This window comes from Haliotis rufescens, unplaced genomic scaffold (assembly GCF_023055435.1).
Source record: "Haliotis rufescens isolate VD_foot unplaced genomic scaffold, xgHalRufe1.0.p SCAF_36, whole genome shotgun sequence".
Lineage (NCBI taxonomy): Eukaryota > Metazoa > Mollusca > Gastropoda > Lepetellida > Haliotidae > Haliotis > Haliotis rufescens.
In genome coordinates, this window is record NW_025964068.1 from 4,692,048 (window position 1) to 4,836,226 (window position 144,179).

The window sequence follows — 144,179 nt, forward strand, 5'->3', positions numbered from 1 at the left end:
GACTATGGTTTGATCTTTTAATATTGGTTAGCATTGAAGATGACCAATTGTGACCAAAGTGATGACATAAATCCTGCTGGGAATCATGCAGGTAGCAAAGGCACTGTAAGTCCCCATGATCCCCAGTTAGGTGGTCTAACTTTGGTTGCCAGAGGTATATAGCCCAGTTTTAACTTGTACCAAATCTACTGAAGAATTCTTTGTTTTTATTGTGAACTGGTTTGTTTTATACCTTAACTGTGATACATGACTTACTGTTTTACTGTCCTTTGTCGACGGATATTTAATCATAATTAACTTGTTTTCATCGCAATATGGCTGCAATATTGCCGATGCGATGTAAAATTTTAACTCACTCACTCACTCGATCCAATTAAAAGTAGACAGTTCGTATTCTGAACCATCTAATTTGCGTGTCGAAATTAAAAAAATTTCAAACTTCTTCTCATTTTAGCTTTCATCTATGAATTTGTGAATTCATGTCAAGTTTACTCCTGTTCATTTTTTTCATTTTCATTGGCAGTGTTGATCGTGTTGGAGCACGAGGAACAGTTTCTGGCTACACTCGTGATATGAATATTGGAACTTCAATCTGGCCGTGTGCAGTTTAAAGAAGTTAAGTTATACGAATAACGCTCCCTGTCAGATCTCCGTTCACTTCAACGGGGTGATTTATTTTGACAGGTGTCAAATGGTCAGTCATGTGTGTTTACAACAACGCAGACGTTGTTTTTTTTTTTTTTATTGCGTTTATTGTAAACTGCAAATCAGGTGAAATAAATTCTTTGTTGATTATAATGTAAAATCATATCGTTGATATGAAACTATATCTCTTTTCTTAAAATCTCTAATCAGTGCATCATATTTATTAGAGGCTATTTTAAGAGTATTAGAGGCTATTTTAAGAGCGACGACTTTTAACATAAATATCACAAGGGGCGTTCTGAGTAATCCTCATTTCAGGATGTCAAGTGGGTGATTTTATGTTATTATCGTGGAGTATCCTATGTGGTCATCAAGTATAAATAGTGTCCATGTACTCTATCTCTTCCGCGAGGGTAACAATTTGTAAGATAATGTGGAAGGTATGTTCCCCGTGAAACACGACGTTCGTACAATATGACCGTCACTCTATAAAGAGTGTTGCATGGTGGCATAACATCGTTACTCAAAAAGAAGGGCGACATGAGCGTATGTATGATCAACGTGCTCTACAGGAACATTAGTTGTAATTTGTTTACAACTAATGTATTCAAATAATGTCATCAATGAAGGAGAATGGTCTCCCCTAGTACGTCAATCACATTGACATCGCGTCGTAATACATTTACATCAAGTACAAGACGTGAAAAGTGCCAACAGATAAACGTGACGGGAGAGATTTTCAAAGTTGTTTAGAACCTGTGCCGGTTACATGTGTAGTCATTATTGATCATTTGGCCGATCATTGAAGGGTGATTATGAAGATGTGTCAAACAGATGCTAAGATAAATTCATAGATTGCCGTAGACTGTAACTGTCAGTCTATAAACGGCCAGAGTCGAACTACAATAGTTTGGGTGTGCATGTCTTCGTTCTGTTCAATAGCAGTCAATCTCTATGAAGTTTTTTAATGTATGCTAAAGCGCTGAATTCAATATTAAAGGGTCTCAATGATTGGAAACAACGCTTGTCTATATATTCGTGCTGGGGAATTCCCAGGGTTTTTCCCAGGAATGTTGAAGTAGTCCGAAAGTGTTATTGTCATTTCAAAAATATAGTCTAGTCGTGAAAAACGTTTGGACGTCAAACTGTGTCAGTCATACACTTACGAACGTCAATTTCGCGGTCATGTTACTGACTTCTCGTCAAATGGAAAAACCTTGTATCCTGTAAAATGTACGTATTAATTTCTTAACATTTGGCAAAATAATTACAATTTCTAAGATATATTTTGGCCTTCCACACGATCCCAATGTTCTTACCATCGGCGATACCTCCTTTAAGAAACAAATGTTGTTTTGGGTTTTTTGTGATGTTTAGAAGCAGTTAGCAATGTGCAAGCCTTTTTCAAGTCTTTCTCATTTGCGATTTTGTGTTTTATATAAACAGCGAATCGGATGACCAACATGTATGAATGGTTATATGTTTGTGTATACTAAAGAGCAATTGGGGTGTGCGGAAGTACACCACGTAACAAGGAGAAAGCTCAACGTTGATGCTTACAGTTTGTTACATTTGTGTTGGGTAATCTCACCAGGAATAGCTGTTGGTACTTTGACACCATGCTCACTTTATCCCATTATAAAGTAGAATTTCGAAGGAGGATGGCCAAAAGTTGATTGTACAAAAACATCTACAACGACAGAAGTTTAAACCTGGTCATAATGCATGAAGTCACGTTTTGCTTTTCTTTCTTGTGTGATTGTAGAAGCGATTTTGAATCACTTTGCATTAGAATTTAAGAAGTTCCAAAGGCATAACAGAAAGACGTTGATTCAAGATTACTGTTTTCGAAGTTTCAAAATTTCGGTTTGGTACATTTGAAATACACATCCTAAATGCATTGCCGTTTGACCGATCGATGTCATGGATAAAAAGGGGCACTTAAGAGACTTAAAGTGTCTGCAAGATTTCCAGGATAAAGATTCTAAAAAATGTTTCCGCGATCATTTAAGTAATTGCTATTGAAATAACAGAATCAGTTTGACCTTCTTGACAATAGCTTTTCAACTTATTGTATAAGTGATGTATTTTTAACAAACAATATGAAGTCGGAGTAAGGAACAGAAAATTTAATTAATGTAATTGACATGGTTTTTAACTAATTCCAATCATTAGGTTTTCTCGTGTACGTTCAACACAAAAAAGTATTGCGCTCATTGTGCTCTACAAGCCTCGACCCTTTGCATTATTGCAGTGACAGCGTTTGAGTTGTCAACATGGAAAGCATGCTTGTTATCGGGGTCTGATGCAAGTGCACTGATCGTCACATTTCTATTGGCTGTATCGCCTAGTCCCTTCGTATGGACGACGAAAACTTCAGATTTCGCCTGAAGGTAACCAATGTTGGCAGCCACAACCAATTTGTCATCACATGTACCGTCGGCGTCAGTGAAGAAGATGACCATATTGTCAGCGTCTGGTCGGTCACCGTTTCTGCTCGTAAAAACGTCGGCGTTAGCCAGCTTTATGGCCTCACCAATATGTGAACTAGCACCACCTTCATTAGCTTGTGCGTTCACAGCAGCAAGAACAGCTGGTTTGTTGTTAGAGTAGGCATTTAGTTGGAATACCACTCTTGCGTTTACGGAAAATACCATAAAAGCAACATTAATGGCTTTAGAGCTTATCTCAAAAGACCTGAGCATTTGTTGTTCAAATCTTTTCAAGCTGCTATACTGAAGCTTTCCGATTGAGTTAGATGCGTCTTCTACAACCAGGATGTCGAGTTTCCGTTGGCTGCACACTGGAAAAGAAAACATATTATTTCTGGAATGATTGAGTTTTTAACTGCATTTCAGTTATATCCTAACGTGTCAGCTTGATGTAGCTGCCATAGGGATAAAAGCACGAAGTGATGCAGGCCTCAGCGCGGGCATGGTGCTGACAAACCAAGAAACCAAATGTGGGCAAATCCGAGGGGCCCTTGATAATTGGGCATAGGTACATCTCAATAGCATTGTCATCAGTAGATGTGGTTAAGATACCAACGTTGATGTGATGCGACCTGTATACAGTAAAAGTCCCCACAATTGTCAAGATGACTTTGTTAAGTAAAATTAATGATAACTTTGAAACCTTTAAGATAATACGTATCTCTCTTCGTTTGTTCAGTTTTCTTAAAATACCAAAAACTGGAATATACATGTAGGTTATCATTTCTTATGGTAGATTATATGAAATTATACTCCTTGTCTTGTGGTTATACAAAATAAACTTCACTACAGATGTACCAAAGGTCAGTATATGATTTTTGGTATAGAATTAGATACCCGTGGATGAATTAGAGGTGGTTCATTCAGAGACCACAAAAGATGACTTGTGTGTCCGAATGATTGATTAGAAACGGTAAAGCACTAATATCATTCGTGACAGATATTCCCCGCATTCTTGACTATCCATCCTTTTGTTATAACTTATATCAGTATGAGATACATAATGAAATAGCTACAATAAACTTAGTAATCGTCGTGGTCTTTCAGCTATAAAGGCGTGTCATCAAGATGTCCTTTGATGGCCTAAAAGTATTAACAATATTTTTTTATCTATAGTTCCTTGCAAAAATCTCCAACAGTATATGTCCTTTGAAATTACCTCCAATAACACATGTCTGTTTGAAATGATCTCCTTTTGTAAGTTTACATTTATAATTTGGATAACTTATGTGCAAGTGTAGTGTAATGTGTACGTGTAGTGTCTAATTAAAAGACATTAACATCTGCATTTCGAGCGTCCAATCTGCTTGCAAGTACCTCCATTGCGGCAACGTCTTTTATGACACCGACCTTGGCGAAAACAAGAGCAAAAGGTGCTTACTTTACAGATTGTGTTGATTCAACTTATAACATACTGCAGGTCCATAATATCAGAAACCAGATTATCAGGTATAATGTACAAACTTAAGTTCAAACTCCAAATTGCCCACCCAGAGTTTAAGTTCCCACTTGTAAATGAAATCCAACGTATTTTACAAAGTACAGGTCTGAATAACATTTGGCTGTCTCAGGAATTTCCCAGTGTACAATAGATAAAGGCTAACGTCAAAACTGTCCTTAGAGATCAATTTTTACAAAGCTGGAGCCGTAGTAAAGTAAATTCCTCAAAAGGACACTATTATAATCTGTATCAAGATATCCTCTCAGTAGAAGACTACTTGTTGTATTTACTTCATAATTTACGCATCTGGCTTACTAAAATCAGAACCACCAACCACCGGCTCCCAATTGAAACTGGCCGATGGTATAACCTCAATAGGGAAGATAGGCTGTGCTCTCTTTGTAAAAATAAAATTTGTTATGAATTCCATTTTATACTAGAATGCCATGAATTGTATCATTTAAGAAATAAATATCTCCAATTTTATTATGGTAAATATCCAAATACTGAATGACTAATGACTTGTTCTTATAAACCTCTGCTCTTACGACTAGCCCAGTATGTAAAATATGGACTGCGTATGCTCCACTAACTATTGTCTCACTTCTTTGTATATATGTCTCTCTTGTCAACTTCATTATGTGACCTAGTTGATTCATGAGAAATAAAGATCTTCTTCTTCTTCTTCATAATATCAGTCACGGGCATGTTCTTGCTCACTGATAAATATCACCTTGGCTTAAGCAATGACGTCTTTGTCTAGTCGTTGAGATGCACGTAAAGAGCATTATTTAGATTTTCCTTCAATAATCATTTCAACATATTTTAATGACCACAGTGTAAAATAGAGGATTCCATCTCCATAGAAAACATCTCCATTTATAACCATTAGGTTAACATGTTCAACTTCTGTTTTGTCGTATATTGGTGTGAACACTGACGTCTGCGTGCGTGCGCGCGTGTGTGTGTGTGTGTGTGTGGTTGTTGAGAAACATGTTAAATGGAATTTTTTTGATTTCCCATTACCAATTATAATTACAAATCTCTTCATGACAACATTGATATCCATTATGAAAAAGGCAGCGTGTGTACATCCCTTTGGAAAGTACAACTAACCCACATTACAAAGGACGGCAAGACATGTTTCCTTGTTTGCAATGTGTATTTGAAATAGGCGAAACAGTGTAAGATATTTGTTGTTCAACTCATTTAATGGCCTACAAACATTAAATATATATACATTTTTTCATGAATTGCGTTGCATTATCTCAAACAGTATATGACCTTTAAAATTATCCTTAATAAAACATGTCTGTTTGAAAAGATTTCCTTTTGTCAGTTTACATTTAAAATTGGGATAACCTGTGTGCAAGTGTTATGTAATGTATACATGTAGCGTCTTACGAACACATTATTTTATTCACACTGCATTGATAGTATGGCACTATTCGTATCTGTTTTGTCAGTCTCTGTGTGTGTAATACATAATGATGAAAGTACGAACTTACCTTACACAACCATAACGGAACTAACTGTATATAACAGTGTTGACTGTATAGCTAATCTCAACTTGTACATGCCATTTTGAAATGGTCAGCTATTCTCCGTTTATAAAAACATGGACACGGACACTCACCTACACCAACTTTCCTTCTACACCTCCTGCCTCTGAATCCACGTCGACATAAACATTTCCATTTCAAGGGTCCAATCTGCTTGCAAGTGCCCCCATTGCGGCAACGTCTTTTATGACACCGACCTTGGCGAAAACAAGAGCAAAAGGTGCTTACTTTACAGATTGTGTTGATTCAACTTATAACATACTGCAGGTCTATAATATCAGTCACAGGCATGTTCTTGCTCACTGATAAATATCACCTTGGCTTGGGCACTGACGTCTTTGTCTAGTAGTTGAGATGCACGTAAAGAGCAATATTTAGAGTTCCTTCAATAATCATTTCAACATATTTTAATGACCACAGTGTATAACAGTGGATTCCATCTCCTTAGAAAACATCTCCATTTATCACCGTTAGGTTGGCATGTTCAACTTCTGTTTGGTAAAAAAAATTAGTGTGAACACTGACGTATGCATGCGTGCGTGCGTGCGTGCGTGCGTGCGTGCGTGTGCGTGTGTGCGTGCGTGCGTGCGTGCGTGCTTGCGCGTGTGTGTGTGTGTGTGTGTGTGTGTGTGTGTGTGGTTGTTGAGAAACATGTTAAATGGATTTTTTTTGATTTCCCGTTACCAATTATTACAAATCTTTTCATGACAACATTGATAACTATAATGAAAAAGGCAGCGTGTGTTCATCCATTTGGAAAGTACAACTAACCCACATTACAAAGGACGGCAAGACATGTTTCCTTGTTTGCAATGTGTATTTGAAATAGGCGAAACATTGTAAGATATTTGTTGTTCAACTCATTTGATGGCCTACAAACTTTAAATACTTATCATACATTTTTTCATGAATTGCGTTGCATTATCTCAAACAGTATATGACCTTTAAAATTATCCTTAATAAAACATGCCTGTTTGAAAAGATTTCCTTTTGTAAGTTTACATTTAAAATTGGGATAACCTGTGTGCAAGTGTTATGTAATGTATACATGAAGCGTCTTACGAACACATTATTTTATTCACACTGCATTGATAGTATGGCACTATTCGTATCTGTTTTGTCAGTCTCTGTGTGTGTAATACATAATGATGAAAGTACGAACTTACCTTACACAACCATAACGGAACTAACTGTATATAACAGTGTTGACTGTATAGCTGATCTCAACTTGTACATGCCATTTTGAAATGGTCACCTATTCTCCGTTTATAAAAACATGGACACGGGCACTCACCTACACCTACTTTCCTTCTACACCTCCTGCCTCTGAATCCACGTCGACATAAACATTTCCATTTCAAGGGTCCAATCTGCTTGCAAGTGCCCCCATTGCGGCAACGTCTTTTATGACACCGACCTTGGCGAAAACAAGAGCAAAAGGTGCTTACTTTACAGATTGTGTTGATTCAACTTATAACATACTGCAGGTCCATAATATCAGTCACAGGCATGTTCTTGCTCACTGATAAATATCACCTTGGCTTGGGCACTGACGTCTTTGTCTAGTAGTTTAGATGCACGTGAAGAGCAATATTTAGAGTTCCTTCAATAATCATTTCAACATATTTTAATGACCACAGTGTAAAACAGTGGATTCCATCTCCTTAGAAAACATCTCCATTTATTACCTTTAGGTTGGCATGTTCAACTTCTGTTTGGTAGTATATATTGGTGTGAACACTGACGTGTGCGCGTGTGCGTGCGCGTGCGCGTGCGCGTGTATGTGTGTGTTTGCGCGCGTGTGTTTGTGTGTTGTTGTTGTTGTTGAGAAACATGTTAAATGGACTTTTTTTGATTTCCCATTACCAATTATTACAAATCTTTTCATGACAACATTGATAACTATAATGAAAAAGGCAGCGTGTGTACATCCCTTTGGAAAGTACAACTAACCCACATTACAAAGGACGGCAAGACATGTTTCCTTGTTTGCAATGTGTATTTGAAATAGACGAAACATTGTAAGATATTTGTTGTTCAACTCATTTGATGGCCTACAAACATTAAATACTTATTATACATTTTTTCATGAATTGCGTTGCATTATCTCAAACAGTATATGACCTTTTAAATTACAATTTAACTCACCTACACCTACTTTCCTTCTACACCTCCTGCCTCTGAATCCACGTCGACATAAACATTTCCATTTCAAGGGTCCAATCTGCTTGCAAGTGCCTCCATTGCGGCAACGTCTTTTATGACACCGACCTTGGCGAAAACAAGAGCAAAAGGTGCTTACTTTACAGATTGTGTTGATTCAACTTATAACATACTGCAGGTCCATAATATCAGTCACGGGCATGTTCTTGCTCACTGATAAATATCACCTTGGCTTGGGCACTGACGTCTTTGTCTAGTAGTTGAGATGCACGTAAAGAGCAATATTTAGAGTTCCTTCAATAATCATTTCAACATATGTTAATGACCACAGTGTAAAACAGTGGATTCCATCTCCTTAGGAAACATCTCCATTTATTACCGTTAGGTTGGCATGTTCAACTTCTGTTTGGTAGTATATATTGGTGTGAACACTGACGTGTGCGTGTGTGCGTGTGTGCGTGTGCGTGCGCGTGTATGTGTGTGTGCGCGCGCGTGTGTGTTTGTGTGTGTGTGTGTGGTTGTTGAGAAACATGTTAAATTGAATTTTTTTGATTTCCCATTACCAATTATTACAAATCTTTTCATGACAACATTGATAACTATAATGAAAAAGGCAGCGTGTGTACATCCCTTTGGAAAGTACAACTAACCCACATTACAAAGGACGGCAAGACATGTTTCCTTGTTTGCAATGTGTATTTGAAATAGACGAAACAGTGTAAGATATTTGTTGTTCAACTCATTTGATGGCCTACAAACATTAAATAATTATTATACATTTTTTCATGAATTGCGTTGCATTATCTCAAACAGAATATGACCTTTAAAATTACCCTTCATAAAACATGTCTGTTTGAAAAGATTTCCTTTTGTAGTTTACATTTAAAATTGGGATAACCTGTGTGCAAGTGTTATGTAATGTATACATGTAGCGTCTTACGAACACAAGGCACTCGTGAAGAGCAACCTCCTCGTGGTGAGTGCTGGGTAACGCTAATCGCTCTTCCCCCGTGTGGAACCGGGGCAGAATAATTCCACAGCACCCCATTGCTGGTCGTACGAGGCGACCGAATTGGGCAACCTGTTTGCCGTGGGTTGCGCCCCTGTATCGGTGGAGGACGGGATTCTGGTGGTTGAGGGCAATGGAGCCAGGAACCGGTGTTCCTTTTGCCCAACACACCACTTCGACCCTTACTTCACCTAGACGGGTGGTAGAATTGGCCCGATTCTATCAATCGGCTGGTCACGCCATGCCCTGTGCATGGAAAAGTGCCACTTTAGATCTATATCATATTCAACAAGTTTTCTGATGTAATATGATCTTCCAACTTATGCCAATATACTTATTGCCTAGAGTCCTATGCCAGAAGGCGGTGGCTCATGGGCCAATCTGGTGATGTCAACCTCCGATTTCTATATGTCTCCAATGTTCTGTCAAGGGCCGAACCAGCTGGGCATTTCTTTTGGTAGACAAATGTAGCTTTTCGTGTTGTATTTACTGGAGTATACCACCCCTGTAACCCTGGTGTTGTAGACTGGCTTCCTCTTCGGCATCGTCCTTTTTGACACTCGATGGCGGGTGGGGAACAGGGGTGTTGAATAAATTCCTGTCATTATGGCGCAACAAATACCTGGTTCAAATCGTGAAAAAAAGAGAAGACTGGAAAATGACAGTTTAACTGAAAATGTTTTTCAAAACAATGATTTTTGGGCTCGCTTCCTGGTAATCGAGGCTGATGATCATCAACCATTAAAACTGAACCCATTTGCCATTTCAAAAGCTGTTTCTGGAATCTGTGGTGCAGTCAAAAATGTAACCCGTCTTCGGTCTGGCTCCCTACTTGTGGAGTGTGCACGGAGACAGCAATCTCTGAATCTTTTATCAATTACTCAGTTTGCCAATGTTGATGTTGCTGTGTCCGTGCACAGAACACTGAACTCGTGTCGGGGAATTGTTCGCGACAGAGCTCGATGCCTGTCAGATATGTCGGAACAAGAAATTGTTTCTGAACTGGATGATCAAGGTGTTACGTTTGTAAAACGTTTCACCAGAATCACCGATGGAGTTGTCACGAATACTCATACTTACCTGTTCACTTTTGCGCGTTCTTCCTTACCGCAATCAATCAAAGCTGGTTATGTTAATATCGGAGTGGATATGTATATCCCAAATCCCCTCCGATGTTTTAAATGTCAAACCTTTGGCCATGGTTCTAAATCATGTGCTAAACCTGTCAAATGTCATCGTTGTGCTGGCAGCCATGAGGGTAGAGACTGTGAGGAGGACATTGTTTGTGCAAACTGTGGTGGCCAACATTTGTCTTCTTCCAAGTCGTGTCCTGTTTGGCAACTTGAATCAAAAATCAATAAAATGAAATATGAAAATAACATTTCTTTTGCAGAAGCAAGAAAGCTGTTCACTAAACAATCCGCTACTCCATCACATCTTACTTACTCTGCCGCAGTTACACGTTCTGCAACTATATCTACTGTCACTGCATCAATCTCATGCCAAACGGATCTGTCATGGGTCCATTCTGATCAGCCCCTTAATACCGCTGGAATCAGTCCACCAACTTCTGATAATCAGACCAGTTCAGCAACCCAGACTTCAACACAGACTGTCACTCAGACGGATACTCTGACTGCTAGTCAGCCTGACACAGTTGTCCCAGTTGTCCCAGAAAATAACAAAAACACTGAACCACTTGACAGCTCACTTGAGAAAAAGAAAAAAAAGAAGTTAAATAGAAAACAAACATCTCCGGCAGCCTCGTCCCCAGAACTATCTCTTCACAACTCCTTTGAGCCTCTTGACATGGAGGTAACTCTGTCTGTAGAGGACAGTAGGAGTAATTCGTCCTCACGTTCGCGTGTGAGATCCCCAATTGAGACTCCATGACTCAATTGTCCAATATGATACAATGGAATTGCAGAGGACTTAGAAACAATTTTAATGACATTCAATTATTGATACAGGATTTTAAACCGTCTGCTTTATGTCTTCAGGAGACATACCTAAAAAGTACAGATAAATTTGATATCAGACAGTATAACTGTCATCATTCATATTCCCCCCCAGGTGACAAAGCAACTGGGGGGTCGTCTATCTTGGTTAGACAGGGCGTGATTCACAGCCCTGTTGCGCTCAATTCAAATCTTCAAGCTGTTGCTGTTCGTTTAACTTTGAACATTGTCTTTACGCTGTGTTCCTTGTATATTCCTCCATCTACTTTGCTTCGACTATCTGATCTTCAAAATCTGTATGATCAGCTCCCCAAACCATGTATCATCGTGGGTGATCTGAATGGACACAACCCCCTCTGGGGCAGTGTTACCACAAATACTAAAGGGAAAATACTTGAGGAATTCATTTCTGATAATAATTTGTGTATCTGTAATGATGATTCAAACACCTATTTACATCCTGCCACTGGTACATACTCAGCTCTTGATCTGTCTCTCACAGACTCAAATCTATTTCACGAGTTTGAATGGTCGGTCCATGATGACCTCTGCGGAAGCGATCACTTTCCCACCATTCTTAAATCTGTGAACCCGAATCCTGAAACCTCCACGTCCAGGTGGAATTTTACAAAGGCCAATTGGTCATTGTATGAAACATTGTGTGCTGCAAAATTAATCCCTCATCATTTTCAAAATGTTGAAGATCCCATTCAGTTGTTTTCAGATCAGCTCAATGAAATAGCTGATCAAACAATTCCTAAGTCCTCTGCAAATCCTCATATTCGCAAACCGTGGTTTACCTTGGAATGTAAACAGGCACGGAAGTGTAGGAAGAAAGCGGAAAAGTACTTCCGCCGACATCCCACAGTTCATAACTTAGATCAAGTAAAAATTACAAATGCAAAAGCCAGGCGAGCTTATAAACAAAATAAGCGTCAATCTTGGAGGAACTACGTCTCCAAAATAACTTCCCGTACTCCTATATCCAAAGTTTGGAACATGATAACAAAAATTAAAGGCAAAGGATCAAAGTCTTCTGTTCACCATCTTAAGGAAGGTGATCAGTTATTAACTGATAAATCAGACATTGCCAATAAACTTGGTGAAACATTGGCAAAACATTCATCATCATCTAATTATGCCCCTGAATTCATAAAATATCAGAAACAACAGGAAAAGAAAACTGTTAATTTTAACTCTGATAACGGGGAAGACTATAATGAAGTGTTTTCCTTCCATGAGCTACTTACAGCCCTAGGGCAAGCTCATGATACAGCGGCTGGTGCTGATAATATTCACTATCAGCTCCTGAAACATTTGCCTATATCATGTCTAGAAACACTTTTAGATATATTTGACCAAATATGGACGTCGGGGAATTTTCCTCCTTCGTGGCATGATGCCATTGTAGTCCCTATCCCAAAACCTGGTCGGGATCATACAGATCCATCAAATTACCGTCCTATATCTTTAACCAGTTGTGTCTGTAAAACCATGGAGCGAATGGTGAATAATAGATTAGTTTGGTTCTTAGAAACCAATCAACTACTCACAAATATTCAATGTGGTTTCCGCAAAAATCGAAGTACTATTGATCATTTAGTACGATTGGAATCGTTTGTGAAAAATGCTATTGTTAACAAACAACATGCAGTGTCAATATTTTTTGATCTTGAGAAAGCTTACGACACTACCTGGAAGCATGGCATTTTAAAAGATTTACACGTGTTTGGTCTGAGAGGCCGCTTACCACATTTTATATCACAGTTTTTAGCCGGCAGGCAATTTCAAGTCCGAGTGGGTTCAACCCTGTCTGACCATTATAATCAGGAGCAGGGTGTGCCACAAGGAAGTATTTTGTCAGTTACTCTATTTAGTATTAAAATCAATAGTCTTTCAAAGGTTTTAAGTGATGCAGTGGATGGATCACTTTTCGTAGATGATTTTAATATATCTTGTCGTGGTAAAAATATGCACACTATTGAGAGACAGCTACAATTATGCCTTAATAAAATACAGAAATGGTGTCTAGAGAATGGGTTTAAGTTCTCCAAAGTCAAAACAAACTGTATCCATTTTTGCCGCAAATATAAACCGCATAAAGACCCTGAACTATTTTTGGCTGGTTTTCCTATTAAAGTTGTCAAGGAAGCCAAGTTCTTGGGTATTATATTTGATAATCATCTCACATTTTTACCACATATAAAATATCTGAAGACTAAATGTCTGAAGGCAATTGACTTGTTGAAAGTCGTTTCTCATTCAAAATGGGGAGGGGATCAGACTACTCTACTTCATTTATATCGTTCTCTCATCCGTTCCAAACTCGATTATGGCTCTATCATTTATGGTGGGGCCTGTAAAAGCAACTTAAAATTATTAGATTCAGTACATCATCAAGGCCTGAGACTTTGTCTTGGAGCCTTTCGAACATCACCAGTCGATAGCTTATATGTAGAGGCCGATGAGCCATCTCTACAACAACGTCGAATCAAACTTTCATTACAATATGTGACTAAATTGTACTCAAACCCTTCGAATCCAGCTTTTGAGTGTGTGTTTAATCCCATTTATGCCAAGTTATTTCAATCAAAACCAAAACTTGTTCCTCCTCTAGGGTTCAGAATTCAGCCACATATTACAGCAGCTAATATTGATCTTTCTATTATCTCACCTACCCGGCTACTGTCTACACCTCCTTGGCAACTAGTTAAACCAGAGGTAGACCTAACACTAACTACCCTTAAGAAATCTGACACAAACCCATTGGTATATCAACAAGAATATGCCCAATTAAGGTCAAAATATGATTCTCATCGATCTATTTTTACCGATGGTTCAAAAGATGATGGCAAAGTTTCAAGTGCCACTGTCATTGGATCTAAAAGAGTGTCTTCGAGAATTCCTGGTCCTAGCTCTATTTTTACAGCTGAGGCCAATGCTATTCTTATAGCATTGGAATACATTCAAAACCAATCATCTCAACAGTTCATCATCTTTTCTGATTCCTTGTCATGCCTTCAGGCCATACATAATTGTTCTTCAGATCATCCGCTGATTCTTAATATTTTAGAATTGAATAATACCCTCGCCACTGCCCAATACGACATCGTGTTTTGCTGGCTGCCCAGTCATGTTGGAATTGCTGGTAACACTATGGCTGATACTGCTGCAAAGGCAGCACTCAACAAATCAGTCACACCACTTCTTTTACCTTACAGTGATTACAAGCCAATAATTAGATGCTACATCAAAGATCTAATGCAAATTAAGTGGAACACCCAAGTAGGTCTAAACAAACTTTATGCTATAAAACCAACAATAGGGTATACCTACTTGGGTTGCCATTCGAGACATGATGAAGTTGTTTTGCAACGATGTCGTATTGGACACAGTCGATGTACACACGAGTATCTTTTAAAAGGTGAGGATCCTCCATTTTGTGTCCCTTGTGATGAGAGAATCACAGTCAAGCATGTTTTGCTTGACTGTGTTGATTTTTCTCTCATAAGGGACAACTATTATCATTCAACGTCTTTAAAGGATCTTTTTTATAATACCAGTGCTCATTTAATACTCGGATTTTTAAAAGAAATACTATTATTTGATAAATTTTGAATTGTTTTAGAATAGTTGGATATTCTTGTCAACTGAAATGTATGAAGGCGGTGCCACTCAGGGGGTTAAAGTAGTGTAAAATTATTGTCCCCCTGACTGTGGCACATAATTCCATCTATATTGAAGTACTTAATATCAACTAGTGTTTTAATTCCTTGATTGTGTTTTTAATTTTTAATATTGGTTAATATTTCATACAACCACAAGTGACCAAAGTGATGACATAAATCCTGCTGGGAATCATGCAGGAAGCAAAAGTATTGTAAGTCCCCATGATCCCCAGCTAGGTGGTCTAGGTTTGGTTACAAGTGGTCTATAGCCTGGTTTTACTTTCAAATAACTACTACACTGAAAACTTCTTTGTTTTAATATTGCTCAGGTAAGTTTTATGTCTACACTGTGATAATTCCCTTACTGTTTTACTGTCCTTTGTCGACAGGTATTTTTATAATAATAAACTTGTTCTCATCGCGATATGGCTGCAATATTGCCGATGCGATGTAAAATCATAACTCACTCACTCACTCTTACGAACACATTATTTTATTCACACTGCATTGATAGTATGGCACTATTCGTATCTGTTTTGTCAGTCTCTGTGTGTGTAATACATAATGATGAAAGTACGAACTTACCTTACACAACCATAACGGAACTAACTGTATATAACAGTGTTGACTGTATAGCTAATCTCAACTTGTACATGCCATTTTGAAATGGTCACCTATTCTCCGTTTATAAAAACATGGACACGGACACTCACCTACACGTACTACTTTCCTTCTACACCTCCTGCCTCTGAATCCACGTCGACATAAACATTTCCATTCCAAGGGTCCAATCTGCTTGCAAGTGCCCCCATTGCGGCAACGTCTTTTATGACACCGACCTTGGCGAAAACAAGAGCAAAAGGTGCTTACTTTACAGATTGTGTTGATTCAACTTATAACATACTGGGCACTCGTGAAGAGCAACCTCCTCGTGGTGAGTGCTGGGTAGCGCTAATAGCTCTTCCCCCGTGTGGAACCGGGGTAGAATATTTCCACAGCACCCCATTGCTGGTCGTAGAAGGCGACCTAATTGGGCAACCTGTTTGCCGTGGGTTGCGCCCCTGTGTCGGCGGAGGACGGGATTCTGGTGGTTGAGGGCACTGGAGCCAGGAACCGGTGTTCCTTTTGCCCAACACACCACTTCGACCCTTACTTCGCCTAGACGGGTGGTAGAATGGGCCCGGTTCTATCAATCGGCTGGTCATGCCAAGCCCTGTGCATAGAATTATTTCTGCACATCCTGGATTTTCAAGAATGTTATATTTTGGACTTGGAATAAACTACGTATTGATATCCTAACTTGCCTAGAGTCCTATGCCGGAAGGCGGTGGCTCATGGGCCAATCTGGTGATAGAGACCTCTGAATTCTGTGTTTCTTGGGAACAGTGTTATGGGCAGAACCAGCCTGACACTTCTTCTTTTGGATCTCATAGCTATTCAAGTCGATATTTACTAGAGTATAACACCGCTGTATCCCTGGTGTTGCAGGCTGGCTTCCACTGCGACACCGTCTTCATTGACACTCGGTGGCGGGTGGGGAGCTGCGGTGCTGAACCATATTATCTCACCATGTCTCACACAAACACTTCTGGTTCTAGCAAAACAAACAAACGTCGACATGTAGAGTCAACTTCGTCAGATGATGAAGTTTCGCCTGAAGTAAAGGATGCTTGGCCTCGGTTTATAGTCATATCTTCTTCTGATGGACTTCCATTGAAATTAAATCCGTTCGCTATCTCTAAGGGCATTCACAGTGCCTGCGGAGAAGTGAAAAATGTATCACGCCTTCGGACTGGTTCCATCTTGGTGGAATGTGCAAGGAAACAGCAATCTGTCAATCTGCTGGGCTTACAGCAGTTTGTTAATACTCAGGTTTTTGTTTCCGAGCACAAGACACTGAACTCTAGCCGAGGTATTGTCAGGGACCTAGCTCGCTGTCTTTCCGACATGAGCGAGGAAGAGATTGCTGCTGAACTGAAAAGCCAAGGAGTCACCAATGTTAAACGCTTCACAAGGAAAACACAAGAAGGCAACATTGTAAATACTCAAACTTACCTTTTCAGCTTCTCCCTACCTAGAATCCCTAACTCTATAAAAGCTGGATACTTTCACATTGGAGTGGAGGTTTATGTACCTCATCCACTTCGATGTTTCAAATGTCAAAAGTTTGGTCATGGTGCCAAATTCTGTCGTGGCAAGGCAGTCGTGTGCTGCCGTTGTAGTGGAGCTCATGACACATCAGACTGCTCTAGTGACATGAAGTGCTCCAACTGTGGCGGTGAGCATATGGCTTCCTCCAAATCGTGTCCAACTTTTGAATTTGAGTCCAAAATTTTGAAAATAAAACATACAAACAATGTCACCTACCTAGAAGCAAAGAAATTAGTACAATCTGTAGCTCCAGCTCCTGTAAAAACATACTCAGCAGCAATATCCTCCCCAACTCCAGTTGCTAAACCTTCGACAAAATCTATTTCTTGTCAAACTGACATCTCGTGGATCAAGGATGACCAGGTTACCCTTGATACTTTACATCATAGGTCCAATAGTGATCCACTGATTGCCACAGCTTCGTCTCAGACGGAACCAGAATTAGTACCCGACAGCCAACCAGTGGGCAAAGCCCACTTATCTAACAGCGAAAAAAAGAAACTTCGAAAAATCAGGGCCCTCCAACACATGGAGATGCCTTCTATTACAACATCTGTTGAGGTTCATAACCCCTATGCACCTCTGGAGATGGATGTCACTCCCACACAGCCAGTCCATGGGAGTGGACACTCCTCCCGCTCACGATCCCCGGTTGAGCCGCCATGAGCTGCTCAAGTCATATCCTTCAATGGAATTGCAGAGGACTACGGCATAACTATAATGATATCCAATTACTACATCAAGATTTTCGACCATCAGCTTTATGTCTTCAGGAAACATACTTGAAAACTACAGATCAAATTGACATAAGAGGCTATACTTCCTACCATTTCTTTTCTCCCCCAGGGGCTAAGGCCACTGGAGGTTCTTCAGTATTAGTAAAGCAGGGTGTTCTTCACAGCCCAGTTCTCCTTAATACCGCTCTTCAGGCTGTTGCAGTTCGTGTGACTCTGCACATCGTACTCACTTTGTGCTCGCTCTATATTCCTCCGTCATATTCTCTTCAGCAAACTGATCTCCAAGCCCTTTATGACCAACTACCAAAGCCCTGCATCATAATGGGTGATTTAAATGGGCATAATCCCTTATGGGGCAGTGCACATACCAACACGAGAGGAAAGTTGCTGGAAGATTTTATGTTAAATAATGATTTATGTATTTTCAACGATAATTCAAAAACATATCTTCATCCTGGTACTGGGACATACTCGTCCATTGATTTGTCAATTTCAGATTCAGATTTGCTTGATGAGTTTGAGTGGTCAGTCCACAACGACCTCTGTGGAAGTGACCATTTCCCTACCATTCTTAAGTCTGTGACCCCATCTGACGTTACTCCATCATCAAGATGGAATTTCAATAAGGCTAACTGGCCTTTGTATGAAAATCTTTGTGCAAACCGACTTACACCTGAACTGTTTCTAGATGTTCCTGATCCTGTCAAATGTTTCTCTGATGCACTCCATAATATAGCTGATGAATGTATTCCAAAGTCCTCTGCAAATCCACACATCCGTAAACCATGGTTCAATGATACTTGCAAACAAGCTAGGAAGGCACGGAAAAAGGCTGAGAATTATTTCCGTCGTCATCCTATGGTTCATAATTTAAATAAATTCAAAATCATAAATGCCAAGGCACGACGTACATTTAAACAAAATAAACGCATGTCTTGGCAAGCTTACGTTTCGAAACTAAATTCACGTACGCCGCTATCGAAGGTATGGAACATGATCAAAAAGATTAAAGGTAAGGGATCTAAATCTGGTATCCACCATCTTCAAAATGGGAATGAATTGTTAACTGATAAGTCCGATATTGCTAATAAACTTGGTGAAACTTTAGCTAAACATTCTTCCTCGTCTAACTATGTTCCTCAATTCCAGAAGTACAAAACACAGCAGGAAAAGAAAACTATTAATTTTAATTCAGATAATGGGGAAGATTATAATGAAGTATTTTCTCTTCATGAGCTCCATACTGCCCTTGGGCAGGCTCACGATACTGCTTCAGGAGCTGATAATATACATTATCAACTCCTGAAACATTTACCAGAACCTTGTTTAGTAACCTTGTTAAATATATTTGATGACATTTGGACCTCTGGCTCATTTCCTTCATCATGGCGTGATGCCATCGTTGTTCCCATTCCAAAACCTGGACGTGATCATAACGATCCCTCAAACTACCGACCCATATCACTGACCAGCTGCGTTTGCAAAACCATGGAACGCATGGTCAACAATAGATTGACATGGTACTTGGAATCCAATAATTTAATCACAACTATTCAATGTGGTTTTCGTAAAAACCGGAGTACTGTTGACCATTTAGTTAGATTAGAGTCATTTGTTAAAAATGCAATTATAAACAATCAACATGCAGTGTCTATCTTTTTCGATCTAGAAAAAGCTTACGACACTACATGGAAACATGGTATTTTAAAGGACTTGCACGATTTTGGATTGAGAGGTCGTTTGCCTCAATTTATATCCAAATTTTTAACTGACAGACAATTTCAAGTCCGCGTGGGCTCAACCCTGTCTGATCATTATAATCAGGATCAGGGTGTCCCACAAGGCAGTATCTTGTCTGTTACACTTTTTAGTATTAAGATAAATAGCCTGTCTAAGGTCTTAAATGATTCCATAGATGGGTCGCTTTTTGTGGATGATTTTAACATGTCTTGTCGTGGTAAAAATATGCATTCAATTGAAAGACAATTACAGTTATGTCTTAATAAAATTCAAAAATGGTCACTTGAAAATGGCTTTAAATTTTCTAAAGCCAAGACAAATTGTATACATTTTTGTCGCAAATATAAATCACATCAAGACCCTGTACTGTATTTGGATCGCACGCCTATCAATATTGTAAAGGAAGCCAAATTCCTAGGACTTATTTTTGATAGCCATTTGACATTTAAACCCCATATCAAATACCTTAAAGCTAAATGCCTGAAGGCACTTGATTTGTTAAAAGTCGTTTCCAATTCAAAGTGGGGAGGTGATCAGAAGACCCTCCTCCAACTATATAGATCTCTCATTCGTTCAAAACTGGATTATGGCTCCATCGTTTATGGGGGTGCATGCAAAAGCAATCTTAAAATTCTCGATTCTATACATCACCAAGGACTACGGCTCTGCCTTGGATCCTTCAGAACTTCTCCCATTAACAGTTTATATGTAGAGGCTGATGAACCATCACTAAAACTCAGACGTCTAAAATTATCTTTACAGTATATCACCAAATTATCTTCAAATCAGTCAAACCCTGCATATGATTGCGTTTTTCATCCCCTATATGAGGACCTCTACCAAAAGAAATCTTCTCTTATTCCCCCTCTTGGAATAAGATTGAAAACTGCAATTTCTGATGCGAATTTACACCTTGAAAATATTTCTCCTTACCACCTTTTGTCTTCACCCCCTTGGCAACTGATAAAGCCAGTGGTAGACATGACACTAACAAAACTAAAGAAATCACAAACTAATCCACTAATTTATCAACAAGAATACCATCAACTGAGAACTAACTATGATACATACAAATCTATGTTTACCGATGGATCCAAGGATGGTGACGCGGTTGCTAGCGCTACTATCATTGGATCCAGAACACTCTCGTTCAGGTTGCCACATGACAGTTCAATTTTCACAGCAGAATCACACGCCATCTTAACAGCTCTTAAATACATTCAAAATCAATCTAAGCATAAGAAGTTCATAATATTTTCAGACTCTCTTTCATGTCTTCAGGCTATTCACAATATGTCCAGTACACATCCACTTTTACTCGAAATTGTCGAATTATACAATGATCTAGCTACTGGCCAATACGACATCGCTTTCTGTTGGTTACCCAGCCATGTCGGTATCGTTGGTAACACAATGGCTGATGCTGCTGCAAAAGCAGCACTCAACAAATCTGTGACACCACTTCTTCTACCCTACAGTGACTATAAACCTGTTATAAGATGTTATATCAGAGATCTAATGCAGAGGAAGTGGGACACCCAAGTGGGTATAAATAAATTACGAGAAATTAATCCAACTATCGGTTACACCTACTTGGGCTGTCAGTCCAGATTTGAAGAGGTCATTCTGCGACGATGTCGTATTGGCCATTCAAGATATACAAATGAATATATTTTAAAAGGTGAGGATCCTCCATTTTGTATCCCTTGTGATGAGAGAATCACCGTCAAGCATGTCCTGCTTGATTGTGTTGATTTTTCCATCACAAGGGATAAATATTTCAAAGTTTCATCCTTAAAGGATCTATTTAGTATCAATGCTCGTTTAATTATTGCCTTTTTAAAAGAAATTGAATTGTTACATAAATTTTGATTGATATGTTTTGTATATAATATAGTTTTTATACTTGGTAAAATAAATTTGATGACTGAGATTGTTAGTGGCTGTATCCTTGAAGGGGGTTGAAGTAACGTAAAATTATTGTCCCCCTGAGAGGTTATGTAAGACCACAGCATTCAAAGTGCATTTATTCTTGCCACAGTTTTAGACGTAGAATATTTGTTTATTTTAAGTATTGGCTAAATTGCATATAATCACCAGCGACTGAAGGGATGGTGTAAATCCTGCTGGGGAGTCGTGCAGGTAGCAAAAGTATTGTAAGTCCCCACGGTCACCAGTAAGGTGGCCTAACTTTGGTTGCTGGTGATCTATAGCCCATTTTTATATTGTATTGTTGATTGAAAATGTATGCTTTTTAATGTTCTCAACTAGTTTTAAAATCAAAACTGTGATACTCTAGTTATTTTTACTGTCCTTCGATGACAGATATTTAATCCATTCAAATATTTGTATTTTATACCAGTTCTCGTCACGATATGGCTGAAATACTGCCGATGTGACGTTAAATATTAACTCACTCACTCACTCACTATAACATACTGCAGGTCCATAATATCAGTCACGGGCATGTTCTTGCTCACTGATAAATATCACCTTGGCTTGGGCACTGACGTCTTTGTCTAGTAGTTGAGATGCACGTAAAGAGCAATATTTAGAGTTCCTTCAATAATCATTTCAACATATTTTAATGACCACAGTGTAAAACAGTGGATTCCATCTCCTTAGGAAACATCTCCATTTATTACCGTTAGGTTGGCATGTTCAACTTCTGTTTGGTAGTATATATTGGTGTGAACACTGACGTGTGCGTGTGTGCGTGTGCGTTCGCGTGTATGTGTGTGTGGGTGCGCGTGTGTGTGTTTGTGTGTGTGTGTGTGGTTGTTGAGAAACATGTTAAATGGACTTTTTTTGATTTCCCATTACCAATTATTACAAATCTCTTCATGACAACATTGATATCCATTATGAAAAAGGCAGCGTGTGTACATCCCTTTGGAAAGTACAACTAACCCACATTACAAAGGACGGCAAGACATGTTTCCTTGTTTGCAATGTGTATTTGAAATAGGCGAAACAGTGTAAGATATTTGTTGTTCAACTCATTTGATGGCCTACAAACATTAAATAATTATTAATAATAATATACATTTTTTCATGAATTGCGTTGCATTATCTCAAACAGAATATGACCTTTAAAATTACCCTTCATAAAACATGTCTGTTTGAAAAGATTTCCTTTTGTAAGTTTACATTTAAAATTGGGATAACCTGTGTGCAAGTGTTATGTAATGTATACATGTAGCGTCTTACGAACACATTATTTTATTCACACTGCATTGATAGTATGGCACTATTCGTATCTGTTTTGTCAGTCTCTGTGTGTGTAATACATAATGATGAAAGTACGAACTTACCTTACACAACCATAACGGAACTAACTGTATATAACAGTGTTGACTGTATAGCTAATCTCAACTTGTACATGCCATTTTGAAATGGTCACCTATTCTCCGTTTATAAAAACATGGACACGGACACTCACCTACACCAACTTTCCTTCTACACCTCCTGCCTCTGAATCCACGTCGACATAAACATTTCCATTTCAAGGGTCCAATCTGCTTGCAAGTGCCCCCATTGCGGCAACGTCTTTTATGACACCGACCTTGGCGAAAACAAGAGCAAAAGGTGCTTACTTTACAGATTGTGTTGATTCAACTTATAACATACTGCAGGTCCATAATATCAGTCACGGGCATGTTCTTGCTCACTGGGCACTCGTGAAGAGGAACCTCCTCGTGGTGAGTGCTGGGTGGCGCTAATAGCTCTTCCCCCGTGTGGACTCGGGGTAGAATTTGTCCACAGCACCCCATTGCTGGTCGTAAAAGGCGACCGAATTGGGCAACCTGTTTGCCGTGGGTTGCGCCCCTGTGTCGGTGGAGGACGGGATTCTGGTGGTTGAGGGCAATGGAGCCAGGAACCGGTGTTCCTTTTGCCCAACACGCCACTTCGACCCTTACTTCACCTAGACGGGTGGTAGAATGGGCCCGGTTCTATCAATCGGCTGGTCACGTCATGCCCTGAGCATGGCAAACTGTCACGTTTGATACATCATAATACTCCATTTTCTATGATGAATTATGTTATCCCAATTATGCAATTCTAATTCTTGCCTAGAGTCCTATGCCAGAAGGCGGTGGCTCATGGGCCAATCTGGTGATGTCAACCTCCGAATTCTATATGTCTCCATTGTTCTGTCATGGGCCGAACCAGCTGGGCATTTCTTTTGGTAGACAAATTTAGCTATTCGTGTTGTATTTGCTGGAGTATAACACCCCTGTAGCCCTGATGTTGTAGACTGGCTTCCTCTGCGGCATCGTTTTTTATTGACACTCCATGGTGGGTGGGGATCAGGGGTGCTGAATTTTATTCTCACACCATGTCACAAAACCCAAATTCTGGTTCATTGAAAACCAATAAACGTCGTCATGTGGACTCTTTGTCATCTGATGAAGATGTCTCTCAAGATGTTGCTAATTCTTGGCCAAGGTTTATAGTCATATCTTCTTCTGATGGAAATCCTCTCAAACTTAATCCTTTTGCTGTCTCCAAGGGCATTCAGAGTGTCTGTGGAGAGGTAAAAAATGTAACTCGTCTCAGAAATGGTTCACTTCTTGTCGAGTGTGCACGGAGACAGCAATCTGTCAATCTGCTGGGTCTCCAGCAGTTTGTTAACACCCAGGTTGTTGTTTCAGTGCACAAATCTCTAAACTCCTGCAGAGGAATTGTTCGAGACCGAGCGAAGTGTCTGTCTTACATGACAGAAGACGAAATTGCAGCAGCATTGACACATCAAGGAGTTACCTCCGTGAAACGTTTCACGAGAAAACAGGACAACAATGTCATCAAAACAAATACATATCTGTTCACCTTTAGACTTTCTGCTATTCCAACATCAATAAAAGCTGGCTACTTTAACATCGGTGTTGAGGTATATATCCCTAACCCACTCAGATGTTTTAAGTGCCAACAGTTTGGCCATGGTGCCAACACCTGCACCCGCAATAATGTATGCCTTCGTTGCAGTGGGGCTCATGAGAACCCTGAGTGCACCAATGACATCAAGTGTGCCAACTGTGATGGACAACATTTGGCATCGTCAAAGTCCTGCCCAAAATTTGAATATCAGTCAACACTCCTCAAAATTAAACACACAAACAATATCTCTTTTTCTGAAGCAAAAAAATTACTTCCCAATCCTAGTCAAAATCCTACTGTCTCATATTCTGCTGCACTTTCTTCTGTTCCCGTTCCCAAGGTAGCGACAAAATCCATTTCCTGTCAAACAGACATATCTTGGGTGACTGATCAACGGGTCACACTTGGTGATACACCTATGCCACCACCTTCACAGACCAGTTCATCTGCGTCTCAGACAGAAATGCCAACACAAGGTCCATCTGAACCAACCTCTGAACCAACATCTGAGCAAGAAGTTGAGACAGTTAACCAAAAGAAAAAGAAACAGTTAAAAAAACAGGCCAGGACTCTCCAGCATTTGGAGGTGCCCCAACCTTTAGACCCTACTGTAACGGTTCATAATCCGTTTGATCCACTTGATATGGACGTCACTCCTTCACACCCTGTACATGGGAGTGACCATTCCACACGACCAAGATCCCCAGTTGAGCCTCCATGAGTGGCTCCCTCAACTTGATTCAGTGGAATTGCAGAGGTCTCAGGACCAATTTTAATGAATTACATTTATTAATTCAAGATTTTACGCCATCAGCAATATGTCTCCAGGAGACATATCTCAAAGAGACTGACAACTTTGATTTGCGTCGGTACAGTTCGTATCACTCCTTTTCTCCACCAGGGGCTAAAGCTACTGGAGGATCTACTGTTTTGGTGAAGCAGGGAGTGATCCACAGCCCTGTTTCACTTCATACCAATCTTCAGGCTGTTGCAGTGCGCTTGACTTTGCACATTACATTTACCCTGTGTTCTTTGTATATTTCTCCTTCCTCTGTGCTTCAGAGATCGGATCTTCAATCCTTATACGATCAACTCCCTAAGCCTTGCATGATTGTGGGTGATTTAAACGGCCATTACCCATTATGGGGAAGTGTTAACGTTAATCAAAAGGGAAGAGTACTTGAAGATTTTATTTCTGATAACAATTTATGCATTTACAATGATGGGTCAAATACTTATTTACATCCCGCTACTGGAACCTATTCTGCTTTAGATCTGTCACTAACAGATTCAAATCTATTAAACGAATTTACGTGGTCGGTCCATGATGACTTGTGTGGCAGCGACCATTTTCCCTCAATATTAACAGCGAATAATCCAACTGATGTTCCACCTACATCTAGGTGGAATTTTACCAAGGCAAACTGGCCTTCTTTTCAGGAACTCTGTACCGATAGATTGACACCGGATATGTTCAGAACTGTTACCGACCCTATTCAGTTGTTCTCTGATAAGTTGAATGAAATTGCTGTGATAACTATTCCTAAGTCCTCTGCAAATCCACACATTCGAAAACCATGGTTTGATCTAGAATGCAAACAGGCTAGAAAGTATCGGAAAAAAGCGGAGAAATATTTCCGCCGACATCCAACTGTACATAATTTGGATCATGTTAAAATCACAAATGCCAAGGCCCGCCGTACGTTCAAACAGAATAAGCGTAAGTCTTGGAGAAATTATGTCTCTAAAATAAATTCTCGCACGCCGATATCCAAGGTGTGGAACATGATTGCAAAAATTAAAGGTAAAGGCTCAAAATCAACTGTCCACCATCTCAAAGAAGGTGACCATTTATTAACAGATAAAGTGGACATTGCTAATAAATTGGGCGAGACGCTGGCCAAACACTCTTCATCGACAAATTATGATCCCAAGTTTCAAACTTATCAGAACAACAGGAAAAGAAGAGGATTGATTTTACATCTCAAAATGGAGAAGATTATAATGAGGTATTTTCGCTTCACGAGCTAAATACTGCACTTGGTCAAGCGCACGACACTGCAACGGGAAATGATAATATTCATTATCAACTCCTGAAGCATTTACCTAATTCATGTTTAGAGACGCTTCTTGATATATTTGAGTGTAAAATTATTGTCCCCCTGAGAGGGTATGTAAGACCACGTCTTTCAAAGTCTATTTATTTCTACCACGTTCTTAATAGTAGTATATATGTTCATTTAACTTTGGCTAAATTTGTCATAATCGCCAACAGCTAAAGGGATGATGTAAATCCAGCTGGGATCCATGCAGGTAGCAAAAGTACTGTAAGTCCCCATGGACCCTAGCATGGTGATCTACCTTCAGCTGCTGGCGATCTATAGCCTGTTTTTATCTTGTATCGTTATGTATAGTGCTATTCTCTTTTATAATTCCGTACTAGTTTTATATCTTTTTCTGTGATGATCTAGTAATTTTACTGTCCTTCGTTGGCAGGTTTTTATACAAGTTTCAATGTATGTATTATCTATAACTATTGATAGTCACGATATGGCTGAAATATTGCCGATGTGACTTAAAATTTAACTCACTCACTCTTGATATATTTGATCAGATATGGATGTCAGGAAATTTTCCTACTTCTTGGCGTAATGCTATAGTTGTCCCCATACCTAAACCTGGTAGGGACCATAGTGATGCATCTAATTATAGACCAATATCACTAACTAGCTGTGTGTGCAAAACCATGGAGCGAATGGTAAATAATCGACTGGTTTGGTACTTGGAAACTAATAATCTTATAAGTAACATACAATGTGGTTTCCGTCAGAATAGAAGTACCATTGACCATCTGGTACGTTTAGAATCCTTTGTCAAAAATGCAATTGTAAATAATCAGCATGCAGTATCAATCTTTTTTGATTTAGAAAAAGCGTATGATACCACTTGGAAGCATGGTATTTTAAAAGATCTACATAATTTGGGGTTAAGAGGCCGTTTGCCTCAATTTATATCCCAATTTTTAACAGACCGACAATTTCAGGTTCGTGTGGGTTCCACCCTGTCTGACCATTATAATCAGGATCAGGGTGTCCCACAAGGCAGTATTTTGTCTGTAACTCTGTTTAGCATAAAGATTGATAGTCTGTCAAAGGTTTTAAATGATTCCATTGATGGTTCACTTTTTGTGGACGATTTTAATATTTCATGTCGTGGTAAAAATATACGTACCATCGAGAGACAGTTACAGCTGTGTCTCAAGAAAATCGAAAAATGGTGTCTTGAAAATGGTTTTAGGTTTTCAAAAGCTAAGACCAATTGTATTCATTTTTGTAGAAAATACAAACACCACAAAGATCCAGAACTATTTTTACATGGCACTCCTATCAAGGTTGTAGAAGAGGCCAAGTTCCTGGGTCTCATTTTCGATCACCATTTAACTTTTAAGCCGCATATTAACTATCTTAAAACTAAATGCTTGAAGGCTCTCGATTTGTTGAAAGTTGTTGCCAACACGAAGTAGGGAGGTGATCAGTCAACTCTCCTACACTTGTATCGGTCTCTAATCCGCTCTAAATTAGATTATGGCTCCATCGTTTATGGTGGAGCCTGTAAGAGCAATTTACAAAAATTAGATTCTATTCACCATCAGGGCCTAAGACTATGTCTTGGCGCCTTTCGAACGTCTCCTGTGGAAAGCTTATATGTAGAAGCTGATGAACCATCGTTAAAGCAGCGGCGTATCAAATTATCGCTTCAATATATTGCAAAATTACGTTCTAACCCGTTAAACCCTGCATATAACTGTATATTTCAACCCCATTACGAAGACCTTTTTCATAGTAAGCCTAAGCTGGTCCCACCACTAGGCATTCGGATTAAACCCCACATTACAGCTGCACATCTTGATTTAGATAATATTTCTCCTTTCAGGCTTCTGTCTTCCCCTCCTTGGCAACTTGTCAGACCGGAGGTGGACTTGACACTCACACAATTTAAAAAACAAGACACAAATCAATTAGTATATCAGCAAGAATATTTACAAGTTAGAGCTAAATACGAATCCCATCGTTCTATTTTTACAGATGGATCCAAGGACGGCAGCACAGTCTCTAGTGCTGCTGTCATTGGATCCAAAACCGTCTCATCTCGCTTACCAGACCATAGCTCCATTTTCACTGCTGAAGCCAAGGCAATATTAACTGCTTTGGAATATATCCATAAACAGTACGGTTGTAAACGGTTCATCATCTTTTCAGATTCATTATCGTGTCTACAGGCAATCAAATCTAGCTCTTCGCATAATCCATTCATTTTAGATATTTTAGAATTGTATAATGACCTTGCTACTGGCCAATACGACATCGTCTTTTGCTGGTTGCCCAGTCATGTTGGAATCACGGGTAACACTATGGCTGATGCTGCAGCAAAGGCAGCTCTCAACAAATCTGTGACACCACTTCTACTACCATACAGTGACTATAAACCTGTTATTAGATCCTATATCAAAGACCTAATGCAGAAGAAGTGGGACACTCAAGTGGGTATAAATAAATTACATGCAATTAAAGCAGATATTGGTTATACCTACTTGGGCTGTCAGTCGAGATTTGAAGAAGTCGTATTAAGACGATGTCGTATTGGCCATTCTCGTTATACTCATGAATATTTGTTAAAAGGTGAGGATCCTCCATTCTGTATCCCTTGTGATGAAAGAATCACAGTCAAGCATGTCCTGCTTGACTGTGTTGATTTTTCCATCACAAGGGACAATTATTTCCAGGTTTCATCTATGAAGGATCTTTTTAAGGTAAGTTCTCATTTAATTATTGCTTTTTTAAAAGAAATAGAATTGATTGATAAATTTTGATATGTATTGTAAAAAGTATGTGCTTTTAATTTGGTAAAATGATTATATAACTGTGATTGTTAGTGGCTGTACCTTCAAAGGGGGTTGAAGTAGCGTAAAATAATTGTCCCCCTGAGAGGGTACATAAGTCCTATTTTCATTCAAAGTATTTTTCATTTTCCATGTTTTTAATCGTAGAATTCTTGTTGTTTTTAACTGATTTGGCTTAAACTTGCTGACAATCACCAGTAGCCAGAGCGATGGTGTAAATCCTGCTGGGTTACCATGTAGGTAGCAGAAGTATCGTAAGTCCCCATGGTACCTAGTATGGTGTCCTACCTTTGGCTATTGGTGATCTATAGCCCATTTTTATTGTGTATTGTTATGAATTGTTACAAATTTTATTATGTTATGCTAGTTTTACAATCTACATCTGTGATGGTCTAGTGTTTTTACTGTCCTTTGTCGACAGATTTTAATGTCTTTATTTATGTATTATTACTGTCCAACTTGATTTAGTCACGATATGGCTGAAATATTGCCGATGTGACTATAAATCTTAACTCACTCACTCACTCACTCTTGCTCACTGATAAATATCACCTTGGCTTGGGCACTGACGTCTTTGTCTAGTAGTTGAGATGCACGTAAAGAGCAATATTTAGAGTTCCTTCAATAATCATTTCAACATATTTTAATGACCACAGTGTAAAACAGTGGATTCCATCTCCTTAGGAAACATCTCCATTTATTACCGTTAGGTTGGCATGTTCAACTTCTGATTGGTAGTATATATTGGTATGAACACTGACGTGTGCGTGTGTGCGTGTGCGTTCGCGTGTATGTGTGTGTGTGCGCGCTTGTGTGTTTGTGTGTGTGTGTGTGTGTGGTTGTTGAGAAACATGTTAAATGGACTTTTTTTGATTTCCCATTACCAATTATTACAAATCTTTTCATGACAACATTGATAACTATAATGAAAAAGGCAGCGTGTGTACATCCCTTTGGAAAGTACAACTAACCCACATTACAAAGGACGGCAAGACATGTTTCCTTGTTTGCAATGTGTATTTGAAATAGACGAAGATTGTAAGATATTTGTTGTTCAACTCATTTGATGGCCTACAAACATTAAATAATTATTAATAATAATATACATTTTTTCATGAATTGCGTTGCATTATCTCAAACAGAATATGACCTTTAAAATTACCCTTCATAAAACATGTCTGTTTGAAAAGATTTCCTTTTGTAGTTTACATTTAAAATTGGGATAACCTGTGTGCAAGTGTTATGTAATGTATACATGTAGCGTCTTACGAACACATTATTTTATTCACACTGCATTGATAGTATGGCACTATTCGTATCTGTTTTGTCAGTCTCTGTGTGTGTAATACATAATGATGAAAGTACGAACTTACCTTACACAACCATAACGGAACTAACTGTATATAACAGTGTTGACTGTATAGCTAATCTCAACTTGTACATGCCATTTTGAAATGGTCACCTATTCTCCGTTTATAAAAACATGGACACGGACACTCACCTACACCAACTTTCCTTCTACACCTCCTGCCTCTGAATCCACGTCGACATAAACATTTCCATTTCAAGGGTCCAATCTGCTTGCAAGTGCCCCCATTGCGGCAACGTCTTTTATGACACCGACCTTGGCGAAAACAAGAGCAAAAGGTGCTTACTTTACAGATTGTGTTGATTCAACTTATAACATACTGCAGGTCCATAATATCAGTCACGGGCATGTTCTTGCTCACTGATAAATATCACCTTGGCTTGGGCACTGACGTCTTTGTCTAGTAGTTGAGATGCACGTAAAGAGCAATATTTAGAGTTCCTTCAATAATCATTTCAACATATTTTAATGACCACAGTGTAAAACAGTGGATTCCATCTCCTTAGGAAACATCTCCATTTATTACCGTTAGGTTTGCATGTTCAACTTCTGTTTGGTAGTATATATTGGTGTGAACACTGACGTGTGCGTGTGTGCGTGTGCGTTCGCGTGTATGTGTGTGTGTGCGCGCGTGTGTGTTTGTGTGTGTGTGTGTGGTTGTTGAGAAACATGTTAAATGGACTTTTTTTGATTTCCCATTACCAATTATTACAAATCTTTTCATGACAACATTGATAACTATAATGAAAAAGGCAGCGTGTGTACATCCCTTTGGAAAGTACAACTAACCCACATTACAAAGGACGGCAAGACATGTTTCCTTGTTTGCAATGTGTATTTGAAATAGACGAAGATTGTAAGATATTTGTTGTTCAACTCATTTGATGGCCTACAAACATTAAATAATTATTAATAATAATATACATTTTTTCATGAATTGCGTTGCATTATCTCAAACAGAATATGACCTTTAAAATTACCCTTCATAAAACATGTCTGTTTGAAAAGATTTCCTTTTGTAGTTTACATTTAAAATTGGGATAACCTGTGTGCAAGTGTTATGTAATGTATACATGTAGCGTCTTACGAACACATTATTTTATTCACACTGCATTGATAGTATGGCACTATTCGTATCTGTTTTGTCAGTCTCTGTGTGTGTAATACATAATGATGAAAGTACGAACTTACCTTACACAACCATAACGGAACTAACTGTATATAACAGTGTTGACTGTATAGCTAATCTCAACTTGTACATGCCATTTTGAAATGGTCACCTATTCTCCGTTTATAAAAACATGGACACGGACACTCACCTACACCAACTTTCCTTCTACACCTCCTGCCTCTGAATCCACGTCGACATAAACATTTCCATTTCAAGGGTCCAATCTGCTTGCAAGTGCCCCCATTGCGGCAACGTCTTTTATGACACCGACCTTGGCGAAAACAAGAGCAAAAGGTGCTTACTTTACAGATTGTGTTGATTCAACTTATAACATACTGCAGGTCCATAATATCAGTCACGGGCATGTTCTTGCTCACTGATAAATATCACCTTGGCTTGGGCACTGACGTCTTTGTCTAGTAGTTGAGATGCACGTAAAGAGCAATATTTAGAGTTCCTTCAATAATCATTTCAACATATTTTAATGACCACAGTGTAAAACAGTGGATTCCATCTCCTTAGGAAACATCTCCATTTATTACCGTTAGGTTTGCATGTTCAACTTCTGTTTGGTAGTATATATTGGTGTGAACACTGACGTGTGCGTGTGTGCGTGTGCGTTCGCGTGTATGTGTGTGTGTGCGCGCGTGTGTGTTTGTGTGTGTGTGTGTGTGGTTGTTGAGAAACATGTTAAATGGACTTTTTTTGATTTCCCATTACCAATTATTACAAATCTTTTCATGACAACATTGATAACTATAATGAAAAAAGGCAGCGTGTGTACATCCCTTTGGAAAGTACAACTAACCCACATTACAAAGGACGGCAAGACATGTTTCCTTGTTTGCAATGTGTATTTGAAATAGACGAAGATTGTAAGATATTTGTTGTTCAACTCATTTGATGGCCTACAAACATTAAATAATTATTAATAATAATATACATTTTTTCATGAATTGCGTTGCATTATCTCAAACAGAATATGACCTTTAAAATTACCCTTCATAAAACATGTCTGTTTGAAAAGATTTCCTTTTGTAGTTTACATTTAAAATTGGGATAACCTGTGTGCAAGTGTTATGTAATGTATACATGTAGCGTCTTACGAACACATTATTTTATTCACACTGCATTGATAGTATGGCACTATTCGTATCTGTTTTGTCAGTCTCTGTGTGTGTAATACATAATGATGAAAGTACGAACTTACCTTACACAACCATAACGGAACTAACTGTATATAACAGTGTTGACTGTATAGCTAATCTCAACTTGTACATGCCATTTTGAAATGGTCACCTATTCTCCGTTTATAAAAACATGGACACGGACACTCACCTACACCAACTTTCCTTCTACACCTCCTGCCTCTGAATCCACGTCGACATAAACATTTCCATTTCAAGGGTCCAATCTGCTTGCAAGTGCCCCCATTGCGGCAACGTCTTTTATGACACCGACCTTGGCGAAAACAAGAGCAAAAGGTGCTTACTTTACAGATTGTGTTGATTCAACTTATAACATACTGCAGGTCCATAATATCAGTCACGGGCATGTTCTTGCTCACTGATAAATATCACCTTGGCTTGGGCACTGACGTCTTTGTCTAGTAGTTGAGATGCACGTAAAGAGCAATATTTAGAGTTCCTTCAATAATCATTTCAACATATTTTAATGACCACAGTGTAAAACAGTGGATTCCATCTCCTTAGGAAACATCTCCATTTATTACCGTTAGGTTTGCATGTTCAACTTCTGTTTGGTAGTATATATTGGTGTGAACACTGACGTGTGCGTGTGTGCGTGTGCGTTCGCGTGTATGTGTGTGTGTGCGCGCGTGTGTGTTTGTGTGTGTGTGTGTGGTTGTTGAGAAACATGTTAAATGGACTTTTTTTGATTTCCCATTACCAATTATTACAAATCTTTTCATGACAACATTGATAACTATAATGAAAAAGGCAGCGTGTGTACATCCCTTTGGAAAGTACAACTAACCCACATTACAAAGGACGGCAAGACATGTTTCCTTGTTTGCAATGTGTATTTGAAATAGACGAAGACTGTAAGATATTTGTTGTTCAACTCATTTGATGGCCTACAAACATTAAATAATTATTAATAATAATATACATTTTTTCATGAATTGCGTTGCATTATCTCAAACAGAATATGACCTTTAAAATTACCCTTCATAAAACATGTCTGTTTGAAAAGATTTCCTTTTGTAGTTTACATTTAAAATTGGGATAACCTGTGTGCAAGTGTTATGTAATGTATACATGTAGCGTCTTACGAACACATTATTTTATTCACACTGCATTGATAGTATGGCACTATTCGTATCTGTTTTGTCAGTCTCTGTGTGTGTAATACATAATGATGAAAGTACGAACTTACCTTACACAACCATAACGGAACTAACTGTATATAACAGTGTTGACTGTATAGCTAATCTCAACTTGTACATGCCATTTTGAAATGGTCACCTATTCTCCGTTTATAAAAACATGGACACGGACACTCACCTACACCAACTTTCCTTCTACACCTCCTGCCTCTGAATCCACGTCGACATAAACATTTCCATTTCAAGGGTCCAATCTGCTTGCAAGTGCCCCCATTGCGGCAACGTCTTTTATGACACCGACCTTGGCGAAAACAAGAGCAAAAGGTGCTTACTTTACAGATTGTGTTGATTCAACTTATAACATACTGCAGGTCCATAATATCAGTCACGGGCATGTTCTTGCTCACTGATAAATATCACCTTGGCTTGGGCACTGACGTCTTTGTCTAGTAGTTGAGATGCACGTAAAGAGCAATATTTAGAGTTCCTTCAATAATCATTTCAACATATTTTAATGACCACAGTGTAAAACAGTGGATTCCATCTCCTTAGGAAACATCTCCATTTATTACCGTTAGGTTTGCATGTTCAACTTCTGTTTGGTAGTATATATTGGTGTGAACACTGACGTGTGCGTGTGTGCGTGTGCGTTCGCGTGTATGTGTGTGTGTGCGCGCGTGTGTGTTTGTGTGTGTGTGTGTGGTTGTTGAGAAACATGTTAAATGGACTTTTTTTGATTTCCCATTACCAATTATTACAAATCTTTTCATGACAACATTGATAACTATAATGAAAAAGGCAGCGTGTGTACATCCCTTTGGAAAGTACAACTAACCCACATTACAAAGGACGGCAAGACATGTTTCCTTGTTTGCAATGTGTATTTGAAATAGACGAAGATTGTAAGATATTTGTTGTTCAACTCATTTGATGGCCTACAAACATTAAATAATTATTAATAATAATATACATTTTTTCATGAATTGCGTTGCATTATCTCAAACAGAATATGACCTTTAAAATTACCCTTCATAAAACATGTCTGTTTGAAAAGATTTCCTTTTGTAGTTTACATTTAAAATTGGGATAACCTGTGTGCAAGTGTTATGTAATGTATACATGTAGCGTCTTACGAACACATTATTTTATTCACACTGCATTGATAGTATGGCACTATTCGTATCTGTTTTGTCAGTCTCTGTGTGTGTAATACATAATGATGAAAGTACGAACTTACCTTACACAACCATAACGGAACTAACTGTATATAACAGTGTTGACTGTATAGCTAATCTCAACTTGTACATGCCATTTTGAAATGGTCACCTATTCTCCGTTTATAAAAACATGGACACGGACACTCACCTACACCAACTTTCCTTCTACACCTCCTGCCTCTGAATCCACGTCGACATAAACATTTCCATTTCAAGGGTCCAATCTGCTTGCAAGTGCCCCCATTGCGGCAACGTCTTTTATGACACCGACCTTGGCGAAAACAAGAGCAAAAGGTGCTTACTTTACAGATTGTGTTGATTCAACTTATAACATACTGCAGGTCCATAATATCAGTCACGGGCATGTTCTTGCTCACTGATAAATATCACCTTGGCTTGGGCACTGACGTCTTTGTCTAGTAGTTGAGATGCACGTAAAGAGCAATATTTAGAGTTCCTTCAATAATCATTTCAACATATTTTAATGACCACAGTGTAAAACAGTGGATTCCATCTCCTTAGGAAACATCTCCATTTATTACCGTTAGGTTTGCATGTTCAACTTCTGTTTGGTAGTATATATTGGTGTGAACACTGACGTGTGCGTGTGTGCGTGTGCGTTCGCGTGTATGTGTGTGTGTGCGCGCGTGTGTGTTTGTGTGTGTGTGTGTGGTTGTTGAGAAACATGTTAAATGGACTTTTTTTGATTTCCCATTACCAATTATTACAAATCTTTTCATGACAACATTGATAACTATAATGAAAAAGGCAGCGTGTGTACATCCCTTTGGAAAGTACAACTAACCCACATTACAAAGGACGGCAAGACATGTTTCCTTGTTTGCAATGTGTATTTGAAATAGACGAAGATTGTAAGATATTTGTTGTTCAACTCATTTGATGGCCTACAAACATTAAATAATTATTAATAATAATATACATTTTTTCATGAATTGCGTTGCATTATCTCAAACAGAATATGACCTTTAAAATTACCCTTCATAAAACATGTCTGTTTGAAAAGATTTCCTTTTGTAGTTTACATTTAAAATTGGGATAACCTGTGTGCAAGTGTTATGTAATGTATACATGTAGCGTCTTACGAACACATTATTTTATTCACACTGCATTGATAGTATGGCACTATTCGTATCTGTTTTGTCAGTCTCTGTGTGTGTAATACATAATGATGAAAGTACGAACTTACCTTACACAACCATAACGGAACTAACTGTATATAACAGTGTTGACTGTATAGCTAATCTCAACTTGTACATGCCATTTTGAAATGGTCACCTATTCTCCGTTTATAAAAACATGGACACGGACACTCACCTACACCAACTTTCCTTCTACACCTCCTGCCTCTGAATCCACGTCGACATAAACATTTCCATTTCAAGGGTCCAATCTGCTTGCAAGTGCCCCCATTGCGGCAACGTCTTTTATGACACCGACCTTGGCGAAAACAAGAGCAAAAGGTGCTTACTTTACAGATTGTGTTGATTCAACTTATAACATACTGCAGGTCCATAATATCAGTCACGGGCATGTTCTTGCTCACTGATAAATATCACCTTGGCTTGGGCACTGACGTCTTTGTCTAGTAGTTGAGATGCACGTAAAGAGCAATATTTAGAGTTCCTTCAATAATCATTTCAACATATTTTAATGACCACAGTGTAAAACAGTGGATTCCATCTCCTTAGGAAACATCTCCATTTATTACCGTTAGGTTTGCATGTTCAACTTCTGTTTGGTAGTATATATTGGTGTGAACACTGACGTGTGCGTGTGTGCGTGTGCGTTCGCGTGTATGTGTGTGTGTGCGCGCGTGTGTGTTTGTGTGTGTGTGTGTGGTTGTTGAGAAACATGTTAAATGGACTTTTTTTGATTTCCCATTACCAATTATTACAAATCTTTTCATGACAACATTGATAACTATAATGAAAAAGGCAGCGTGTGTACATCCCTTTGGAAAGTACAACTAACCCACATTACAAAGGACGGCAAGACATGTTTCCTTGTTTGCAATGTGTATTTGAAATAGACGAAGATTGTAAGATATTTGTTGTTCAACTCATTTGATGGCCTACAAACATTAAATAATTATTAATAATAATATACATTTTTTCATGAATTGCGTTGCATTATCTCAAACAGAATATGACCTTTAAAATTACCCTTCATAAAACATGTCTGTTTGAAAAGATTTCCTTTTGTAGTTTACATTTAAAATTGGGATAACCTGTGTGCAAGTGTTATGTAATGTATACATTTAGCGTCTTACGAACACATTATTTTATTCACACTGCATTGATAGTATGGCACTATTCGTATCTGTTTTGTCAGTCTCTGTGTGTGTAATACATAATGATGAAAGTACGAACTTACCTTACACAACCATAACGGAACTAACTGTATATAACAGTGTTGACTGTATAGCTAATCTCAACTTGTACATGCCATTTTGAAATGGTCACCTATTCTCCGTTTATAAAAACATGGACACGGACACTCACCTACACCAACTTTCCTTCTACACCTCCTGCCTCTGAATCCACGTCGACATAAACATTTCCATTTCAAGGGTCCAATCTGCTTGCAAGTGCCCCCATTGCGGCAACGTCTTTTATGACACCGACCTTGGCGAAAACAAGAGCAAAAGGTGCTTACTTTACAGATTGTGTTGATTCAACTTATAACATACTGCAGGTCCATAATATCAGTCACGGGCATGTTCTTGCTCACTGATAAATATCACCTTGGCTTGGGCACTGACGTCTTTGTCTAGTAGTTGAGATGCACGTAAAGAGCAATATTTAGAGTTCCTTCAATAATCATTTCAACATATTTTAATGACCACAGTGTAAAACAGTGGATTCCATCTCCTTAGGAAACATCTCCATTTATTACCGTTAGGTTTGCATGTTCAACTTCTGTTTGGTAGTATATATTGGTGTGAACACTGACGTGTGCGTGTGTGCGTGTGCGTTCGCGTGTATGTGTGTGTGTGCGCGCGTGTGTGTTTGTGTGTGTGTGTGTGGTTGTTGAGAAACATGTTAAATGGACTTTTTTTGATTTCCCATTACCAATTATTACAAATCTTTTCATGACAACATTGATAACTATAATGAAAAAGGCAGCGTGTGTACATCCCTTTGGAAAGTACAACTAACCCACATTACAAAGGACGGCAAGACATGTTTCCTTGTTTGCAATGTGTATTTGAAATAGACGAAGATTGTAAGATATTTGTTGTTCAACTCATTTGATGGCCTACAAACATTAAATAATTATTAATAATAATATACATTTTTTCATGAATTGCGTTGCATTATCTCAAACAGAATATGACCTTTAAAATTACCCTTCATAAAACATGTCTGTTTGAAAAGATTTCCTTTTGTAGTTTACATTTAAAATTGGGATAACCTGTGTGCAAGTGTTATGTAATGTATACATGTAGCGTCTTACGAACACATTATTTTATTCACACTGCATTGATAGTATGGCACTATTCGTATCTGTTTTGTCAGTCTCTGTGTGTGTAATACATAATGATGAAAGTACGAACTTACCTTACACAACCATAACGGAACTAACTGTATATAACAGTGTTGACTGTATAGCTAATCTCAACTTGTACATGCCATTTTGAAATGGTCACCTATTCTCCGTTTATAAAAACATGGACACGGACACTCACCTACACCAACTTTCCTTCTACACCTCCTGCCTCTGAATCCACGTCGACATAAACATTTCCATTTCAAGGGTCCAATCTGCTTGCAAGTGCCCCCATTGCGGCAACGTCTTTTATGACACCGACCTTGGCGAAAACAAGAGCAAAAGGTGCTTACTTTACAGATTGTGTTGATTCAACTTATAACATACTGCAGGTCCATAATATCAGTCACGGGCATGTTCTTGCTCACTGATAAATATCACCTTGGCTTGGGCACTGACGTCTTTGTCTAGTAGTTGAGATGCACGTAAAGAGCAATATTTAGAGTTCCTTCAATAATCATTTCAACATATTTTAATGACCACAGTGTAAAACAGTGGATTCCATCTCCTTAGGAAACATCTCCATTTATTACCGTTAGGTTTGCATGTTCAACTTCTGTTTGGTAGTATATATTGGTGTGAACACTGACGTGTGCGTGTGTGCGTGTGCGTTCGCGTGTATGTGTGTGTGTGCGCGCGTGTGTGTTTGTGTGTGTGTGTGTGGTTGTTGAGAAACATGTTAAATGGACTTTTTTTGATTTCCCATTACCAATTATTACAAATCTTTTCATGACAACATTGATAACTATAATGAAAAAGGCAGCGTGTGTACATCCCTTTGGAAAGTACAACTAACCCACATTACAAAGGACGGCAAGACATGTTTCCTTGTTTGCAATGTGTATTTGAAATAGACGAAGATTGTAAGATATTTGTTGTTCAACTCATTTGATGGCCTACAAACATTAAATAATTATTAATAATAATATACATTTTTTCATGAATTGCGTTGCATTATCTCAAACAGAATATGACCTTTAAAATTACCCTTCATAAAACATGTCTGTTTGAAAAGATTTCCTTTTGTAGTTTACATTTAAAATTGGGATAACCTGTGTGCAAGTGTTATGTAATGTATACATTTAGCGTCTTACGAACACATTATTTTATTCACACTGCATTGATAGTATGGCACTATTCGTATCTGTTTTGTCAGTCTCTGTGTGTGTAATACATAATGATGAAAGTACGAACTTACCTTACACAACCATAACGGAACTAACTGTATATAACAGTGTTGACTGTATAGCTAATCTCAACTTGTACATGCCATTTTGAAATGGTCACCTATTCTCCGTTTATAAAAACATGGACACGGACACTCACCTACACCAACTTTCCTTCTACACCTCCTGCCTCTGAATCCACGTCGACATAAACATTTCCATTTCAAGGGTCCAATCTGCTTGCAAGTGCCCCCATTGCGGCAACGTCTTTTATGACACCGACCTTGGCGAAAACAAGAGCAAAAGGTGCTTACTTTACAGATTGTGTTGATTCAACTTATAACATACTGCAGGTCCATAATATCAGTCACGGGCATGTTCTTGCTCACTGATAAATATCACCTTGGCTTGGGCACTGACGTCTTTGTCTAGTAGTTGAGATGCACGTAAAGAGCAATATTTAGAGTTCCTTCAATAATCATTTCAACATATTTTAATGACCACAGTGTAAAACAGTGGATTCCATCTCCTTAGGAAACATCTCCATTTATTACCGTTAGGTTTGCATGTTCAACTTCTGTTTGGTAGTATATATTGGTGTGAACACTGACGTGTGCGTGTGTGCGTGTGCGTTCGCGTGTATGTGTGTGTGTGCGCGCGTGTGTGTTTGTGTGTGTGTGTGTGGTTGTTGAGAAACATGTTAAATGGACTTTTTTTGATTTCCCATTACCAATTATTACAAATCTTTTCATGACAACATTGATAACTATAATGAAAAAGGCAGCGTGTGTACATCCCTTTGGAAAGTACAACTAACCCACATTACAAAGGACGGCAAGACATGTTTCCTTGTTTGCAATGTGTATTTGAAATAGACGAAGATTGTAAGATATTTGTTGTTCAACTCATTTGATGGCCTACAAACATTAAATAATTATTAATAATAATATACATTTTTTCATGAATTGCGTTGCATTATCTCAAACAGAATATGACCTTTAAAATTACCCTTCATAAAACATGTCTGTTTGAAAAGATTTCCTTTTGTAGTTTACATTTAAAATTGGGATAACCTGTGTGCAAGTGTTATGTAATGTATACATGTAGCGTCTTACGAACACATTATTTTATTCACACTGCATTGATAGTATGGCACTATTCGTATCTGTTTTGTCAGTCTCTGTGTGTGTAATACATAATGATGAAAGTACGAACTTACCTTACACAACCATAACGGAACTAACTGTATATAACAGTGTTGACTGTATAGCTAATCTCAACTTGTACATGCCATTTTGAAATGGTCACCTATTCTCCGTTTATAAAAACATGGACACGGACACTCACCTACACCAACTTTCCTTCTACACCTCCTGCCTCTGAATCCACGTCGACATAAACATTTCCATTTCAAGGGTCCAATCTGCTTGCAAGTGCCCCCATTGCGGCAACGTCTTTTATGACACCGACCTTGGCGAAAACAAGAGCAAAAGGTGCTTACTTTACAGATTGTGTTGATTCAACTTATAACATACTGCAGGTCCATAATATCAGTCACGGGCATGTTCTTGCTCACTGATAAATATCACCTTGGCTTGGGCACTGACGTCTTTGTCTAGTAGTTGAGATGCACGTAAAGAGCAATATTTAGAGTTCCTTCAATAATCATTTCAACATATTTTAATGACCACAGTGTAAAACAGTGGATTCCATCTCCTTAGGAAACATCTCCATTTATTACCGTTAGGTTTGCATGTTCAACTTCTGTTTGGTAGTATATATTGGTGTGAACACTGACGTGTGCGTGTGTGCGTGTGCGTTCGCGTGTATGTGTGTGTGTGCGCGCGTGTGTGTTTGTGTGTGTGTGTGTGGTTGTTGAGAAACATGTTAAATGGACTTTTTTTGATTTCCCATTACCAATTATTACAAATCTTTTCATGACAACATTGATAACTATAATGAAAAAGGCAGCGTGTGTACATCCCTTTGGAAAGTACAACTAACCCACATTACGAAGATTGTAAGATATTTGTTGTTCAACTCATTTGATGGCCTACAAACATTAAATAATTATTAATAATAATATACATTTTTTCATGAATTGCGTTGCATTATCTCAAACAGAATATGACCTTTAAAATTACCCTTCATAAAACATGTCTGTTTGAAAAGATTTCCTTTTGTAGTTTACATTTAAAATTGGGATAACCTGTGTGCAAGTGTTATGTAATGTATACATGTAGCGTCTTACGAACACATTATTTTATTCACACTGCATTGATAGTATGGCACTATTCGTATCTGTTTTGTCAGTCTCTGTGTGTGTAATACATAATGATGAAAGTACGAACTTACCTTACACAACCATAACGGAACTAACTGTATATAACAGTGTTGACTGTATAGCTAATCTCAACTTGTACATGCCATTTTGAAATGGTCACCTATTCTCCGTTTATAAAAACATGGACACGGACACTCACCTACACCAACTTTCCTTCTACACCTCCTGCCTCTGAATCCACGTCGACATAAACATTTCCATTTCAAGGGTCCAATCTGCTTGCAAGTGCCCCCATTGCGGCAACGTCTTTTATGACACCGACCTTGGCGAAAACAAGAGCAAAAGGTGCTTACTTTACAGATTGTGTTGATTCAACTTATAACATACTGCAGGTCCATAATATCAGTCACGGGCATGTTCTTGCTCACTGATAAATATCACCTTGGCTTGGGCACTGACGTCTTTGTCTAGTAGTTGAGATGCACGTAAAGAGCAATATTTAGAGTTCCTTCAATAATCATTTCAACATATTTTAATGACCACAGTGTAAAACAGTGGATTCCATCTCCTTAGGAAACATCTCCATTTATTACCGTTAGGTTTGCATGTTCAACTTCTGTTTGGTAGTATATATTGGTGTGAACACTGACGTGTGCGTGTGTGCGTGTGCGTTCGCGTGTATGTGTGTGTGTGCGCGCGTGTGTGTTTGTGTGTGTGTGTGTGGTTGTTGAGAAACATGTTAAATGGACTTTTTTTGATTTCCCATTACCAATTATTACAAATCTTTTCATGACAACATTGATAACTATAATGAAAAAGGCAGCGTGTGTACATCCCTTTGGAAAGTACAACTAACCCACATTACAAAGGACGGCAAGACATGTTTCCTTGTTTGCAATGTGTATTTGAAATAGACGAAGATTGTAAGATATTTGTTGTTCAACTCATTTGATGGCCTACAAACATTAAATAATTATTAATAATAATATACATTTTTTCATGAATTGCGTTGCATTATCTCAAACAGAATATGACCTTTAAAATTACCCTTCATAAAACATGTCTGTTTGAAAAGATTTCCTTTTGTAGTTTACATTTAAAATTGGGATAACCTGTGTGCAAGTGTTATGTAATGTATACATGTAGCGTCTTACGAACACATTATTTTATTCACACTGCATTGATAGTATGGCACTATTCGTATCTGTTTTGTCAGTCTCTGTGTGTGTAATACATAATGATGAAAGTACGAACTTACCTTACACACCCATAACGGAACTAACTGTATATAACAGTGTTGACTGTATAGCTAATCTCAACTTGTACATGCCATTTTGAAATGGTCACCTATTCTCCGTTTATAAAAACATGGACACGGACACTCACCTACACCAACTTTCCTTCTACACCTCCTGCCTCTGAATCCACGTCGACATAAACATTTCCATTTCAAGGGTCCAATCTGCTTGCAAGTGCCCCCATTGCGGCAACGTCTTTTATGACACCGACCTTGGCGAAAACAAGAGCAAAAGGTGCTTACTTTACAGATTGTGTTGATTCAACTTATAACATACTGCAGGTCCATAATATCAGTCACGGGCATGTTCTTGCTCACTGATAAATATCACCTTGGCTTGGGCACTGACGTCTTTGTCTAGTAGTTGAGATGCACGTAAAGAGCAATATTTAGAGTTCCTTCAATAATCATTTCAACATATTTTAATGACCACAGTGTAAAACAGTGGATTCCATCTCCTTAGGAAACATCTCCATTTATTACCGTTAGGTTTGCATGTTCAACTTCTGTTTGGTAGTATATATTGGTGTGAACACTGACGTGTGCGTGTGTGCGTGTGCGTTCGCGTGTATGTGTATGTGTGCGCGCGTGTGTGTTTGTGTGTGTGTGTGTGGTTGTTGAGAAACATGTTAAATGGACTTTTTTTGATTTCCCATTACCAATTATTACAAATCTTTTCATGACAACATTGATAACTATAATGAAAAAGGCAGCGTGTGTACATCCCTTTGGAAAGTACAACTAACCCACATTACGAAGATTGTAAGATATTTGTTGTTCAACTCATTTGATGGCCTACAAACATTAAATAATTATTAATAATAATATACATTTTTTCATGAATTGCGTTGCATTATCTCAAACAGAATATGACCTTTAAAATTACCCTTCATAAAACATGTCTGTTTGAAAAGATTTCCTTTTGTAGTTTACATTTAAAATTGGGATAACCTGTGTGCAAGTGTTATGTAATGTATACATGTAGCGTCTTACGAACACATTATTTTATTCACACTGCATTGATAGTATGGCACTATTCGTATCTGTTTTGTCAGTCTCTGTGTGTGTAATACATAATGATGAAAGTACGAACTTACCTTACACAACCATAACGGAACTAACTGTATATAACAGTGTTGACTGTATAGCTAATCTCAACTTGTACATGCCATTTTGAAATGGTCACCTATTCTCCGTTTATAAAAACATGGACACGGACACTCACCTACACCAACTTTCCTTCTACACCTCCTGCCTCTGAATCCACGTCGACATAAACATTTCCATTTCAAGGGTCCAATCTGCTTGCAAGTGCCCCCATTGCGGCAACGTCTTTTATGACACCGACCTTGGCGAAAACAAGAGCAAAAGGTGCTTACTTTACAGATTGTGTTGATTCAACTTATAACATACTGCAGGTCCATAATATCAGTCACGGGCATGTTCTTGCTCACTGATAAATATCACCTTGGCTTGGGCACTGACGTCTTTGTCTAGTAGTTGAGATGCACGTAAAGAGCAATATTTAGAGTTCCTTCAATAATCATTTCAACATATTTTAATGACCACAGTGTAAAACAGTGGATTCCATCTCCTTAGGAAACATCTCCATTTATTACCGTTAGGTTTGCATGTTCAACTTCTGTTTGGTAGTATATATTGGTGTGAACACTGACGTGTGCGTGTGTGCGTGTGCGTTCGCGTGTATGTGTGTGTGTGCGCGCGTGTGTGTTTGTGTGTGTGTGTGTGGTTGTTGAGAAACATGTTAAATGGACTTTTTTTGATTTCCCATTACCAATTATTACAAATCTTTTCATGACAACATTGATAACTATAATGAAAAAGGCAGCGTGTGTACATCCCTTTGGAAAGTACAACTAACCCACATTACAAAGGACGGCAAGACATGTTTCCTTGTTTGCAATGTGTATTTGAAATAGACGAAGATTGTAAGATATTTGTTGTTCAACTCATTTGATGGCCTACAAACATTAAATAATTATTAATAATAATATACATTTTTTCATGAATTGCGTTGCATTATCTCAAACAGAATATGACCTTTAAAATTACCCTTCATAAAACATGTCTGTTTGAAAAGATTTCCTTTTGTAGTTTACATTTAAAATTGGGATAACCTGTGTGCAAGTGTTATGTAATGTATACATGTAGCGTCTTACGAACACATTATTTTATTCACACTGCATTGATAGTATGGCACTATTCGTATCTGTTTTGTCAGTCTCTGTGTGTGTAATACATAATGATGAAAGTACGAACTTACCTTACACAACCATAACGGAACTAACTGTATATAACAGTGTTGACTGTATAGCTAATCTCAACTTGTACATGCCATTTTGAAATGGTCACCTATTCTCCGTTTATAAAAACATGGACACGGACACTCACCTACACCAACTTTCCTTCTACACCTCCTGCCTCTGAATCCACGTCGACATAAACATTTCCATTTCAAGGGTCCAATCTGCTTGCAAGTGCCCCCATTGCGGCAACGTCTTTTATGACACCGACCTTGGCGAAAACAAGAGCAAAAGGTGCTTACTTTACAGATTGTGTTGATTCAACTTATAACATACTGCAGGTCCATAATATCAGTCACGGGCATGTTCTTGCTCACTGATAAATATCACCTTGGCTTGGGCACTGACGTCTTTGTCTAGTAGTTGAGATGCACGTAAAGAGCAATATTTAGAGTTCCTTCAATAATCATTTCAACATATTTTAATGACCACAGTGTAAAACAGTGGATTCCATCTCCTTAGGAAACATCTCCATTTATTACCGTTAGGTTTGCATGTTCAACTTCTGTTTGGTAGTATATATTGGTGTGAACACTGACGTGTGCGTGTGTGCGTGTGCGTTCGCGTGTATGTGTGTGTGTGCGCGCGTGTGTGTTTGTGTGTGTGTGTGTGGTTGTTGAGAAACATGTTAAATGGACTTTTTTTGATTTCCCATTACCAATTATTACAAATCTTTTCATGACAACATTGATAACTATAATGAAAAAGGCAGCGTGTGTACATCCCTTTGGAAAGTACAACTAACCCACATTACAAAGGACGGCAAGACATGTTTCCTTGTTTGCAATGTGTATTTGAAATAGACGAAGATTGTAAGATATTTGTTGTTCAACTCATTTGATGGCCTACAAACATTAAATAATTATTAATAATAATATACATTTTTTCATGAATTGCGTTGCATTATCTCAAACAGAATATGACCTTTAAAATTACCCTTCATAAAACATGTCTGTTTGAAAAGATTTCCTTTTGTAGTTTACATTTAAAATTGGGATAACCTGTGTGCAAGTGTTATGTAATGTATACATGTAGCGTCTTACGAACACATTATTTTATTCACACTGCATTGATAGTATGGCACTATTCGTATCTGTTTTGTCAGTCTCTGTGTGTGTAATACATAATGATGAAAGTACGAACTTACCTTACACAACCATAACGGAACTAACTGTATATAACAGTGTTGACTGTATAGCTAATCTCAACTTGTACATGCCATTTTGAAATGGTCACCTATTCTCCGTTTATAAAAACATGGACACGGACACTCACCTACACCAACTTTCCTTCTACACCTCCTGCCTCTGAATCCACGTCGACATAAACATTTCCATTTCAAGGGTCCAATCTGCTTGCAAGTGCCCCCATTGCGGCAACGTCTTTTATGACACCGACCTTGGCGAAAACAAGAGCAAAAGGTGCTTACTTTACAGATTGTGTTGATTCAACTTATAACATACTGCAGGTCCATAATATCAGTCACGGGCATGTTCTTGCTCACTGATAAATATCACCTTGGCTTGGGCACTGACGTCTTTGTCTAGTAGTTGAGATGCACGTAAAGAGCAATATTTAGAGTTCCTTCAATAATCATTTCAACATATTTTAATGACCACAGTGTAAAACAGTGGATTCCATCTCCTTAGGAAACATCTCCATTTATTACCGTTAGGTTTGCATGTTCAACTTCTGTTTGGTAGTATATATTGGTGTGAACACTGACGTGTGCGTGTGTGCGTGTGCGTTCGCGTGTATGTGTGTGTGTGCGCGCGTGTGTGTTTGTGTGTGTGTGTGTGGTTGTTGAGAAACATGTTAAATGGACTTTTTTTGATTTCCCATTACCAATTATTACAAATCTTTTCATGACAACATTGATAACTATAATGAAAAAGGCAGCGTGTGTACATCCCTTTGGAAAGTACAACTAACCCACATTACAAAGGACGGCAAGACATGTTTCCTTGTTTGCAATGTGTATTTGAAATAGACGAAGATTGTAAGATATTTGTTGTTCAACTCATTTGATGGCCTACAAACATTAAATAATTATTAATAATAATATACATTTTTTCATGAATTGCGTTGCATTATCTCAAACAGAATATGACCTTTAAAATTACCCTTCATAAAACATGTCTGTTTGAAAAGATTTCCTTTTGTAGTTTACATTTAAAATTGGGATAACCTGTGTGCAAGTGTTATGTAATGTATACATGTAGCGTCTTACGAACACATTATTTTATTCACACTGCATTGATAGTATGGCACTATTCGTATCTGTTTTGTCAGTCTCTGTGTGTGTAATACATAATGATGAAAGTACGAACTTACCTTACACACCCATAACGGAACTAACTGTATATAACAGTGTTGACTGTATAGCTAATCTCAACTTGTACATGCCATTTTGAAATGGTCACCTATTCTCCGTTTATAAAAACATGGACACGGACACTCACCTACACCAACTTTCCTTCTACACCTCCTGCCTCTGAATCCACGTCGACATAAACATTTCCATTTCAAGGGTCCAATCTGCTTGCAAGTGCCCCCATTGCGGCAACGTCTTTTATGACACCGACCTTGGCGAAAACAAGAGCAAAAGGTGCTTACTTTACAGATTGTGTTGATTCAACTTATAACATACTGCAGGTCCATAATATCAGTCACGGGCATGTTCTTGCTCACTGATAAATATCACCTTGGCTTGGGCACTGACGTCTTTGTCTAGTAGTTGAGATGCACGTAAAGAGCAATATTTAGAGTTCCTTCAATAATCATTTCAACATATTTTAATGACCACAGTGTAAAACAGTGGATTCCATCTCCTTAGGAAACATCTCCATTTATTACCGTTAGGTTTGCATGTTCAACTTCTGTTTGGTAGTATATATTGGTGTGAACACTGACGTGTGCGTGTGTGCGTGTGCGTTCGCGTGTATGTGTGTGTGTGCGCGCGTGTGTGTTTGTGTGTGTGTGTGTGGTTGTTGAGAAACATGTTAAATGGACTTTTTTTGATTTCCCATTACCAATTATTACAAATCTTTTCATGACAACATTGATAACTATAATGAAAAAGGCAGCGTGTGTACATCCCTTTGGAAAGTACAACTAACCCACATTACAAAGGACGGCAAGACATGTTTCCTTGTTTGCAATGTGTATTTGAAATAGACGAAGATTGTAAGATATTTGTTGTTCAACTCATTTGATGGCCTACAAACATTAAATAATTATTAATAATAATATACATTTTTTCATGAATTGCGTTGCATTATCTCAAACAGAATATGACCTTTAAAATTACCCTTCATAAAACATGTCTGTTTGAAAAGATTTCCTTTTGTAGTTTACATTTAAAATTGGGATAACCTGTGTGCAAGTGTTATGTAATGTATACATGTAGCGTCTTACGAACACATTATTTTATTCACACTGCATTGATAGTATGGCACTATTCGTATCTGTTTTGTCAGTCTCTGTGTGTGTAATACATAATGATGAAAGTACGAACTTACCTTACACAACCATAACGGAACTAACTGTATATAACAGTGTTGACTGTATAGCTAATCTCAACTTGTACATGCCATTTTGAAATGGTCACCTATTCTCCGTTTATAAAAACATGGACACGGACACTCACCTACACCAACTTTCCTTCTACACCTCCTGCCTCTGAATCCACGTCGACATAAACATTTCCATTTCAAGGGTCCAATCTGCTTGCAAGTGCCCCCATTGCGGCAACGTCTTTTATGACACCGACCTTGGCGAAAACAAGAGCAAAAGGTGCTTACTTTACAGATTGTGTTGATTCAACTTATAACATACTGCAGGTCCATAATATCAGTCACGGGCATGTTCTTGCTCACTGATAAATATCACCTTGGCTTGGGCACTGACGTCTTTGTCTAGTAGTTGAGATGCACGTAAAGAGCAATATTTAGAGTTCCTTCAATAATCATTTCAACATATTTTAATGACCACAGTGTAAAACAGTGGATTCCATCTCCTTAGGAAACATCTCCATTTATTACCGTTAGGTTTGCATGTTCAACTTCTGTTTGGTAGTATATATTGGTGTGAACACTGACGTGTGCGTGTGTGCGTGTGCGTTCGCGTGTATGTGTGTGTGTGCGCGCGTGTGTGTTTGTGTGTGTGTGTGTGGTTGTTGAGAAACATGTTAAATGGACTTTTTTTGATTTCCCATTACCAATTATTACAAATCTTTTCATGACAACATTGATAACTATAATGAAAAAGGCAGCGTGTGTACATCCCTTTGGAAAGTACAACTAACCCACATTACAAAGGACGGCAAGACATGTTTCCTTGTTTGCAATGTGTATTTGAAATAGACGAAGACTGTAAGATATTTGTTGTTCAACTCATTTGATGGCCTACAAACATTAAATAATTATTAATAATAATATACATTTTTTCATGAATTGCGTTGCATTATCTCAAACAGAATATGACCTTTAAAATTACCCTTCATAAAACATGTCTGTTTGAAAAGATTTCCTTTTGTAGTTTACATTTAAAATTGGGATAACCTGTGTGCAAGTGTTATGTAATGTATACATGTAGCGTCTTACGAACACATTATTTTATTCACACTGCATTGATAGTATGGCACTATTCGTATCTGTTTTGTCAGTCTCTGTGTGTGTAATACATAATGATGAAAGTACGAACTTACCTTACACAACCATAACGGAACTAACTGTATATAACAGTGTTGACTGTATAGCTAATCTCAACTTGTACATGCCATTTTGAAATGGTCACCTATTCTCCGTTTATAAAAACATGGACACGGACACTCACCTACACCAACTTTCCTTCTACACCTCCTGCCTCTGAATCCACGTCGACATAAACATTTCCATTTCAAGGGTCCAATCTGCTTGCAAGTGCCCCCATTGCGGCAACGTCTTTTATGACACCGACCTTGGCGAAAACAAGAGCAAAAGGTGCTTACTTTACAGATTGTGTTGATTCAACTTATAACATACTGCAGGTCCATAATATCAGTCACGGGCATGTTCTTGCTCACTGATAAATATCACCTTGGCTTGGGCACTGACGTCTTTGTCTAGTAGTTGAGATGCACGTAAAGAGCAATATTTAGAGTTCCTTCAATAATCATTTCAACATATTTTAATGACCACAGTGTAAAACAGTGGATTCCATCTCCTTAGGAAACATCTCCATTTATTACCGTTAGGTTTGCATGTTCAACTTCTGTTTGGTAGTATATATTGGTGTGAACACTGACGTGTGCGTGTGTGCGTGTGCGTTCGCGTGTATGTGTGTGTGTGCGCGCGTGTGTGTTTGTGTGTGTGTGTGTGGTTGTTGAGAAACATGTTAAATGGACTTTTTTTGATTTCCCATTACCAATTATTACAAATCTTTTCATGACAACATTGATAACTATAATGAAAAAGGCAGCGTGTGTACATCCCTTTGGAAAGTACAACTAACCCACATTACAAAGGACGGCAAGACATGTTTCCTTGTTTGCAATGTGTATTTGAAATAGACGAAGATTGTAAGATATTTGTTGTTCAACTCATTTGATGGCCTACAAACATTAAATAATTATTAATAATAATATACATTTTTTCATGAATTGCGTTGCATTATCTCAAACAGAATATGACCTTTAAAATTACCCTTCATAAAACATGTCTGTTTGAAAAGATTTCCTTTTGTAGTTTACATTTAAAATTGGGATAACCTGTGTGCAAGTGTTATGTAATGTATACATTTAGCGTCTTACGAACACATTATTTTATTCACACTGCATTGATAGTATGGCACTATTCGTATCTGTTTTGTCAGTCTCTGTGTGTGTAATACATAATGATGAAAGTACGAACTTACCTTACACAACCATAACGGAACTAACTGTATATAACAGTGTTGACTGTATAGCTAATCTCAACTTGTACATGCCATTTTGAAATGGTCACCTATTCTCCGTTTATAAAAACATGGACACGGACACTCACCTACACCAACTTTCCTTCTACACCTCCTGCCTCTGAATCCACGTCGACATAAACATTTCCATTTCAAGGGTCCAATCTGCTTGCAAGTGCCCCCATTGCGGCAACGTCTTTTATGACACCGACCTTGGCGAAAACAAGAGCAAAAGGTGCTTACTTTACAGATTGTGTTGATTCAACTTATAACATACTGCAGGTCCATAATATCAGTCACGGGCATGTTCTTGCTCACTGATAAATATCACCTTGGCTTGGGCACTGACGTCTTTGTCTAGTAGTTGAGATGCACGTAAAGAGCAATATTTAGAGTTCCTTCAATAATCATTTCAACATATTTTAATGACCACAGTGTAAAACAGTGGATTCCATCTCCTTAGGAAACATCTCCATTTATTACCGTTAGGTTTGCATGTTCAACTTCTGTTTGGTAGTATATATTGGTGTGAACACTGACGTGTGCGTGTGTGCGTGTGCGTTCGCGTGTATGTGTGTGTGTGCGCGCGTGTGTGTTTGTGTGTGTGTGTGTGGTTGTTGAGAAACATGTTAAATGGACTTTTTTTGATTTCCCATTACCAATTATTACAAATCTTTTCATGACAACATTGATAACTATAATGAAAAAGGCAGCGTGTGTACATCCCTTTGGAAAGTACAACTAACCCACATTACAAAGGACGGCAAGACATGTTTCCTTGTTTGCAATGTGTATTTGAAATAGACGAAGATTGTAAGATATTTGTTGTTCAACTCATTTGATGGCCTACAAACATTAAATAATTATTAATAATAATATACATTTTTTCATGAATTGCGTTGCATTATCTCAAACAGAATATGACCTTTAAAATTACCCTTCATAAAACATGTCTGTTTGAAAAGATTTCCTTTTGTAGTTTACATTTAAAATTGGGATAACCTGTGTGCAAGTGTTATGTAATGTATACATGTAGCATCTTACGAACACATTATTTTATTCACACTGCATTGATAGTATGGCACTATTCGTATCTGTTTTGTCAGTCTCTGTGTGTGTAATACATAATGATGAAAGTACGAACTTACCTTACACAACCATAACGGAACTAACTGTATATAACAGTGTTGACTGTATAGCTAATCTCAACTTGTACATGCCATTTTGAAATGGTCACCTATTCTCCGTTTATAAAAACATGGACACGGACACTCACCTACACCAACTTTCCTTCTACACCTCCTGCCTCTGAATCCACGTCGACATAAACATTTCCATTTCAAGGGTCCAATCTGCTTGCAAGTGCCCCCATTGCGGCAACGTCTTTTATGACACCGACCTTGGCGAAAACAAGAGCAAAAGGTGCTTACTTTACAGATTGTGTTGATTCAACTTATAACATACTGCAGGTCCATAATATCAGTCACGGGCATGTTCTTGCTCACTGATAAATATCACCTTGGCTTGGGCACTGACGTCTTTGTCTAGTAGTTGAGATGCACGTAAAGAGCAATATTTAGAGTTCCTTCAATAATCATTTCAACATATTTTAATGACCACAGTGTAAAACAGTGGATTCCATCTCCTTAGGAAACATCTCCATTTATTACCGTTAGGTTTGCATGTTCAACTTCTGTTTGGTAGTATATATTGGTGTGAACACTGACGTGTGCGTGTGTGCGTGTGCGTTCGCGTGTATGTGTGTGTGTGCGCGCGCGTGTGTTTGTGTGTGTGTGTGTGGTTGTTGAGAAACATGTTAAATGGACTTTTTTTGATTTCCCATTACCAATTATTACAAATCTTTTCATGACAACATTGATAACTATAATGAAAAAGGCAGCGTGTGTACATCCCTTTGGAAAGTACAACTAACCCACATTACAAAGGACGGCAAGACATGTTTCCTTGTTTGCAATGTGTATTTGAAATAGACGAAGATTGTAAGATATTTGTTGTTCAACTCATTTGATGGCCTACAAACATTAAATAATTATTAATAATAATATACATTTTTTCATGAATTGCGTTACATTATCTCAAACAGAATATGACCTTTAAAATTACCCTTCATAAAACATGTCTGTTTGAAAAGATTTCCTTTTGTAGTTTACATTTAAAATTGGGATAACCTGTGTGCAAGTGTTATGTAATGTATACATGTAGCGTCTTACGAACACATTATTTTATTCACACTGCATTGATAGTATGGCACTATTCGTATCTGTTTTGTCAGTCTCTGTGTGTGTAATACATAATGATGAAAGTACGAACTTACCTTACACAACCATAACGGAACTAACTGTATATAACAGTGTTGACTGTATAGCTAATCTCAACTTGTACATGCCATTTTGAAATGGTCACCTATTCTCCGTTTATAAAAACATGGACACGGACACTCACCTACACCAACTTTCCTTCTACACCTCCTGCCTCTGAATCCACGTCGACATAAACATTTCCATTTCAAGGGTCCAATCTGCTTGCAAGTGCCCCCATTGCGGCAACGTCTTTTATGACACCGACCTTGGCGAAAACAAGAGCAAAAGGTGCTTACTTTACAGATTGTGTTGATTCAACTTATAACATACTGCAGGTCCATAATATCAGTCACGGGCATGTTCTTGCTCACTGATAAATATCACCTTGGCTTGGGCACTGACGTCTTTGTCTAGTAGTTGAGATGCACGTAAAGAGCAATATTTAGAGTTCCTTCAATAATCATTTCAACATATTTTAATGACCACAGTGTAAAACAGTGGATTCCATCTCCTTAGGAAACATCTCCATTTATTACCGTTAGGTTTGCATGTTCAACTTCTGTTTGGTAGTATATATTGGTGTGAACACTGACGTGTGCGTGTGTGCGTGTGCGTTCGCGTGTATGTGTGTGTGTGCGCGCGTGTGTGTTTGTGTGTGTGTGTGTGGTTGTTGAGAAACATGTTAAATGGACTTTTTTTGATTTCCCATTACCAATTATTACAAATCTTTTCATGACAACATTGATAACTATAATGAAAAAGGCAGCGTGTGTACATCCCTTTGGAAAGTACAACTAACCCACATTACAAAGGACGGCAAGACATGTTTCCTTGTTTGCAATGTGTATTTGAAATAGACGAAGATTGTAAGATATTTGTTGTTCAACTCATTTGATGGCCTACAAACATTAAATAATTATTAATAATAATATACATTTTTTCATGAATTGCGTTGCATTATCTCAAACAGAATATGACCTTTAAAATTACCCTTCATAAAACATGTCTGTTTGAAAAGATTTCCTTTTGTAGTTTACATTTAAAATTGGGATAACCTGTGTGCAAGTGTTATGTAATGTATACATGTAGCGTCTTACGAACACATTATTTTATTCACACTGCATTGATAGTATGGCACTATTCGTATCTGTTTTGTCAGTCTCTGTGTGTGTAATACATAATGATGAAAGTACGAACTTACCTTACACACCCATAACGGAACTAACTGTATATAACAGTGTTGACTGTATAGCTAATCTCAACTTGTACATGCCATTTTGAAATGGTCACCTATTCTCCGTTTATAAAAACATGGACACGGACACTCACCTACACCAACTTTCCTTCTACACCTCCTGCCTCTGAATCCACGTCGACATAAACATTTCCATTTCAAGGGTCCAATCTGCTTGCAAGTGCCCCCATTGCGGCAACGTCTTTTATGACACCGACCTTGGCGAAAACAAGAGCAAAAGGTGCTTACTTTACAGATTGTGTTGATTCAACTTATAACATACTGCAGGTCCATAATATCAGTCACGGGCATGTTCTTGCTCACTGATAAATATCACCTTGGCTTGGGCACTGACGTCTTTGTCTAGTAGTTGAGATGCACGTAAAGAGCAATATTTAGAGTTCCTTCAATAATCATTTCAACATATTTTAATGACCACAGTGTAAAACAGTGGATTCCATCTCCTTAGGAAACATCTCCATTTATTACCGTTAGGTTTGCATGTTCAACTTCTGTTTGGTAGTATATATTGGTGTGAACACTGACGTGTGCGTGTGTGCGTGTGCGTTCGCGTGTATGTGTGTGTGTGCGCGCGTGTGTGTTTGTGTGTGTGTGTGTGGTTGTTGAGAAACATGTTAAATGGACTTTTTTTGATTTCCCATTACCAATTATTACAAATCTTTTCATGACAACATTGATAACTATAATGAAAAAGGCAGCGTGTGTACATCCCTTTGGAAAGTACAACTAACCCACATTACAAAGGACGGCAAGACATGTTTCCTTGTTTGCAATGTGTATTTGAAATAGACGAAGATTGTAAGATATTTGTTGTTCAACTCATTTGATGGCCTACAAACATTAAATAATTATTAATAATAATATACATTTTTTCATGAATTGCGTTGCATTATCTCAAACAGAATATGACCTTTAAAATTACCCTTCATAAAACATGTCTGTTTGAAAAGATTTCCTTTTGTAGTTTACATTTAAAATTGGGATAACCTGTGTGCAAGTGTTATGTAATGTATACATGTAGCGTCTTACGAACACATTATTTTATTCACACTGCATTGATAGTATGGCACTATTCGTATCTGTTTTGTCAGTCTCTGTGTGTGTAATACATAATGATGAAAGTACGAACTTACCTTACACAACCATAACGGAACTAACTGTATATAACAGTGTTGACTGTATAGCTAATCTCAACTTGTACATGCCATTTTGAAATGGTCACCTATTCTCCGTTTATAAAAACATGGACACGGACACTCACCTACACCAACTTTCCTTCTACACCTCCTGCCTCTGAATCCACGTCGACATAAACATTTCCATTTCAAGGGTCCAATCTGCTTGCAAGTGCCCCCATTGCGGCAACGTCTTTTATGACACCGACCTTGGCGAAAACAAGAGCAAAAGGTGCTTACTTTACAGATTGTGTTGATTCAACTTATAACATACTGCAGGTCCATAATATCAGTCACGGGCATGTTCTTGCTCACTGATAAATATCACCTTGGCTTGGGCACTTACGTCTTTGTCTAGTAGTTGAGATGCACGTAAAGAGCAATATTTAGAGTTCCTTCAATAATCATTTCAACATATTTTAATGACCACAGTGTAAAACAGTGGATTCCATCTCCTTAGGAAACATCTCCATTTATTACCGTTAGGTTTGCATGTTCAACTTCTGTTTGGTAGTATATATTGGTGTGAACACTGACGTGTGCGTGTGTGCGTGTGCGTTCGCGTGTATGTGTGTGTGTGCGCGCGTGTGTGTTTGTGTGTGTGTGTGTGGTTGTTGAGAAACATGTTAAATGGACTTTTTTTGATTTCCCATTACCAATTATTACAAATCTTTTCATGACAACATTGATAACTATAATGAAAAAGGCAGCGTGTGTACATCCCTTTGGAAAGTACAACTAACCCACATTACAAAGGACGGCAAGACATGTTTCCTTGTTTGCAATGTGTATTTGAAATAGACGAAGATTGTAAGATATTTGTTGTTCAACTCATTTGATGGCCTACAAACATTAAATAATTATTAATAATAATATACATTTTTTCATGAATTGCGTTGCATTATCTCAAACAGAATATGACCTTTAAAATTACCCTTCATAAAACATGTCTGTTTGAAAAGATTTCCTTTTGTAGTTTACATTTAAAATTGGGATAACCTGTGTGCAAGTGTTATGTAATGTATACATGTAGCGTCTTACGAACACATTATTTTATTCACACTGCATTGATAGTATGGCACTATTCGTATCTGTTCTGTCAGTCTCTGTGTGTGTAATACATAATGATGAAAGTACGAACTTACCTTACACAACCATAACGGAACTAACTGTATATAACAGTGTTGACTGTATAGCTAATCTCAACTTGTACATGCCATTTTGAAATGGTCACCTATTCTCCGTTTATAAAAACATGGACACGGACACTCACCTACACCAACTTTCCTTCTACACCTCCTGCCTCTGAATCCACGTCGACATAAACATTTCCATTTCAAGGGTCCAATCTGCTTGCAAGTGCCCCCATTGCGGCAACGTCTTTTATGACACCGACCTTGGCGAAAACAAGAGCAAAAGGTGCTTACTTTACAGATTGTGTTGATTCAACTTATAACATACTGCAGGTCCATAATATCAGTCACGGGCATGTTCTTGCTCACTGATAAATATCACCTTGGCTTGGGCACTGACGTCTTTGTCTAGTAGTTGAGATGCACGTAAAGAGCAATATTTAGAGTTCCTTCAATAATCATTTCAACATATTTTAATGACCACAGTGTAAAACAGTGGATTCCATCTCCTTAGGAAACATCTCCATTTATTACCGTTAGGTTTGCATGTTCAACTTCTGTTTGGTAGTATATATTGGTGTGAACACTGACGTGTGCGTGTGTGCGTGTGCGTTCGCGTGTATGTGTGTGTGTGCGCGCGTGTGTGTTTGTGTGTGTGTGTGTGGTTGTTGAGAAACATGTTAAATGGACTTTTTTTGATTTCCCATTACCAATTATTACAAATCTTTTCATGACAACATTGATAACTATAATGAAAAAGGCAGCGTGTGTACATCCCTTTGGAAAGTACAACTAACCCACATTACAAAGGACGGCAAGACATGTTTCCTTGTTTGCAATGTGTATTTGAAATAGACGAAGATTGTAAGATATTTGTTGTTCAACTCATTTGATGGCCTACAAACATTAAATAATTATTAATAATAATATACATTTTTTCATGAATTGCGTTGCATTATCTCAAACAGAATATGACCTTTAAAATTACCCTTCATAAAACATGTCTGTTTGAAAAGATTTCCTTTTGTAGTTTACATTTAAAATTGGGATAACCTGTGTGCAAGTGTTATGTAATGTATACATGTAGCGTCTTACGAACACATTATTTTATTCACACTGCATTGATAGTATGGCACTATTCGTATCTGTTTTGTCAGTCTCTGTGTGTGTAATACATAATGATGAAAGTACGAACTTACCTTACACAACCATAACGGAACTAACTGTATATAACAGTGTTGACTGTATAGCTAATCTCAACTTGTACATGCCATTTTGAAATGGTCACCTATTCTCCGTTTATAAAAACATGGACACGGACACTCACCTACACCAACTTTCCTTCTACACCTCCTGCCTCTGAATCCACGTCGACATAAACATTTCCATTTCAAGGGTCCAATCTGCTTGCAAGTGCCCCCATTGCGGCAACGTCTTTTATGACACCGACCTTGGCGAAAACAAGAGCAAAAGGTGCTTACTTTACAGATTGTGTTGATTCAACTTATAACATACTGCAGGTCCATAATATCAGTCACGGGCATGTTCTTGCTCACTGATAAATATCACCTTGGCTTGGGCACTGACGTCTTTGTCTAGTAGTTGAGATGCACGTAAAGAGCAATATTTAGAGTTCCTTCAATAATCATTTCAACATATTTTAATGACCACAGTGTAAAACAGTGGATTCCATCTCCTTAGGAAACATCTCCATTTATTACCGTTAGGTTTGCATGTTCAACTTCTGTTTGGTAGTATATATTGGTGTGAACACTGACGTGTGCGTGTGTGCGTGTGCGTTCGCGTGTATGTGTGTGTGTGCGCGCGTGTGTGTTTGTGTGTGTGTGTGTGGTTGTTGAGAAACATGTTAAATGGACTTTTTTTGATTTCCCATTACCAATTATTACAAATCTTTTCATGACAACATTGATAACTATAATGAAAAAGGCAGCGTGTGTACATCCCTTTGGAAAGTACAACTAACCCACATTACAAAGGACGGCAAGACATGTTTCCTTGTTTGCAATGTGTATTTGAAATAGACGAAGATTGTAAGATATTTGTTGTTCAACTCATTTGATGGCCTACAAACATTAAATAATTATTAATAATAATATACATTTTTTCATGAATTGCGTTGCATTATCTCAAACAGAATATGACCTTTAAAATTACCCTTCATAAAACATGTCTGTTTGAAAAGATTTCCTTTTGTAGTTTACATTTAAAATTGGGATAACCTGTGTGCAAGTGTTATGTAATGTATACATGTAGCATCTTACGAACACATTATTTTATTCACACTGCATTGATAGTATGGCACTATTCGTATCTGTTTTGTCAGTCTCTGTGTGTGTAATACATAATGATGAAAGTACGAACTTACCTTACACAACCATAACGGAACTAACTGTATATAACAGTGTTGACTGTATAGCTAATCTCAACTTGTACATGCCATTTTGAAATGGTCACCTATTCTCCGTTTATAAAAACATGGACACGGACACTCACCTACACCAACTTTCCTTCTACACCTCCTGCCTCTGAATCCACGTCGACATAAACATTTCCATTTCAAGGGTCCAATCTGCTTGCAAGTGCCCCCATTGCGGCAACGTCTTTTATGACACCGACCTTGGCGAAAACAAGAGCAAAAGGTGCTTACTTTACAGATTGTGTTGATTCAACTTATAACATACTGCAGGTCCATAATATCAGTCACGGGCATGTTCTTGCTCACTGATAAATATCACCTTGGCTTGGGCACTGACGTCTTTGTCTAGTAGTTGAGATGCACGTAAAGAGCAATATTTAGAGTTCCTTCAATAATCATTTCAACATATTTTAATGACCACAGTGTAAAACAGTGGATTCCATCTCCTTAGGAAACATCTCCATTTATTACCGTTAGGTTTGCATGTTCAACTTCTGTTTGGTAGTATATATTGGTGTGAACACTGACGTGTGCGTGTGTGCGTGTGCGTTCGCGTGTATGTGTGTGTGTGCGCGCGTGTGTGTTTGTGTGTGTGTGTGTGGTTGTTGAGAAACATGTTAAACGGACTTTTTTTGATTTCCCATTACCAATTATTACAAATCTTTTCATGACAACATTGATAACTATAATGAAAAAGGCAGCGTGTGTACATCCCTTTGGAAAGTACAACTAACCCACATTACAAAGGACGGCAAGACATGTTTCCTTGTTTGCAATGTGTATTTGAAATAGACGAAGATTGTAAGATATTTGTTGTTCAACTCATTTGATGGCCTACAAACATTAAATAATTATTAATAATAATATACATTTTTTCATGAATTGCGTTGCATTATCTCAAACAGAATATGACCTTTAAAATTACCCTTCATAAAACATGTCTGTTTGAAAAGATTTCCTTTTGTAGTTTACATTTAAAATTGGGATAACCTGTGTGCAAGTGTTATGTAATGTATACATGTAGCGTCTTACGAACACATTATTTTATTCACACTGCATTGATAGTATGGCACTATTCGTATCTGTTTTGTCAGTCTCTGTGTGTGTAATACATAATGATGAAAGTACGAACTTACCTTACACAACCATAACGGAACTAACTGTATATAACAGTGTTGACTGTATAGCTAATCTCAACTTGTACATGCCATTTTGAAATGGTCACCTATTCTCCGTTTATAAAAACATGGACACGGACACTCACCTACACCAACTTTCCTTCTACACCTCCTGCCTCTGAATCCACGTCGACATAAACATTTCCATTTCAAGGGTCCAATCTGCTTGCAAGTGCCCCCATTGCGGCAACGTCTTTTATGACACCGACCTTGGCGAAAACAAGAGCAAAAGGTGCTTACTTTACAGATTGTGTTGATTCAACTTATAACATACTGCAGGTCCATAATATCAGTCACGGGCATGTTCTTGCTCACTGATAAATATCACCTTGGCTTGGGCACTGACGTCTTTGTCTAGTAGTTGAGATGCACGTAAAGAGCAATATTTAGAGTTCCTTCAATAATCATTTCAACATATTTTAATGACCACAGTGTAAAACAGTGGATTCCATCTCCTTAGGAAACATCTCCATTTATTACCGTTAGGTTTGCATGTTCAACTTCTGTTTGGTAGTATATATTGGTGTGAACACTGACGTGTGCGTGTGTGCGTGTGCGTTCGCGTGTATGTGTGTGTGTGTGCGCGTGTGTGTTTGTGTGTGTGTGTGTGGTTGTTGAGAAACATGTTAAATGGACTTTTTTTGATTTCCCATTACCAATTATTACAAATCTTTTCATGACAACATTGATAACTATAATGAAAAAGGCAGCGTGTGTACATCCCTTTGGAAAGTACAACTAACCCACATTACAAAGGACGGCAAGACATGTTTCCTTGTTTGCAATGTGTATTTGAAATAGACGAAGATTGTAAGATATTTGTTGTTCAACTCATTTGATGGCCTACAAACATTAAATAATTATTAATAATAATATACATTTTTTCATGAATTGCGTTGCATTATCTCAAACAGAATATGACCTTTAAAATTACCCTTCATAAAACATGTCTGTTTGAAAAGATTTCCTTTTGTAGTTTACATTTAAAATTGGGATAACCTGTGTGCAAGTGTTATGTAATGTATACATGTAGCGTCTTACGAACACATTATTTTATTCACACTGCATTGATAGTATGGCACTATTCGTATCTGTTTTGTCAGTCTCTGTGTGTATAATACATAATGATGAAAGTACGAACTTACCTTACACAACCATAACGGAACTAACTGTATATAACAGTGTTGACTGTATAGCTAATCTCAACTTGTACATGCCATTTTGAAATGGTCACCTATTCTCCGTTTATAAAAACATGGACACGGACACTCACCTACACCAACTTTCCTTCTACACCTCCTGCCTCTGAATCCACGTCGACATAAACATTTCCATTTCAAGGGTCCAATCTGCTTGCAAGTGCCCCCATTGCGGCAACGTCTTTTATGACACCGACCTTGGCGAAAACAAGAGCAAAAGGTGCTTACTTTACAGATTGTGTTGATTCAACTTATAACATACTGCAGGTCCATAATATCAGTCACGGGCATGTTCTTGCTCACTGATAAATATCACCTTGGCTTGGGCACTGACGTCTTTGTCTAGTAGTTGAGATGCACGTAAAGAGCAATATTTAGAGTTCCTTCAATAATCATTTCAACATATTTTAATGACCACAGTGTAAAACAGTGGATTCCATCTCCTTAGGAAACATCTCCATTTATTACCGTTAGGTTTGCATGTTCAACTTCTGTTTGGTAGTATATATTGGTGTGAACACTGACGTGTGCGTGTGTGCGTGTGCGTTCGCGTGTATGTGTGTGTGTGCGCGCGTGTGTGTTTGTGTGTGTGTGTGTGGTTGTTGAGAAACATGTTAAATGGACTTTTTTTGATTTCCCATTACCAATTATTACAAATCTTTTCATGACAACATTGATAACTATAATGAAAAAGGCAGCGTGTGTACATCCCTTTGGAAAGTACAACTAACCCACATTACAAAGGACGGCAAGACATGTTTCCTTGTTTGCAATGTGTATTTGAAATAGACGAAGATTGTAAGATATTTGTTGTTCAACTCATTTGATGGCCTACAAACATTAAATAATTATTAATAATAATATACATTTTTTCATGAATTGCGTTGCATTATCTCAAACAGAATATGACCTTTAAAATTACCCTTCATAAAACATGTCTGTTTGAAAAGATTTCCTTTTGTAGTTTACATTTAAAATTGGGATAACCTGTGTGCAAGTGTTATGTAATGTATACATGTAGCGTCTTACGAACACATTATTTTATTCACACTGCATTGATAGTATGGCACTATTCGTATCTGTTTTGTCAGTCTCTGTGTGTGTAATACATAATGATGAAAGTACGAACTTACCTTACACAACCATAACGGAACTAACTGTATATAACAGTGTTGACTGTATAGCTAATCTCAACTTGTACATGCCATTTTGAAATGGTCACCTATTCTCCGTTTATAAAAACATGGACACAGACACTCACCTACACCAACTTTCCTTCTACACCTCCTGCCTCTGAATCCACGTCGACATAAACATTTCCATTTCAAGGGTCCAATCTGCTTGCAAGTGCCCCCATTGCGGCAACGTCTTTTATGACACCGACCTTGGCGAAAACAAGAGCAAAAGGTGCTTACTTTACAGATTGTGTTGATTCAACTTATAACATACTGCAGGTCCATAATATCAGTCACGGGCATGTTCTTGCTCACTGATAAATATCACCTTGGCTTGGGCACTGACGTCTTTGTCTAGTAGTTGAGATGCACGTAAAGAGCAATATTTAGAGTTCCTTCAATAATCATTTCAACATATTTTAATGACCACAGTGTAAAACAGTGGATTCCATCTCCTTAGGAAACATCTCCATTTATTACCGTTAGGTTTGCATGTTCAACTTCTGTTTGGTAGTATATATTGGTGTGAACACTGACGTGTGCGTGTGTGCGTGTGCGTTCGCGTGTATGTGTGTGTGTGCGCGCGTGTGTGTTTGTGTGTGTGTGTGTGGTTGTTGAGAAACATGTTAAATGGACTTTTTTTTATTTCCCATTACCAATTATTACAAATCTTTTCATGACAACATTGATAACTATAATGAAAAAGGCAGCGTGTGTACATCCCTTTGGAAAGTACAACTAACCCACATTACAAAGGACGGCAAGACATGTTTCCTTGTTTGCAATGTGTATTTGAAATAGACGAAGATTGTAAGATATTTGTTGTTCAACTCATTTGATGGCCTACAAACATTAAATAATTATTAATAATAATATACATTTTTTCATGAATTGCGTTGCATTATCTCAAACAGAATATGACCTTTAAAATTACCCTTCATAAAACATGTCTGTTTGAAAAGATTTCCTTTTGTAGTTTACATTTAAAATTGGGATAACCTGTGTGCAAGTGTTATGTAATGTATACATGTAGCGTCTTACGAACACATTATTTTATTCACACTGCATTGATAGTATGGCACTATTCGTATCTGTTTTGTCAGTCTCTGTGTGTGTAATACATAATGATGAAAGTACGAACTTACCTTACACAACCATAACGGAACTAACTGTATATAACAGTGTTGACTGTATAGCTAATCTCAACTTGTACATGCCATTTTGAAATGGTCACCTATTCTCCGTTTATAAAAACATGGACACGGACACTCACCTACACCAACTTTCCTTCTACACCTCCTGCCTCTGAATCCACGTCGACATAAACATTTCCATTTCAAGGGTCCAATCTGCTTGCAAGTGCCCCCATTGCGGCAACGTCTTTTATGACACCGACCTTGGCGAAAACAAGAGCAAAAGGTGCTTACTTTACAGATTGTGTTGATTCAACTTATAACATACTGCAGGTCCATAATATCAGTCACGGGCATGTTCTTGCTCACTGATAAATATCACCTTGGCTTGGGCACTGACGTCTTTGTCTAGTAGTTGAGATGCACGTAAAGAGCAATATTTAGAGTTCCTTCAATAATCATTTCAACATATTTTAATGACCACAGTGTAAAACAGTGGATTCCATCTCCTTAGGAAACATCTCCATTTATTACCGTTAGGTTTGCATGTTCAACTTCTGTTTGGTAGTATATATTGGTGTGAACACTGACGTGTGCGTGTGTGCGTGTGCGTTCGCGTGTATGTGTGTGTGTGCGCGCGTGTGTGTTTGTGTGTGTGTGTGTGGTTGTTGAGAAACATGTTAAATGGACTTTTTTTTATTTCCCATTACCAATTATTACAAATCTTTTCATGACAACATTGATAACTATAATGAAAAAGGCAGCGTGTGTACATCCCTTTGGAAAGTACAACTAACCCACATTACAAAGGACGGCAAGACATGTTTCCTTGTTTGCAATGTGTATTTGAAATAGACGAAGATTGTAAGATATTTGTTGTTCAACTCATTTGATGGCCTACAAACATTAAATACTTATTAATAATAATATACATATTTACATAATTACATTGGGGTTTCTGGTTGTTTGCAGTGTGGGCATGCGCAGTTACCTGTAGTGTGTTTTTTTAAATTGTTTTAGGTGGTTATTTAGGTTGGTGTGTCCTGTTTGGAGTTTAGTGATTACTCTGTCGATTTTCTTTGATGGATGGAGAATTTTTGGTTTGGTTAGTGGTTTGCTGAGCACAATTTTGATTTGGCTATTTGAGTTTAGATATAGGTTATGCCATTTTTTTGTGATTTTTTGCTTGTTTACACTTTTAATTTCTGATTTTGAGATGGTAAAGTTTAAGCTTATTTCTGGGATTTTGAGGGATAGTTTAGCTGCTTTATCGGCGTTTTCATTACCGTATATTCCTACGTGGGCGGGTATCCACAAGAAGGTTATTTGTTTGCCTGCCCTAGTTAGGTCGTTGGAGCTTTTAAGTATTTAATTTATTATTTTAGGTGGGTTTTTGGTATTTTTGTTTTGGAGGGCTTGCAGTCCACTTAGGGAGTCGGTAAGTATAAGGATTTTTTTTTGTGGTTTTTGGATTCTTGATTGTGGAGGGCTGAGGCCATGCCCATTAGTTCTGCCGTGAATATTGATTCGGTTGTTTAGGAGTCGGAAGGATTGTGTGGTTTTAGTTGGTTGTGTGGTATGGACTCCGAAACCTGTGTGTTTGGAGGTCGGATCTGAGGATCCGTCCGTGTAAATGTGACACCAATTTGGCCAATTTTCGTGTATGTATGCTAGTGTGGTAGTTTTAGCTATGTTTGGGTCGGTTTGTTTATTTATTTGGCTAGCTAGTGTTGTGTCTATTTTGGGTATTTTAAGTTTAGAGGTGAAGATATTTGATTGTTTGCAGTTTTGTTTAAGATTTTTAATTTGGTGTTCATTTAGGTAGTTTGTTATTCTTTGGGATATTGGGGTAAGTAAGGGGTGTTCACGAGCTAGAGCTTGGTTTTTGGGGCTGATGTTTTGGTTTATTAAGTTTTGGATGAGAGGGTTTGATTGGGACGCGGCCCAGAAATTTAAGCTTAGCTGTTCCCTGCGTAGACTTAGTGGCATTTCTCCTGTTAAGGCCTGAAGTGAGGTGTAGGAGGTGCCATGTTGGGTGCGTGTGATTCGTTTGAGAGCCTGATATTGTATTGAGTCAAGTTTTTTAGATAGAGAGTTGTTTAGGGTGTTGTATATGGCGCAGCCGTAGTCTAGTTTTGATCTAATTAGTGATATGTAGAGAGAGAGGAGGGTATCTTTGGAGGCTCCCCAGTTAGAGCCAGTTAGGCATCTTAGGGTGTTTAGGTCGTTACTGCATTTAGTTGTTAGGTTTTGGATGTGAGCATCCCAGGTGAGATGTTCATCGAAAATAAGTCCTAAGAATTTGGTTTGTTTTTGAAATTTGATTGTTTGATTGTTTAGCTGGAGGATTGGGGAGGCGGGTTTCATGTTTTTATGTTTGAATACTATTCCTGTTGTTTTTTCTGAGTTAAGGGAGAAGCCCCATTTGTCAGCCCATTGTTGTATTTTATTAAGAGATTTTTGGAGTACATTTTGGACCATTTTCATGCTTTTAGTGCGGATCCAGATGGCTTCATCATCCGCGAATTTTGATGTGTTTACTTTAGGGGATAGGCCCTCGAATAGATCGTTTATCATTATATTGAAGAGGGTGGGGCTGAGGATACTGCCCTGTGGAGTGCCATTTTCTAGGGGACATTGGTCCGATAGAGTTTGGTCTATACCCACGGTTATTTTACGATTGTTTAGGAAGTCCTGTATGTAGTTTATTATCTGACCTTTGAGTCCTATTTTTTAAAGTTTTTGTATTAGCCCATCGTGCCATACCATGTCGAAAGCTTTAGAGAAGTCTAAGAAGATGCCTGTGTATATTGCTTATTTAGTTGTCCTGTCTTTATATCCTGTTCTAGTCGGGAGAGGTTATCTAGGGTTGAGCGGCCAGGAGTGAAACCGCTTTGATCTGGGTTTATGATGTTATTTTGGGTTAAGTAATGTTGTAATCTATTTTTAGCCATTGATTCCATTACTTTACATTAGTTTGAAGTTAGGGATATTGGTCTATATGAGTTGATTAGCTGGTTTATTAGGTTTAGGGATTGGTATGACTAGGGCCTGTTTCCAGGGAGTAGGAACCTGTCCGTTTAGGTAGATGAGATTGTATAGTTTGAGTAGTGCCTGGTGTAGTTTTAGGGGGAGTTTTTTAATTATTTGGTAAGATGTTAGGTCTAATCCTGGGGCTGTGCCCTTTTTCCTGTTTTGGATAACGTAGAGGAGCTCCTCCATTGTGTAGGGTTGATTTATTTCTAGATTGTTATTGTTTGGTTCTTTTGTGGGTTTGTTTTCTGTTTTAAGTTTATCTTGGATTTTTTGACTGAAGTTGGTGTTACTGCTAACGGCCGAAAAGTGGTTGGCGAGATTACTTGCTTTCTTGGCGGGGTTGGTTGAGTTGTCAATGTTAGGAGTTTTTTTATGTCGTTTTAAGCCTCTGATGGCGTGGATTTTGCGCCAGACCATTCTGGCATCTGTACGGTTATTTATACCTTCGCAGAATTTTTTCCAGTCTCTACTTTTGGCTATTTGGACTAGTTTTTGAACCTGGTGGTTTTGTTCGTGGGCTATGTTTAAATATTTGTAGTCGCGTTTTGCTTTATTGAAGGCTGATTTACGTTTTCGTCTAGTCTGTTCTATTTCCTCTTTCCACCATGGTACCGTCGGTTTGCCTGTCTTAGATGTTTTGAAGGGGATGGAGGTTTTGGCTGCGTTTATTATATAGTCTGTTAGGTTTTTACAATAGGTTTCTGGATCATTATTTTCTATTTCGTTTAAGTTAGCTTCGTTGCAGATATCTTGGAATTGGTCCCAGTTAGCTATATTGTAATGGAATTTTGGTTCTTGGTTTTCTGTTTGGATTGGTACGTTTGTATTTCCTATGGTTATGTTTATGGGGAAGTGGTCACTACCTAGCGGGACGTCGTGCACTTCCCATTGAGTACTTTGGGCTAGATCTGCGGTGCATATGGTTAGGTCGATAGCCGACATTTTTTGGTTTATCTTATCGTACCTCGTGGGTTGGTTGCTATTAAGGAGTACTAGGTCGTTTGTTTCTATCTATTCGGAGATTAATTTGCCATGATTATCTATTTTATCATCTATGCTCCATGTAGGATGGTGAGCGTTAAAGTCTCCTAGGAATATAGTAGATTTATCGCTTATTTGGAGTAGTTTGTTTAGATCCTCAGGTTGGACTTTTTGTTCCGCCCAGTGGTAAATATTTATGATGTTTATGTTTCGGTTATTTAATGTGATTTTAATGCCGTTGGCTTCTAGGTTTGGCGTGTCTATTTTTATTTCTTCGTAATTTATATCTTCCCTGATAAATATGATTAGTCCTCCTGCGGCTCTTCTTGTTTTCGGTTTAGCTCTGTCAGTTCTAACTGAGTTGTAGTTAGGTAGTGTGAATTTGGATTTTTTTTGAGAATTTGGTTTCCTGTATACAAGCAATGTGAGGGCCTTTATTTAGTTTAAATTTAGTTTTTAGTTCATGGCCGTAGGAGGTGAGTCCGTTGGCGTTCCACTGAAAAATATTTAGTCCTTCCATTATTGGGTTCGGGTGATTGGTGATTTAGTTTTTACGTTTTTAGTTTATTCGGTGAGTTCTTTTAGATGGAGGTTAAAGAGGAAGAGGGGAAGATCGGTTAATTTTAGATTGAAAGCTACTTTGTGGAAGGATTTCATGCTAGCTTTTGGTGAGTTTTGACTATGCATGTATGCCAGGAGTAAGGTGATGTTATTTAAGTTTTGGGTGTTGGCTGGTTGGGGAGTTTGGTTTGTTTTAGTTGGAGTAGTGTCTATTGTTTCTTTAGTAGTGGAGAAATCTTCGTCATCGGTTAGATTAGGTTTAGCTGATTGATTTTCCATGGGGGAGGCATGTGATGTGGAGGATCGTGAAGGTGTTTGCGGGATGGATGTAGCTGATGATTTCTTAGTGTTTGTGTTTTGTTGTTGTGCTTGCTTGTGGGAGAGTGTTGTTGCCATATTGGCTGTAGGGTGCTTGGATGAGGGTCGTGTTGTGGTGGTCATTTTGAGGTTTGTTTTGCATGCGGGGGTTGATGTTTTGGCTATGTGAGATGTGGGAGGGTTCGTGGTTGGTTGAGTGGCTGCTTGTGTGTGTGAGGTGGGTGCGGTTTCTCGGTAGGGGCCCAAGACAGAGCTGTCGGTTATGGGTGTGGTGTTTGTTTGTGGGATGGTGTTTGGGTGTGGTGTAGGGAGGAGTGGTTTAGATGCAGGTGTAGCAAATTTTCGTGTTTGAATTTTAGCCGTGTCTATGTTTATGTGTTTGTTGGCCTGCTGGGTGAGTGTGTGTCTGTATGGGCATTGGTTTGAAAGTGAAGTGTGTTGGGTGGATTTGCAGTGGATGCACCAGGGTGTGCATGTGCCTGGGCAGTCAGTTTGTGCGCATTTTTACATTTAGTTTTACGGTATGTGCATTGGGAGGCAGTGTGGTTGTATTTGAGGCACTTTGAACATTGCTTAACCTGCTTTATATAGGGTTTGACTTCTAAGTTGGTGTGGGCTCCGAAGGATATGTGTTTGGGGGCTTCAGGGAATTTAGCGGTCTTTTTGAAGTTGATTATGACAATGGAGGTTGGGACCGTTTTTCCGTTTCTAGTTGAGGTTATTCTACGCGTGCTGGTGATTAGGGGTTGAGGGTTTTGGTCTTGGTTTATGTTAGCTTCTAGAGAGTATAATTGTAAGTCCTCAGTTGTCAGTCCCAGGGGCCTGGGTGATTGACAACCGTGCAGTTTAAGCTGGTGAGCGAACCGAGCTTAGTAGGCGCGGAGGGTTGTGTACAGCACGGGACCTGTGACAGTAATATAATACGGTACTTATAGTACATGTGAGATTATACACAGGCTATGGAGAAGTTGAATCTGTATAACGTGTTCTTATTCTACCTAACAATGTATTAAAGGAAAATAATGCAAAACAAACACAACTGGTATAAGGTTTTGATTTATCTCCACTGAGTTTCCTATATTCTATATAATTGAAAAAAGTCTTTGCTAATAACACACACGCAACCCGACACAGATAAAACGCAACTTTCAAACACAATCATAATCTGGTTAATCTGTCACTTGCTTTGCCCTTTTGCTGAGTTTTAAAATATTGTTAACGATGTTTAAATTTGAATACACGAAAGAGGTGAAATAAAACAAATGTCCTATTGGGGGTAACACTTTCTTAGTAAAGTATAGATTCTTGTACTTCTTTGAGTTGATCTGTACTTTATAAAGAATGTGCAATCCCAAAATTGACATTTGTTACATTTGACCGTTTTCGAAATGGCATTGTGTACTTCGTCAACAGACTGACGTATGTCCCACACAGTAATCTTATTTGATAAAAACAGCAAGTAAGATAACATGAAGATCATCTGAATGTTACATTCCTTAAATCACATCTCACATATCACATCCCCCATCAAGTCAGCTCTATCTTTCAAGCATTATTTAATTTTGAATGAAAGGCATTAAAATGTAATTGGATTAATAATCATACAAAACAAACCTACGTGTATTTTGCCAAATTCAAATACTTATACACCCGTATTTTGTTCCAATGGACATGGACCATTCAACTCGTTCGCGAAGGTCGAAGGTCGTATACGACTTTAAAGTGAATACATTTTTATAGTGTACATATATATATATTTTCTCGTTCAATCTATTGTACTAATAACATTTGAAGTCATTGTAAAGTTTCCAGGTATACTCTAATGGTGTGGTATTATGAATGCAATTTGAATATGTATAGTTAAAAGCATATATACTCACACGCAAAAGAAACGCAAGTCGAGTATGCAGTATACATGGGATTTATTTTTAACAGTAAAGACAAGAAATACTATTAGGGCAAGATTGACAAAAAATTGACTGAAGACATTTAATGGATTCAAAGGCAGATGACATAATATTCTTTTTCAAATGTTAAGGGCTTACACAGTTTCGGGTCAATACCCAAAATGTCAGTCATGATCAATACCTGGTGTGACCACCATCGGCATTGATCACTGCCACACATCTCCTCTACATTGAGTGGATCAGACGATTTGTGAAGGCCCTAGGGATCCTCCTGCACACATCCAGAGCAGCTGTGCGTAGTTCATCGGCAGTTGTAGGGACTGGGCACACATTGTGCAGACGCCTTTCAACCTCATCCCACAAGTGTTCGATGGGGTTCAGATCAGGGCTGAGGGCTGGCCACGGTAGAACACGGATGTTGTGTTGTTGCAGAAAGGCCATGGTAGCTCTGGCAACATGGGGACGAGCGTTGTCCTGCTTGAAAAAGTGTTGTTGATGTTGTGCAAAAAATGGAACAACGTGGGATCTGATCACTTGGTCGATACACCGCTAAGCAGTGACGCCATGTCCCCGACCTTGACCAACATTCAGAAAGCACATAGGTCTAAGTCTCGCAGTAAGTCCCATCCCTTCCCATAACATGATGCTAGCTATAGGTGCACCCCATGGATCCCTTTCCACAACGTTTCTGTCAGCGAAACGATCACCTCGACGCCACCAAATTCTGACTCTTCCGTCTGCATGGGAGACACAAAAGCGACGTTCACCAGAGAAGATGACACGCCTACACTCACGATGACGCCAATTGTGATGACCCTGTGCCCACTGAAGTCGTGCTTATCGATGCCGTGGTTGGAGAACAGGACGACGTGCTGGTCGACGACATCTGAGGTTGTTGGAACGGAGACGTCGGATCACAGTGTCCCGGCTAATGTGTCGATTATGTGTTCCTATGGTCTGTCGAGCACTTTCACTTGCAGTTAGAAACGGATGTCGTTGGTGTTGACGGGTAATCTGCCGATCTTGTCGAGGTGTGGTGACCCTAGGACGAGCGCTCCGAGAAAGGCCATCTGTGGTCTGTGTAGCATTGTATCGATATAGGAGACGGTAAATTGTGGTTATGTTAACGTTGAAATGACGGGCAACGCCTTGGACAGACTCTCCAGCTTCCAAACGCCTTATAGCCTGGTTTCTCTGAATTTGAGGTAGGCGTGGCATTGTTGACCAAGGAGTGGTAGGTCCAAGAATCGGCCTAAGTTTTATTCCCACTACAGTTCGTGACAGTTCGTGCATTTTCGATTTCGCGAGAAATGGGTGCATGGTGCGTTTTGGCGATTCGTTTTTGATGTTGCGTTTTCACTCGGGGCTTCCAAAATGCAGCCAAAAATATTGATAAAACCATCAGGCTTCACTACATGCTAAAACTCGTATCAACTTATGGTTCCGTGTTTGTTACCTTTTGCGTGTGAGTATAGGTTGTACACGTATAACTTGACTTCCAACACCACGCCTGTGCCACCGGCGGATGCCTACATCCACTAATGCCTACAGTCTACAATCAACAAAGTCATGCACAAGTGTTTTTCAGCGACACCTGCTATCAGTGCTTCCCAACCTCTAACTGGACAAGTCCACTTTAGTGGAATAATGCCTATAGGCGACAAAAGACAGAAAATTGTATGAAGTCACTTTTTATTTCACATTGCCATAACACTTACAGTAATAATTTATGATTTCTGCACCGACGCCCGAGGATCATAAAACTAATTGGTCCCATAAAACGGGCAATTAGTTTCGCAGATACTCCGCAGTAGCTACGCATGCGCAGACATTTCACAAACATTCTGTCCCCGCGTATCTACGCAAAAGTTTTACAAAAATTCTGCGTAGTCCCCGCGAAGCTACGCAAACGTTTTGCAACGATTCTGCGGAAAGTTTGCGAAATAAAGTGAAAGACTTGCGTTGTAGTGTGCATGTATTTGGAGGGAATTGTTCGTGGGAAACAATACACGGCTGGAACAATAGAGTGACGTTATAACAATTATGTCAGTATAGTGAAGCAACTGAAATGAAATAGAGGTCTTGAATATTAACAAATATCGACAAACATGTATTTGTTAACGAGTTAACCTTGTTTTCTAAATACCATTCTGAACCATCCATTATACGAAATACACCGTTTTGTTGTTCTTGCTATTGCAAGTGTAATATGCTACTATTGTTTGAAACAAGAGAGGAGAGAGCTGTGAGTCCCAAGACGTATTCAAGCAAGTGTCACACGAAATTCATTCATATATAATAATGCCACGCAATGATAACAATAATGATGATGATAAAATCCTAATACAGTTTCAGTCCCAGTGTGGGAATAAATCCAACGTATGTTATACTGGAGTACGTGCGGTAAATGCGCATAAAGTTATTATACAAGGGATTCACTTTTACTAGAGTATTAACAGCAATGACAAATAACTCTTGTTTACAGACATGTTGAGCAATTGTAACATTTTAATAGAGCATGTATGGTACAACCTCCACGACAATTTCATGTGTGGGTTGTGGTGCCTACTTGGGTAACTACGGTAAGAGTTATGACCATCGTTAATATTAATTTGATAGAATGGAGCATACATACGTATGGCATATACGGTAAACTGCGCAGAGTGTTCAGATGAGGAATATGCCATTTATTTCGGAAACGACCGTAAACACTCATATGTGCAGTTTTAGTGATAATTTTCATGACATAATAATTTCGGCAAATACGATAAGTAAAATGGTTGGGTGATTGTTCAGACACGAATGTACAAGGTAGAAGATATAGCTCAATTTTAGAGAGAATATTAAGTTTCAGTAGTAATCATTTTGGTGACTACGGTAATGTACCACGAAGGCGACATACGAATTTCGACAAAAACGGTAAATAAAATAGCAGGGTAATTTATACAAATAAAGACATGAAGGTACACGGTGGGAGATTGAGCTCAGTATTTGTGTGAGAATAGTAAGCCTTAGTAGTGATTATTTTAGTGAATACTGTAATGTATCACGCAGGCGATGTTATATTGACGACGTCCATTTCCTATAGCTGAAGAGCTAGACGATAACAGATAATGAAGTTAATACTAATTGTATACTGCAACGAAGGGCGTTTCAATGTAGATTTCGAGAAATGTGAAAGAAGATTATAAATTACTTTAAATTAATTCGGTGATGTATTTGGCGATTAGGCTGTTGTGTACCCTATATAACTGTATGCATACTTCAACGATACGCGTTTGAACGTACATTGTCGCGAAATATAAAAGAAGACTATAGGTGTATTCAAATGACTACGGTAATGTATGTGGCGTATAGGCTATTTGGTACTGTATCTAAATGAATAAAGAACGAAACCTATTACAATATATCAATATATTACATCGTGATAAATATATAAATACAGAATGTGTCATACAGAATTGTTATAGCATATTCTGTAAGCGTGTAAAGGAGGTACATTTACTGATATAACATTTGATGATCAAACTGACGAAAATATGAATGAACTGACCTACCTATAACATAAATATTGGTTGAAGTGGTCATGTTAAACCAAATGAGAGATGATATTAATTACTGTTTTTAGCCCGTGGTTAAACATATGTCTGTTGAGAAGGGAATTGGCTTTAACTTTTGACAACGACATGGGGAAGGAGATGGAAAGGTAGTAATCTCACTATTGCCGAGCAAACTTGATTTTAATTATAGTTCGGAAGATCGTTAAACATACGCCTGCTGGATAGAGAATACCTATCGACGCTTGACCAGAGAAGAACGACTGTGTCGACATTGATGCACCATGCTTTATCTATGATTACGTAATTTAAGTTTTACGAAAATGTGTTTGCTGAGGGAATGCCACTGTGTTCGACAAGTGTCGCGATAAAGGCACTGTACCGACCGCCTGCCGACTTGTAAATATAAGGATTTCCGTTGTTGATAATAATTTGTGAAAATTATAAAAAGTATCAAGAAATATATGCACTGTAATAGTTGCAAAAGGAGCCGGAATGCCAAAGTGGCGTCATATCTTGGGAAAAGCGACCTGGGACATTTAACAAGCAGCAATTCCGAAATTGAAACAAAAATATGTAAGCATCATTACATTAATTGTTTGATCAAAGAACTTGGTATACATGATATATCAAATAATGCCACATGTAAGGCCAGTACGTTAACTGAGGAAGAAATCTGCCCAAACCATAAATCAGAACTGTCAACTTTTGACTTGACTCTAAAACATCTCCATTCCTCTTTTGTACTGGATTCCAAAGTCCCATACAAATCTGCACAAAGAGAGATATACTGCTCGGTCCAGCAAATGTACCACCAAATCCCTGTCTTAAAAACTAACCATAATCCTTAATACAATCAAGGAAGGGCGTTCTTAATGTTCACAGTGTTTGAGACAAGTGGAATTAATACCATGTGAATTCTCAAAAACTCAAAGGATTCGCTTGACTGTTTTGCAATCTCAGAAAAGAACCAAGTTCCATTATGTCAAAACATTTGATATTTCAACTTTGTACACCACTATCCCACATGACAAACTTAAGGTAAAAACTTCATTCTTTGATCCATGGTTTTTTTGTTACAAAACGTGGTGTACACAGATACAGTTACGTATCTATATTGAGAGGTTCAGGACCATCTGTGAAACATGAAAGCAAATGCTATCTGAAGTTTACTGAGAAAACAATACATGAAATGCTGGACTTCCTAATTGAAAACATCTTCGAAAAAGTCGGGGGTAAGACATTTAGGCAAGAAATAGGCATCCCTATAGGCACCAATTGTGCCTCACTTATTGCGGATCTGTTTCTTTATGCATATGAATCGGAATTTCTGTTCGGATTGGCAAAGTCAAAACAAAGTCATTTGGCCAAGAAATTTTACTTTAGCTTCAGGTATATCGGTGATCTCATATCGTTCAATAACAAACAAATAAACAATTTCCTTTCACTGATTTACCCACCTGAACTAGAAATAAAGGAGACCAGTGCATAAAGATTCAGAGTGACAAAACGCTCTCCACAAGACTGTATGACAAGAGGGATATGATAAGAGGAATGAGTGAGACAAAAAGAAACTTGTCCGCCTGTCTGTCATATATTGTAGACAGGGACAGAGGGCTGATACCACTAATTACACCTTGAACAATACACTGATGACCAGGGGAATGGCGACAGCCACAGGTGATATGGTTATGCTGTGGGATAATGACGACATAAAGCCGTCACAAGAGTATTTCTTGCATAATATTTAATTAGGGTCCCTGAAAAAAGGGGCGTAATTTCTGTTTTGAGCATATCAGGATGTGTCTACTTTGTCATGCAATGTAAATTTACATTTACTTTGGTTTTGTTTTGGCTTTTGAGCCAATATTTTGGTAGATATATATTTATTTGCACATCTCCTTATTTCCTGGGTGAATGTTTGTTACCCAACGTTCAGTATTTTTCGAGGTATCCTTCTCGACAAAATGAATACTGGCCACAGGATTTGTTCCTTATGGTGTGATATCTTTAGCCTTTATCTCCATGACCTTGGACCTATTTTTGAATAGTTCGTGCAGATAGGTATCATATAGTCATATTCAGATGATGTCTCTGCATATATGTAATGCCAAACTTCTTCTCTTATTTAGTCAATTTTCCTTTTGGCTACGTTGGGCATGTGGAACATAAGCTTTAGAATATACATCGTAAATATCAAAATGATGTGTCAAAGAAAGATCGTCTTGATTGTACGGCAATTGGAAGAACCCTCCCCCACAGATGTATCCTCAATAAGATAACCTACTCTCGCTTAGTAAATGCTGTTTTTTCCGTGATTCGAACCAACACTGAGTGAGGCACTTAATTGCCAGCGCACAAAGTCAGCGATCTAACCCACTCAGCCACCGAGGCTTCCACAATAATGTAAGTCCGACCCCTGATAGTCTAGATCACGTACTTTGTATACCCCTCTGACAAGTGGAACAAGTCCCAGATGGGAATTGAACTGTTTTAGAATTGACAACATGCCATGTTGGTCGTTATGAGGGTGATACATATTGTTAATTAATGATAATATACGTAATGCATACTTCGACTGAGACGTAGCCACGTTTAGCTGGTTTATTTTGATGATAGGCCCAGAGACTGATCGAGTCTGTAAGTTTTAATTTAAGTCAGGCTCATCGATCGCGATATTTCACCTGGCATAAAAGAGATGCATCTGAAAGAATGGATATATAGATGAAGGTATTCATTGGACGGAGCAGTGGAAAACGGATCATCCTGTGTCATTACGGCGGCTGATCAGACATTGCGTAAGTTGTAGCGTCAATCGAAGTTCTAACAGCGGAATGTCGCAGGATAGCGAGCGACCACATATCTACGTAAAAGTACCGATAGTGGTATTTATATAATTATGAACATTCGCTGTTTATATTCAACCGTTTGCTTGAAAACGAAACTCAACTGAAAAGTTCAACTCCTCTTTTGCTTGTTGGTCTCGTATAAAATAAATAGCAATCAAACTGAACAATTTATACCTACGTTTTCCAAACCTCCAAGCTTTACGTTTAGGTGATATGATAATCACATGTTCCTACAGATCTACGGATTCGTACTGATCTGTGTACGGAGCTTCACTACTGTCACCACAAACATGAGTTCAGGTTTCGATCAGCAAATAGTGGAAGTGGGATTTTGTTGTTACTTGAGAGGAATGACGTAGCCGCCTGTAATTATTTGTTTATATTCAGCAATTATTAACTACCTCGGGAAGCTATGGTTAATACTAAGGGTACGTACTGAAATATGTGAAATGAATATAAAATGTCCGCTTGTGAATACATATCTAGAGTTCTTTCGACTTCGTCTCATGCAATCTAAAATACATAATATTGTTAATGTTCCTAACTTAATGTTTTTGTCAAATATACAAACATATCCTGATATGTAATTGGGTCTGGACAGCCGCTGTGCCCAGAAAATACCTTCGCACTTCTACTGACTTACTCTGGATGTATTGAGCTAAACTTAGCAGATAAGGTTTGAAATGCTTAGTCTTTCTAATAATCCTTGAACAACCAACCTTCCCGTGATTGTCCACCTATCTGGGGATTTTAGCAATGCCTTGTTCAGTCAAAGTGACAGAATCTTCAGTCGATTCGACCCGTACTTGTCATGTTTATTGTCCTAGTGTCTTATTTTAGGGATAAGACATCTGTGTTCATTTCCCTTTTTTTAACCCAGCCGAGGTCCTTCAATCATTGACTCAAGTGTTACTTGGCCGCAGATGACTTAATAGGCTGTCTACGCATCTTATGTCTATATCTTATGAAAGTGTGGTTTTTAGCTACTCTCATTTTATTACCTGTATTACAGTTGCTTCGCCTTTTCACTGATGTAACTAATCAGTGATCCTTGTCAGCTCAGATTGGGTTTATCTCATCTTTTATTGTCACCTATTAGTACAATTAGCTGTTATTGATAAACCTGTGAACCCATTACAACGTTTTCATTATTACTTTATTCTTATTAATGACACCCCTGATCATTGGAGCATAGCTCCGTGAGACACACACAAAGTGGACGCTGTCCATGGTACAGTTGCAATCGCGTAAAATGCACATTCGTTTATGGTTACCTGGCATTACAGACAACAACACTAATTGATGAAAACGAAAGCACATACCTTTTGGTGGCAGTGGAGTTGTGGCAAATTGGCAGACTGAAGCGAATACTTTCTCCTTAAGGCCTCCTAACCTTTTGAAGTCCTTTACTGTAAATCGATTCTCTTCAATGGGTCTACTGGCTATCCCTTCTAACTCCGCTGTACGCTTCTTCAATCCGATACCAATGGCATAGATCTGGATGTTTGCCTTTCTCACAGCCTTTGCTTCTGGAATCGTCTTCTTGGCATTCCTGTTGGACAAACCATCTGTGATGACCAAAGCTACATTCTTGGCACCTCTACGATCACCTCTTCTTTTGCTAAACATTTTAGTTCGCAGTGTTCTGAGACCAGCATAAGTGTTGGTAGCTCCTTTTTTGTATTTGATTTTGTCTATTGCCCGGAATAACTCTTTCTTCGTTTTATATTGATTGAGGTGAAACTGAATATGCGCACGATGGTTAAAAGTGACCACACCAACTCGGACGTTACCATCATCTATACTTGTTGTCGAGAGGAAGCTTTTCACGAAGGAAAGCGTGGTTTTGAAGTTGTGCAGTTTGACACTACCGGAGGAGTCCAACAGAAAGACCAGATCCAGTTTTCGCCTTGAACAATCTGTAAAAAGGCAAGTTACATTGGATCATCACATATCTCTCCTCATCCTTATTATTTCTTCACTTTCATGGATTTCTGTCATTTGATATTTCGTTTCAAATGTGTGTGTTTTTATATCTATCATTGGCGGTACACTTGTGGAAACCAGTGTATTTGCTCTGATGTAACTAATCAGTGATCCTTGTCAGCTCAGATTGGGTTTATCTCATCTTTTATTGTCACCTATAAGTACAATTAGCTGTTATTGATAAACCTGTGAACCCATTACAACGTTTTCATTATTACTTTATTCTTATTAATGACACCCCTGATCATTGGAGCACAGCTCCGTGAGACACACACAAAGTGGACACTGTCCATGGTACAGTTGCAATCGCGTAAAATGCACATTCGTTTATGGTTACCTGGCATTAAAGACAACAACACTAATTGATGAAAACGAAAGCACATACCTTTTGGTGGCAGTGGAGTTGTGGCAAATTGGCAGACTGAAGCGAATACTTTCTCCTTAAGGCCTCCTAACCTTTTGAAGTCCTTTACTGTAAATCGATTCTCTTCAATGGGTCTACTAGCTATCCCTTCTAACTCCGCTGTACGCTTCTTCAATCCGATACCAATGGCATAGATCTGGATGTTTGCCTTTCTCACAGCCTTTGCTTCTGGAATCGTCTTCTTGGCATTCCTGTTGGACAAACCATCTGTGATGACCAAAGCTACATTCTTGGCACCTCTACGATCACCTCTTCTTTTGCTAAACATTTTAGTTCGCAGTGTTCTGAGACCAGCATAAGTGTTGGTAGCTCCTTTTTTGTATTTGATTTTGTCTATTGCCCGGAATAACTCTTTCTTCGTTTTATATTGATTGAGGTGAAACTGAATATGCGCACGATGGTTAAAAGTGACCACACCAACTCGGACGTTACCATCATCTATACTTGTTGTCGAGAGGAAGCTTTTCACGAAGGAAAGCGTGGTTTTGAAGTTGTGCAGTTTGACACTACCGGAGGAGTCCAACAGAAAGACCAGATCCAGTTTTCGCCTTGAACAATCTGTAAAAAGGCAAGTTACATTGGATCATCACATATCTCTCCTCATCCTTATTATTTCTTCACTTTCATGGATTTCTGTCATTTGATATTTCGTTTCAAATGTGTGTGTTTTTATATCTATCATTGGCGGTACACTTGTGGAAACCAGTGTATTTGCTCTGATGTAACTAATCAGTGATCCTTGTCAGCTCGATTGGGTATATCTCATCTTTTATTGTCACCTATAAGTACAATTAGCTGTTATTGATAAACCTGTGAACCCATTACAACGTTTTTATTATTACTTATTCTTATTAATGACACCCCTGATCATTGGAGCACAGCTCCGTGAGACACACACAAAGTGGACACTGTCCATGGTACAGTTGCAATCGCGTAAAATGCACATTCGTTTATGGTTACCTGGCATTACAGACAACAACACTAATTGATGAAAACGAAAGCACATACCTTTTGGTGGCAGTGGAGTTGTGGCAAATTGGCAGACTGAAGCGAATACTTTCTCCTTAAGGCCTCCTAACCTTTTGAAGTCCTTTACTGTAAATCGATTCTCTTCAATGGGTCTACTGGCTATCCCTTCTAACTCCGCTGTACGCTTCTTCAATCCGATACCAATGGCATAGATCTGGATGTTTGCCTTTCTCACAGCCTTTGCTTCTGGAATCGTCTTCTTGGCATTCCTGTTGGACAAACCATCTGTGATGACCAAAGCTACATTCTTGGCACCTCTACGATCACCTCTTCTTTTGCTAAACATTTTAGTTCGCAGTGTTCTGAGACCAGCATAAGTGTTGGTAGCTCCTTTTTTGTATTTGATTTTGTCTATTGCCCGGAATAACTCTTTCTTCGTTTTATATTGATTGAGGTGAAACTGAATATGCGCACGATGGTTAAAAGTGACCACACCAACTCGGACGTTACCATCATCTATACTTGTTGTCGAGAGGAAGCTTTTCACGAAGGAAAGCGTGGTTTTGAAGTTGTGCAGTTTGACACTACCGGAGGAGTCCAACAGAAAGACCAGATCCAGTTTTCGCCTTGAACAATCTGTAAAAAGGCAAGTTACATTGGATCATCACATATCTCTCCTCATCCTTATTATTTCTTCACTTTCATGGATTTCTGTCATTTGATATTTCGTTTCAAATGTGTGTGTTTTTATATCTATCATTGGCGGTACACTTGTGGAAACCAGTGTATTTGCTCTGATGTAACTAATCAGTGATCCTTGTCAGCTCAGATTGGGTTTATCTCATCTTTTATTGTCACCTATAAGTACAATTAGCTGTTATTGATAAACCTGTGAACCCATTACAACGTTTTCATTATTACTTTATTCTTATTAATGACACCCCTGATCATTGGAGCACAGCTCCGTGAGACACACACAAAGTGGACACTGTCCATGGTACAGTTGCAATCGCGTAAAATGCACATTCGTTTATGGTTACCTGGCATTAAAGACAACAACACTAATTGATGAAAACGAAAGCACATACCTTTTGGTGGCAGTGGAGTTGTGGCAAATTGGCAGACTGAAGCGAATACTTTCTCCTTAAGGCCTCCTAACCTTTTGAAGTCCTTTACTGTAAATCGATTCTCTTCAATGGGTCTACTAGCTATCCCTTCTAACTCCGCTGTACGCTTCTTCAATCCGATACCAATGGCATAGATCTGGATGTTTGCCTTTCTCACAGCCTTTGCTTCTGGAATCGTCTTCTTGGCATTCCTGTTGGACAAACCATCTGTGATGACCAAAGCTACATTCTTGGCACCTCTACGATCACCTCTTCTTTTGCTAAACATTTTAGTTCGCAGTGTTCTGAGACCAGCATAAGTGTTGGTAGCTCCTTTTTTGTATTTGATTTTGTCTATTGCCCGGAATAACTCTTTCTTCGTTTTATATTGATTGAGGTGAAACTGAATATGCGCACGATGGTTAAAAGTGACCACACCAACTCGGACGTTACCATCATCTATACTTGTTGTCGAGAGGAAGCTTTTCACGAAGGAAAGCGTGGTTTTGAAGTTGTGCAGTTTGACACTACCGGAGGAGTCCAACAGAAAGACCAGATCCAGTTTTCGCCTTGAACAATCTGTAAAAAGGCAAGTTACATTGGATCATCACATATCTCTCCTCATCCTTATTATTTCTTCACTCTCATGGATTTCTGTCATTTGATATTTCGTTTCAAATGTGTGTGTTTTTATATCTATCATTGGCGGTACACTTGTGGAAACCAGTGTATTTGCTCTGATGTAACTAATCAGTGATCCTTGTCAGCTCGATTGGGTATATCTCATCTTTTATTGTCACCTATAAGTACAATTAGCTGTTATTGATAAACCTGTGAACCCATTACAACGTTTTTATTATTACTTATTCTTATTAATGACACCCCTGATCATTGGAGCACAGCTCCGTGAGACACACACAAAGTGGACACTGTCCATGGTACAGTTGCAATCGCGTAAAATGCACATTCGTTTATGGTTACCTGGCATTACAGACAACAACACTAATTGATGAAAACGAAAGCACATACCTTTTGGTGGCAGTGGAGTTGTGGCAAATTGGCAGACTGAAGCGAATACTTTCTCCTTAAGGCCTCCTAACCTTTTGAAGTCCTTTACTGTAAATCGATTCTCTTCAATGGGTCTACTGGCTATCCCTTCTAACTCCGCTGTACGCTTCTTCAATCCGATACCAATGGCATAGATCTGGATGTTTGCCTTTCTCACAGCCTTTGCTTCTGGAATCGTCTTCTTGGCATTCCTGTTGGACAAACCATCTGTGATGACCAAAGCTACATTCTTGGCACCTCTACGATCACCTCTTCTTTTGCTAAACATTTTAGTTCGCAGTGTTCTGAGACCAGCATAAGTGTTGGTAGCTCCTTTTTTGTATTTGATTTTGTCTATTGCCCGGAATAACTCTTTCTTCGTTTTATATTGATTGAGGTGAAACTGAATATGCGCACGATGGTTAAAAGTGACCACACCAACTCGGACGTTACCATCATCTATACTTGTTGTCGAGAGGAAGCTTTTCACGAAGGAAAGCGTGGTTTTGAAGTTGTGCAGTTTGACACTACCGGAGGAGTCCAACAGAAAGACCAGATCCAGTTTTCGCCTTGAACAATCTGTAAAAAGGCAAGTTACATTGGATCATCACATATCTCTCCTCATCCTTATTATTTCTTCACTTTCATGGATTTCTGTCATTTGATATTTCGTTTCAAATGTGTGTGTTTTTATATCTATCATTGGCGGTACACTTGTGGAAACCAGTGTATTTGCTCTGATGTAACTAATCAGTGATCCTTGTCAGCTCAGATTGGGTTTATCTCATCTTTTATTGTCACCTATAAGTACAATTAGCTGTTATTGATAAACCTGTGAACCCATTACAACGTTTTCATTATTACTTTATTCTTATTAATGACACCCCTGATCATTGGAGCACAGCTCCGTGAGACACACACAAAGTGGACACTGTCCATGGTACAGTTGCAATCGCGTAAAATGCACATTCGTTTATGGTTACCTGGCATTAAAGACAACAACACTAATTGATGAAAACGAAAGCACATACCTTTTGGTGGCAGTGGAGTTGTGGCAAATTGGCAGACTGAAGCGAATACTTTCTCCTTAAGGCCTCCTAACCTTTTGAAGTCCTTTACTGTAAATCGATTCTCTTCAATGGGTCTACTAGCTATCCCTTCTAACTCCGCTGTACGCTTCTTCAATCCGATACCAATGGCATAGATCTGGATGTTTGCCTTTCTCACAGCCTTTGCTTCTGGAATCGTCTTCTTGGCATTCCTGTTGGACAAACCATCTGTGATGACCAAAGCTACATTCTTGGCACCTCTACGATCACCTCTTCTTTTGCTAAACATTTTAGTTCGCAGTGTTCTGAGACCAGCATAAGTGTTGGTAGCTCCTTTTTTGTATTTGATTTTGTCTATTGCCCGGAATAACTCTTTCTTCGTTTTATATTGATTGAGGTGAAACTGAATATGCGCACGATGGTTAAAAGTGACCACACCAACTCGGACGTTACCATCATCTATACTTGTTGTCGAGAGGAAGCTTTTCACGAAGGAAAGCGTGGTTTTGAAGTTGTGCAGTTTGACACTACCGGAGGAGTCCAACAGAAAGACCAGATCCAGTTTTCGCCTTGAACAATCTGTAAAAAGGCAAGTTACATTGGATCATCACATATCTCTCCTCATCCTTATTATTTCTTCACTTTCATGGATTTCTGTCATTTGATATTTCGTTTCAAATGTGTGTGTTTTTATATCTATCATTGGCGGTACACTTGTGGAAACCAGTGTATTTGCTCTGATGTAACTAATCAGTGATCCTTGTCAGCTCGATTGGGTATATCTCATCTTTTATTGTCACCTATAAGTACAATTAGCTGTTATTGATAAACCTGTGAACCCATTACAACGTTTTTATTATTACTTATTCTTATTAATGACACCCCTGATCATTGGAGCACAGCTCCGTGAGACACACACAAAGTGGACACTGTCCATGGTACAGTTGCAATCGCGTAAAATGCACATTCGTTTATGGTTACCTGGCATTACAGACAACAACACTAATTGATGAAAACGAAAGCACATACCTTTTGGTGGCAGTGGAGTTGTGGCAAATTGGCAGACTGAAGCGAATACTTTCTCCTTAAGGCCTCCTAACCTTTTGAAGTCCTTTACTGTAAATCGATTCTCTTCAATGGGTCTACTGGCTATCCCTTCTAACTCCGCTGTACGCTTCTTCAATCCGATACCAATGGCATAGATCTGGATGTTTGCCTTTCTCACAGCCTTTGCTTCTGGAATCGTCTTCTTGGCATTCCTGTTGGACAAACCATCTGTGATGACCAAAGCTACATTCTTGGCACCTCTACGATCACCTCTTCTTTTGCTAAACATTTTAGTTCGCAGTGTTCTGAGACCAGCATAAGTGTTGGTAGCTCCTTTTTTGTATTTGATTTTGTCTATTGCCCGGAATAACTCTTTCTTCGTTTTATATTGATTGAGGTGAAACTGAATATGCGCACGATGGTTAAAAGTGACCACACCAACTCGGACGTTACCATCATCTATACTTGTTGTCGAGAGGAAGCTTTTCACGAAGGAAAGCGTGGTTTTGAAGTTGTGCAGTTTGACACTACCGGAGGAGTCCAACAGAAAGACCAGATCCAGTTTTCGCCTTGAACAATCTGTAAAAAGGCAAGTTACATTGGATCATCACATATCTCTCCTCATCCTTATTATTTCTTCACTTTCATGGATTTCTGTCATTTGATATTTCGTTTCAAATGTGTGTGTTTTTATATCTATCATTGGCGGTACACTTGTGGAAACCAGTGTATTTGCTCTGATGTAACTAATCAGTGATCCTTGTCAGCTCAGATTGGGTTTATCTCATCTTTTATTGTCACCTATAAGTACAATTAGCTGTTATTGATAAACCTGTGAACCCATTACAACGTTTTCATTATTACTTTATTCTTATTAATGACACCCCTGATCATTGGAGCACAGCTCCGTGAGACACACACAAAGTGGACACTGTCCTTATTATTACTTCACTTTCATGGATTTCTGTCATTTGATATTTCGTTTCAAATGTGTGTTTTTTATATCTATCATTGGCGGTACAGTTGTGGAAAAGACTGTGATAATGTGCCAATTCTCACGAAGGAAGAATAATTACTAGATGTGTTATGAAGTAAAAGAACATTCAAGTGACTATGAACATATGTAGAAATGGTCATCGTTTTTTTTATTATTAGGGCTCCAAGCCGAAAGGCTGTAGAGCCCTATTGTAATCGTTCGATTTATTATTATTATTATTAGTAGTAGTAGTAGTAACGCCTAACTCAAATTCAGAGAAACCAGGCTATCGGACGTTTGGAAGCTGGAGAGTCTGTCCAAGATGTTGCCCATCATTTCAACGTTAACATAGCCACAATTTACCGTCCGCGCTGTGCCTTCAACGGTTTGTCCCCCTACGTGTCATGTACACATTTCTATACAAAATTACATGATAGTTTCTTAAAGAACTTCATCCGTCATGGGTCTTAAAATAAACAAAATTCAGATTTTGTTGGGTACAGGGTGTTCATGGTCAAGTACCGTATTGATGTTTCATACACTTTTCTGGATTTCGAGTTATTTTGCAATTCATCGTTCTCATTTGGAGTCAAACGGACTGTAACTGCAAGTGAAAGTGCTCGACAGACCATAGGAACACACAATCGACACATTAGCCGGGACACTGTGATCCGACGTCTCCGTTCCAGCAATCTCAGATGTCGTCGACCAGCACGTCGTCCTGTTCTCCAACCACGGCATCGACAAGCACGACTTCAGTGGGCACAGGGTCATCACAATTGGCGTCATCGTGAGTGGAGGCGTGTCATCTTCTCTGATGAAAGTCGCTTTTGTGTAACCCATGCAGACGGAATAGTCAGAATTTGGCGGCGTCGAGGTGATCAACAGAAACATTGTGGAAAGGGATCCATGGGGTGGACCGAGCGTCATGATATGGGCAGGGATGGGACTTACTGCGAGACTTGGATACAAGTGCTTTCTGAATGTTGGTCAAGGTCGGGGACACGGCGTCACTGCTTAGCGGTGTATCGACCAAGTGATCAGATCCCACGTTGTTCCATTTCTTGCACAACATCAACAACAGATTTTCCAGCAGGACAACGTTCGTCACCATGTTGCCAGAGCTACCATGGCCTTTCTGCAACAACACAACATCCGTGTTCTACCGTGGCCAGCCCTCAGCCCTGGTCTGAACCCCATCGAACACTTGTGGGATGAGGTTGAAAGGCGTCTGCACAATGTGTGCCCAGTCCCTACAACTGCCGATGAACTACGCACAGCTGCTCTGGATGTGTGCAGGAGGATCCCTAGGGCCTTCACAAATCGTCTGATCCACTCAATGTACATGAGATGTATGGCAGTGATCAATGCTAATGGTGGTCACACCAGGTATTGACTAACATTTTGGAGATTGACCCGAAACTGTGTAAGCCCTTAACATTTGAAAAAAACAATTATGTCATCTGCCTTTTAATCCATTAAACTGTCTTCAGTCAAATGTTTGTCGATCTTGCCCTATGAGTATTTCTTGTCTTTACTGTTGAAAATAAATCACATGTATACTGTATACCACTGGCCTGATTTTGTTCAAATTTAGTATGTGTATGAAGACAGTTGAGTACTAGATTCCGCCAAACTCCCAAGGCCGTGAACCCATTGGCCAAGGGCAAATAACTGAAAAACAAATATTTTTGAAAGATCTTTTTCGCCCTTTTGATCAGCAACCGCTTGTCCGATTACTTTGAAAACTTGCATGGGTCTACCGCTTTGGTTAATTGACATTTTATGCTCTTTGACTTTAGTCATTGGTCACGTGGTTTGGCAGAAATATTGGATTCAAGGTTCAAGGTTTTCACAGTGTCTTTTGGGTACTTGTCTTCAAACGCAAACTCATCTGAATTCACTGCATGAAATGCATTCAAACCTTCTGAGAATTGTCTCCTGACACAACACAACAAACTCTTATAGCCGTTTTTGGATATCTGTTTTAGTTGCGGCCATATTGGATTTTGATTTTGATCATTCGTTTTCACCGACATTTTACTATAAAGATCATATCTTTTGAGGTTGTTGACAGAAGGTATTGCAAGTTCACATGAAGTTAGTGTGCCATCCTACTGTTTGTTCTTGGATGCATGCTAAAAGTAACACCGCTTGGTGGTAATATTTGATTTATATTTGGGACACCTCTGGAACACGCCAATTTCATAGCGGCGATTTCCGGTGACTATTGTTTAATGGAGTTTGTACAAGCAAACCCTTTGAGGTTTCGAACATGTTCGAGGTGGTAAATGATTTGAGAACAGACTTAGACACCCCGGCACAAGGCAGTTTCGTCGCGGCGATACCCTGCGAGTGGTGCCTACATTTGACAGATTTGACAGATGGACGTTTGTCTGCAATGTTACTTGGAGCCCGCCATTGCTGTTTTGCAGCTATTATAATTATTATTAGGGCTCCAAGCCGAAAGTCGGTAGAGCCCTATTGTAAGCGTTCGATTTATTATTATTAGGGCTCCAAGCCGAAAGGCTGTAGAGCCCTATTGAAATCGTTCGATTTATTATTAGGGCTCCCTGCCATACAAGGCAAGAGCCCTATTGTAATTGTTCGATTTATTATTATTATTATTATTCTTTATTATTATTATTATTCCGGCGTTTTTTGTTCCAATCGTAACTCAATAACCAGTTGTCAGAAGCTACTGAAAATTTGCACAAGGATACCTTAGGTCCTGAAGTGATGTCCACAAAAATCTCAAGACTCTTGGCTCAAGGAGTAAGGGCAGATAACTCAAAACAACTTAAAAAATCGCAATTTCAACAACTCATATCTCCGTCACGAACACGCCAATGACTTCCAAATTTCTTGTACAAGTGAGTGAGTGAGTGAGTTACTATTTTACGTCACATCGGCAATATTTCAGCCATATCGTGACGAGAATTAATACATTAATAACAAATAAGTATATATAATTTATAAAAAACCTGTCAGCAAAGGACAGTACAATAACTAGGATATCACAGAGTGTATTAAAATTAGTTGAGGAACATATAAAAGCAGAAAGAATTAGCAACACAATATAAAAATGGGCTAGAGATCGTCAGTTACTAAAGGGAGAATACCATACCAGGGACCATGGGGACTTACAGTGCCTTTGCTACCTGCATGGACCCTGGCTGGATTTATATCAGTCCTTCAGTCACTGGCGAAAGTTGACCAGTTAAGCCTTAGATTAAAATGACAAAAATACTACGTTTTAAAATTCTGGTATGCATAACAATACATTGAATGATGTGGGACTTACATACCCTCTTAGGGGGGACAATAATTTTACGCTACTTCAACCCCCCTCGAGGGTACAACCACTAACAATCTAAGTTATTAGTTAGCACTACCAATGTCTAAAAACTTATTATAGACATCAAAATTTATGAATGAATTCAATTTCTTTTAAAAAGCACAATATTAAATGAGAATGTACGTGATTAAAAAGGTCCTTGACTGTTTTTACATGATAATATTTATCCCTTGTGATGGAAAAATCAATACAATCAAGCAGGACATGCTTGACTGTGATTCTTTCATCACAAGGGATGCAAAACGGAGGATCCTCACCATTCAAAAGATACTCATGTGTATATCTTGAATGGCCAATACGGCATCGTCGCATAATGACCTCATCAAATCGGGACTGACAGCCCAAGTAGGTGTCACCGATATTTGGTTTAATTTCATGTAATTTATTGATACCTACTTGGGTGTCCCACTTCTTTTGCATCAGATCACGTATGTAAGATCGAATGACAGGTTTAAAATCAGTGTATGGGATCAGAAGTGGTGTCACAGATTTGTTGAGTGCTGCCTTTGCAGCAGCATCAGCCATTGTGTTACCAATGGTACCAACATGGCTTGGTAACCAACAAAAGACGATGTCATATTGGCCAGTAGCAAGATCATTTAATAACTCAAGAATTTGGATTAAAAGTGAATGTTTTGATTACATATTTTTAATTGCTTGAAGGCATGAAAGAGAATCTGAAAACAGTATGAATTGTTTATGTTTAGATTGATTACTGATATATTTAAGTGCTGTACAAATGGCGTTTGCTTCTGCAGTGAATATGGAACTGTTATCAGGTAAACGTGAAGATATTGTACTGGATCCAATGACGGTGGCACTAGCAACTGCGCCACCATCCTTGGATCCATCTGTAAAGATAGATTTAAGTGTCATAATTGTTTCTTAATTGACTGTATTCTTGTTGGTAAATTAATTCGTTTGTGTCTGATTTCTTTAGTTTTGTTAATGTAAGATCTACCTCTGTCTTTACCATTTGCCAAGGAGGAGATGAGAAAAGTTTAGTAGGAGCTATATCTTGGAGTTGAATTTTAGAAGCTGATATTGCAGATTTTATTCTGATTCCGAGTGGTGGAGTAAGTGTTGATTTCTTAATGTAAAGATCCTCGTAGAGAGGATGGAATATGCATTCAAAAGCTGGATTAGACTGATTAGAATATAATTTAGTGATGTATTGTAAAGACAATTTTAAACGGCGTTGTTTAAGAGAAGGCTCATCTGCTTCTATATAGAGACTGTGAATGGGAGACGTTCTAAAAGCTCCAAGGCAAAGCCTCAGGCCTTGATGATGGATGGTATCGAGTTTTTGTAAATTACTTTTGCAGGCTCCACCATAGACGATGGAGCCATAATCAAGTTTTGAACGGATTAGTGACCTGTATAAGTGTAAGAGAGTTGTTTGATCCCCTCCCCACTTTGAATTAGAAACTACTTTCAATAAGGCGAGTGCCTTCAGGCATTTAGCTTTTAGGTATTTAATATGTGGAAGGAAAGTTAAGTGGTTATCAAAAATAAGTCCCAAGAACTTGGCCTCCTTAACAACTTTGATAGGAGTGCCATTCAGAAATAGTTCAGGGTCCTTATGTGGCTTATATTTTCTGCAGAAATGTATACAATTAGTTTTTGATTTGGAAAATTTAAACCCGTTTTCTAGACACCACTTGTTAATTTTATTAAGACATAATTGTAATTGCCTTTCTATTGTGTGCATATTTTTACCACGACAAGATAGATTAAAATCATCCACAAAAAGTGATCCATCAACTGAATCATTTAAAACTTTTGACAAACTGTTAATTTTTATACTGAATAAAGTGACAGACAAACTACTGCCTTGTGGGACACCCTGATCCTGATTATAATGATCAGACAGGGTTGTACCCACTCGGACTTGAAATTGCCTGTCTGTTAAAAACTGGGATATAAAATGAGGCAGACGGCCTCTTAATCCAAAATCATGAAGATCTTTTAAAATACCATGTTTCCATGTTGTATCGTAAGCTTTTTCTAAATCGAAAAAGATCGATACAGCATGTTGTCTATTTACAATGGAAATTTTTACTGAACGATTCTAAACGCACTAAATGATCGATAGTAGTTCTGTTTTTCCGGAAACCACATTGTATATTGGTAAGAAGATTATTTGTTTCCAAAAACCACACTAATCCATTATTTACGATGCGTTCCATCGTTTTACAAACACAGCTAATTAAAGAGATAGGGCGGTAAGTGTTATTTTAGCAGCAGAAATATCATTTTTGATTCTTATACCAAGGGGTGGAGTAAGAGATGATTTTGTATTAAAGAGATCGTAATAGAGAGGATTAAAAATACAATCGAAAGCTGGATTGGAGTTATTAGACTGTAATTTAGAAATGTACTGTAAAGATAATTTAATGCGACGTTGATTTAGTGACGGTTCATCAGCCTCTGCATATAGACTTTGAATCGGAGAAGTTCGAAAGGCACCAAGGCAGAGCCTTAGGCCTTGATGATGAATTGAATCTAGTTTTTTTAAAATTACTTTTACAGGCTCCACCATAGATGATGGAGCCGTAATCAAGTTTAGAGCGAATAAGGGCTCGGTACAGTTGGAGGAGGGTTTTCTGATCCCCTCCCCATTGGGAATGTGAAACTACTTTTTTATAAATCAAAATCCTTCAGGCATTTAGTGTTTAAATAGTTAATATGTGGTAGAAAGGTCAAGTGATTGTCAAAAATAATACCAAGAAACTTGGCCTCCTTGACAACTTTGATCGGAGTTCCATCTAAAACTAAATCAGGGTCATTATGTGTCTTATATTTCCTACAAACATTAATGCAGTTGGTTTCAGTTTTGGAAGACCTTAAACCATCTTCAAGAGACCATTTATGAATTTTATTTAAACATAATTGGAGTTGCCTTTCAATAGTATGCATGTTTTTACCACGACAAAAAATGTTAAAATCATCCACAAAAAGCGATCCTTCAATTGAATCGGTTAAAACTTTTGATAAACTATTGATCTTAATGCCAAATAGTGTGACAGACAAAATACTGCCTTGTGGGACACCCTGATCCTGATTATAATGATCAGACAGGGTAGAACCCACGCGGGCCTGAAATTGTCTGTTAGTTAAAAACTGGGATATGAATTGAGGCAAACGTCCTCGCAATCCAAAATCATGTAAATCTTTTAAAATACCATGTTTCCATGTGGTGTCATAAGCTTTTTCTAGATCGAAAAAGATAGACACGGCATGTTGTTTATTTATTATAGCATTTTTCACAAATGATTCGAGACGGACTAAATGATCAATTGTACTTCTGTTTTTTACGGAAACCACATTGAATATTTGTAATTAGGTTATTGGTTTCTAAGTACCAAACAACTCGATTATTGATCATGCCTTCCATGGTTTTGCAAACGCAGCTGGTCAATGAAATTGGACGATAATTTGAAGGATGAGAAATATCACGTCCTGGCTTAGGTATGGGAACAACTATAGCATCTCGCCATGAGGATGGAAATTCACCTGATGTCCAGATTTCATCAAAAATTAGTAGAAGGGTCTCTAAACATGAGTCTGGTAAATGTTTCAGGAGTTGATACTGTATATTATCAGACCCTGTAGCAGTATCATGTGCTTGTCCAAGAGCAGTATGAAGCTCATGGATTTAAAATATTTCGTTATAATCTTCCCCATTATCCGATTTGAAATTTATGTTTTTATTTTCTTGCTGTTTTTGGTATTTTTGGAATTGAGGTACATAGTTAGAGGAGGAAGAATGTTTTGCTAATGTTTCACCAAGTTTATTTGCAATATCCGATTAATCAGTCAATAGGTGGTCCCCGTTTTTAAGATGATGGATGCTAGATTTAGAACGTTTACCTTTAATTTTCTGTATCATGTTCCATACCTTTGACATGGGCGTACGAGAGTTTATCTTGGAAACATACTTTTGCCATGATTGACTTTTATTTTGTTTAAATTGTACGTTTGGCTTTAGCATTTAAAATTTAAAATTTATTCAAATTATGTACCATGGGGTGGCGACGGAAATAATGTTCAGCCTTTTTCCGTGCCTTCCTAGCTCGTTTGCACTTATCGTTAAACCATGGTTTACGAATATGTGGGCTTATAGAGGACTTAGGAATACATTCATCATCGATTTTGTTCAATTCATCGGAAAATAATTGCACAGGGTCAGTAGCGTCAAGAAACAGATCAGGTTTTAATTTATTCGATGCAAGTATTTGAAACAAAGGCCAGTTGGCCTTGTAAAGTTCCATCTTGTTGGAGGAGGAACGTCTGAAGGTAAGACAGGTTTCAAAATAGTTGGGAAATGATCACTTTCACAGAGGTCTTCGTTGACGGACCATTCAAATTCGTTTAATAGATCAGAATCTGTAACTGACAAATCAAGAGCAGAGTAGGAACCTGTACCGGGATGTAGATATGTGTTCGAACCATCATTATGGATACATAAGTTGTTGTTTGAAATGAAGTCTTCTAAAAGTTTACCCTTGTTATTTGTCTGAACACTATCCCAAAGTGGATTGTGCCCATTGAAATCGCCCATAATAATACAGGGCTTGGGAAGTTGATCATAGAGAGCTTGAAGTTCAGACAGTCGAAGAGAAAAAGATGGTGGAATATAGAGCGAGCACAAAGTAAAAACTATGTGCAAAGTTACACGGACTGCAACAGCTTGAAGGGGAGTAGTGAGATGAACGGGTCTGTGGATGACACTGTGTTTCATTAATATTGAAGAACCTCCAGCGGCTTTAGCTCCTGATGGGAAAAGACATTGTAGGAGGTATAACTTCTTATATCGAATTTGTCAGTGTCTTTATAGTATGTTTCCTGTAAACATATCGCTGATGGTTTGAAATCTTGAATTAAGAGCTGTAAATCATTATAATTATTCCTAAGTCCTCTACAGTTCCATTGTATTAAATTCGATGATTGAGTCATGGTGGCTCAATTGGTGATCTCTCACGTGAATGTGAGGAAGGAGAACTCCTACCACAACATTGAGACGATGGAGTAATCTCCATGTCCAGAGCATCGAAGGAGTTATGGAGATTTATCTCTGACGAAATTTGAGGATTGGGCATTTGACTTCTGTTTAACTTTTTCTTTTCTTTTTTCTTTAAGTTTTGGTCAGGTTTTTGTGGAGACTGAGTTGGAGGCTGAGATTGAGGCTGAGACTGAGGCTGAGACTGAGGCTGAGTCTGAGCCTGCGAGGTCAGAGGTGATGCTTCTGAATGATTCTCAGAAGTATTTTCTCGAAGGACAGATGACGTTTTGACTGGTTGATCAGATCTGACCCATGTCAATTCTGTTTGACACAGAACAGATGAAGTTTGAACAGGACGGACGAGTGCAGCAGAGTAATTCATGTTTGTAGGCGTTGTGGACTGACTGGTAACAAGTTGTTTAGCTTCTGCAAATGACATGTTTTTTCGCACTTGATTTTCATTATTCTGGTGTCTGTTTGCCAAATAGGGCAGGATTTAGAAGAGGCCATATATGTTGGCCTTCACATTTGGAACATTTAAGATTTTCATGACAATTCATGCTCTCATGGTTGGCACCACAACGCTGACAAACCACGGGGCGAGTACAGGTTTTTGAACCATGTCCAAACTTTTGGCATCTATAGCACCGGAGTGGATTTGGGACATACACATCCACCCCGATGTTAACATAACCAGCTTTAATTGATTTTGGAATTGACGCACGGGCAAAAGTGAATAGATATGTGTTTGTTGGATTTGTAATCTTTACGTGTAAAACGTTTAACTGATTGAACACCTTGAGTCTGTAGTTCACTAACGATTTCCTCCCCTGACATATCCGCCAAGGAACGCGTCCAGTCACGGACAATGCCACGAGAAGAGTTCAGTGTTCTGTGCTCAGAAACAATAACGTAGATATTTGCAAATTGATTGAGGGATAAGAGATTGAGCGATTGTTGTTTCCGAGCATTTTCAACCAGAAGTGATCCAGTACGGAGTCGGGTGACATTTTTTACCTCTCCGCAATACCCTTGTATAGCTTTAGAGAAAGCAAAGGGATTTAACTTAATGGGAAGGTGATTTGTAGCTTCGATTACAAGGAATCGAGCCCAAGAATCAAGATTTGTGTCAGCCTCATCAGATGAACTTGTGTCCAAATGTCTTCTTTTCGAACCAGAGTGATTGTGAGCCATGATGAAAGAAATTTTTTCTGCACCAGTGCTCCCCACCCACCATGGAGTGTCAAAAAGACGATGTTGTAATGCACCGGATCTCAAAATGCAAACACCAGGGATACATGGGTGGTATACTCCAGTAAATACGACATGAAGAGCTATATTTGTCCACCAATTATAATGTCAGACCGGTTCGGCCTTTGACAGAAAATTGGAGACATACAGAAATCAGAGGTCGACATCACCAGATTGGCCCATGAGCCACCGCCTTCTGGCATAGGACTCTAGGCAAATTGTTACATAAATAATTTGAGAATGCGAACATGTTATACATGGCCAAGTCTAATTATTACAGTTATCAAAATCACGTGTGTGCATACACAATTTTATGCACAGGGCTTTGCGTGATCAGCCGATTGATAGAATCGGGCCCATTCTACCACCCGTCTAGGTGAAGTGAGGGGCGAAGTGGTGTGTTGAGCAGATGGAACACCGGTTCCTGGCTCCAGTGCCCTCAACCACCAGACTCCCTTCCTCCACCGACACAGGGGCGCAACCCACGGCAAACAGGTTGCCCAATTCGGTCGCCTTTTACGACCAGCAATGGGGGAAGAGCTATTTGCGCTACCCAGCACTCATCACGAGGAGGTTGCTCTTCACGAGTGCCCAGCAATTAACAGAGACCAGGGTATCTACCTACCCAGTGTGGACTCCACTATGCTATAACCACATCATCTACCACAATGGACATCTTGATCACCTTATTCCTTGTTACCACTACACCTCCAGCGTACTTAATTAATCCTCTCCTGTTAATCTCATTGGCTTCGTCATTATATGCTATCTTAATCCTATCCCGTCGGCTTCGTCATTATATTGGTATCTTTGTACATTGATCCTATTCCATCGGTTGTGTCCTTATGTTGTTATCATTGTACATTCATCCCACCATGATATACATATATAGTACTCTATGCACTCACTAAGCATATTTTCTGCACAGACCATGCCCTAGCCTGTGGTCGGTTAAAACAAGAATTGCAGTTAGATCCGCAATCTGTCGTAAATCTCCTGAAGCCAAGAGATGCAATAGCGAATGCCAAACGAACTCTATTTCTGAGAGATGAAGAGCTACTCGAACGCATAAACAGAGCAGCCAAACATAATTAAGAAATCATATCAATACAAAAACAAATTCAATGAAAACTAAAACTCGCATTAGATATGTGTACCCTTCTTCCAAAGACGATGTGACGTTAAACTTTAACTCACTCACTCACTCTTCCAAAGAGGGACAGGTCAGCCGAAATTGCTAAGACAGTATGCGACTTCTTCAACCCCTAAAGCAAACAACAACTTACTAAGCAACCACCTGATGAAGGAACAAGAAGTAGCTCTGAAACGTTGTATAAAGAATATAAGAAGTTGCTTTCCATAATAAAATGTCATATATTCGAATACAAGTTCTTGATTTAGACTGGGCGTCAAACTTCCAATCACTGGAAATGTTCCCAAGGAGGATGCCCGACCACCATTAACACCTGAGATGACTTTGTCAGGAAGCAAAATAATATGTCACTGAGCAGTGGGTCATCGCAAACAAGTCACCTCAAGGGCTGGTATCCAAATCTGTACAAATTCATTGAGATACTGCAGGTTCAGGAGGGTGATGCTGCTATCACAAGAGTTAGTATGACGCCACACGAGATAATTCCTCCAGGAGAGAGAAGAACATCTTTCCGCCAACCAAGCGCCAATTGACGATTATTACAATGACGTTTTACTTTTAGTTGGACTGTGAAAAATGTAAATTTGAGATGTGAAGGAACAACGTATCGACATGTATTGTGTACTTTTGTGTCACAAATCGTTATCAATGCGTAATAAGCATCCACCGGTCCCGTGCAGTGTTTGATATGATGCCCCAGCTATAGGGATTATCACTTGGCCAGCTTCTGGACAAGCAAGATGTCACCGTTCATGGTACCCAATAGGATTCTATTAATAAAATGCAAGTTACAGATTGTTAATTGATATTTTAATTATTCACAATATCAAGATCAGATGAGACGTTGCACACATTAAACAATGTATACAGTGTTGTTATTTGTGTAGGATTTACATAAATATGAGAAATAGTGTATCTATTGTTTTTTATTGTGTACCGTGACACATAAGCCCATGTCTGGCTGGACGCACTTCATACACCTTTTGTCTAATGTGGATCAATTTTATATTGTACAAGTTGTGCGTGTGATACTTTGATACACAGTTTACTATAACTACTACTACTACTACTACTACTACTACTACTACTACTACTACTAATACTAATACTCTATAGTTGCTAAGAATCACACATCAGCCAATGAAAAGCTTTGTCGCGCACCGCTAAATTTAGGCCACGCCTACCGAAGAATTTTGCTTTGAACGTCGATTACGGAGCGTGTGATTTCAGCACTTTCGCTTGACCATTTATATACTTTCTACTGATGGAATGATTATCTCTCCTCGGCAATTGACTTAATACATATACAAGGATAATTGATATTCCCAAAAAATCGCAATTTTTTTTTAATTCTTTACTTTGCTTTAAGAAACATGGAAAGTAACACCTCACTTGCCAAAGGTGTAAACTAAATATATTCCTCAACCAGAAGCAGCAACGTGGCGGGACATACGGGTTTGGGACGTCTGTCCGTCGTTATCATTTTATCTGCTTCGTAAATATCATACCATGTAATTTAATTGCCAAGGTTCACATGAATAAAATAAGAAAGAAATATTTGCCAAGCCAACGCTACCTTTTCGTTATTTGTCAAAACCACGTCATTGGGTTTTCAGTAATTGAAATACATCACGGCTTGTCAACTTAAGGTACAAGAAAGGGCCAAAATGAGGTAGGTATAACTGTATACTGTATACTGTTGACAGACCAACGATCATAATCTTAGCAAGATGGGATTAAAACCATCAGGGCGTGGCTGCAGGGCAAACTTGCACGGCGTATTGTGGCGCCTAAGACCATTCCACGAACTGTGCCCTTCAAAACAAGGATTAAACTGAAGTTGTGAGTGAATTGAAGTAGTGAGAAGTGTCAACATACCCAGCTTGGTGGAGGCCTTCCCGAGGTGGAAAAGCCCCAAGACGATGGGCAGCTGCCAAATCCTAAAAAGAAATATATGAGTTAAAATTCGGAAATTGTTTATTTCTTTGCACGGTAATTCTGTAGACTAGAAGACGCCAGCAGAACATCTACAGCATTGACATATGAAAAAACGTTGTCCCCGAAGGGTTTCAATCAAAACTATGGGGTATAATATCTCTAACTAAACGACAAATCATTGATGCTGTATCGCAACTTTTTAACTGTATGAGACAAACGTCATTTGAGACCCTACTTCCAGTATGTTCTTGATCGTACATAAGATTAGCATGCACACCCACGGAGAGATGACAACAGGTCATACTTTATCTCCCTCATTGTGGAATCTGACGCAAAATAGGTCCATATAATTACCACGAACAGCCGACGAAAATGAGCACACTTAACATAGCCGCCACTAAGTCATGATGTTATAACGCTACGTTTAAACATTGGTCTTTGACCAGGCAAAATTGATTTCTGAAAATAGATCTTTTTGCGTTTTGAATAATGAGACAACTTTAAATAGCCTTGACTTAATAACGAAATGATTGGGAGAGTACATAAAGATTCAAGGCCATCACAGTTGAGCGAGATCGCGAGAATGCGAGTATTTGGCCAAATATCGGGAGAACGCGAACCTTTGGACAAATATCGCGTTCTTGCGATCTCACCTTTTCGGACTTTTGAAATTCTAAGCTTGTGTCGAAAGATCGAGACCAAGAGAACGCGAGGATGTCTCATACAGTATTCCATAGAAAACATACAACATGTTTATTTCCGTGTTACCACACAATAACGTAATCAACGTAAAGTACATCACGAGAAGAAGCCAGCAAACACCGGATATATAGAAATCAGATGTGACAAATAACCTCATATGACGAACCTAAACTTAATGCTGCTATGGTAGTTATGATAACTGTAAATGTGAATGACAAATTTCCAAAGTAACAAACGTAAGTGAAATGAAACGATTCTTGGCGAAGACGTACAAGAGTATTCGATGTCAACTTACCTCATGATTAACAGGCGACCCGACGATGCCCGCTAGTAAATGTTGCGCAGTTTATATGTACATGCATTTCAATTAATCGTTACAGTCCCCAACTGTGACAGGTGAAGGACTCCGATTTTACAAGGACAGAATTAACATGTTTTGTATTGAGTTAGTTAACGTCAGAGAGACATCGATCAGATTGTAATAGGAAATTTGAAAAATTTCAAAAGTTTGAATGACAAGCTTCAACAGATTCAAATTTGAACGGAACGACAACTTATAATGGTCGTTCTGTTACCTGTCAATGTGTAAAATTGCCGCATTGTAAAATATCCTTATATATCGACATTTTGATAACCATAACTACATGTTTATCAACGCCAAGGTTCATTGATGTTACTACTAGTTATGCATCACTGACTTCACTCTGTTGTAATCAGCCAACAAATAACTTGAAAATGGAATCCATTCAGTGGTTAAGTGATCGCCATTCAGACAATATATTGCATTACTGTTTTTATTTAACGCAAAGAAAATAATATGCTGATTTCTATATACACGCTTGAAGTATATCCAAGGTAACAGTCACATGTTGCGAAATGCGTAGGTTACTGCGCAAAAAGGTTCCTATAAAAAATATCTTTCACAGAATTACAAAAGTACTTAAAAAAGTGAAATAATTAATGTTCACAACAGCTGTCAACAGGAAATGTGAACTGAGAAATATTAGGCAACATGACGCATCATAATATAAAGACTTCAATCTCGTAACTTACCCAAGTACACGTGTCAATCTTTGAACGAGAGAAAACATTGTGATTGTATGACATAGCTCACCTTTTTGCGAACACCTGATCGCTATTTCATAGTGATTCACCAACACATGCTCGTGATATTGTCGGAATCGTACAGTCGACTCTGCTTTTAGACGAGATTTCTTATGAATATGGAAAGGGGTTTGTGGCTTTTATAAATATGACATGCTTAACAATGGATTAAGCCCCAAGCTAGTTGACAGTCTAGGCATTTATGTATGTTAATGAAACCATTCAAATGTGATTTCACATTTCACTTTATGATCAGTTTACAAGAACAAACAAATAGAAACATATTTTATTACACATACTCCAAGTAAAAGTTTATAACATTTCCAAAACCAAGTTCAAAACTTTCCCTTCTATGCACGGGCCTCATCGAGTGTGCAATCAATGACGAAGTGCCCTGCAGTTAACGGGTTCGAATCCCAGGATCGAGAAAAGTCAAACCATGGATTGCTAAAAGAAGTGAGTAAGTGAGTTATAATTGTAAGTCAAATCGGCAATATTTCAGCCATACCGTGACTATCATTAGTTAAGCATAATCAATGCAATTGGACTTATATAAAAACCTGCCAACGAAGGACAGTAAAATTACTACAGTAGACTTATCACAGAAAAAGTTATAAAACTAGTCCGGAAGGCATTAAAAGGAAACACTATATATAACGATATAAGATAAAAACGGGCTACAGATCGCCAGCAATTGAAGGTAGATCACCATACTAGGGACCAGTGGGACTTACAGTACTTTTGCTTCCTGCATGGGCCCCCAGCAGGATTTACATCATCCCTACAAGTGTTGGCGATTATTGGCAGAGTTAGCCTAACACATTAAAATGACACATATTCTACGATTAAAAACGTGGTAGTTCTAAATTTACTTTGAAAGATGTGGAACTTACGTATCCTCTCAGGGGGACAATAATTTTACAGTACCTTAACCTCCTTCGAGGATACAGCAGATAACAATCGCAGTTGTCAATTTAATCTACCAAATTCAAAACATTGTGTTTATACAAAACATATCTATTAACATTTTCCAAACAATTCAATATCCTTTAAAAAGCTATTATTAAACGAGAATTCATACTGGTAAAAAGATCCTATAAAGAAGATGATTTGAAATATTGTTCCCTTGTGATGGCAAAATCAATACAGTCAAGCAGGACATGCCTGACCGTAATTCTTTCATCACAAGGGACACAAAATAGAGGATCCTCACCATTCAATAAATATTCATGAGTATATCTACTATGGCCAATACGACATCGTCGCATAATGACCTCTTCAAATCTGGACTGACAACCCAAGTAGGTGTAACCGATATTTGGTTTAATTTCATGTAATTTATTGATTCCTGCTTGGGTGTCCCACTTCTTTTGCATCAGATCACGAATATAAGATCTGATTACAGGTTTATAATCAGTGTATGGGATAAGAAGTGGGCTAAAAGAAGAAAACGGTTTTTTTTATATTTCGCGGAGGAATAAACCCAGGAAAGGCAATGGGCATGGTGGAACCACCAACACATAGAAGACACAATAGAATACGTCGGCTGCGACGTCAATGGTGTCGAAGTGACAGAGTATGGCCACAACTGCGACGGACACAAGTTTGATTTAGTATACGTAACGAGTCACGTTTTATGCTTTGGATGGGAGACGTCCTTTTGCCCCAAACTGCTTACAGATTTGGCGGCGGTAATGTGATGATGTGGACAGCCATCTTCTACACCAGTAGAACAGCCTTGGTGCAAGTTCAAGGGAATTTAACGGCACACGTTACATGGATGAGATCTTATGGCCCATTATGCAAAAAGCGAACGTCATTTTCCAACAAGACAACGTCCGACCTTACATGGCAAGACTGGCAATATCCAGGTCCTGCCATGGCCCTCCAGGTCTCCAGTGTTTAACCCTATCGAACATTTATATATTGGAAGTACCAGATCAACGACTGCGAGCACATCAGCATAAACAGACAGTCGGCATAAGCACTGCAGGAAGAGTGGGTGAACATTGCCCAGGCCACAATTCGGGATCTGGTCTAATGTGATGCAATATATTGAGCACAGATGACCTTAACCTTGAGAATCTACCGTTCCACGTGTGCCAAATTTAAATGATATATGAACTAGAAATCTAAAATCACTTTTGCGTTTCTTTCCACGTGTACAGTAGAAACAAACAGGCATTCCTGTTCTTCTTTGAAGTGAAATTGAATTTGCGAGCGTATGCACTTGAATATGTGCGAAAGTGTGACTTGCTAAACGTAAGATGTAGATGTAAATATAGATAGAACAAAGAAATATTTCACGTGCAATACTTTTTCTACCGAATTCGGCCAGTAACGATGCTGTTCTAGGGGAATATGGACGAGTAACGTGTGACAGATACATTTTCTCTCTCTCTCTCTCTCTCTCTCTCTCTCTCTCTCTCTTCTTCGAGGACTATGTATCAAGGCTTATTCATGAGATTTCAAGTATCCCTTAGGTAAATAGGTAGGATTGGTTTTAAGTTTTGTACCTACAGTGTTTTTTTCCTTATTCGCAAATCTTTTAATTTTAGAAAGATTTTTGTTTTTGCATAGGTGTACCCTTTTTTCCGAACCAGGGCTTGTTGCACGGTTTGTCCAGTTTGCTACCTCTCAAGCGTGTGTTGCTATCTTTAACTCCGAAAGGAGAGCATGCAGAGTCCAAAAGGACGTGGTTTGCCACAATATAGTGAGTGAGTTGCGTTTAACGCCGCTTTTAACAGCATTCCAGTTATATCATGGCGTGTCAGCCTAGCTAATGCGGGAGGAAAGCCCAAAGTGATGCAGGTCTCAGACGTTTACTACTTCGGTGAAACCCACGAGCACGGGTATGGTGCTGACAAACCTAGAACCATAAACTGTGCGAACCGGGATTCGAACCCACAACCATCGGTTTCTGGCGTGCACAAGGAACACAACACTGCGAAGCGAATCGCGGCGCCTTAGACGACTGGGACAACCGTTCCCCCGCTACAATACAGATCGAGGCGGATGGAGTTCCCTGATCCAGCTAAGTTGTTTCTGAAAACCTGATTGTATTTCAACTGGTCTTAAATCAGTGGCATGGTGGAATACATCTACATTACCGGACATACGTTGCGAGAATTGGATAATCAATTTCATGTTGAGAACAAGAGGTATCATCGCATGTATCATCACTTTCATCGGAGTTGAGGCTGGGATTTTGTATCGAGATTAGATATTTATTTCAGCTGCAGCTACAAAATCAGGTATTTTTACTATTTAAAACTATGAGCGTGAATTATTTTAAAGAAATATACCAATCAGTGGCAGGCAAATATTTCCCCGCCTGGAGCAAAAGTATTTATATAAGACAATTTGTTTCGATAAAATCCCAGCAACACAACGATTGTGTAGTGTACTGAGTCGGGCTCTTTTGATTATATAACTTATAGAAATCAATGCATATGTTACATATATGATGTTGCTGACACGCGACCACACGTCCCAGCCGTTTTCTAACAAGATACGAAGGACTATTGTGGTGATTTTTTATTTGATCTCCCTAACAATACAGAATCCATGTCTTCATAATTGATGGCTGGTTTCAAAAGCAGTCACTGCGTCCACCATGTATATGTTACCTATATGAATTAGTATTATTTAACTCTATCAACTTATATCATACAGCCTGTGAAGTGTTTTGCGTCCAACGAATAGTGTAGCATCACAAAGGTACATGTAACGTACACATGTTTGATGAAAAGGAGTAACATTATAAAGATTATGTAAGATGTAACAGCTATTGCGGAGATTGCTGACGGAGAATGATAAAGATTTATTTCTTAACACGTCATTGCAGGGGCTTAGCAGAATGCGTTTTCTACATCTCATAATATAATTCCATTATGCTCGGGTGAAGTGTATTGGTTAAGCGACTGACCTTATGGCTGTGAATACTAGGTAGGTTTAATTGTTCCTTTGAAAACAATAAAACTCCAAAATCAGCTGTTGATGACTACGTGAAGGCTGTGGTATTGTGTTCTCAGATACATCGATGTTCCTGTAGGTGTGGGATGGACTATTTAAATCGCCTTTGTCCAGAATAGAGCACTGCATACCTATACAAACCAATTGCAACTTCCCCACGGGTCTCTGCACAAAGTAACGACCAGTCATGTTGATGCACATGAATGCAATTTAAAACAATTTCGCCTGGCCAGTGACAGTCAAATATTCTTCAAAGTTAACATGAAGTTGTTTTTTTTTTATAAACTGCCGGACAAAAGAATGTATACACTTGGAAATTGGATTTGACCAATAAATTATATATCTAAATGTTACCAAATGTTACAAGCTGAAAACTGTCTCCGAAACACTGCAAACTTAAGGTCCAAACACTTCACCATCGAATAATCATTTATTGGGTGTTTCATTTTTAGCCACCTTCAAACATGGCTGTGTACTTTCTTTCCAATTACGTCACAATTTTCTCTTGGACACAGTCATCTTTAAGCATACTTTAAGCCATACGCACACCTGGAGTATTTCAGTACGGCGAAGTCACATGTGTGAATGGTGATTTTGAGCATAACAAATAAATATCAAGAAAACTTTTGACTCGTCAAAGATATACGATTGACATTGTTATGAGTGAAAACATAAATCATACATAATAAATCCTCTATAAATCAGAGAAAAATAAATTTTTCGACATTTGTCAATGTTTAAGTTGACACCTGTACCTTGATATAAAAAGGATGCTGTACTATCTCTTATATGTATAGTAAACACAAATTCCTGTGATATGTGATTCCCTGCTCTGTTAAATGTTTTGATTCAAATAGCTGTACAGGAGGTATAGCTTTATCCATGATCCGACTATGCTCGCGTAAGAGGCTACTAACAGGATCGGGTGGTCATGCTCGCTGACTTGGTTGATGCATGTCATCGTATCCCAATTGCGTGGATCGATGCTCATGATATCAATCACTGGACGTCAAGACACGATTATTTACAGACCGCCGTCATATAGTTGGAATATTGATGAGTGCGACGTTAAACAAGACATGACTTTTGTGTGTTTTGTTTTAAGCAGCATTTTATGACAAATAATCCATGTCTGGGAAAGAGAAACATTGGTTGCTATGATAAGCAAATACGTCGTTTATTTTACAAATATTCCTTTTACACAGAGACAAATAATCTGGAGTTATTTTTACACTTGTTGATGCTATTTCAACATGAAGAAATGTCCATACCTATGCCGGTGTCCCGCTAAAACCCTCCCCCGTACAAATTCTCCCCCCGGAGATTTTATACCGGTACAGTTTCTCCCCCGGAGAATTATGTCTGAAATAAAATCTCCCTCGGGTGGATTTACTTCGCGCCCCCCTCAATATAAGTGAGTCAGTGACTGAGTTAATATTTAAAGTCACATCGGCAATATTTCAGCCATATAGTGACTATATCAAATTATACAATACATCAATGTAGAATATAAATCTGTCGACAAAGGACAGGAAAAGTACTAGATTATCACAGATGTCGGTTTAAAACTAGTAAATGACCATAAAACTTCACAATTCATATAATACAATACAATACAATACAATGTAAAATTGGGCTATATATCACCAGCAACCGAAAGGGGACCCCCTCAATATAAAGTCTCCCCCCTGATTATTCGGTTTGTTGCAATGTCTTTAAGTACTATATTCTTTAGATAGTTATCTTTAATGTAAGGAGGGTTACTTTAAAAAATAGATTATGAAATATGGTCATAATGAATTGATATTTCAGCATATTTTATTTGGTAACTGTACCTTCCATCCTAAAATAATTATAAGACATAATCGTACCAAACAAAGGATGGAAGACAAGAGTCTCTACAGAGTTTGTTGTTTCTAATACAGTTGTTGTTGTCTGTATACAGTTTTTAATATACCAGTTTGAGTCTACATGTGAACGCAATCGATGGTTGAAATGTTAGTCTAAGAACAAAACATGAACTAATTCTCAAGAACTCTGATGTATAAAGTTACCTTCATCTTTGATTGACTGATGTATTTTCAATCTTTATTCAGCACTGAAGAGGCCACGGGCCTATGTTACGAAGCATTAAGTTTATGAATAATCAGCATTGATTTTGACTCCATAAACTGTCATAAAGTATTCATAAAGTATCAAGGGTCATTTCAACTTGCAAAATGATTGACATAGTCCTCTATAGAGCGAGGATTGGTCTGTTTTCCCACCTGATTGTGTGTGTGTGTGTGTGAGTTGGGTTTAACGCCGCTTTTAACATTATTCCAGTTATATCACGGCGTGTCAGCTTAATGTGGGAGGAAAGCCCGAAGTGATGCAGGTCTCAGACGTTTACCACTTCGGTGAAACCCACGAGCACGGGTATGGTGCTGACAAACCTAGAAACATAATTTGGGCGAACCGGGATTCGAACCCACAATCATAGGTTTCTGGCGTGTCCAGGGGACGCAACTCTGCACAGCGAATCGCGGCGCCTTAGACGACTAGGCCATCCGTGCCCCCTCCCACCTGATTGACTGATATAACAACATTCGCATGGATTAGAATGGTACAATGAATGGTAAAGCATGCATTACATTAATACGCGATATTTCATAAGACAATATCATATCTAATAAACATAAAACCAATATTTATGAGTCTACATATTGATATAAGAATTTATCACTGTATCCAATTCCAAAATTTTAGATATAAACTTTCGGACAGTTTGGTTAAAAAATCTTCAACCTTTAATACATCACAGGATTTGTAGCTAGATGACAGGAATCTACATTCTTGACTGTGTGTTTTCTTTGATGAGAATGTTTCTCACCGACCTTAGCGTGTAGGGGTGTGATGTCCTTATCAGGAAATGACAGTGTTTTGACTACTCGTCTTTCATTAATTAACGTGTTGGGCATCCCTAATTAACCTTTACTAATTCATGTTAAAACAACACAGGATGTTTTCTGGAAGTGGACAATCGCGAATGTCATAGGGCTGACACGACTCGTGTTAATAACTGTCCCAGAACTTCTTAAGTTACTAAACATTCTTTATATCTAACGACTAGTAACATATCTACCTATTTACCACTTTATTGTATCATATTGCGGTAGTTAAAAGAAAACACAGTGCTCAAAGTAAAGCCCCTTTCACTCCACATTCTCAACATCGTCTCTATCAGAAGTGTTTGGCAACTATTGAACTGCATGGCAAGTATTTATGAAACGATCGGGGGAGCAGCCAGAACAAAAGTAAGACAACTCATAGACGATTCTAAAAAAGAGTCATGGCAGACCTTCTGCAAATCCCTCAATGAGAAAACAAATGCAAAAACAGTCTGGAGCAAAATACACGCAATCAGGAGTAAACGTAAACCCACAAAAATTCCCAAGTTAGTCAAAGAAGAAGGCCAACATTCTAGCTGAGCACTTCTCATCTGTCAGCAGCAACACAAATTGCAGCGAAGAATTCAAACAGGAAAAAATGCTTATGCTTAAGATCTCAAAACGGCCGCAAGCAAGCATCTGGTATAAAATATGCCATTTACAGTGACAGAGTTTGATGATGCGATACAACATAGAAAAGGCACAGCACCTGGTCTTGACACAACCAGCTACGAGATATTGAAAAACCTACCAGATCAAACCAAAGGCTTACTCACTGAGTTGTATAACACGATATGGTCCAAAGGAGAAGTCCCAAAAGCATGGAAACATGCTGCAGTTATCCCGCTGCTAAAGCAAGGGAAAGACGAAGCCCTACCAAACTCTTATCGACCGATCTCACTCACCTCAAACACGTGCAAAGCCATAGAAGCCATGGTTACGAAAAGGCTCATGCATCACCTTGAAACTGGCAACCACATAAAACCTGACCAAAGTGGCTTTAGGAAGGGACACTCGTGTCTAGATAATATTCTAAGACTGGAAAATGAAATAAAAAAAGCGCAATTAAACAGACAATACCTAGCCGCAGTATTTCTGGACTTCAGCAAAGCCTTCGACATGATATGGCATGACGGACTCCTCTCAAAACTAGCACAAAATGGAGTAGAAGGGAACATGGCAAACTTCATAGACAGCTTCCTGCAAGACAGGTCGCTATCAATTAAAATAGGGAACAATCCATCTGATCCTGTGGCACTGGACAATGGCACGCCACAAGGCAGCATTATAAGCCCAACCCTGTTCAATATCATGATCAACGATCTTTTTGACCATGTCAACTCTCCTACCCAAACTTCTAAATTCGCTGATGACGGAGCAATATGGGTAAAGCACAGAGATATTTCACAAATAAGAAAAAAACTCCAGTCAGCCCTGGACGGAGTAGATCAATGGTGCAATAAATGGGGATTCACCCTTTCAAGTGAAAAAACTGTTGGAGTTCTATTCAAACGGGCACTCGTGAAGAGCAACCTCCTCGTGGTGAGTGCTGGGTAGCGCTAATAGCTCTTCCCACGTGTGGAACCGGGGTAGAATATTTCCACAGCACCCCATTGCTGGTCGTAAGAGGCGACCAAAGTGGGCAGCCCGTTTGCCGTGGGTTGCGTCCCTGTGTCGGCGGAGGACGGGAGTCTGGTAGTTGAGGGCACTGGTTCCTGGAACTGTGTTCCTTTGCCCAACACACTACTTCGACCCTTACTTCGCCTAGACGGGTGGTAAGATGGGCCCGGTCTTATCAATCGGCTGGTCATGCCAGGCCCTGTGCGTAATATTGTATATGCACACCTGTGTTGTATTTTTATGTATATTTTGGTCTTGGCCGTACATAACTTCTGTTTGTCAATCTTAGCTACCTATGTTTATATTGCTTGAGTATAACACCCTTGTAACCCCGGTATTGTAGATAGGTTTCCTCTACAGCATCGTCCTTGTTGACACTCCGTGGCGGGTGGGGAGCAGAGGTGTCGAATCAAATTCTCCCATCATGTCTCACAACAAATCTCCTGGTTCGTTTAAAGCAAACAAACGTCGACACGTCGATTCTGTTTCGTCTGACGACGATGTGTCACCTATCGTTGCTGATTCTTGGCCACGATTCATCGTTATAGCATCTGCAGATGATACTCCTCTGAAGCTGAATCCATTTGCCATATCAAAGGGCATCCAAAGTGCTTGTGGCGAAGTAAAGAACGTTACTCGTCTTCGTTCTGGTTCCATCCTCGTGGAATGTGCACGGAGACAGCAATCTATCAATTTGTTGGGTCTCAAACAATTTGTTAACATCCGAGTTGCTGTCTCAGTGCACAACACACTGAACTCTAGTCGAGGTATCATAAGAGATCGTTCGCGTTGTTTGTCAGAAATGTCTGAAGAAGAGATTGTTACTGAACTAGAACATCAAGGTGTCACCGCTGTTAAGCGGTTCACACGAAAATCAGAAGATGGCAAAATAATTAATACACAAACATATCTCTTCACTTTTTCAATGTCTACTGTTCCAAAATCAATTAAAGCTGGATACTTCAACATCGGAGTGGAGGTTTATGTTCCAAATCCACTCTGGTGTTTCAAGTGTCAACACTTTGGTCACGGAGCCAAATCTTGCACTGCTAAGACAAGGTGTCTCCGTTGCGGTGGTCCTCATGATGGTACAGATTGCACAAATGTGCTCAAGTGTGCCAACTGCAGCGGGGAGCATTTGTCTTCGTCTAAATCCTGCCCAATTTTCGTTCGTGAATCTCAGATATTAAAACTCAAGCATACAAACAATATTTCATATTCTGATGCCAAAAAGCTACTTCTACCATCTCAGACACCTTCCAGTATTTCATATTCGGCAGCAGTGTCTTCAGCCACAGTCACTTCTCTGTCTTCAGGTTCCAAAATGACTAAATCAATCCACTGTCAAACTGCGATCTCTTGGATCAATGATGACCAGATCATCATTGATGAAGCTAAGCCAAGTAAACCCACAACACTGTCATCTTCATCTCAGACCGAGAATCTGCAAACATTAACCAGTCAACAAATTGAACCAGACATCACAGAAGAAATTGAAACAGTTCAGGGTGAAGCCCATCTATCAAAAAAGCAAACAAAAAAGCAAATGAGGAGAAAGGCCAGGGCACTCCAGCACTTGGAGGAGCCTTCTCCTGTTGCGTGCCCTGTTGTGGTTCATAATCCTTTTGAACCATTGGACATGGAGGTTACTCCAACCCTCCCAGGACATGGGAATGTCCCCTCCACTCGCTTACGTACCCCCGTTGAACCTCCATGAGCGGAGCTTCAAATTTAATACAATGGAATTGCAGAGGACTTAGGAACAATTTTAATGATCTCCAGTTATTATCACAAGATTTTTAAACCATCAGCGTTTAGTTTACAAGAAAGATACCTGAAAGATACAGATAACTTTGATTTTCGTCAGTACAAATCATATCATTCGTTTTCTCCTGCAGGTGCCAAAGCTACAGGTGGCGCTTCTATTTTGGTGAGGCAGGATGTCATCCATAGCCCTGTCCCTCTCAAAGGCAACCTTCAAGCTGTTGCTGTCCGTCTTTCTTTACATATCACCTTCACACTTTGCTCTTTATACATTTCACCCTCGTCTCCTCATCTGCAGTCTGATCTTCAGGATTTGTTTGATCAGCTCCCAAGACCCTGCGTCATTATGGGTGACCTGAATGGGCATAACCCTCTTTGGGGAAGTACAGATACCAACAACAAAGGTAAAATCCTGGAAGACTTCATTTCAAATAATAGTTTATGCATATTTAATGATGGATCAGACACATATTTGCATCCCGCTACTGGAACTTATTCTGCTCTTGATTTGTCACTCACAGATCCAAATGTATATAGCGAATTTGAATGGTCAGTCCACAACGATCTATGTGGAAGCTACCATTTCCCCACAATACTTTCTGCTATTAACCCGAATGATGATCCACCTGTTACAAGGTGGAATTTTAACAAGGCCAACTGGCCATTATTTCAGACACTTTGTACTGACAAATTGACACCTGACATTTTCATCACTGTCCCTGATCCTATTCAGTTGTTCACGGATAAACTGATTAATATTGCTGATGAAACTATTCCTAAGTCCTCTGTTAAACCACACATTCGTAAACCATGGTTTACTGTTGAATGCAAACATGCTAGGAAGAGTAGGAGGAAGGCTGAAAAATACTTTCGCCGTCATCCTACAGTTCACAATTTAAATAAAGTGAAGATAAATGGTGCCAAGGCTCGACGTACGTTTAAACAAAATCGGCGACAGTCTTGGCAAAACTTTGTATCAAAGATTAATTCCCGAACGCCTATGACAAAGGTGTGGAACATGATACAAAGAATCAAAGGGAAAGGCTCAAATTCTGGTGTTCATCATCTTAAAGATGACCATGGTCTATTAACTGACAAAGTTGATATCGCAAATAAGTTGGGTGAAACTTTAGCTAAACATTCTTCATCATCCAATTATAATCCCAATTTTCAGAAATATAAAAATCAACAAGAAAAGAAAACTATTAACTTTATTTCGGATAATGGTGAAGACTACAACGAAGTATTTTCACTACATGAGCTCAATACTGCCCTAGCGCAAGCTCATGATACCGCAACAGGGCCTGATAATATACATTATCAGCTCCTTAAACATTTACCCAATTCCTGTCTCGAAACGCTTTTAAATATTTTTGATAATATTTGGACATCAGGACTCTTTCCTCCTTCGTGGCACAATGCCATCGTTATCCCTATACCAAAACCTGGCCGGGATCATACCGATCCATCTAACTATCAACCTATTTCGTTAACTAGCTGCGTTTGTAAAACCATGGAACGCATGGTCAATAATCGACTAGTTTGGTTCTTAGAAACCAATGATCTTCTTTCAAATATTCAATGTGGTTTCCGAAAAAATCGCAGTACTATTGACCATCTGGTTCGTTTAGAATCATTCATGAAAAATTCCATTGTAAATAACCAGCATGCTGTATCAATCTTTTTCGATCTTGAAAAAGCTTATGATACAACATGGAAACATGGTATTTTAACAGATTTACATGACTTTGGTTTAAGAGGCCGTTTGCCTAATTTTATATCGCAGTTTTTAACTGACAGACAATTTCAAGTTCGTGTTGGATCAACCCTGTCTGATCATTATAATCAGGATCAGGGAGTTCCACAGGGCAGTATTTTGTCTGTCACATTGTTCAGTATAAAAATAAATAGTTTATCAAAAGTATTAAATGACTCAATTGATGGGTCATTGTTTGTGGATGATTTCAATATATCATGTCGTGGTAAAAATATGCGTACTATTGAACGCCAATTACAGTTGTGTCTTAATAAAATTCATAAATGGTGTCTTGAGAATGGCTTTAAGTTCTCACAGACGAAGACCAATTGTATACATTTCTGTCGGAAATATAAACCCCATAAAGACCCTGAACTCTTTTTAGATGGCACTCCAATCAAGATTGTAAAAGAAGCCAAATTTTTAGGATTAATTTTCGACCATCATTTAACCTTTTTGCCACATATTACTTATCTGAAGACAAAATGCCTGAAGGCCCTAGATTTGTTAAAAGTCGTTTCAAATTCAAAGTGGGGAGGGGATCAGAAAACCCTTCTTCACTTATATCGATCATTGATCCGTTCTAAATTGGACTATGGCTCCATTGTGTATGCTGGAGCTTGCAAGAGCAATTTAAAAAAGCTGGATTCAATTCACCATCAAGGACTATGTCTATGTCTTGGTGCTTTTCGAACTTCTCCGGTTGACAGCCTCTATGTGGAGGCTGATGAACCTTCTTTAAAACAACGCCGTACTAAATTGTCTCTTCAATATATTTCTAAATTACGTTCGAACCCCTCTAATCCTGCTTATGCCTCTGTATTCTACCCCCTCTATGAAAATCTATTTCTGAAGAAACCGAAGCTGGTTCCTCCACTTGGGATTCGGCTCAAATCCAATATTACTGCTGCAAATCTTGATCTGGATCTTATCTCTCCTTCTCGGCTTTTGTCTACTCCTCCCTGGCAGTTGGTGAGGCCAGAAGTAGACATTTCACTGACACGCTTTCTCAAGTCTGAAACAAATCAACTGGTTTATCATCAGGAATATTTACAATTAAGAAACAAATATGACACTCACCGTTCAATCTTTACTGATGGATCCAAGGGTGGTGGCAAAGTAGCAAGTGCCACTGTCGTTGGATCACAAACCATATCATTTAGAATACCTGACAATAGCTCTATTTTCACTGCTGAGGCCAATGCTATCCTTACAGCTTTGATATATATTAAACACCAGTCTTCATGTAAACAGTTTATCATCTTTTCTGATTCTCTTTCTTGCCTTCAGGCACTGCATAATGTATCTTCCACTCATCCACTGATTTTAGATGTTTTAGAACTTTACAATGATCTTTCAACTGGCCAATACGACATCGTCTTTTGTTGGTTACCGAGTCATATGGGCATCACAGGTAACACAATGGCTGATGCTGCTGCTAAAGCAGCACTCAACGAATCTGTGACACCACTTCTGCTTCCATACAGCGATTATAAACCTGTAATAAGAAACTACATCAGAGATATAATGCAGCAGAAGTGGGACACCCAAGTAGGTATTAATAAATTACATGCTATAAAACCAACCATCGGTTACACCTACTTGGGTTGTCAGTCCAGATTTGAAGAGGTCATTGTACGACGATGTCGTATTGGCCACTCGCGATACACACATGAATATTTGTTAAAAGGTGAAGATCCTCCGTTCTGTATCCCTTGTGATGAGAGAATCACGGTCAAGCATGTCCTGCTTGACTGTATTGATTTTTCCATCACAAGGGTTAAGTATTTCAAAGTTTCATCGTTAAAGGATCTTTTTAATCAGATTAATTCTCATTTAATTCTTGGTTTTTTAAAAGAAATAGAATTGCTTGATAAATTTTGATATGTACATGTATTGTAAAAAGTATGTGATTTTAATTTGGTAGAATGACGTAATAACTGAGTTTGTTAGTGGCTGTACCTTCAAAGGGGGTTGAAGTAACGTAAAATAATTGTCCCCCTGAGAAGGTATGTAAGTCCCATTTCATTCAAAGTATTTTTCATTTTCCATGTTTTTAATCGTAGAATTCTTGTTGTTTTTAAATGTTTTGGCTTAAACTTGCCGACAATCACCAGTAACCGGAGGGATGGTGTAAATCCTCCTGGGTTACCATGTAGGTAGCAGAAGTATCGTAAGTCCCCATGGTACCTAGTATGGTGACCTACCTTTGGCTATTGGTGATCTAAAGCCCATTTTTATTGTGTACTGTTTTGAATTGTTATGAATTTTATTCTGATATGCTAGTTTTACAATCTACATCTGTGATAGTCTAGTGTTTTTACTGTCCTTTGTCGACAGATTTTATTGTCACTATGTATTAATATATAACTTGATTTAGTCACGTTATGGCTGAAATATTGCCCATGTGACTTAAAACTTAACTCACTCACTCACTCACTCCTTCGTGGCACAATGCCATCGTTATCCCTATACCAAAACCTGGCCGGGATCATACCGATCCATCTAACTATCAACCTATTTCGTTAACTAGCTGCGTTTGTAAAACCATGGAACGCATGGTCAATAATCGACTAGTTTGGTTCTTAGAAACCAATGATCTTCTTTCAAATATTCAATGTGGTTTCCGAAAAAATCGCAGTACTATTGACCATCTGGTTCGTTTAGAATCATTCATGAAAAATTCCATTGTAAATAACCAGCATGCTGTATCAATCTTTTTCGATCTTGAAAAAGCTTATGATACAACATGGAAACATGGTATTTTAACAGATTTACATGACTTTGGTTTAAGAGGCCGTTTGCCTAATTTTATATCGCAGTTTTTAACTGACAGACAATTTCAAGTTCGTGTTGGATCAACCCTGTCTGATCATTATAATCAGGATCAGGGAGTTCCACAGGGCAGTATTTTGTCTGTCACATTGTTCAGTATAAAAATAAATAGTTTATCAAAAGTATTAAATGACTCAATTGATGGGTCATTGTTTGTGGATGATTTCAATATATCATGTCGTGGTAAAAATATGCGTACTATTGAACGCCAATTACAGTTGTGTCTTAATAAAATTCATAAATGGTGTCTTGAGAATGGCTTTAAGTTCTCACAGACGAAGACCAATTGTATACATTTCTGTCGGAAATATAAACCCCATAAAGACCCTGAACTCTTTTTAGATGGCACTCCAATCAAGATTGTAAAAGAAGCCAAATTTTTAGGATTAATTTTCGACCATCATTTAACCTTTTTGCCACATATTACTTATCTGAAGACAAAATGCCTGAAGGCCCTAGATTTGTTAAAAGTCGTTTCAAATTCAAAGTGGGGAGGGGATCAGAAAACCCTTCTTCACTTATATCGATCATTGATCCGTTCTAAATTGGACTATGGCTCCATTGTGTATGCTGGAGCTTGCAAGAGCAATTTAAAAAAGCTGGATTCAATTCACCATCAAGGACTACGTCTATGTCTTGGTGCTTTTCGAACTTCTCCGGTTGACAGCCTTTATGTGGAGGCTGATGAACCTTCTTTAAAACAACGCCGTACTAAATTGTCTCTTCAATATATTACTAAATTACGTTCGAACCCCTCTAATCCTGCTTATGCCTCTGTATTCTACCCCCTCTATGAAAATCTATTTCTGAAGAAACCGAAGCTGGTTCCTCCACTTGGGATTCGGCTCAAATCCAATATTACTGCTGCAAATCTTGATCTGGATCTTATCTCTCCTTCCCGGCTTTTGTCTACTCCTCCCTGGCAGTTGGTGAGGCCAGAAGTAGACATTTCACTGACACGCTTTCTCAAGTCTGAAACAAATCAACTGGTTTATCATCAGGAATATTTACAATTAAGAAACAAATATGACACTCACCGTTCAATCTTTACTGATGGATCCAAGGGTGGTGGCAAAGTAGCAAGTGCCACTGTCGTTGGATCACAAACCATATCATTTAGAATACCTGACAATAGCTCTATTTTCACTGCTGAGGCCAATGCTATCCTTACAGCTTTGATATATATTAAACAACAGTCTTCATGTAAACAGTTTATCATCTTTTCTGATTCTCTTTCTTGCCTTCAGGCACTGCATAATGTATCTTCCACTCATCCACTGATTTTAGATGTTTTAGAACTTTACAATGATCTTTCAACTGGCCAATACGACATCGTCTTTTGTTGGTTACCCAGTCATATGGGCATCACAGGTAACACAATGGCTGATGCTGCTGCTAAAGCAGCACTCAACGAATCTGTGACACCACTTCTTCTCCCATACAGTGATTATAAACCTGTAATTAGATGTTACATCAGAGAGCAAATGCAGAAGAAGTGGGACACCCAAGTAGTTAATAACAAATTACATGCCATAAAACCAACTATTGGTTACACCTACTTGGGTTGTCAGTCCAGATTCGAAGAGGTCATTTTGCGGCGATGTCGTATTGGCCACTCGCGATACACACATGAATATTTGTTAAAAGGTGAAGATCCTCCGTTCTGTGTCCCTTGTAATGAGAGAATCACGGTCAAGCATGTCATGCTTGACTGTATTGATTTTTCCATCACAAGGGATCGGTATTTCAAAGTTTCATCGTTAAAGGATCTTTTTAATCAGATTAATTCTCATTTAATTCTCGGTTTTTTAAAAGAAATAGAATTGCTTGATAAATTTTGATATGTATTGTACAAAGTATGTGATTTTAATTTGGTAGAATGACGTAATAACTGAGATTGTTAGTGGCTGTACCTTCAAAGGGGGTTGAAGTAACGTAAAATAATTGTCCCCCTGAGAAGGAATGTAAGTCCCATTTCATTCTCCATGTTTTTAATCGTAGAATTCTTGTTGTTTTTAAATGTTTTGGCTCAAACTTGCCGACAATCACCAGTAGCCAGAGGGATGGTGTAAATCCTGCTGGGTTACCATGTAGGTAGCAGAAGTATCGTAAGTCCCCATGGTACCTAGTATGGTGACCTACCTTTGGTTATTGGTGATCTATAGCCCATTTTTATTGTGTACTGTTCTGAATTGTTATGAATTTTATCATGATATGCTAGTTTTAAATCTACATCTGTGATAGTCTAGTGTTTTTACTGTCCTTTGTCGACAGATTTTAATGTCTCTATATATTAATATATAACTTGATTTAGTCACCATATGGCTGAAATATTGCCGCTGTGACTTAAAATATTAACTCACTCACTCACTCACTCACTCACTCACTCACTCACTCACTCACTCACTCACTCACTCACTCACTCACTCACTCACTCACTCACTCACTCACTCACTCACTCACTCACTCACTCACTCACTCACTCACTCACTATTCAAACGCCGGGGGAAAGATGCTATGATACCCCGTGTCTCCATAAAAGGCAAACCTATCAAATTCGAAAAATCTACAATATTTCTTGGGGTGATCAACACCTCACTTGGCGCAAACATATAGAATATGTGGAAAACAGATGTCAAAAAGACCTGAATGTATTACGGGCAATTTCAGGCACATCTTGGGGCACATCGAGGGACACTCAGCTGGACCTCTACAAATCTCTTATCAGATCAAAAATTGACGATGGTTGTGAGGCTTTTCATTCAGCATCAAATTCTGTCTTGATACGCCTAGACAGAATACAATACAAAGCCCTAATGCTGGCCACAGGCGCAGCAACAGGCACCTCACTAGAAGCACTACGAGTAGAAACGGGAGAACTCCCATTGAAACTAAGAAGAGAGCAGGCAATATTATCGTTCTGGGGACGAACATCAAACCCTTTGGTTAAAAAGATATGGCAAGACAAAAACACTCGAGATGAAGCCCTAGCTCGAAAAAATCCCTCACTAAAGCCATCTGGGATATTAGTACGTGAACTCATTCGAAGTCACAATTGTGATGACACTCAGCCTCCAGAAAGTCACTACAAATGGGTTACACCCTCCCTGGACTTTAAAAACTCCCAAAGTTGACACTGCTTTAACATCAGAAGTCACTAAAAAAGAAAACCCAACCCTACTACGATCAGTAGCTATCACTAAAATTCAAACTACCTGGCACAGCTGGGCCCATATGAATCCAAGAATCCTATCAACAACAGTACTGGTTACGGGATCCATATCCACAGCTCCAGACCCCAAGCACATTCAGTTCGCTTGCCTGATGGTCAGTCAGTATTCACGGCTGAATTGGAGGCAATTCATCATGCACTCAAATTCATTCCGGAACTTCCGGAAGCAAAGGCAGTCGTCCGATCAGACTCGCTAAGTGCACTTCAGGCCATCAGTGGCAGAAACTCAAACTCCAGGCCAAATACAGTCAACAATATTCTATACGAATATACAAAACTATCGGCCCAAGGGCAACAGGTGGAGCTGTGTTGGATCCCCTCTCACATAGATATTCATGGAAATGAAAAAGCAGACTCACTGGCGAAGCTAGCTCTAGACAAAGCGGATATACAGCCTATTCCCTTTAGTAAACTAGAGTGAGTGAGTGAGTGAGTTAAGATTTTAAGTCACATCGGCAATATTTCAGCCATATCGTGACTTTCAAAAGTTATATATAATAAATACATGTAAACCATAAAAACCTGTCGACAAGGGACAGTAAAACTTATCACAGATTATTATTTAAAACTAGCAGGGAACCATAAAAATACATCACTAGACAGGACAATACATTATAAAATGGGCTATAGATCGCCAGCAACTGAAGGTAGATCACCATACTGGGGACCATGGGGACTTACAGTACCTTTGCTACCTGCATGGACCCCAGCAGGATTTACATCATCCCTTCAGTTGTTGGCGACGATTAGGGAATGTAGCTGTATTTAAAAGAACATATATTCTACGATTAAAACTATGATAGGAATAACAGACGTCGAATGATATGGACTTACTATGCCCTCTCAGGGGGACAATAATTTTACAGTACTTTAACCCCCGTCAAGGGCACAGCCATTAACAATCTCAGTTCACAATTAGACACTATCAAATTAAGAAACAATTATGTACATCAAAATTTATTTATCAGTTCAATTTCTTTTAAAAAGTTAATTATTAAATGAGACGAAACATTTTTAAAAAGATCCATTATTGAAGTTGCACTGAAATATTTATCCCTTGTGATGGAAAAATCAATACAGTCAAGCAGAACATGCTTGACCGTGATTCTCTCATCACAAGGGATACAAAATGGAGGATCCTCGCTTTTTAAAATATATTCGTGTGTATACCTGCTATGGCCAATACGACATCGTCGCATAATGACCTCTTCAAATCTGGACTGACAGCCCAAGTAGGTGTAACCAATATTTGGTTTAATTACATGTAATTTATTGATACCGACTTGGGAGTCCCACTTCTTTTGCATAAGATCACAAATATAAGATCTGATTACAGGTTTAAAATCAGTGTATGGGATAAGAAGTGGTGTCACAGATTTGTTGAGTGCTGCTTTAGCAGCAGCATCAGCCACTGAGTTGCCTTTGATGCCTACATGACTGGGCAACCAACAAAAGACGATGTCGTATTGGCCAGTAGCAAGTTCATTAAATAATTCAATAATTTTGATTAAAAGTGGATGTTGAAAGGATACGTTATGGATAGCCTGCAGGCAAGAAAGAGAATCGGAAAATATGATAAATTTCTTATATTTTGACTGTTTACTGATATATTGTAAAGCTGTTAAAATGGCATTGGCCTCTGCCGTGAAAATAGAACTATTATCGGGTAATCTGGAGGAGATAGTCCTAGATCCAATGACAGTGGCGCTGGCAACAGCGCCACTATCCTTGGATCCATCAGTAAATATAGATTTGTAAGTATTATATGTGTTTCTTAATTCATTGTATTTTTGTTGATAAATAAGTGGATTTGTTTCAGATTTCTTTAATTTAGTTAATGTCAGATCCACCTCTGGCTTTACCAACTGCCAAGGTGGAGAAGACAAAAGCTGCGTGGGGGCTATATCGTCAAGATTAATTTGAGCAGCTGAAATATCAGATTGAAGTCTTATTCCAAGTGGGGGGAGAACCGATGATTTTTTTTATAGAGATTTTCATAAAGGGGGTGAAAAACACAGTCATATGCTGGATTCGAATTATTAGAGCGTAATTTAGAGACATACTGTAAGGATTATTTAATGCGGCGTTGTTTAAGAGATGGCTCATCAGCTTCAACGTACAGACTGTGAATAGGAGAAGTTCGGAAAGATCCAAGACATAGTCTTAGACCTTGATGATGGATAGTATCCAAAAGTTTAAGGTTGCTTTTGCAGGCTCCACCATAGACGATGGAGCCATAATCCAGTTTAGAGCGAATTAGTGCTCTGTATAATTGGAGTAGGGTTTTCTGATCCCCTCCCCACTTGGAATTTGAAACAACTTTCAGTAGGTCAAGGGCCTTCAGGCATTTATTTTTCAAATATTTTATATGTGGTAAAAAGGTTAAATGGTGGTCAAAAATAATACCCAGGAATTTAGCCTCTTTTACAACTTTAATCGGTGTGCTATCTAAAACTAACTCAGGGTCTTTATGAGGTTTGTATTTCCTACAAAAGTGTAAACAGTTTGTTTTGGATTTCGAAAATCTAAAACCATTTTCTAAACACCATTTATTTATCTTATTGAGACATAATTGTAATTGTCTTTCGATAGTATGCATGTTTTTACCACGACATGATATGTTAAAGTCATCCACGAATAAAGATCTATCAATGGAGTCATTTAAAACCTTAGAGAGGCTATTTATTTTAATGCTGAACAATGTGACAGACAAAATACTGCCTTGTGGGACACCCTGATCCTGGTTATAATGATCAGACAGGGTAGTACCCACGCGGACTTGAAATTGTCTGTCAGATAAAAACTTGGATATAAATTGAGGCAAACGGCCTCGCAATCCAAAGTCATGTAAGTCTTTTAAAATACCGTGCTTCCATGTAGTGTCGTATGCTTTTTCTAGATCGAAAAAGATAGACACTGCATGTTGCTTATTTACAATGGCATTCTTAACGAATGACTCCAGTCGAACTAAGTGGTCAATGGTACTGCGATTTTTACGGAATCCACATTGGATATTTGTGATTAAGTCATTTGATTCCAAGTACCAGGTTAATCTGTTATTGACCATGCGTTCCATGGTTTTGCAAACGCAACTAGTCAATGAAATTGGTCGATAATTGGAAGGATCAGTATGATCACGACCAGGTTTAGGTATGGGAATTACTATAGCATCACGCCATGAAGAGGGAAATTCTCCTGACATCCAGATTTTATCAAAGATCATCAAGAGGGTTTCTAAACAGGATGGTGGTAAATGTTTTAAGAGTTGATAATGTATATTATCAGACCCTGAAGCAGTGTCATGAGCTTGCCCAAGGGCAGTATTGAGTTCATGAATGGAAAAGATTTCATTGTAATCCTCCCCATTATCTGAATTAAAAGTAATAGGTTTCTTTTCGTGTTGCTTTTGATATTTTTGGAATTGAGGGGCATAGTTCGAGGAGGAAGAATGTTGAGCCAGAGTTTCACCAAGTTTGTTAGCAATATCAGAAGTATCGGTTAATAATTCATTCCCATTTTTAAGGTGGTGGACACTAGATTTAGAACCCTTACCTTTTATTTTCTTAATCATGTTCCATACCTTCGATATCGGCGTACGTGAATTTATCTTCGAGACATAATTTTGCCAAGACTGACGCTTGTTTTGTTTAAATGTACGCCGTGCATTAGCGTTTGATATTTTGAATTTATTTAAATTGTGGACCATAGGATGGCGACGGAAATATTGTTCAGCTTTTTTCCTCGCCTTCCTAGCTAGTTTGCAATCATTGCTGAACCAAGGTTTACGAATGTGAGGATTTGAAGAGGACTTCGGAATACATTCATCAGCTATTTTCTTAAGACTATCAGAGAAAAGCTTTATAGGATCAGTGGCATCAATAAAAACATCAGGATTTAGTTGGTTTGAGCAAAGGACTTCATATAAAGCCCAGTTTGCCTTAGGAAAATTCCATCTTGATGATGGAGGAATATCAGATGGTGTCACAGATTTTAAAACGGTAGGAAAATGGTCACTTCCACAGAGGTCATCGTGGACTGACCAATCAAATTCATCAAGTAAAGTAGAGTCTACAACGGACAAGTCAAGACAAGAGTAAGTTCCAGTTGCCGGATGTAGATACGTATGAGAACCATCATTAAAAATGCATAAATCGTTAGTTAAGAAAAAATCCTCTAGTAATTTTCCTTTGTTATTGATATCATTACTACCCCAAAGTGGGTTATGACCATTCAAATCTCCCATGATGACACATGGCTTAGGGAGCTGGTCATACAGTGCCTGAAGATCAGACTTTCGGAGAGAGTACGATGGTGGGATATACAAAGAACATAAAGTAAAAACAATATTTAATGTCACACGTACTGCAACAGCCTGAAGCGGGGTACTGAGGGGAACAGGACTGTGAATGATGCCCTGTCTCACCATAACAGAAGATCCTCCAGTTGCTTTATCACCCGGAGGTGAAAAGCAATGGTAAGAATCATACTGTCTTAAATCAAATTGATCAATATTTTTTAGGAAGGTTTCTTGTAAACAAAATGCAGATGGTTTGAAGTCTTGAATTAAGAGCTGAAGATCATTAAAATTGGTCCGAAGTCCTCTACAATTCCACTGTATCAAAGTGGGAGAACAACTCATGGGGGTTCAACTGGAGATCGCGAGCGTGGGGAAGGTCCTCTATGCTGTAACGGCAGCGGTGGAGTGACCTCCATAGCTAGAGGTTCAAAAGGGTTATGAACCTCTAGTGGGACAGTTAAAGGTGAAGGCACCTCAATGTGTTTGAGGGCCTTGGATTCTTTTTTCTTTTGTTGTTTTTTTTCTTTTCTTGTCGAGGATACATTTGGTTTCATATCAGGAACAGATTTACAACGAGTGTAGGGTTTAGGAATAGAGTCTGGAATAGAATCTGGAAGAGGGTCGTTGAACAGCTCAGTTTGTGAAGCTGCTGATGAAGTTGGGGATTTGTCAGCACGAACTTCATACAAGATGGTCTGTTCGTCAGAAATCCAGTTTATAGCCGTTTGACATCCAGTATCAACTTTGAGTGGAGAAAAGGAGACTGCAGCAGAATAGGTCAGTGTAGAAGAGGAAGGATTAGATTCCTGATCAACCAATTTCTTGGCATCAGCAAAGGAGATGTCATTTGTGTACTTTAGTTTTAGAACTTTTGTTTGTTTTATAAAAGCAGGACACGATTTGAAAGAGGACATGTGGTCGCCGCCGCCGCCGCAGTTGGCACACCTGATGTTATCAGTGCAATCAGTACCATCATGATGTTTACTGCAGCGTGAACAAATTTGGGTGGCATGACAGGATTTTGCACCATGTCCAAAATGTTGGCAGTTAAAACACCGGAGTGGGCTGGGAATGTAAACATCCACACCAATGTTAAAGTACCCAGCTTTGATAGATGAAGGGATCTTTGGAAGAGCAAACGTAAACAGATATGTGTTGGTCTTGATGATGGTATCGCCTTCTTTCCTGGTAAATCGTTTGACAGACGACACACCTTGTTGCTGCATTTCTGTTGCAATCTCCTCTTCAGACATATCTGAGAGGCACTTTGCTCGATCTCGTACAATGCCTCTACACGAATTTAATGTTTTGTGCACTGAGACAACAATCTCAGTATTTGCAAAATGATGTGCATTGAGAAGATTTTGAGATTGTTGTCTCCTGGCACACTCCACAAGCAGTGTTCCGGACCGGAGACGAGTAACATTTTTAACTGTTCCACATATACCTTCAATTGACTTTGAAACAACGAAGGGGTTGATCTTGAGGGACTCTCCATCAACTCCTCCAACAACCAGAAATCGTGGCCACGATTCAATATTGTGTACAGACTCCTCATCCGAAGATGTGGCTGTATCTGTATCAACATGCCTACGTTTAGTTTTTGATCTAGAACCAGTTAATTGTTGGGTAGCCATAATGAAACAAATAAAATTCAACACCCCTGCTCCCCACCCGCCATGGAGTGTCAACAGAAACGATGTTGAAGTGGAAACCAACTGCAAACACCAGGGTTACAGGGGTGCTATACTCCAGCAAAAAGGACACAGGTAGCTAAAATTGTCAAACAGGGTTAAAAGTCAGGCTGGTTCTGCCCTAGACAGTTACCTGATAACAAATAGAACCCGGAGGTCTTTGAAGCCAGATTGGCCCATGAGCCATCGCCTTCTGGCGTAAAACTCTAGGCAATAAATTCAATCCAAAATTGAGTATTCACACAAGTTATGAACGGCCAAGACCAAAATATACAGTAAAACATAACACAGGGGTGCATATACAATATTACCCACAGGGCCTGGCATGACCAGCCGATTGATAAGACCGGCCCATCTTACCACCCGTCTAGGCGAAGTAAGGGTCGAAGTAGTGTGTTGGGCAAAGGAACACAGTTCCAGGAACCAGAGCCCTCAACTACCAGACTCCCGTCCTCCGCCGACACAGGGAGGCAACCCACGGCAAACAGGCTGCCCATTTTAGTCGCCTCATACGACCAGCAATGGGAGGCTGTGGAAATATTCTGCCCCGGTTCCACACGGGGGAAGAGCTATTAGCGTAACCCAGCACTGACCACGAGGAGGTTGCTCTTCACGAGTGCCTTAGTAAACTAGAGATTAAAAGCAAAATCAAAGCCTCCATAGCAGAAAGATGGCAAGCCCAATGGGACGCAAGTAAGATCGGCAGATGGCTATACAAAATTCAAACTCATACTCAAATGATAGGAAAATTGCAATTGCTATCTCACGCCTCAGACTCGGTCACAAAAAGCACTATGACAAGGTTTGTTCATCTTGCAATCACCCTGAAACCATTGATCACGTGTTACTAGAATGTCAAGACCATGCCCCAGCCCGGGCTAGGTTAAAACAAGAATTGCAGTTAGATCCGCTATCTGTCATAGATCTCCTAAAGCCAAGAGATGCAATAGCGAAGACCAAACTAACTCTATTTCTGAGAGACGGACAGCTACTCGAACGTATATAAACAGAGCAGCCAAGGATAGAAATGAAATCATATCAATATAAGAAAATATAAATCATATCAATACAAAAACAGAAATTATGTGAACACCAAACTCACAATAGATAGGTGTACCCTACTCACACACAGGAGTCCCAAAGAGGGACAGGTCAGCCGAAATTGCCTAGGCAGAAGGCGACCTCCTAAACACTTAATGCAACAACAACAGGACATATTCTGGGGGAGATTATATTTCGAGAGGGGCGGAACTGTACCGGTGTAAATTCGCCGGAGGGAGATTTTATTCTGGGGGCGAATATATTTCGTGACACCGGCACTGACCAATGTGGTGTTCAAGCGTCATGCTTTATTGTACTTCTGATAATGTGAGATAGTTTAGTCTAGCACCACTTCAAAACAGTGTGTCAGTTTAATCACGGCGTGAGTGTCAGCGTGATGCAGGACGAAATCCGAAAGTGTTGTAGATGTTAGATGTTTATCATCCAAGTGAAACACACGAACAGGGGCATGGGTCTGACGAACCAAGAAACATCAGGGAAAATCTGGGCTTCGAGCCAACTGTCAATGGTAACTGAGTGTCTTAAAAACGAAACTCTGCACAACACACAGGGCCATAAGTGACACAAATTGTTTTAAGTTACACCGAAGTATGTCTGAACTGACCATTGTCTCCTAAACAGTATCCCAGTAACACACTGATAACAGAAATGTTGCTTTAATAGATAGATCAACTCGATTTCTGATATATCCTTCCAAGTGACTAAAAATCCAAAATAACTCTTTCCCTCATGACATACCCACACTGATGACGAAGCAATCATATGAATAGATAGATCAACTCGATATCTGAAATATTAGTCAGGCTAGTCATGTATGTATCTGGGGCAGTGGGGTACCTAGTGGTTAAAGTGTTCGTTCGTCACCCCGAAGACTCGGGTTCGATTGACCACATGGGTACAATGTGTAAAGCATATTTCTTGTGTGCCCTGCCGCGATACTGCTGAAGCAGCGTAAAACGTACTCACTTCATGTTTGTGACATTAGTTTTTAGACGTGTGGCATCTGGGTCTGTTTTGTGTTGCAAAAGGGTATATTTTAGGTCCGCTTGCTGCAGTTGATCATGTAATTTCCGTCAATAAATTAAACATGAGTGCAGGAGTGAGTGAGTGAGTAAATGTTGCTTTAAGCCGCATCAGCAATATTCCAGCTGTTCGCGGCTAGAAAAACAAAATCAATTTCCTTTAGTCAACATTATTTAAAAGTGATGACGACGATCACTAAAACTGAGGTACCTTATCACAGTAAACAGTAACACGGGCCCAGCCGGGCCATTTAGTGTATTTCCGAAAAGGAAAAAGAAAATTGGCAACCCAGGGGCGGAATTTAGTGGTAGAAAAATTTGGAGTTTTTGAGATTTGGAATAGACCAAGGGGATATGGTGGGCGGACTAAAGGAGTTGATTAAGGTGTGATTGTTGGTTTATGTGGTTATTTTGGTAGTTTGTTGGTTATTAGATGCGCTTAATTAGGTCTGTTTTAATTAAGTATGAGCCTAGGGCTTTAAATTTTTCTATGTTATTTTGTGGGTTTAGGATTGCTTCTGGAGTGAGAGCCTTATTTAGATTGAGGGTTTTTTGTAGTGTAGCTCGGTGTGTTTGGTAGTGGATGCAGTGAATGAGCGTGTTCTGGGGTTTCTAGGTGTTTGCAGTGTGGACACTTTCCTGTTGCGTGTTTTTTAATTTTTTTTGAGATGGCTATTTAGTTTGGTGTGTCCTGTTTGGAGTTTAGTGATTATTCTATCGATTTTTTTAGATGGATGAAGGGTTTTTGGTTTGGTTAAGGTTTTTTTTAGAACGTTTTTAATTTGGCTATTTGATTTTAGATAGAGGTTATGCCATTTTGTAGTGATTTTCCGTTTGTTGATACTTTTGATCTCTGATTTGGATATGGGTAGCTTTAGGCTTATTTCAGGGATTTTGAGGGATTGTTTAGCAGCTTTATCGGCGTTTTCGTTGCCGTATATTCCTACGTGTGCGGGGATCCAGATGAATACTATTTGTTTGCCTGCCTCTGTTAAGTTGTTTGCGCTTTTTAGTATTTGGCTTATAAGTTTGGGGCGGTTTTTTGGTGTTTTTATTTTGGAGGGCTGCAGTCCACTTAAGGAGTCTGTAAGTATTAGGATTTTTAAAAGTTTTTTATATTGCTGGTTATGGAGAGCTGAGGCCATGCCCATTATCTCTGCTGTGAAGATAGATTGGTTGTTTGGGAGTCGAAAGGATTTGTGTGTTTCTGGTTGGTTGTGCGATGTGGACTCCGAAACCTGTGTGGTTGGAGATCGGATCAGAGGATCCGTTTGTGTAGATGTGACACCAATTTGGCCAGTTTTCGTGTATGTATGCTAGTGTAGTGGTTTTAGCTACGTTTGGGTCGGTTTGTTTGTTTATTGAGTTGGCTAGAGATATGTCTATTTTGGGGATTTTGAGTTTTGGGGTAAATATATTTGTTTGTTTGCAGTTTTATTTTAGGTTGTTTATTTGGTGTTCGTTTAGGTAGTTGATTATTCGTTTGGATATTGGTGTAAGTAAAGGGTGTTTCCTAGTTAGAGCTTCGTTTTGAGGTCGGATATTTTGGTTTATTAGGTTTTGGATGAGGGGGTTTGATTTGGATGCGGCCCAGAAGTTTAAGGTCAAGTGTTGTCTGCGTAGATTTAGTGGCATTTCTCCTGTAAGGGCCTGGTGTGAAGTGAGAGGGGTGCCATGTTGGGTTCGTGTGACTAATCTAAGAGCCTGATATTGTATTGAGTCTAGTTTTTGGGTTAGAGTTTGGTTTAGAGTATCGTAGTCTACTTTAGATCTAATTAGTGAAATGTATAGTGAGAGGAGGGTATCTTTAGAGGCCCCCAGTTGGAGCCAATGAGACATCTTAGTGTGGTTAAGTCTTTGCTGCATTTCGTAGTTAGGTATTTTACGTGAGCATCCCATGAGAGATGTTCATCGAAAATTAGGCCTAGGAATTTTTATTTTTTTTGGAATGTGATTGGTTTGTTGTTTAGCTGAAGATTAGGGATGGCCTGTTTCATGTTTTTGTGTTTGAATACTATTCCTGTTGTTTTTTCCGAGTTTAGGGAGAAGCCCAATTTGTCAGCCCATTGCTGTATTTTGTTTAGGTTTTTTTTGGAGTAGATTTTTGGATATTTTGATACTTTTAGTGCGGATCCAGATGGCTCCGTCATCTGCGAATTTGGATGTGTTTATTTTAGAGATCGTTTAAAGTGGTAAATAGGTAGATATAATATTAGTCGTTAGATATAAAGAATGTTTAGTAACTTAAGAAGTTCTGGGACAGTTATTAACACGAGACGTGTCAGCCCTATGACATTCGCGATTGTCCACTTCCAGAAAACATCCTGTGTTGTTTTAACATGAATTAGTAAAGGTTAAATAGGGATGCCCAACACGTTAATTAATGAAAGACGAGTAGTCAAAACACTGTCATTTCCTGGTAAGGACATCACACCCCTACACGCTAAGGTCGGTGAGAAAGATTCTCATCAAAGAAAACACACAGTCGAAACTGTAGATTCCTGTCGTCTAGCTACAAATCCTGTGATGTATTAAAGGTTGAAGAATTTTGAACCAAACTGTCCGAAAGTTTATATCTAAAATTTTGGAATTGGATACAGTGATAAAGTCTTATATCAAGATGTAGACTCATAAATATTGGTTTTATGTTTATTAGATATGATATTTTCTAATGTAATTTGCATGCTTTACCATATATTGTACCATTCTAAACCATGCGAATGTTGTAATATCAGTCAATCAGGTGGGAAAACAGACCAATCCTCGCTCTATAAAGGACTATGTCAATCATTTTGCAAGTTGAAATGACCCCTGATACTTTATGAATACTTTATGACAGTTTATGGAGTCAAAATCAATGTTGATTATTCATAAACTTAATGCTTCGTAACATAGGCCCGTGGCCTCTTCAGTGCTGAATAAAGATTGAAAATACATCGGTCAATCAAAGATGAAGGTAACTTTATACATCAGAGTTCTTGAGAATTAGTTCACGTTTTGTCCTTAGACTAACATTTCAACCATCGATTGCGTTCACATGTAGACTCAAACTGGTATATTAAAAACTGTATACAGACAACAACAACTGTATTAGAGACTCTTGTCTTCCATCCTTTGTTTGGTATGATTATGTCTTATAATTATTTTAGGATGGAAGGTACAGTTACCAAATAAAATATGCTGAAATATCAATTCATTATGACCATATTCATAATCTATTTTTTAAAGTAACCCTCCTTACATTATAGATAACTATTTAAAGAATATAGTACTTAAAGACATTGCAACAAACCGAATAATCAGGGGGAGTCTTTATATTGAGGGGGGCGCGAAATAAATCCGCCCGAGGGAGATTTTATTTCAGACATAATTCTCCAGGGGTGAAACTGTACCGGTATAAAATCTCCGGGGGGAGAATTTGTACGGGGGAGAGTTTATACCGGGACACCGGCATAGGTATGGACATTTCTTCATGTTGAAATAGCATCAACAAGTGTAAAAATAACTCCAGATTATTTGTCTCTGTGTAAAAGTAATATTTGTAAAATAAACGACGTATTTGCTTATCATAGCAACCAATGTTAAAAGTAATCCCATATATGATATACAACGGACAAATGTATCAGAGAAGGTAATTTTTAATCATTAACGTCCAAAGAAGGATTTTAATTAACGGTGGTAACAATAATTTGTTCCAAGTCTTACGGCATTCGGTAATAACATCAACAGTTTAAAATGATATGCATTTTAAATAAGTTAAATATTAACATCAACTGAGATTATTGATGGTGGTGCCACTCGGGTGGTTAAAGTAGCGTAAAAATATTGTCCTCCTGCTAGTGCCACGTAAATCCATTCTCGATCAAGGTAAGTAATATTGACTTGCGTTTTAGTCCTTTGATTGTATTGCCATTTTGTTTTGTTTTTTAATATTGGCTAGTATACGGTACAGCTACTGGTAACCAAAGTAATGGCATAAATCCTGCTGGGGAGTCATGCAGGAAGCATAGGTACTGTAAGTCCCCATGATCTCCAGTAAGGTGGTCTAACTTTGGTGATTAGTGGTCTATAGCCTTGTTTTAATTGATAGGACTAATCTCTTATTGCTATATGTTTTTAAAGGAAATTATTATCTAGTTTGTTTTATTAAAAAACTGTGATATAACTTACTATTTTACTGTCCTTTGTTGACAGATATTTGAGATTTAATACCTAGTTCACATCGCTATATGGCTGAAATATTGCCGATGCGATGTAAAATTTAACTCAATCACTAACTCAACAGTTTAAATCATATGTCCCAAGCACGTGAATCTGATGGCACACAAGTTCAGTAGCGTGTATGGCCACCACGTGCGTTGACAACTGCCACACAACGCCTCCGCATTGACCTTGTGATGCTTGTGAACACATGATTGGGAAGACGACGCCATTATTGCCGCAAAATGGTGCCAAGATCTTGCAAGTTCTGTATTTGGTTCTGGAGAGTGCGCAGACTTCTGCCAAGAACATCCCAGACGTGTTCGATGGGATTGGGGTCGGGAGACCTTGAAGGCCAGTCCATGACGTTGACTCCCGCATTCTGTAGGAAACACCTTGTCAAAATTGCTGTGTGGGGTCTGGCATTGTCGTGTTGGAAGATCAAACCGGGTCCATGTGCTGCCATAAAAGGCAGAAGTTCTGGTGCCAGTACCTGGTCGCGGTAAGCCGCAGCGTTGAGGTTGCCACGGATGACAAAGAAGCCTGGAACGTGCATTGCCACAGAAAGCACCCCACACCATGACACTTTCGCCTCGAAATCTGTCAACTTCCTGTACACAACACTGGGCGTAACGGGCACTCGTGAAGAGCAACCTCCCCGTGGTGAGTGCTGGGTAACGCTAATCGCTCTTCCCCCGTGTGGAACCGGGGTAGAATATTTCCACAGCACCCCATTGCTGGTCATAAAAGGCGACCAAATTGGGCAGCCTGTTTGCCGTGGGTTGCGCCCCTGTGTCGGCGGAGGACGGGATTCTGGTGGTTGAGGGCATCGGAGCCAGGAACCGGTGTTCCTTTTGCCCAACACACCACTTCGACCCTGACTTCGCCTAGACGGGTGGTAGAATTGGCCCGATTCTATCAATCGGCTGGTCACGCCATGCCCTGTGCATGGACAAGTGTCAATTTAGATATTTATCATATTAAACTATTTTAATGATGTAATATGATACTCCTACTTTTGCCAATATAAGTATTGCCTAGAGTCCTATGCCAGAAGGCGGTGGCTCATGGGCCAATCTGGTGATGTCAACCTCCGAATTCTATATGTCTCCATTGTTCTGCCATAGGCCGGACCAGCTGGACATTTCTTTTGGTAGACGAATGTAGCTATTCGCGTTGTATTTGCTGGAGTATAACATCCTTGTAGCCCTGGTGTTTGCATGTTGAAGATCCGATGCAACTAAACACCGTCCTTGTTGACACACGATTCTGTGTGGGGAGCAGGGATGCAGAACCACATTTTCTTCATTATGGCTCAAAAACTCTCTGGTTCGAAAATACGACATCTGGATGCAAGCTCATCTGATGAAGATCATGATGCTACTTTAGATTCCTGGGCTCATAGTAATCGAACCTTCAGACCATTCTCCAATCAAATTGAACCCGTTTGCCATTTCTAAGGCTATCAATGGCTGTTGTGGCGAAGTGAAAATGTTACTCGCCTCCGTTCTGGCTCCTTAATTGTTGAATGTTCAAGAAAATAACAGTCTCTGAACCTTTTATCCATCACTAAATTTGCAAATGTTGATGTTACCGTTTCAGAACACAAAACTCTGAACTCTTGCAGGGGTATCGTACGAGATCGTGCTCGTTGTCTATCCGACATGAGTGAAGACGAGATCGTAGCTGAAATGAAAATTCAAGATGTGACAGCTGTAAAGCGTTTCACAGGTAAACAAGATGGCGCTATCATATCAACAAGCACTTATGTTTTCACTTTCTCCCTTTCTAAACTTCCATCATGTGTTAAAGCTGGTTATTTCAATATCGGAGTGGAGGTATATGTACCTAACCCACTCCGATGTTACAAATGTCAAAAGTTTTGCCATGGAGCCAAGAACTGCAATCGCAACACAGCAAGTTCCCGTTGCAGTGGTGCTCATGAGAGCTCTCTGTGCTCTAATGCTTCTCTGAAGTGTGTCAACTGCCACGGAGAACATCTAGCCTCCTCAAAATCCTGTCCCTTTTTCAATCATGAAACAAAAATTCTCAAAACCAAGTGTACAAACAATATTTCTTGTCATCATGCCAAACAGTTAGTACCATCCATAACTCCATCTTACTCAACCAGAACATATTATGCTGCAATCTCGTCTCCACCTTCAACTCCAGTTCCAATCAAAGTGTCTGTTTCTTGTCAAACGATGATATCGTGGATCAACCAGCAAATTACCCTTGAAGCAAGTGCTCCAGTTTCTCAGAGTGAGCATGGAACATCAACATCAGCCTCTCAAACCGAGTTCTTCCGTCACAGCCTGCATCAGCCATAGCATCCGCATCTTTTCAAAACGAATGTGAAACATTTCAGGGAGACGCCCATTTATCGAAAAACGCAACAAAAAAAATATTGAAAAAAAAAACCCAGGTCCCTCCAACATTTGGAGGTACCTTCTCCAATTACACTTGCTGTTGAGGTTCATAATCCATTTGAACCTCTTGAGATGGAGGCCACTCAATCTCTTCCTGTCCATGGAAGTGGGCCTCCATTGAGGCGTCATGAGTAGCTCACGTCACATCATTCAATGGAAGTGCAGAGGACTGCAGAATAATTTTAATGATTTACAATTACTTATACAAAATTTTAAACCATCAGCATTTTGTTTACAGGAAACATACTTAAAAAATACCGATAAGCTTGACATAAAGCAATATAATTCATTTTATTCTTTCTCACCTCCGGGTGCTAAAGCATCTGGAGGTTCTTCAATCTTTGTGAGGCAGGGCGTCATCTATAGCCCTGTTCCTCTCCACACCCCTCTTCAGGCTGTTGCTGTCCGCGTGACCATGCACATTGTTTTTACTTTGTGCTCACTCTATATTCCACCATCTTTTTCTCTCCGACAATCTGAACTTCAAGCTCTCTATGATCAACTCCCCAAGCCCTGTATTATTTAGTGTGATTTGAATGGGCAGAATCCACTTTGGGGTAGTGTTCAGACAAATAACAAAGGGAAGCTGTTAGAAGATTTCATATCCAACAATGATTTATGTATACATAATGATGGTTCAAAAACATATCTTCATCCAGGTACAGGTACCTACTCTGCTCTGGATTTATCAGTTACAGATTCAGAATTATTAAACGAATTTGAATGGTCCGTCCACGAAAGCCTCTGTGGTAGTGATCATTTCCCAACCGTTTTAAAATCTTGCATACCTTCTGATGTTCCTCCTTCAACAAGATGAAACTTTACTAAGGCCAACTGGTCTTTGTTCGAAATTCTTGCATCCAATCAATTAAAACCTGACCTATTTCTTAACGTTAATTACCCTGTAGAATTATTTTCTAATGAAATGAACAAAATAGCTGATGAATGTATTCCTAAGTCCTCTGCAAATCCACATATTCGTAAACCATGGTTTAACGATAAGTGCAAACAAGCTTGGATGGCACGGAAAAAGGCTGAACATTATTTCCATCGCCATCCCATGGTACATAATTTGAATAAATTTAAAATTTTAAATGCTAAAGCCAGACGTACGTTTAAACAAAATAAACGCCAATCTTGGCAAAATTATGTTTCCAAGATAATTCTCGTACGCCCATGTCTAAGGTATGGAACATGATCCAGAAAATTAAAGGTAAAGGTTCTAAAATCTAGCATACACCACCTTAAAAATGGAAACGAACTATTGACTGATAAATCGGAAATTTCAAATAAACTTGGTGAAACTTTAGCAAAACATTCTTCTTCCTCTAACTATGTTCCTAAATTCCAAAAATACCAAAAACTGCAAGAGACGAAAATCATCAATTTCAAATCGGAAAATTGGTGAAGATTATAACGAAATATTTTCAATCCATGAGCTTCATACTGCTCTTAGACAAGCACACGATACTGCTACAGGAGCTGATAATATACATCAACTCCTAAAACATTTGCCAGACTCATGTTTAAAAACCCTTCTCCTTATTTTTGATGAAATCTGGACATCAGGTGAATTTCCATCCTCATGGCGAGAGGCTATAATTGTTCCCACACCTAAGCCAGGACGTGATCATACTGATCCTTCAAATTATCGTCCAATTTCATTGACCAGCTGCTTTTGCAAAACCATGGAACGCATGATCAATATCGACTTGTTTGGTACTTAGAATCCAACAACCTAATTACAAATATTCAATGTGGTTTCTGTAAAAATAGAAGTACAATTGATCATTTAGTACGTTTAGAATCATTTGTTAAAAATGCAATAATAAACAAACAACATGCCGTGTCTATCTTTTTCGATCTCGAAAAAGCATATTACACTGCATGGAAACATGGTATTTTAAAGGACTTACACGATTTTGGATTCAGAGGCCGTTTGCCTCAATTTATATCCAAATTTGTAATTGACAGACAATTTCAAGTCTGCGTGGGCTCAACACTGTCTGATCATTATAATCAGGATCAGGGTGTCTATAATGAAGTCTTCTCATTACATGAGCTACATACCGCCCTTGGGCAAGCTCATGAAAGAGCAACGGGAGCTGATAACATATTCACTACCAGCTTTTAACACATTTACCAGAATCTTGTCTGGAGACACTTTCAGACATATTTGATCAAATATGGACATCAGGGAATTTTCCTCCTTCATGGCCAAATGCCATTGTAGTCCCAATACCAAAGCCTGGCAGGGATCTTACAGATCCCTCTAACTATCGATGGCACTCGTGAAGAGCAACCTCCCTGTGGTGAGTGCTGGGTAACGCTAATAGCACAGAACATTGAATTCTTGTAGAGGCATCGTTCGCGACCGGGCTCGTTGCTTGTCGGACATATCGGAAGAGGACATTGCTGCAGAGTTAGAAGAGCAAGCTGTCACTGCAGTAAAACGTTTCACTGTCAAGAAAGAAGGTGTCATAACAAATACAAACACATATCTCTTGACGTTTGCGCGTACAGCGATTCCGCAATCAATTAAGGCAGGTTACATTAATATCGGAGTGGAGATGTGTGTCCCCAATCCACTCCGATGTTACAAATGCCAACAGTTCGGTCATTGGTCAAAATGTTGTCACAACTCTGTGGTGTGTCATCGTTGTGGTGGCTCTCACGAAAACTCCGACTTTGTAAATGATATACAATGCTTTAACTGTCATGGCCCACATCCTGCCTCATCAAGGTCCTGCCCTGTGTGGCAAAGAGAATCCAAAATCATGAAAATTAAAAGTGAATAAAACCTTCACAAATCAGACCTCGACTCCTTCTCACTTAACCTACTCTGCTGCAGTCACTCGTTCTGTAGCAATGTCCTCTATTTCATGTCAGACTGACTTGACATGGGTCAAATCTAAACATCCTGTTGACAAAGATTCAATCCATCAGATTATTTCCGTGGTCACTCTGTCTAGTGCTGGATCTCAGACAGAGAGTCAGCCTGACAAACAATCCTCAACGTCTGTATCACAACCAGCCACCGTTCCTTTAACAAGAAAAGAAAGAAAGAGACTAAATAGACAATCAACACCAACTGTCCCTACACCTTCTTAGGTTCCTCTACAGAACTTATTTGGACCTCTGGATATGGAGGTCACCCTGTCCTCACAGGACAGGCAGAGGAGTAGTTCCTTCTCACATTCACGTGAAAGATCTCCAATTGAGCCACCATGACTCAATTGCCCAATCTAATGCAATGGAATTGCAAAGGACTTAGACATAATTTCAATTAGATCCAATTACTGATACAAGATTTAAAGCCGTCAGCACTATGTCTTCAAGAAACCTACCTCAAAAATACAGATAAGGTTACTTTAAGACAGTACGATGATTATCATTCCTTTTCTCCTCCTGGAGATAAAGCAACAGGAGGCTCAACTATATTGGTGCGGCAGGGCATCATACATAGCCTAGTCCCTCTTAATACAAATCTTCAAACTGTTGCTGTTCGTCTGACTCTCAACATTGCTTTTACGTTGTGCTCCTTATATATCCCGCCTTCCTCTGATCTTCGTCAATCTGATCTTCAAAATCTCTGTGATCAACTTTCAAAGCCCTGCATTATCATGGGTGATCTGAACTTATACAATCCGCTGTGGGGAAGTACAAATGCTAATAATAAAGGAAAAATAAATTGAGGATTTTTTTTCTGACAATAACTTATGTATCTTTAATGATGATTCCAGCACCTATTTACATCAAGCAACTGGAACTTATTCTGTCCTCGATCTGTCACTCACAGACTCTCATTTGTATAATGACTTTGCATGGTCAGTCCATGATGACCTCTGCGGGAGTGATCATTTTCCCACTATACTTAAGACTGTTAACCCTACTGATGAGCCACCGTCATCCAGGTGGAACTTTACCAAGGCCAATTGGTCCTTGTACGAGGTACTGTGTTATGACAAATTAAAACATGACAGTTTTATAGAATAACCCACGAGGTACGAGTGATTACGGAAAATATGTCATGGGTGAAATTAACGTTTGAAGTTCCGAGCTTTAGCGAGGAACTTAAAACATTAATTTCACGAGTGACATATTTTCCGTAATCACTCGTACCGAGGGTTATTCTATTTATTACACATATTCATATTAAAGACATGTTTCAAGAAAAAACAAAAACAACTGTCGCCGATCAAGAATCAGCTGTTTTGTATCAATCCGCGTATGAAAAAACACTGTCCACTCATTCCAACCGCATTACTCAATTAAAGTGTTGTTACGCGTGAAAAATATAGTTCTGTTAAAAAATTGTAAAGATCACATTATTGCAGTTATATTTCTGTCCGATTTACACAGCGTACACTATCTAGCATTGATAAAGAAGACAGGTTTCCAAAAAGGTTCATCAGGTTTTTTAATCAAAGCTTGTTTTGACAAGATCTCGTCACTGACGTTACTGCCCCCGTCGTGCATCGGCAGAAACATGCATTTCACATTGAGAAGAGGAAACACGGAAAACCTGTCAATTTTTTTAATGTGTCATTTGACAAAAATGCCAAAACCTATAACAACAACATAGACGGAATGTACAGAAGTCCTGTTTGTTAGAGAAAAGTTGCGAAAGGAAGGTAAACTTTGAAAAGTACGATTGCTGTCACAGTGTCGGAATGAATGACTCGACTTGACCCAGATGAGACAGCCGAAACCAGGAATGACAAGAGAACCGGCGTTACAGTTTAATCCGGACAACAAGTTTAATGAACATCGTGTGTGATTTGAGTCAAGTGTCACTGATGGGAAACATGTGCATGTGGGATTTCAGGAGGATTTGTCAAACGTGGAGTGGACACAGTCAGATGACGGGAGTTTGTTGATATTTTGATGTGATTCATAATGGTCGAATACCTGTTGATAGACAAACACGGTATCTGGAGACTTGGTGCTAAGCTGTCCGCATTCACGGAGTTCATTTAGTTCAATATCGGACACAGGATCAGCTCGCTGGGGTAAGTTTTCTTTTCCTTGTATTTTTAATTATTTTTGCTTTGATTTCCAAACCTGTCTGAGTTCAGCAAAGTGCATCGATTTCGCAACCAGATGCTGGTTATCACGTCGCTAAGGTAACACTCTATGCTACCCTTGATCTCCTTCAAAGTAGACAGTTCGAATTCTGAACTGTCTGATGTGCATGCCGAAATGATAAATTTGCAAATAATAATGTTTAGTTGAACCTTTCCTGTGTCATTAACCCTCATAGTCATATGGTCCCGGACGTCAGTCAGCCTGCATACCGCTCAGCGCCGTACTGTGCAGACGTCGCGGTGACAAAAAACGTATACATTGTATAAAAAGTGTCACGTTCTTATTTCTTCACACAACGTTACAAAATTGTACGAAATAGTGTATCTTTATGATGTCTTTCGGAAAGTCTAAATGCTGTTGCAAAATGAATTTGTTTTTATGCTCATGCCATCGTTGAAAGTGTGAGTAGTCATATTTTTCGTGTTTTTCTTACCTGTATACATTTGTGAACAAAGTTCATGTCAACATGTCAAGTTTAGTCTTTTTCATTGTGTTTTCATTTTCATTGGCAGTTATCGATGTCATCATCGTTCACAAAGGCAAACCTGTCTATACAAAGTCCGGTTTTTGGATTCGGGTGTTCGAAAAATTCATCAAACAGCAAGCCCTCTAGGCCTAACACAGACGCAAACCAGGAATTGGTGGTGATGATCTTGGCGCCCTAGAAACGGTTTCTGGCAACATCACAATCTGAATCTTGGAACTTCAATCTGGCCATATGCAGTTTTGACAACAAAGACATTAAATGTGTTCAGAGGTTGAATTAAACGAATGACTTTTCATGTCAGTCAGATCTCCGTCCGCTTAACGAGGTCATTTACTTTGACAGGTCTCAAATGGCCAGCCATGTTTCTTTACAAACGGGGACGTAGTTTTGGTTTTTACTGTAAAATGAAAATCATGTGAAATAAATGAAAAAAATGATAATGTGAAATCATGTTGTTAATATGAAACTATGTGTCTTGTCTTAAAAATCTCAAGTCAGTGAGATTGTAGCACGTAAAACATCTGAAGGGAAAGGCGTGGATTTGTGAATGAATGGGATGAGAAAAAAATAGTTCCGTTGTCCAATGAAAATTGATCTTTGTTTTACTGACCAATCAGCTTCGAGAATCACTAATTGCACACTGTGCAAATATCAAAAAGTTATAACACTGAATATTTGAGCCCATATGGGTAATAATCAAGAATATTCCAGATCCGATACAGTTGTTTTCGGACTTACTGAATGACATTGCTGACCAATCCATTCCTAAGTCCTCTGCAAATCCCCATATTCGTAAACCATGGTTTACAAATGACTGCAAACAGGCCAGAAAGTGTAGGAAGAAAGCAGATAAATATTTTCGCCGACATCCTACAGTCCATAATTTGGATAGGGTTAAAATTACAAATGCCAAGGCACGACGTGCTTTTAAACAGAATAAGCGTCAATCTTGGAGGAACTATGTCTCGAAAATAAATTCCCTACGCCCATGTCTAAGGTGTGGAACATGGTTCAGAAAATAAAAGGCAAAGGCTCAAAATCTTCTGTTCAGCATCTTAAGGATGGTGATCAATTATTAACTAATAAAACTGAAATTGTAAATAAACTTGGAGAAACGTTAGCCAAACATTCTTCATCATCAACAGGAAAAGAAAAAAGTAATTTTTAATTCGGACAATGGTGAAGACTATAATGAAGTATTTTCATAACATGAGCTACGTACTGCCCTTGGGCAAGCTCATGATACAGCAACAGGAGATGATAATATCCATTATCAGCTCTTGAAACATTTGCCTGAATCATGCCTCGAAACCCTTTTAGACATTTTTGACCAGATATGGACTTCAGGGAATTTCCCTGCTTCGTGGCGTAATATGCCATTATAGTCCCCATACCGAAACCTGGCCGGAATCATACAGATCCCTCAAATTATCGCTCTATATCGTTAACCAGTTGTGTCTGAAAAACCATGGAGCGAATGGTAAATAACAGATTAGTTTGGTATCTGGAAACAAACAATCTTTTCACTAATATTCAATGTGGTTTCCGGAAAAACAGAAGTACTATAGATCATTTAGTACGATTAGAATCCTTCGTTAAAAATGCTATTGTAAATAAACAACACGCAGTATCAATTTTCTTTGATCTTGGGAAAGCATACGATACTAAGTTGAAGTATGGCATTTTAAAGGATTTACATGATTTTGGTTTGAGAGGTCGTTTACCTCATTTTATATCACAATTTTTAACAGACAGACAATTTCAAGTCCGAGTAGGTTCCACCCTGTCTTACCATTATAATCAGGATCAGGGTGTCCCACAGGGCAGTATTTTGTCTGTTACCTTGTTTAGTATTACAATAAATAGTATGTCCAAGGTTTTAAGTGATTCAGTGGATGGATCACTGTTCGTGGATGATTTTAATGTATCTTGTCGTGGTAAAAATATGCATACCATAGAGAGGCAGTTACAAATCTGTCTCAATAAAATTCACAAGTGGTGTCTAGAAAACGGGTTTAAATTTTCTGAATCTAAAACCAACTGTATACACTTCTGCAGAAAATATAAGCCGCATAAAGACCCTGAATTAGTTTTGAATGGCACCCCTATCAAAGTTGTGAAAGAGGCCAAATTCTTGGCCTGCATACATTTTTCCATCACAAGGGATAAATATTTCAAAGCATTATCTATTAAGGATCTTTTTTATCAGGTAAGTAGTCATTTAATTATTGTTTTTTTAAAAGAAATCGAATTACTACATCAATTTTGATTGTTATATTTTGTTATTAAATAATTAACTTTATAATTGGTAGAATTATTCAGTAACTGAGATTGTTAGTGGCTATATCCTCGAAGAGGGTTAAAGTAGTGTAAAAGTATTGTCCCCCTGAGAAAAGTATGTTTATCTCTGCTCATTTTTAGAGTGAGTGAGTGAGTTAAGATTTTAAGTCACATCGGCAATATTTCAGCCATATCTCTCATTTTTAGACGTAGTATATATGTTCATTTATTCTGGCTAGATTAATCGCCAACAGCGGAAGGGATGATGTAAATCCGGCTGGGGTCCATGCAGGTAGCAGAAGTACTGTAAGTCCCCATGGACCCTAGCATGGTGATCTACCTTCAGCTGCTGGCGATCTATAGCCCTTTTTTATATTGTACCGTTATATATAGTGATATATTTTATAGTTGTATGCCACTTTTAAATATTTATCTGTGATATTCTAGTAATTTTACTGTCCATCGATGACAGGTTTTAATTTAGTTCAAACATATGTATTAATAAATGAAATTTCTCGTCACGATATGGCTGAAATATTGACGATGTGACGTAAAGCTTTAACTCACTCACTCATTTCATGGTCTAAATATATGTATTTTGAATATAATACTTTTTCTCGTCACGATATGGCTGAAATAATGCCGATGTGACGTTAAATTTTAACACACTCACTCACTGGGCGTAACGTTCATGACGGCGCCTCCACACCCTCGCCCTACCACCAGCAAATCGTGATTCATCACTGAAGACGACTTGATTCCAATTCCTCTGAGTCCATCGTAAGTGTCGCTGTGCCCACAATTGACGTTGACGTCTGTGTAATTGAGTCAGAATCGGCCCGCAGTATTGCCGTCGTGCTTGAAGGTGAGCAGTTCTCAGACGGTTTCGAACAGTTTGCACACTCAGTCTACCCCTAAACAGTTCATTTCTGGTTGATGTAGCCATCAGAAATCGGTTACGGAGGTGACGTAAGACAATCTGACGATCCTCTGCATGTGACGTCACACGTGGTCGACCTGGCCGAGGGCGATCAGCGGTGGTACCCGTTTGCTGTAGACGTGTCTGTAAATCACAAACAGTCCGTCGACTACAACCAGTCGTCCTTGCGACTTCAGCTACGTACGTGCCCGTCTGCAACATGCCGATCGCACGTTCACGTTGCACATTTGAAAGGCGTGGCATGACAAATGGCCGTAAAGACTTTTGTTTTCTTGTGTTTTTCTTTTTTTTGTTAATGACTGCTAACAAGTATGGATGAAAACACGTGCGGTATTATGGCCATGTGACCAGTTGCACGTGAAAAACAACTTTTGCCACTATAGTGCTTTGCACATGATATTGATCGATTCACCTGCACAAAAACGGGTGTTATCTGAAGACAATACGTGGCCATTACTGTTTAAATACACAATAAGGGCCCAAAACTTGTCAAAATGTTAAAATTTTAGGATTGTGAAGTTTTTAATTTGGTTAAGTATACATTAGGTCGAGTGGAGTGTAATTCCTATTTTGCAGCGGTCAACAGGTGCCCAATAGTGTAAGGCACCGCAATTCGCATTGCAAAGTTGTGAGGTATGTCAAGTATTGAGATTGGAGTTATATAATCATATGGAAAACTACATTGATAGTTCGTTATTCAGGTAATTTAAGTGTTTACATTCATTTGCGATGTTGCGTAGACACAATGAATAGATTTGTATATGGTAGCCCATGTGAAGACCGCCATTTGCGATATTTCGTAGACACAATGAATAGATTTGTATATGGTAGCCCATGTGAAGACCGCCTCCGTGGTCTTGTGGTAGAGCGTCCGCCCGATGAGAGGAAGGTCCGGGCCGGGGTTCGATCCCCAGGCGCGTCATACAAAAGACGTTAAAAGATGGTACTTGTTGTTACCCTGTCTGGCGCTCGGCATTAAGGGGCTAAAACAAGGACTGGTCGCCACGGAGTCAGTATACTGTGTCTGAGTGGCGTTTTCATGTTAAACTGCGGCATGGTATCTCACATCTTCCCGAGGCAAGAGAGTTAACTGACTTTAAAAGCCCAGTTTCCACCCTTGCCGAACTAGGCTGGAATTCCTGGGCTCTATCGTAGCGCCACCAGTGGCTATTACCAGTTATATCCCTTCTAAGCCTCTCCTATGGACCAATCAGA

General features: G+C 38.8%; 2 protein-coding genes across 5 annotated transcripts; one reads left to right on the forward strand and one right to left on the reverse strand.

Annotated features, from left to right (window-relative positions):
- Positions 1 to 2,759: 2,759 nt before the first annotated feature.
- On the reverse strand, positions 2,760 to 100,564 carry LOC124110407. Of its 4 annotated transcripts, none has more exons than XM_048381191.1 (45): positions 100,545 to 100,564; positions 99,488 to 99,549; positions 85,849 to 86,445; positions 84,802 to 85,398; positions 83,753 to 84,349; positions 82,706 to 83,302; positions 81,657 to 82,253; positions 80,610 to 81,206; positions 79,561 to 80,157; positions 65,170 to 65,292; positions 63,983 to 64,105; positions 62,796 to 62,918; positions 61,609 to 61,731; positions 60,422 to 60,544; positions 59,235 to 59,357; positions 58,048 to 58,170; positions 56,861 to 56,983; positions 55,674 to 55,796; positions 54,487 to 54,609; positions 53,300 to 53,422; positions 52,113 to 52,235; positions 50,926 to 51,048; positions 49,739 to 49,861; positions 48,552 to 48,674; positions 47,365 to 47,487; positions 46,178 to 46,300; positions 44,991 to 45,113; positions 43,855 to 43,977; positions 42,668 to 42,790; positions 41,532 to 41,654; positions 40,345 to 40,467; positions 39,158 to 39,280; positions 37,971 to 38,093; positions 36,784 to 36,906; positions 35,597 to 35,719; positions 34,410 to 34,532; positions 33,223 to 33,345; positions 32,033 to 32,155; positions 30,846 to 30,968; positions 23,009 to 23,131; positions 15,652 to 15,777; positions 8,289 to 8,411; positions 7,435 to 7,557; positions 6,215 to 6,337; positions 2,760 to 3,448 (listed from the first exon to the last, which is right to left on the reverse strand). In XM_048381191.1, exons 1-45 carry the CDS (start codon positions 100,547 to 100,549, stop codon positions 2,859 to 2,861), a joined length of 9,144 nt encoding a protein of 3,047 aa, XP_048237148.1. In that variant the 5' UTR covers positions 100,550 to 100,564; the 3' UTR covers positions 2,760 to 2,858. The 4 variants fall into 4 exon arrangements, with proteins under 4 accessions (XP_048237148.1, XP_048237149.1, XP_048237150.1 ...); XM_048381194.1 differs by lacking the exon at positions 2,760 to 3,448 and adding an exon at positions 4,399 to 4,487; XM_048381192.1 differs by lacking the exon at positions 15,652 to 15,777.
- Positions 100,565 to 110,302: 9,738 nt separating this feature from the next.
- Positions 110,303 to 111,595, forward strand: LOC125372118. The gene has a single exon (XM_048381158.1). It carries the CDS (start codon positions 110,303 to 110,305, stop codon positions 111,593 to 111,595), a length of 1,293 nt encoding a protein of 430 aa, XP_048237115.1.
- Positions 111,596 to 144,179: the final 32,584 nt, after the last annotated feature.

Coding starts and splice junctions, on each gene's coding strand:
- LOC124110407 (XM_048381191.1), bottom strand. Junction 39,281..40,344: donor TAGAAGGAAAGTTGGTGTAG/GTGAGTGTCCGT, acceptor GTTTTCGCCAAG/GTCGGTGTCATAAAAGACGT. Junction 36,907..37,970: donor TAGAAGGAAAGTTGGTGTAG/GTGAGTGTCCGT, acceptor GTTTTCGCCAAG/GTCGGTGTCATAAAAGACGT.
- LOC125372118 (XM_048381158.1), top strand. CDS start 110,303: ATGTCTCACAACAAATCTCCTGGTTCGTTTAAAGCAAACAAACGTCGA.